Source organism: Neolamprologus brichardi, chromosome 20 (genome assembly GCF_056152115.1).
Source record: "Neolamprologus brichardi isolate AB-2024 chromosome 20, ASM5615211v1, whole genome shotgun sequence".
NCBI lineage: Eukaryota > Metazoa > Chordata > Actinopteri > Cichliformes > Cichlidae > Neolamprologus > Neolamprologus brichardi.
In genome coordinates, this window is record NC_142123.1 from 2,686,253 (window position 1) to 2,795,286 (window position 109,034).

General features: G+C 41.5%; 3 protein-coding genes across 7 annotated transcripts; 1 reads left to right on the forward strand and 2 right to left on the reverse strand.

The window, feature by feature from the left end:
• Nucleotides 1-18,440: 18,440 nt before the first annotated feature.
• znf385a (zinc finger protein 385A) lies at nucleotides 18,441-83,718 on the reverse strand. Of its 5 annotated transcripts, none has more exons than XM_087833990.1 (8): nucleotides 83,572-83,718; nucleotides 47,372-47,523; nucleotides 40,546-40,656; nucleotides 34,249-34,423; nucleotides 26,817-27,176; nucleotides 23,571-23,755; nucleotides 22,181-22,273; nucleotides 18,441-21,881 (listed from the first exon to the last, which is right to left on the reverse strand). In XM_087833990.1, the coding sequence occupies exons 1-8, from the start codon at nucleotides 83,582-83,584 to the stop codon at nucleotides 21,633-21,635; spliced, it is 1,338 nt and encodes a 445-aa protein (XP_087690116.1). In that variant the 5' UTR covers nucleotides 83,585-83,718; the 3' UTR covers nucleotides 18,441-21,632. The 5 variants fall into 5 exon arrangements, with proteins under 5 accessions (XP_087690116.1, XP_087690117.1, XP_087690119.1 ...); XM_087833991.1 differs by lacking the exon at nucleotides 83,572-83,718 and adding an exon at nucleotides 77,022-77,603; XM_087833993.1 differs by lacking the exon at nucleotides 83,572-83,718 and adding an exon at nucleotides 69,438-69,494.
• Nucleotides 83,719-90,975: 7,257 nt separating this feature from the next.
• Nucleotides 90,976-93,203, forward strand: birc5b (baculoviral IAP repeat containing 5b). Its single transcript, XM_087833929.1, has 4 exons — nucleotides 90,976-91,101; nucleotides 91,762-91,871; nucleotides 92,034-92,148; nucleotides 92,240-93,203. Exons 1-4 carry the CDS (start codon nucleotides 90,976-90,978, stop codon nucleotides 92,321-92,323), a joined length of 435 nt encoding a protein of 144 aa, XP_087690055.1. The 3' UTR covers nucleotides 92,324-93,203.
• Nucleotides 93,204-98,384: 5,181 nt separating this feature from the next.
• neurod4 (neuronal differentiation 4) lies at nucleotides 98,385-101,322 on the reverse strand. Its single transcript, XM_006785623.3, has 2 exons — nucleotides 101,052-101,322; nucleotides 98,385-100,155 (listed from the first exon to the last, which is right to left on the reverse strand). Exon 2 carries the CDS (start codon nucleotides 100,147-100,149, stop codon nucleotides 99,091-99,093), a length of 1,059 nt encoding a protein of 352 aa, XP_006785686.1. The 5' UTR covers nucleotides 100,150-100,155; nucleotides 101,052-101,322; the 3' UTR covers nucleotides 98,385-99,090.
• Between the last annotated feature and the right edge of the window lie 7,712 nt (nucleotides 101,323-109,034).

Here is a 109,034-nt window from a genome sequence, read left to right on the forward strand (position 1 = left end):
AACTGTTGAAAAAATCTGTTGCTATACAGATTTGGTTTCACATTTCTAACAATCATCTGTTTAAACAATTTCAGTCCAGTTTCTGCCACTCCACAATAAAACAGCAGCCTTGGTCAAAATCATAGATGGTAGCTGATTCTGGGTTCTTACCTATTCTTATGCTTCTCCATCTGCTTGCTGCCTTTGATGCAGTCTCTACGGAAGAGGATTAGGGCCGATGGGGAAAAAAAGTGGGCATGTCTTTTTTCCCCTTCTTTTCCTAAATTCTGAGGAAAAAAAATCAGAATTCTGAGATTAAAGTCAGAATTCTGACTTTAATCTCAGAATTCTGACTTTAATCTCAGAATTCTGAAAAAAAAAAATAATTTTGATGAAAAAGTCAGAATTCTGAGAAGTTTCTGAGAAGTCAGAATTCTGACTTTAATCTCAGAATTCTGACTTTTTTCTCAGAATTCTGACTTTAATCTCAGAATTCTGACTTTAATCTCAGAATTCTGCCTTTTTTCTCAGAATTCTGACTTTAAACTCAGAATTCTGACTTTAAACTCAGAATTCTGACTTTAAACTCAGAATTCTGACTTTAATCTCAGAATTCTGCCTTTTTTCTCAGAATTCTGACTTTAATCTCAGAATTCTGCCTTTTTTCTCAGAATTCTGACTTTAAACTCAGAATTCTGACTTTAAACTCAGAATTCTGACTTTAATCTCAGAATTCTGCCTTTTTTCTCAGAATTCTGACTTTAAACTCAGAATTCTGACTTTAAACTCAGAATTCTGACTTTAAACTCAGAATTCTGACTTTAAACTCAGAATTCTGACATTTTTCTCAGATTTTTTTCCCAGTGGCCCTAATCCTCTTCCGTAAGTCTCTCATATTCTCTTACATATATATATTTTTAAAGAGATTAGAATATATCAATATTGTTGGCACTTCATGTGCCTGGTTTAAATCATATCTCTCAGATTGTAATCAGTATGTACAATTTTACAATTTCAGATAACAAGTTTGCCTAGTTGTCACTGGTGTTCTCCAGGGCTCTGTCTTAGGCCCTCTTCTATTTATTATTTATCTTTAGCCTTAAGGTCACATTTAAAAAAAAGTGACATCCATTTCCATTCTTACACTGATGACACCCAACTCTTTCTGTCCATTAAGCCTAATTTCACTCTTCTACTTTCTTTTCCCAGTGACTGCTTATGTGAGATTAAATTGTGGTGGTTTGCTAATTTTCTCAAATTAAACAAAACAGAAGTCCTAAATGGAAGTAAAACTGTTTTTGGATCATTGTGATAAATTCTCTCTATGTATTGACAATTCTCTGGTTGCTCCAAGGTTAAGAGTTTAGATGTCGTTTTCAATAGCTCCTCAAATACTGAAAAATGATTTAGCAATAATATCCCTCGGTCTGCATATTTCGACTTACACAATATTAGTCAGTGAAGCCTTTACAGCTAACAGTGCTGCTATGCTTGCACATGCTCTGGTTCCATCTCGTATTGATTATTGTAATACGATCCTCTCTGACTTATCAAACAAAATTTTCCACAGCCTTCAACTGGTTCATAACGGGGCTGTTCTTGTCATTACGAGAACCCCATCTGTAGACGATATACTCCTGTCCTCCAATAGCCTTATTGGCTAACTGTAAAATATCACATTCATTTTAAGTTTCGGCATCTTACTTTCAAGTATCCCTATAAAGCTGCACATTTCTTTGATATTCTGCACATTGCCACTCCTTCCCATACTCTGAGACCATCCTGCGCTGTTACTTTCATTATACCACCTGATCGACTGACCACCATGGATATTAGGGCTTTCATCTAAGGTGTCCTTCTTCTTTCCAACTCTTTCCTGCACCGCACTTGTAATATTGATCCCCTCTCTATTTTAATGCCAGTTTTAAAACACATCTGTTCAAGCTTTTTTGTTCTGTTTGATTCTGTATTGGTTGAACTATTTAATTCTTTGTGTTGAACTATTAAATTCTTTGCATATACATACTGTGATTTTGGTATTTAAAGTGTTCTTGAGTACCTTGAAAGGCTGTATCATCATCATCATCATCATTATTATTATTATTATTATTATTATTATTATTATTACTACTACTACTACTACTACTAATAATAATAATAATAATAATAACAACAATAATAATAATAATAGCACTGTGGGACCAAATTCTGGATATATAAAAAGTTTTACATAAAACTTTTCCTATTTTTCTGTATGCCATATTGCAAATGCTGACCTGACACTCTCAGTGAATCATCTCTTCTTCCTTATATATTTCCTTACATAAGCTCAATAATAAAAATGTGCTCTTATCATCTGATTAGTGAAAACAATATTAATGTCGATTTTACTCCAAATTTACTCTAAATGGACCAATTTCAGGATGCTGGATAGAAACCTGCAGATTTAAACTCAATAAAGTAAGTTTTAAGATTGCTGGGTAGATGCTATTGTGGCTCGACTCACTTGTGAGCTCATCACCCAGTATCAGTAGTATAAATGTAATCCTTTTGGCAACCCCCAAAAAAAGTCTGTGTTTTTGATCGTCAAATCAGCATCTCTACAATCAAATTGCTGCAGTATGAAGTATTAGCTTATGCTGTACTGGTCCTGGAAAATAATTGTAATATAATTAGGTTGGCACTTTGTATAAAGATTAGAACCGAACCTGCCAGTTTAGAGCACACAGCACATTTGACCTCTGTGTACATCGAAAGGGCGCCTTTTGCTTTTAGTCCACTCATTTCTAAATTTTGTTCATACTTTGAATAACTGAATTATTCACAGTATTATGTTGCTTTCCTCCTTCAAATGTGTTCAGTGTCTAAAACATATGTACAATGTGTGTGTTCTAATGTTATTTTTAATATCTTTTTAAAAAAAAAGTGAATACAAGTGAATAGACTTTTAATGTCGTTGCAATGAAGAGAATCAAAACATCTGCTGGGCGAGTGGAGTTCTAAATAAAGTCGTACCACAGTTTACAAAAATGGCTTGGCTGTTACATGGTGACTAATATTTTGGCAGCAGGACTGAGTTATAAATGCCCAGTGTCTGCTCTGAATGTAATGGCTGATTAGCTATGTGAGCTGTAATTGTTGAATGCTCGCAGTCCTGCATTTAAATGTTTCTGTTCAGTGATTGTATTTGAGTAAATCTTGTTTTGTTGCTTTCCACAGACGGACAAAATGTACAAAAAAGCCCAACCAGCCCCACCCTCACAAAACACTATGAAACACTTGTGCAGGAACACACTCACACATAGAGATGACTGATGGCCCAGGGCTCTCCTCTGTAAATGACAAGTGCCATCCATAACGGGTAGGCAGGGGTTGGTAAAGTGATTATGTTCATAACGCACAATGTCCTGGTAAACACAGCTGGCACCACGTCTGTCAGGCTAGACATGAGAGCAAATCGCTCCGTCCATGTAGAATTACTGATTGTGTTTTAGGTTCGTCTTAAGAGACGGTTGTCATTGACATGGCAGATGGACTACACCTTTATTCCACCTCACTTACTGGAGAAGCTGACTGTTTAAACGAGAGGATGTCAGAGACGGCCAAGTATGATAAAACCTGATAATATGCTAGGAGGAGGAGACCTCGTGTCTATCGTGAGCATGGAGTGCACATTAAAAACTCATTAGGCATCACTATCTGATACTCACATGCATTATAATTCAGTAGAAATATGGCAGCACTACATAATGTGATTTTTATCTGTCAGTTTCATCTTCTGATTAGAATGATTGTAGCGTGGTTTGCTTATGATAATACACTGTCCATAAATACACGGTCAAAGGCAAGTAAACAAAGCAATACTTAAAAGCTGGTTAGAAATTTTGCAACATATAAAAAAGGGAAATAAATATTATTGGTGTAATATAACACTTCACAAGTGAAACAGATCCATAAGTGATCTAAAAGAGCCAACATGATAAAGCAAATGACAAAAATGTTTTTCCAAATCTTTATTTCCCGAAATAAAAAGACATTAAAGAATCTGATAGCTGATTGTTTTCATTCAAATACTAAATGCTCAAACCACAAGCACAAAAAACCAAAACAACAGCTGATAAGGTTATATTTTAAATTGCATATTAATATTCATTGGGAAATTAGTCAAAGGAAACATGTAAACATGTATTTTAAATTGTAATTTGTAGATTTATATTTATTTATTGGTTGTTGACGTATAAGAACCCAAATATAAAGTTTCTTTGTTGTTGTCGCGTCAATATTCCATCTTTTTTTGTTCTTAAATCTTTTTTATTTGTTTGTTTGATTTCACTGTTATGCAGCACTAGATAAAAGTTATGAAGTATACAAATAAATCCTAAATCCTGGTACATCCATTGTCAGTATGTGGGACAGTTAATGGAATATATCTATATATCTATATCTCTCTATATATATATCTTAATTGCCCCTTGGGGATAAATAGAATCAGAATCTTTCTGACCACTGTTACCTTCACCTGCTCTTCTCTGAGCCCTTGGTATTGGTCAAGTTTCTAGCAGCTGGGTAGCGTAGTGGAGAGGAGGGTTGCCAGATCAATTCCCACCTGGGGCGTCTGTGTCCAGTCCTGAGGCCTGAGGCCCAGACGCCTTAACGCCCACTCACATCCTGGGCCATCTGACCTCAGGAATTCGCATGATAAGGTGGGGCCAGGTTTCACAACGAGCTCACCCGAAACTCTGGCTGATTGGGACCCACACCCAGTTTCACACCTTGGCTCAGGCGATTAGAGGATCATCAGGGGGTCCTTTTGTGCCTCTGTGGGGGGACACTCCCACTAGGTTTATATCTGGGACTCCCCACCATTTGACCTTAGAAGTGAAGAAGCTTCTCGGATGAGAGGTGCAACGTCTTCAAGCAACTTAAAGAAGTCCAGACGCTTTTCTTTATAAGCTCCTTTGATTTTAATGTGTTAAACATCATTTTCCATCAAATATCAAATTGATGGGAAAAAGTATTTTCAATTAAAACATTGGCCAGTCTGAAAAGTGGCCCAGTCATCCAGAATAACACCTGTGTGGGAGGGATGCTGGAACAAAATGGAAAGAAGGACGACATCTGCCTTTAATGTGGAATTTGTGATTTATTTAACTGACATTTTGATTTAGTGAAGTCAACTTCAATTCTTTGATGTTAGGTTTTGGTTTTAGCTCACAGGCTGTATATGAAAGACTGATGTCATCAATTAGGTTGTGGATCCCCACCAACTTTCTGAAAATGGACAGGATGGGGAAGAGCCAGGTTCTGACTGAGAAACTCTGTGCACTCATGGTGTTGACTTTTGAATCATGAGACAGCCACGATTTATCCTTAATTTTATATAAATATGGATATAATTTAGAAAATCATTATGTTATCTTAAATTAAGATAAGATAACCTTTATTAGTCCCACACGTGGGAAATTTGTTTTGTCACAGCAGGAAGTGGACAGTGCAAAAGTTATGAAGCAAAAATTAGAATACAATAAGAATAAATACAGTACACAACTGTACAGAATAGAATAAAATAAAATACTATATACAGTAGAATAAAATAGAATAAAATATACAATAAGAAAAAAATAGAATACAAATGCTATATACAACTGAGTAAAAATACAACGATGCCAGAAAAGATTATTGCACATTAGTGTTATTGCACGTTTGTGGATGTGTTTGATCAGTTAAAGTCTTTATTGTGGAGTCTGACAGCAGTGGGGAGGAAAGACCTGCGAAATCTCTCCGTCCCACACCGTGGGTGCCGCAGCCACTGAAGGAGCTGCTCAGTGCTGTCAGAGTCTCCTGCACGGGGTGGGAGATGTTGTCCAACAGGGACGACAGCTTAGCCGCCATCCTCCTGTCATTCACCACCTCCACTGGGTCCAGAGGGCATCCTAGAACAAATTCAACTTGAAACTGAGCTTTTATTGATGTTATTAGTCAAGTTACTGGTTCAGAGCAACTTGTTTTCATTCAATTCAGTATTACTAAAATAGTGCCAAATCACAACCACTGTAGTCTCGAGGCTGTTTCAGGTAATAGTGGAAAATTTTCTAGTAATCTGCAATTTAGGAAAAACATTTACAACCTGCAAATGAGAACTCTTAAATATTTTTGATGATTTTTGTGATTCTGGCTTCAAGACTCTGGAGCAGCAACGTTGCGTATGATAAGATGCTGCCAGATAAAAAGATAATATTAGCCACAAATATAACTGATTACTATCTGAGCACATGCATTTGTGTAATTATTGTAAACAGTGCTGATTTCAGTCAGCTGTTTGTTCTCTCCATGTTGTTCAGGCAAAGCTTCCCCAATTTAAAGATTCACAAAGAAATCAAGACTGAGATTAAACTGGGGAAGCTGATTGGGGGTTTTTAGGTCATTTTTAATGTAATGTAATAATAAAGTATTTGTGGGTGCTGTTGGTGATAGTTTTCATTAAAGGCTATAATATACAAAGATTGTTACACGGCTCATTTGCCTTTTGGGAAGCATGGGAACCCTGCTGACACCTCAGAGCTAAGTGTAGCTCATCAGCAGCTGCCTACGCAATCAGGGGTTGCTGCTTGTAGAGGCCACAAGTGCTCACCAGAGGTGCCATTTTAAATAAATGGTTGATGAATAAAAAATAACAAAAGTCGGTTTGCACCATATCTTACATCTGCCTGCAGTCATTGTAGCCTAACTGCTCAATGGTCATTGGTCAGAGGTGGGCATTTCCAGAAACTTCGCTGTAGGAGTTCTCCTTGCTGGCAGTTGTCAGACTGAAAGAATCCACATTTATGCCAGTCTGTAATATACAGTGGATCATACAGGATGTAGCAATTCATGTGAACAATCAGGAAACTAACTTCTAGATGTTTAGGTTGCAGCTGTTGTGGCTTTATATCAAAAAGCTATACATTTGTCCTCTGACAGTTTTTAGCAGGATTTATTAATCATCCGGTTCTTTATTTAGATGCTACACTAGACACCAAGACACATTAATGATATTTGGCTTTAACAGCTAAGAAAAGGAAAACAGATGCATGACAGGACAGAAAGATAATTAGTGAGTGGCTGTCACAACAGGATGCAGCTGAATGACAACATTATTTGTTTCCTCTCGTCAGTAACTCATCTTCTAATTAAAAGTGGCACCCTATCTCTCACATTGCATCCAGTGTCTGACCATCAAGCTTCAGTGTCACCGTTTCTCTCATGCGCTGCTCTCACCACCATAGTTTTCATCACCATCATTTCCTGAAACGCTTCAGGGTGTACGCTCATGCATTATGGAAGCTTTAAATAGAAAATTCTTGGAAAAACATCTGTGTCTCCCTGTGGCTTTTGGCTAATCACAACAGCAAGGAGGTGTACAGTACCGACAGTAGTATATTTGCTGCTAAATACTCCAGGGGCAGTATGTTAAAATGATACTATTACGGTCGTATTGTCTTTTTAACCTTGAAGAAGTAATCACAAATATTTAAAAATGAATACTAGTAAAGTTACTTTTGGAGTTGCAGCTGTTTCTCTGTTATGTTTTCTACACAGTGCTGTAATGGATGCACTTAAGAAAAATAAGGTTCTGTTACAAATTCTGCTTTTTACATTTTTTATTTAAGTGTAGATGTCCATATACTGCTATATGGTGCATGAACTTCTGTCATAAATATCGAGCCACAGATCTGGGAAAAGGTTCAGAAAAACATCTGCAGCATTGAGGGTCCCAACGAGCAGTGTTGGTCAAGTTACTTGAAAAAAGTAATCAGTAACTAATTACTGATTACTTCCCCAAAAAAGTAATCCCGTTACTTTACTGATTACTTATTTTCAAAAGTAATTAATTACTTAGTTACTTAGTTACTTTTTAAAAACATGATTTACAACCTGAATAGGTGATAAAGTGATAGATCTTTCAGCCCAATTCTACTTTTTCTACATAATCCATCATACAAAATGTAATCAAATGGAAAAGTCTCTTTTTAAAACTTGTTTTGTTAGTTTTAATCTTTTAACTTTATGCATCAAGCAAACATTTAATTATATGCAACATTCTCTGACTGGAAGAAATTTGTTTAACATTTAAACTTATTTTCTGCACTTTCCAGCACATAATTTTTTTTGTGTGTGTGTTTACACTCACTCTTTCAAATAGATGCAAGTAAAACACAGCAGAAAATAAATAAAGTCAAAGACTAGCGGTCCTGTTGCTCTATTTTCACCTGTAAAGCAGGAGTGGGGTAGGCGGAGGTTTACCCTGGTGCAGGTGTGCAGCGGTCAGTGGAAGCATACGGTAGTTTCTCTGTGAGTTTCCCATTACGTCGCAGCGCATTACGGCGCTTGTTTGGAAGTTTAGGGGTTTTTTTCGCTGTAAAAAGAAGTTTTCTTCCCACGCACAACGGACACTAATGTTTTTGTCACTTTTTATGGAATCAAACTCAAAGTAAGGTCAGTACTTCCACGCTTTAACCGCTGCACGCTCATACTCTCTCCCCACTTATCCATTGTTGATCTGCACACAGCTGTTGTCACAATAGTCGCACTCGCTTACGGTTTCAGTAACGCAGTAACGCAGCGTTCCTACGGGAAAGTAACGGTAATCTAATTACCGTGTTTGCAATAGTAATCCCTTACTTTACTTGTTACTTGAAAAAAGTAATCGGATTACATCGGATGCCCATCTCTGCCAATGAGCACCTCCATCATCTCTAAATGGATGGTTTGGTACCACCAGGACTCTTTCTGGAGCTCAGCGACTGGGAAATTCTATGTGATTGAGGAAGAAGGGCCTTAGTCAAAGAGGTGACGAAGGACCTGATGGTCACTCTGAGAGCAGAGAACCATCCAGAAGGACCTCTGCAGCAGTCAACCATTCAGGCCTGTGTGTGAGTGGCTAGACAGACGTCACTCCTCAATAAAAGGCACATGACACCCCTGCTGTAGTTTTGCAAAAGATGAAACTGCAGATCATGAGAAACAAAATTCTCTAGTCTGGTGAAACTTGATGGAAGATTGAACTCTTTAGCCTGAATGCCAAGCATCATGTCTGCAAGAAACCAGGGACCACACATCACCTGGCCCATACCATACCTTTGCCAACAGTGAAGCACGGTGGTGGAAACATCATGCTGTGGGGATTTTCTTCGGCAGCAAGAACTGGAAGGCTATCCAGGGTTAAGGAAAACTGCTGAATGCAGCAATGAGATATGCTTGGAGACAAGAGGCAAAGGTTAATCTTTTAACAGCACAATAACCCTAAGCACACAGCCAGGATAAGAAAGGAGTGGCTTTGGGCCCACTCTGTGAATTTACTTGAGTGGGCCAGCCAGAACCCAGACTTGAACCTGATTGAACAATCTTAAAATACCTGTGCATCAATGCTTCCCATCCGACCCGATGGAGCTCGAGAGCTGTTTCTAGGTGTTTCTCGCTTGTAACTTAATACTTAAAAAGACTTGAGGCTGTAATTGCTGCCAAAGATTTTTCAACAAAGTATTGAGCAAAGGCTGTGAACAAACTTTTTCACTTTGTCATTTCGGGGTATTGTGTGTAGAATTTACAGGTGAAAACGTATTTTGCTAACAAGCTGTAACATGACATAATCTGAGTGAAGTGAAGTGCTGTGAATACTTTCCAGATGCACCGTAGAGGGCAAAAAGAGGTGAGTGAAGAAGAAATGCTCAGTGCATTGTTTGAAAATAAATAGGCAAAGGCCTGAAATTCTCAAGCATTTAAAAGATATTTAATATATTTTATTTAAATGCACTGTGCAATTTTTTTTCTATCACATTTGTCACAAGGACAAAAATCAGTGCAGGCAGTGGATTTTATTCATGGGTTTCAAATCACTTCTTCGTAATAGTTAATTCAATTCACTCCTTCCGTGACACATGCTGTGATAGAGCAGAAGGCCAATTTGACTGGCTCGCCTACTCCTGCACGAAGGACTGAAGATCATTCTTTCACATTTGTGTTATGAGATCCCGACACCAACAGCGCAGCCTTGAAACTGCAGAGATGCGACATGAAAGCATATTTGGCAACTGTGTCTCAAGAGTTCATAATGACCAGCGTAGTACACTCAAGGTCTGCTGCAATGCACTTACATTATTCTTATATTACATATATTACATGGGCTCTTTGTATCCACACATTTCCTCTGGGGCCGTTTTCTTGTGAGTGACCCCGAGCTGCAGTTTGGTTATTGTTGAGGATTGACTTAATTTCCCAAAGGAGAACAACATATTAGTCCGAGGATTGATCGCTTAATTTCACGTCTTCCTCGAATGCCTGTTGGGTGTCTAAAGGTTTCTTAATTATTATTAAGATTGTTCTTTGTAGTTAGGAAAAATAGAAAGAACATGAATGAAACAAATGAGAGACATGTTTCAAATGAAGGAAGGAAGTCCAAAATTAAAAGTATTTGAAACGAGGAGCCTATGCTATACTGTAATTCTGGTAAACGAAGTTGCACAAACACTGCACAGAACAGAAAGACATTTAACATTCAACAAAAAAAAGATGACAAGTTGAACTGAAAAAAGAAAGAGCTACATTTGGCGTCAACACAATATTGCAACTAATTAAAGAAATTGCTTCATGGAATCATTTGCTCCATTGCGTCTTCTCTGCAGAGTCTGGTCTAATTATCTGTTCTGATGTACCTGACCCTGCCGTGTCATGTTGGTGGAGGCAGCATGCGGTTAAATTAACCTTAGCCGTAAGAGTGAGAGAGGGATGCCTTTTCATGCTGGTGATCCATTAGCTCTGTATCTGATATGATATTAATTATCCGTGGGGTTTGAATTGTAATTACGATTTGATTTGCGACTCAGCTCGGTCATTCTGTAGTTGAAATGCAACGCAGGCTTTGTAACACACTGAGTCGCTGCACTGGCAACTATTTGCTCAAAAAATATCTCAGATGTTTAAGTTGGAAGAAGATTGCACGGCATGCAATGATTATTTATTTGTCATGCACTAAACTGGCCCAGATGACTGTATAGAGTTTAAACCTGCTGAAGTGCTGAAGCAGACACCTGTATGGCAAATTATGCAGCGAAACCTGCTAAAGAGAAGATGTGTGTTTAGGACCAGTGTTGGTCAAGTTACTTGAAAAAAGTAATCAGTAACTAATTACTGATTACTTCCCCAAAAAAGTAATCCTGTTACTTTACTGATTACTTATTTTCAAAAGTAATTAATTTCTTAGTTACTTAGTTACTTAGTTACTTTTTAAAAACACGATTTACAACCTGAATAGGTGATAAAGTGATAGATCTTTCAGCCCAATTCTACTTTTTATGCATAATCCATCTTACAAAATGTAATCAAATGGAAAAGTCTCTTTTTAAAACTTGTTTTATTAGTTTTAATCTTTTAACTTTATGCATCAAGCAAAAATTTAATTATATGCAACATTCTCTGACTGGAAGAAATTAGTTTAACATTTAAACCTATTTTCTGCACATTCCAGCACATAATAAATATATATATATATATATATATATATATATATATATATTAGGGGTGCAACGATACACAAAATTCACGGTTCGGTTCGGTTCGATACTTTGGTGTCACGGTTCGATATTTTTTCGATACAAAAAAAATGTTCATGCCTTTTTATTAATTTGTCATTTATTAAATTTTCACGGCACATTCTGCACCACATCTCTGTGCGTTCATCATTTGTTTGAAGCCAGCTCACCTCCTGCAACCACTTTTCCGAGAATACGTGCTTCTTTTGTGGTTCGAACTCCTTCTGACATTTCTTTGGAGGTGGAGGAACATCACAGTAATTGCTTAAAGGAGCTTCTTCGACATCTTTAAGAGTTCTAAACAAATGTCTGTCCTCCTCCTGAAAATCTTATGTACGCAAACACGCGTTGCAACTTCTTATCTTGTGCGGGTTTTTATTTTGACAGCGAATGTGCACCTGCGGACCACTTATGTGCAGCCCTGGTTATTTAGCTCGTCATATTGCAGCCACAGAAATTCTTTTGTCCATGAAACCATAAAGCTGCACTTTCTTTTTGCCTTATAGTCTGATTTGTCATAACCTTTCCGTTTTGTCACTTCTTCACCCTGACCTGTCTTATTTGGCTCAGCAGAACTAAAATATACATCCTGCTGCTTTTACACACGCACTAACATAACGCTCAGCGATTCTCTGCGCGATCAACCTCTCACATGTTTAAGCTGCGGGAGATTTCACTTGTCATGTTTGCACAGTAAGCTAACGACTGATAAGACGATGTCAGAGGAATTGGTGCGCAAATTATCATCACTCACCAATCAGTGCTGTCGCTCTCTATACACAGTTCACGCGATTGCAAAGTGAAAGCAAAAAACAAGCGCAAATTCAAACGCGATTTCAGTATGTCACATATTGACAGTGGCCGATGCCAATGACATAATTACCCAGCTACATTTCCAAAAGAATGCAAAAGCATTGACATATAGTTTTCCTTCCTACGATAGGCCGACGGGCAGGGCAGAGATAGATTTTGGTAGCCCGACTGGAAAAAAGCCCCAGGACGTCGGGCTAGCGATTTTGCGAGCCCTGTATCTGATTGAGGAATCACTCATCTTTGGAAAAGAGAGTTTATTATGGAGAAATGTCTCTTTCCAAAATAAAAGCTATACTATACGCTTCTTCTGGGCTATATTCTCAGCAGCATATTAAACATATCAGGTCCCCATAAGGAGAATCATGTGCTAACGGCTGTCTAAATGACTCGGGTAAAGTTTGTAGCATGCCTGCTTGTTTTTGTCTGCTTCCACTTGTCTTTGCACTAGGATGATGTCGGAGTAAATGTGCAGTCATATTCGTTGTGTTCCCACTAGTGCTGTCAGCGTTAATCTGAAATGACATTAACGTCACAACACGGCAAATCTCCGTTAACGAGCTACCGCGGATCACCTCATGAGTGGGGCTGGAAGACGTCAACACATTAACGAGCTAACTGCGCTAACACACTAGTTCCCACCAATTGAGCATTGCTGGCACATCCAACATACTGTTTTACTTTAGTCCATGACGCGCTTACCTTCAGGGTCATCCTTCACATGAAAACCAAAATAGTTCCAAACGCCAGATCTGAATGAGGGTGGGGGAGGTTCTATTTGCCATGTTGCAACTAGCCTAGCTTCTGTCTAGCTAGCTTGCCCTGCGCTCAGTGAATCTGTGTTCGACTACTCCGCCTAGGCTGCACTGTCGAGCGCAGATCCACTGAGCGCTCAACACAGACAGCATCGTCAGAAGGAAAGTTGATAAAATAAATTAAAAACGAGTATCGTTGCACCCCTAGGGGTGCAACGATACTCGTATCGATATCGAACCGTTCGATACAGTGCTTTCGGTTCGGTACGCATATGTATCGAACGATACAACATTTTTAATTTATTTTATCAACTTTCCTTCTGACGATGCTGTCTGTGTTGAGCGCTCAGTGGATCTGCGCTCGACAGTGCAGCCTAGGCGGAGTAGTCGAACACAGATTCACTGAGCGCAGGGCAAGCTAGCTAGACAGAAGCTAGGCTAGTTGCAACATGGCAAATAGAACCTCCCCCACCCTCATTCAGATCTGGCGTTTGGAACTATTTTGGTTTTCATGTGAAGGATGACCCTGAAGGTAAGCGCGTCATGGACTAAAGTAAAACAGTATGTTGGATGTGCCAGCAATGCTCAATTGGTGGGAACTAGTGTGTTAGCGCAGTTAGCTCGTTAATGTGTTGACGTCTTCCAGCCCCACTCATGAGGTGATCCGCGGTAGCTCGTTAACGGAGATTTGCCGTGTTGTGACGTTAATGTCATTTCAGATTAACGCTGACAGCACTAGTGGGAACACAACCAATATGACTGCACATTTACTCCGACATCATCCTAGTGCAAAGACAAGTGGAAGCAGACAAAAACAAGCAGGCATGCTACAAACTTTACCCGAGTCATTTAGACAGCCGTTAGCACATGATTCTCCTTATGGGGACCTGATATGTTTAATATGCTGCTGAGAATATAGCCCAGAAGAAGCGTATAGTATAGCTTTTATTTTGGAAAGAGACATTTCTCCATAATAAACTCTCTTTTCCAAAGATGAGTGATTCCTCAATCAGATACAGGGCTCGCAAAATCGCTAGCCCGACGTCCTGGGGCTTTTTTCCAGTCGGGCTACCAAAATCTATCTCTGCCCTGCCCGTCGGCCTATCGTAGGAAGGAAAACTATATGTCAATGCTTTTGCATTCTTTTGGAAATGTAGCTGGGTAATTATGTCATTGGCATCGGCCACTGTCAATATGTGACATACTGAAATCGCGTTTGAATTTGCGCTTGTTTTTTGCTTTCACTTTGCAATCGCGTGAACTGTGTATAGAGAGCGACAGCACTGATTGGTGAGTGATGATAATTTGCGCACCAATTCCTCTGACATCGTCTTATCAGTCGTTAGCTTACTGTGCAAACATGACAAGTGAAATCTCCCGCAGCTTAAACATGTGAGAGGTTGATCGCGCAGAGAATCGCTGAGCGTTATGTTAGTGCGTGTGTAAAAGCAGCAGGATGTATATTTTAGTTCTGCTGAGCCAAATAAGACAGGTCAGGGTGAAGAAGTGACAAAACGGAAAGGTTATGACAAATCAGACTATAAGGCAAAAAGAAAGTGCAGCTTTATGGTTTCATGGACAAAAGAATTTCTGTGGCTGCAATATGACGAGCTAAATAACCAGGGCTGCACATAAGTGGTCCGCAGGTGCACATTCGCTGTCAAAATAAAAACCCGCACAAGATAAGAAGTTGCAACGCGTGTTTGCGTACATAAGATTTTCAGGAGGAGGACAGACATTTGTTTAGAACTCTTAAAGATGTCGAAGAAGCTCCTTTAAGCAATTACTGTGATGTTCCTCCACCTCCAAAGAAATGTCAGAAGGAGTTCGAACCACAAAAGAAGCACGTATTCTCGGAAAAGTGGTTGCAGGAGGTGAGCTGGCTTCAAACAAATGATGAACGCACAGAGATGTGGTGCAGAATGTGCCGTGAAAATTTAATAAATGACAAATTAATAAAAAGGCATGAACATTTTTTTTGTATCGAAAAAATATCGAACCGTGACACCAAAGTATCGAACCGAACCGAACCGTGAATTTTGTGTATCGTTGCACCCCTAATATATATATATATATAAAATTACCGTTTTTGCAATAGTAATCCCTTACTTTACTCGTTACTTGAAAAAAGTAATCGGATTACAGTAACGCATTTAGGACTAAAAACCGGTGTAGAAATCACCTTTCTCTGATTTCCCCCCGTTAGCACAAATGTAAACCGGCTCCATCTACAATTACATAGAAGGAGCTCTTTATATGCAACATTTTTGTTGAGTGACCTTTGTGAATATTTATTTGAACGCTTTTGTTTTTGATGGTAGATTTTGGTTGTTGTTGCTTGAACAGCTGCACCTATTGCCCAAAGTGCTCCAGGTACTCTGCACTTTATTGCATTGTGTGACTTCATGAACACATAAACTGAAACAGCAAACTCTGTATGTTGTGTGCCTCCGTATTTACACAGACAGGATGTGAGTTATATTAACATATCTTATTTGGGATGGTATGATAAGGTGAAATGTTAGAATCAATCTAAATCAGCTTTATGAGTGATAATACCCCCACTTAGTGAGCCAATATGACTGTAATGCATTTATCACATTGTCACAGTCTGTATTTTTAACTAATAGCATATTGATAACTTGATACTATGAGTTACTGATGGGTATACATCGTCCCATCATCCCATCTCATAGTATATCTTATACGTTTTCCAACTATGCCACCAGGAGGGCTCCCTACATACCTTTCTTTTTCCTGCAACATGTGTGATACAAAACTATTAAAAGAAAAAAACCCTCTTAGAAATAAGAAGAGGGTCGGGAAGAAAGAAAAGTAGACCTGAAACACACCCTCTCCACTCAAAAGCAGACTTCCATTAAGAGAAAAGTGCATCTCTGCCTCTTCAGAATCCATTTGAAAACCTCTTTCTGACCACCTCACTGTTTTATTTCCACGTCTCGATGCATGGACCTCTCGAGAAAGAACTTGTCGTGTCTGCCTCTTATAGGCAAAAAAACCCCCAAAAGAAGTCGTGCCACTAAAATTTTAAACAAATATATTTTCCTTAAAATGCAATAATCAAATAAATATCTTAAAAAGCAATATATTTTATTTTTGTTAGTGTTTTTTATTCCCACACTTGTACTTCTTACGAGGCTTCAGCACATAAAATAACAACCTAGAAGGACCCAAACTTGTAAAATTATCTTTTGAAACTAAAGACAGCAGCATAGGAGCCATCTGTACAATTTCCCTTTAGCCTGTCTCTGCCATATGGCAATGCATTGCATCTGTACGTTGCCGACAGGCAGTCCAACAATAGATATTTATACATGGTGTACATTCAATACTGATTATCAGTCTTCATAATTTTAACTGAAGAACTGCAGTGTTACACAAGTCTGACGTGCTTGCATTGTGAGCTTCTCGGTAATCGCAGCAGGACCATCTAGTGGCCAAACTGTGTATTGATATAAGAATCACACAGCTACTGCCAAGCAGTCGATCTGTTTGGCAATGCTCAAAAGAAGTCTCATGGGAGCAGCTTGAGGGCTGTGTATCACAAGAAATCAGCAATAGTCTCCAGGCGGTACAATGCTGCTTTTCATTTGAAGATGCGATGCAGGACCAGTCAGCTACTTCTTCTCATAGTTGCATCTGCTGTCACAAAAGATATTGTTCTTCTATATGCTTTTGTGGAACACATCTTCAGCAGTTTTCAACTATTAGATTTTTTTTATTAAGGGCCCAAAGCTTTAACAAACACCAGTGTCACCAACTGTCCTCCCACTGTCTAGTTTCCCTATGACTAAAATGTTCATTTCATGACCTCAGCTATCTTTTAATATATATTTGACCACTGAGCTCATAGAGTTGGTGGCCTATTTTTTTTAAAAACTGTTTTATTTGTCTAGCTAAATTACACCTTCATCCAGGGATTTGCAGACATTTTTACTTGTGACCTATTTAAAATAAGTCACTTTATGATTGTAACCCTTTCTGGCAGCTTTGTTTTAATAGATTCATAATATGTTTCATAATAATCACCTTTCCTAACAAACTAGATAGAAAAGAAAGACAAAAAGAATTTGTGTCACAGAGCCATTTATTGTCTTTACTGTTCTCTTTGTGTTCTTGTGACTGTTGGAACAGTTATTTTCTGTTGTCCAGTTTAGGTGAGTGTACAAATTGTAGCCTCAGTTTTCCTCTTAGCTTACTGGAGTGGTGCCTCGTGTGGTCTTCTGCTGTTGTACCTGCAGAAGTACTCTTCTGCATACTTTGGTTGTATCAAGTGGCTGTTCAGTTTACTGATGCTTTCCTTTCAGCCTGAAGCAATTGTGTATTTTCCTTTGACCTCTGAAAACAGCACATTTTCACCCAGAGAACTGCTGCAAACTGGATGTATTCTTTAATTTGGAAAGTTCTATTTCAACCCTAGACGCGGTTGTGTGGAAAAATCCCAGCAGTTCAGCAGCTTCTTACCAACAACCATGCCACGTTTCAAGTCTCTTAAATTGCTTTTCTTCCATATTCTGATGCCTGGTTTAAACTTCAGAAGGTTGGCTTGACCATGTCTACATGCCTAAATACATTAAGTGTGATTGGCTGATTAGAGGACGGGGAACTCCAGGCCTCAAGGGCTGGTGTCCTGCAAGTTTCAGATGTCCTTGACACAACAATGGCTAAATTACCTCCTCGACATGTCTTAAAGTTCTCCAGAGTAAGAGTCCTGGTAATGAGCTAATCATTTGATTCAGGTATCTTGATAGGGTTGGGCAGCACGGTGGTTAGCACTGTTGCCGCACAGCAAGAAGGTCCTGAGTCCAACATCAGGCCGGGGTCTTTCTGTGTGGAGTTTGCGTGTTTGCGTGGGTTCCCTCCGGGTACTCCGGCTTCCTCCCACCGTCCAAAGACATGCAGCTTGTGGGGATAGGTTAATTGGATAATCCAAATTGTCACTAGATGTGAATGTGCGAATGAAAGTGAGTGCGAATGGTTGTCTGTCCCTGTGTGTTAGCGACCTGTCCAGGGTGTATCCCACCTCTCGCCCTATGACAGCTGGGATAGGCTCCAGCGCCCCCCGCGACCCTGAAAAGGATAAGTGGAAGCGAATAGATGGATGTTGATAGGGTGATATCTAAAACCTGCAGGACACTGGCCGTTAAGGCCTGGTGTCCCCACCCATGATTTAAATCATTTTAATTCCAGCTCTGTGACTGGACACTCCCAGCTAGGGTCATGCAGTTGGATGGATCTCGTTAGAAAGCACCACACTGTTTGATTCATAAAAACTCCACACACAGTATCATTTAATGATTTATTGACATTTACTTTTTTCCACCATGGTTTCTCTTGATACCAGTAGTACTTACCATAAAGTTTCTTTTTCATTTAAATTACATTTATAATGTTTTACTCACATACACATTTATTGTTTAATTTTCTTATTGCAATAAACAAGAGTAGCCAGAATGAGTCAGGTATTGCTACAATTCGCCATACAAAGTCTTTGTCCCTCTAATAATGAAATTCAAAAATAAATTTATTGGCAAGACAAAATTACACCATAGCCTCTCCATCTCTCTCTCTCTGCTCCGAGAAAGACCGAGGGCAGAATAAGGCTAAGGCTAGTAGCCTAAACACAGCTAACATGAAATACCTGCCCAGAAAATAGGAATACCGTTTATTTCCCACATGTGAATGATGAAAATGACTCTCTGGTATTTACCACTTTATGAACATATCAAGGACAATATGAACACGTGGTGCTACTTGACTGACCTACCAGGGACATGTTTGCAGTACTTTGATAAGGCTCGGTTATTGGTCAACTCTGTGACTTGAATCCAGAACGACTGATGAATCTCACCGTACCAAACACACGCAGGTTTTTGTCCCCATAGTTGCTTTAGGCCACTTTATAGATCCAGGCTGCCTCTGTCTCTGATTGGTGGGGAGTGGGGAGAGAGCAGGTCCCAACACACACTAGAATACTTATAGTACACACACCAACAGGAAGAAAAGCAAGGATGCTGGAATAGCATTTCACTCACAAAATGAACTTGAAGATTACGTTCAGCAACAAAAAAGAGCACAATGGTGGAAGCTGACACAGAGCCAGCTTCTCTTTTTAAGTAATGGCATTGATAATGTTCCTCTAGATTTTTACTTAGACGTATTTCTCACACACAGAAAACAAAAAACAAAAACAACAACAAAATGCAATTCGTTAAGTCCAAATAAAACAAAAAAACCCGTTGAACAGATCTAGCTTTAATCCCTTGATACCTGGTGTTGTACCCTGTTCCCCGAGCAGAGATTACCATAGTAAAAAGGCCCTTTAATATGAAGGGTCAGTCCCTATCTCTAGCTACACCTCTGTCTCTCCGTCCCCACCTCAATCCCCTCAAGAAGTTGCGCTCCCCATGGAAGAACAGAAAAGTCAGTCAGCTGGCGTGCTCCCACTTTACACATGACTCCAGACAATATGTCACAACATGTCACAATGATAACAAGTCACTCTGATAAAAATTGCTCATTGCATTGCAATATTCAGACAAAGGTAAGACATTAGAGCTCATTGCTTCTCAATGAAAGGGCACAGTGTACATCTCGTTCAGAAAAGGGTGTTAGTTTCAAGCTGTCAGGCAAGATAAGTCTGCTGCTGCTTAGCTAGTGTTTGTGGCTCCCCACTGTCAGTCGATCTGCCTGTTTATATCATTCTGTCCCTTATATAATTCACTCTCTGATCATTTCACCCTTTTCCTTGTTTCCCTTGATGACGTTAATAACATTTCCTACCTACAAAAATATTTTTTTTTATCATGTTTTCTATTTTGCTCTTTTTTTCTTTAAATGTGTGATATAAATGTAAACCAACAGTCCAAACCAAACAAGAAAAACAAAGTGCTCACCAGTCTTTGTAAAAGAAAACAAATCATGGTGTGTTTCATGGCTTTCAGTTGTAAGACAGGAAGTATCAATAGATGCCTTGGGGCTGGACGTCTCGGCTCCTGCTCCGGGCGGCTTCTCTGGGCTTCTGGCTTGGTTGTCGCTTCAGCTCAAGATCATTTGTCAAAGAATGTATTTGGCTTTCAACTTCCTCTATTTAATTTGTTGCCTTTCAGCATCACGGTTGCCAGTGTTGACGTGTCTCCCACAATAGACTCATATGAACCTTTGGATAATAGGAAGCTGAGGAGAAGGATAGTGCAGGAATTGGGAGAGGTCAACCCAGTGATGCAGAACGCTGTGCAGCATCCTGTTGTGAGGTGGCGTGGAGAAGAAATTAGGACAAAGGGTGGCACACAAGTCATACTTGCCCACCTACACAGTCAGCCTGCGAATGAAGACCAGGGAGATGTGAGGATGATGATTGGCTTTGAAATAATCGAAGCTGAAGCATAACACCTATCCTCTCTTTCTCTCTCTCAAGTACTTTATTTCAAACTGCTGTTCGTAAAACTGCAGAATTCTTTCCATAAAATGCGATCAAAGCTAAAGATGGCGATCGAGTATTTAAACCCGGCAGTACAATATGTATTAATGTGTGATTCCTGCTGCTTCTTTCATCTCCTCTCCCCTTTGGTGAGCCTATTCTCTGACTGTTATGGAGGTTGGCAGATTTGCCCTGTAGCAATTTTTGTTGGTACAATCTATTTTAAAACACATATTTGTCCAGGCCTGTGTATGTCTGCAAGTTGCCTGTGGTGAATCCATCCAGTGACCCGTGCCAGCCTTCCTCTCACCTCACCCTCTCAGGAAATGACAGCAAAGAACAACCCCCCACAGTCACTTTTCTGCTCCACTCATCCCCCCAACCATCAGACATGTTCGGATGTGGCTACCACCTGCCTGTCAGCCAAAGTCATGTTGTATCTAGCGGAGACCTAATGTCACAAATTGGAAAGCTGCTGACCTCCGGCACGGAGCAGGACATGTACAGTGCCGTCGAAGCCTGTACAGCTACATGTGGCGCACACAGCAAAGACTGATGGAAGCAGCTACCCTACTGACATAACATTATTGTCTTTGTTTTTGAGGTGCATAGGATGAGAAGAACACATTTAGCCGTGGTGACAGGTGGAAAAAACAACCTGTCCCGGAATAATTATGTAACACTACGTGTGGTCGAACGTTTCTAGAAAGGTCTGCATGTGTTTCTTCTGTAGCTATTGAGGTGGCCACGAGAGGGCCACAGTGCAAGGGAGGGACCGGGAGGTGAGAAATGTACAAGGGAGTTTGATGCATAATGACTCTCTGATAACTCCATCTGCAGATCACTCAAAAAGTCTTTTGAAATGGAGGGAGAGTGAATGGAGAGTTTCAGGTAAAGGGAAAAATAGAGACTCGTACTCCTTTCCACTGTTCCCTCGCTATTCTCTCAGTCAGATATTTATATTATCAGATTTTTTTCCCCCCCCCCCTTATCAATTGCTGTTAGTCGATCATGTTTGTAGCTTCACAGTGTGCTTTTGGAGTGGATGTTCCTGACTGGCTGAAGTCAGATGGTTATGTGTCAGTAAGGAGAGAAGAGGATTGGCCCGTGGGTGGTGCGGATGGGCCCCGGGGCAGGTCTCAGGATTGCGTGGCTGAGAGGCGGGCCTTGCAAAATGTGATGAGGTGGATGGTGTGCGGGAGCGGCCGCGCGGAGAGCCAGTGGGTTTGAGGACGCTGCGGCGGCCATTGCTGCCGCAACCGCCAAAGGGTTGGGCAACAGCCCGGCACCCAAAGCTTTGGTGAGATCCTTGGAGAACGTCAAAGAAGACTAAAAACAGAATCAATAACAGTACAAGACAAGAGAGAAAGGAGGGGGGGGGGGGGGGGGTAGCATTGATTAGTTTCAGAAGGTCAACACATCCAAGTGAAACAACTGTACACCATGCACTTGTGTAATTCAGAAAGTTCAGTTAGGTTGAGGTAGGAGAACACCTGATGGGCTTTTGTGGAGATCAAACCAACTTCAAAGCTTCACAACCTTAATGTCCTTAAGTATCACTGGCTATCTGATCTCTGGAGTTCAGGTTGATTTGTCATAGGAGCTAAAAATCTGCAGTAAAATGTTACCGTTAGATCAGCTCCCCTGTGCTTCTTGTGTCGGCTCAGGAGAGGGTTAGGCTTGCCCGCCATCCCATCCCGGTGCCTTCGACTTGATATGTGCTAAAAATAAAGATCACAGCAAACTGCATTACTTTTCCTATTGCCTTACACCATGGACACTAACTGGAGGAAACATGATGAAAAAATACAGCTATGTAATTAATTGTTTAACTTGAATAAACATGAATAAAACAACATAATTTAAAATTTAGAATATTGACCACTAGGGATGGGTATCGTTTAGGTTTTATCCAATACCGGTGCCAAACTGGTACTTTTGAAACGGTGCCGGTGCTTAAATGGTGCTCAAAGAATGGAGAACACAAAATTGGTCCAAAAACCTCTCATGTTCAGCTGGGGGTTTTTTTGTAAAAAGATAACAATGTTAGCCTTTTCTGCAGCTATAGGGCATATATGGTATCACTCTTGGCTGGAAGCAGTGCTTAAACAATGGAAAAAACACAAACTTTGTCCAAAAACCTCTCATGTTTAACTGTTTTCCACTTTTTCTTTGGTCATTTCAGCCTTTTTGTCCAGGGTGAAGGGAGTATCTGCCATCAAACAAGAAGACAGCCGCATGTAGCTATGATGATGTTTGCTAGTTCACCTTACATGCATTAATGTAATAACGTGGTTAGCCTACTCAACGTAAATTACACACGAACAACATTAAGCTACTCACGCAGAGAAGAACGGCTGCTGCTGCATCATCATCCTCATCATTTCTGCTACACTGGCAGGGCTAGGGGCCAGGACTCTCCTCTTCGGGTTTTTGGGGGATGTTGCTAACTCCGGGTCGATAACAGGCACCACACCCGCAGTAGATGTGCTCGGTGTGAGGTCTCGCAGCAAGTTATCAAATACGGCGCATTTCTCGGCTTTTAAAAAAAACGCTATGCGTCGCCAGGTGTTTCATCAGATTTGAGGTGTTACCTCCTTTGACAGTATCACAGTATCAGCTTAAAGCACTTGTTGCAGCTGCTGAGTTTGCATCTTTTGCTGTGAAGTACAGCCAGACTTTTGACCGCTTTGCCTTGGGCACTTTTAATCTGTAGCTCTGCTCTAAAAGAACGTATGTGCCTGGACCCGCCTACTATCCTCGGAAATGTAAAATGATTGGCTAGAATCTAAAGTGTATCACAGCTCAGGAAAAAAAAGCACCGAAATAAAGCACCGAAATGTGCACTGCTTTTCGGTCTGGTTACTACCGTTTATGTCAGAACCGGTGCTATCATGGCACCGGATACCGGTACCCATCCCTATTGACCACTGAATTGATCTTGTGCTTAACAAGAAAAATCTAATCCAGTCTAATCTTTAGATTTTAGGTACAGAAATATATCCACTGCTACCTTACCTGTTTTAGTTGCAGTTCAGAGTTGACCCGCACATTGCAGATCTCACAGTGGAAGGTTCGTTCCTGAGTGTTGGGGTCCACCGGCCCTCCTCCCTGCTCTCCACTGGGCTTGGGGCCCAGGCGAGGATATGCCTTTATAGGGCCCAGCCCGCTCCGTGCCTCCAGGATAGTTTTGTGTTTCGTACCTGCACAGAAAGAAAGATGAATCTACACATTTCAAAAGCTAATATAATAAAATGAAATAATAAGGTGCCATGAGTCATACTGCTTCCACCTGTCTGTGTAAAATGAGACGGGACAGAATTTCTCTGTAGTTAACGTTGCAGAACAAAGACAGTGAAAAATGTCACATCATGGCAGAAAAAAAAGAAACAACCAAACTACAATCCACTGGCTTGAATAGCACATAGCACAGCACAACAGAAAGAATGAATTCTGCCTGAAGTTGTAGAGCAAAGCTTTCACCACAGGAGGGCAGCAGTCACCCATCTGTGCAGTTAGTGATCTGGAAGGTCAACTCAAAGCCTTTCTAATAATAACCTAATAATAATATAAGTGATTCATGATGTTTGACTCAGTGGAGCACGTAGGATAAGGCCAAATAGTATGTACTGTACAATATTACCATTATCCATAATCCACATCTGGCATTATCAATGAAAACGTGAATCACGGAGCCTTTAATAGAACATTAAAAAATACTGACAATAAATGTCAGTGTTTGGAAATTTAGGAGCACATTTTTATGAGATGCAGGCCTGGTCTGGTCTTTAAATGGCTCTTCAATCAGGCATTTGTTATGCTGTAAGAGCACGGCACCCTGCTTTTTACCGTTGGAAGAGATCAGTATTATTCCAAACATTAACGCTGCTGAGCAAAGAAACAGGGCAGGTTACAGAGCAGATTGTAGCACGAGACATATATTACTGAAGCTCCTGGAGCCGTTTCTCGGAAATGAAGCCATTTGACATAAAAACAGATTAGCCCCTTTAGATGTTTGTTCGACAGAGCCCATTTGGCACGACGTTATCTACTCAGTCATGAGTCAAAAAATGAAAATAAATAAATAAAAAACTAATTTCTCATTAACAATATTTTTTTCATTTGGACAAGTCCTTGACTAGCTGCAGCTGCAAAAATGACATCATAGAGAAATATGTTTTTGCATACTGCATATTATTGTGTGTGCTAAAATAGTCTCTCATTAAATAATCACGCATTTTGTAGTTGGATGAAACCTCCCGCTCCATTTTACTGCAATGCTCCTCTACACTGAAAAACAGCATTCCACTGTCTTTGGCTCTGACTTTGAAATACTAATTTGCCCCACTCCCTAAATTCCCTTTGAACAGTGTTAAGGTTACAGAAGTTGGACAAGTCATCTGGGCGGGGTGGAAGTGGGGTGCATGGAGGCTGTGGGCTTCAGTGGGGAGAAAGGTTTGCTTGTGGCCAAAAATGTGCTCTTGGGTGCCTGTTTTTGGTTTGTTCTATTTTGGTCTGGCAATGGCTGGCCCAGTGGATTTTTTTTGTCTTTGCAAAGTCGACTCAGGGTGTAAACCAAACAAAAGGGGACAACATTGTTGCAGGAATGTTACACGAAGTAACATGACTTACAAATCTTTATTGCTGTTTTCATGGTCTTGGGCAGTTCGTGCCACGCACACTGTTCATGTCTGGGTGTCTGTGTGACATATGCTTCCATTTTTGAACCCTGATAATACACACAGCTCTGATTTTTAGAATGAGTGAACCTGATTGTTTCCAGATGGCTTTCCTCATGCAGTTTTAGCTATTTCAACTTTTAGTCATTCAGTTGTTGAACTCTGGAGCCCTCTGGGTGCCAGCAGGCTTTGACCCAGGATCATGTTTAAGCTGTCTATGATCTTTTTTTAATACTATAAACACAGTAAATGTGCAAATGTTTTCTTGGAGACAGATACAACACAAAAATACTCTTACTGTACTTACAAAAAAATACTGTTTTTGGGAAATTGATAAACTAATGATCAGAGGGTCAAAAAAATAAGGTTTATTTGGGGCGTCTGTCTGTGGTGAAGTTTAAGTGTACTTCATGCATGTGCATGTGCATATACTATACTCCCAAAAGACAGATAGAAAGCCCAGCACATACATATTGTCCTGTGAGACATGCAGCAGCTATCCAAGTATGCAGTGCAGAAAGGATTAGAGGATGCAGCCAGTTCCTCGAGGTATATGTAACCATGAAAGTGTTGTCGTGTGAAAGCCGTCTGACAGAATATTTAAACCCATATTATGGTGAGCTCACCCACACAATAACCAACTTTTCCTTTTATTTTCCCATTCATGCTGTGGTTTTAACACCTTAAACATCACATTTCTTCTGCACGGCTCCCAGGAACATTTGTCATGCTCCCCGCTGCTAAAATCGAATCTTTCAGCGGGGAAGGTATATTTACGCTAACTATATTTACACTGAGTAAAATAAGATCGTAGGCTTGACAATGGCTGGGATTCCAGTATTAAAGACTGGACTGACACAGGTGAGGTACAGGTGACCCTTGAAAACAAGAAATCCTTGGTTACAGCGACCAAGCATGTCAATATTAAAGTGATTCATCTGCTAATTAGTATACTTTACTATACAAAAGCAAAGAAACTTACCAGTGCCGTTTTTTCAGTCACTAAATACACTAAATATGTTAAGGTTTGATAAAGCCGAGTGTAAATTTATAACATAAAGTCACATAACACCTGTTTTAGTACCTATGAGATGCTATAACAACTCAGTAATGTGTTATTAATCATCATTCTCATTATTATTGAATTTGTGTTGGGGTTTAAAAGACAACTCTTACACACTGTAAAATATACAAAACTATAGCTGCCAATTCAAGTGCACAACAGCCTCAGTGAAATTCAAACTGGGGTTTCAATAAACTGAGAAATTCTTTCAGTTGATTATCTGGAAATGCAAAAATAATTTTGTTTAGACTTGATACTTTTTGTGATTTTTAATTTCTTCCTTAGGAATTCAAAACAACATCTCTGCAAGTGTTTGCATGTGTATTTCTTGGCTAAAGTCCAGGCAGGATGTGATACATTTTGTTTCCATCAAAAACACTGTGGCTTGTGCAAACAGAGAGGAATCCAAGCCACTTCATCAGAACAAGAAAGGCGCCACAGTTAATTCCAGATGACTGTATTTCCAGCTAAATTCAGGAAAGCTCAACTATTTCAGCATATCATTGCTCAGAGATTACTGACCTTTGTTGTGCGCCTCCAATTGTGACAAGGAATTCACAGCCACCTTGCACAGTGCGCAGTACAACAGCTTCTTGGCCTTGTCCTCCTCAGTCTCTGGGTTGGATGGGCTGTTTGAAGCCGAAATGCCAACGGCTCCTGAAACCGGGGTTCCTGATCCAACCTGCTCTGAGTTGGTGAGGCTGCTCCCGCAGCCTGGGGAAGAAGAGGTCGGGGGGACCAGTGGAGGAGTAGGGGTGGGAATGAGAGGGCACACTGATGGCACAGGGGAGTCCATGGGTGGGGTAGGTGGGGTTTGAAGAGGTGGAAGGGGCCCCGGTGCCAGTAAGGGTCCATTTATCCGTGACATAGGCCGTGTTTCATCTAAAAAAAAACAAAAAAAACAAAAACAAAACAGACAAACAAAGGAAATTATAATGAAAGTCACATCCATCCATTGTCTTCTGCTAATCCTTACCATAGCCGGAGCCTACCCCAGCTTGAAAGTAACATATTAAATGTAAAACTAAATAACTAAATAAAGATGATTACGAAGAACAAAAAGTTCACAAGTCAAACAGCAATAAAAAACATGTGTAACCACATCCCCACCCCTCCCAATTGTATATGGAAGCCAAAGTCTGCTCCATAGATCAGAACAACCAACACAAAGCACATTTAGAAGTGCTTTTTATTTCCTATACTGCAACCCATAATTGGTCAAAAGAGTTCCTTTTAATTTGAGTTACACATAAAGTAGATCAGAGGAGGAAACCATATGACCCAAATATAAGAACGGATGGGCAAGCGTTTAATGTTTCCAAGCTTTTTGAAGTTTTCAAGTCAATTTGTCAGTGCTGTGGGCTCATCTTATTGAAATGTTTCCAAGGAAGCAGATAATTGAACCTGAGCATGTTTTGACTTTTCCCCTCTGTCCCACCCCCGTTATTTTTGGCTGGGATAGAAGTAATAATGGCATTTGCTTTGTCAACGAGCAATACATGCAATCCAAAGCAATCCTTACCCCCTGACCTCAGAAATATTAGTTCATTCCCTCTTTTTAAATCCACCCTCAAAACTCATTTGTTTAAAATTGCTTATGTTTAAACCTCTGTATGCTCTTAACTTTTATCTGTTATTCTTATTATTGTGTATATTTCCAGTTTTTGTGTTTTTATCTGTTGTACAGTGTCCTTGGGTGCTTTGAAAGGCGCTATTTTTAAATAAAATGTATTATTATTATTATTCAAATATCTTTAAGTGAGCGCTCCTCTCACCTTTTCTTTTCCATGCCCTCTGATTTTCTTTCTAAAGCTTCCTCACTGCATATGTTCATGCTTACATTTTCTGTATTTATCGCACAACATGTTTATATACAGTGTGCGTTTCGGACTAGCCACCCACATACCTTTGAGCTTTCAGCATTCACTAAGCACTCAGTGTTAGCTGAAGAAAGATATCTTAAATTTGGATGGAGTATTCAGAGCTACCCTCATTAGCAGGGTCTATAAGGTCTTTCTCCAAACTCCACAGGATACAGCATCAAAACCAGGTCTCTATGGATTAGGGTACTAAAGGGATGATATATGATATTTTCTGGGAAGAAAACAAAAATTCACTCTAATTGCTTAACTTCCTTTTATAGATTCTATCATGCGTTCACAGAGCATGGGATTTTTTCACATGACAGAGACCATGATATGTTTATCTATTGTTCCACTTTTAGTCTTATGACTTTATATCGTTTGGTATATTCTGGCCTGGCTACCACATTGCATCATCTCTCATGAAGATGCCATTGTAAGTGCTTTCCATTCCACTACTTTCCAAGATTAGAATTCCCTCTCTTTCCAGATTGGAAGTTTCCAGCTGCAGAGCTGCTGGCTGCACAGAGCATTTCACAAACAGATGTTCCGTTAAAAAGAAGAAAAAAAGGACCATCTCTAGCTCTATGTGGCATTGACGATCCCATAAAGCAGTCCTGGATCAAAGTGCTGTTTGAGGTTTATGACTCATAATATGCCCACTTTTTCACAGCGCTGACTGAACATGTTAAGCCGAGTAAAGGGCTTGTACCTGTAAGTGCAAAAAGGCATCATAACAGAAAAAGTAGTTATCTGCACTGGTATGAGCCTTATGCACACTTAGGCACGTGTCTGTGCCTTTTTCACGGTGCAAAGAAATGTTAAGAAACAAACCCCAAATCCACATTTATAACATTTGGTTTTGGTTACAATCAAGTGGGAATGGTGTTGGCTGGCCAAATAGTAATGAGGGACTTCATGATCCATGATGGCCTGGAGTTCTGCCACACCAAACCAACATCCAGTCACTATTGCACCTTATACAGCACTACAGTAAATGTGTCATGCGCTTTTCCCCTTTAGAACAAGTTCAGCTCAAGGCTAACCCTTTTTCACAATCCACCGAAAATCATATTTCATTATATTAAATATTTTTAGGTCATTTTTACTGACTAAAATTTAAATCATGAAACATCCTCTCAGGGTAGCAATACAAAGCGCTATTTTTTCTTACCCCAAGATTCCCACTGTCAGTTTTTGTTTAAGAGTACAGGATACTCTCTAATGAGACTTGGCTCTCTATTGGCTAACTGACCATTCTCTCTGCTAGCTGACCTCAAATTACAACAGAAGACAGTATTATTCATGGGGAGAGGTCAACAGGAGGATAACTCAACCCAGATGCTTCACACTATGGCCTGCTATGCCTGTATTGCCTTGATCCACTTCAGGAAATTAAAGCTAGTTTGGTATGCTGTCCATGTGGAAAGGTTTTGTTGTTTAAGCTGCAGGATTTAATACAGTGTTTTCTTCAATCCATATCCTTAATCCCTATTCCTGAAGTGTGAACATTTATTTTGTCTGATATAATATTATTTGATACAGCATGATGTTTACACATGATATATAAAGCACACAAACTGCATGCATGTGGCTGCAGCTTGGGAGGTAGTGCAGGTCACCTACTAATCAGAGGGTTGGTGGTCTGTGGTTCGAGCCCTGGCGCTGTCTCCAGACTGTATCTTTGGGCAAGAAACTAACCCATATGAATATGTGTTAATGATAGATAGCACTTGCATAGGAAAAGCAGAGGGGAAAGTGCTTGTTTAAATGGGTGTGAATGGCTGTAAAAAAGTGTTTGACTTCTTGCTTAGAGTGGAAAAGCGCTATATAAAAACCAGTCTATTTACTGAAACAAGAGAGTTATTGTTGGTATGACTCTGTTGTGTGTAGGTGGAAAATTACACAGGGATACTTTTGCTTTGTTTACTTTAAATGCCAAAAGAAACTAATGTAATACAATCCCCACCCTCCACCCTCATGGATCCAATGTTCCCCCACCCCCATAAAAAGATGCTTGCAGAGTTATAAGTCATCATCTTACTTGTCAGGCAAAACTGCCAGGAGGTTTACTGCAGGACTAGTGTACTGACTTTAAGTGTGAGCGGTTTGTCTCTTTGTGTGTGTTATATGTGTGCCATGATTAGGCGGGATGACTCTGAGTGTCACCACTGCCCCCATCATGCCCATTCTCAATGATTAACGAGCTACGAAACTCAACGCTGGCCTTACAAGAGTTGAGCCACATTCATAATGCATTTGGGTGCCTTTTCCCTGTCTGGCCTGCATCCGAACCCTGAGTCATACACACACAGACACACACACACACATAAACACACCCACACAGTCACCCCATATCAGGTACTGTTATTTCAGGCAGTTTCATCAAATAATTCACAAAGGAGGTAAAAAGCTTGTGAATTCCCAGATTTCCTCAATTAGACTCAAATGCTAACAATAAACAGACAGATGGAGCAAACATTAGCTCAGTGTAACTCAATACTACAGTCACCTCATAGCCATGCAATTTGAACCCTCACATGAAAGTCATCTGTTTAATTGACCTTGGGTGTGTGCGTCTGTGAGTGTTTGTGTGGACCAAAGAGTGCTATAATATCAGGGTGGTTTTAACAGAGCCCCTCATTAGGATGGGAGTGTCAGACGGCAGAGGGAGAAAGAGGAAAGGAAGGAAGGAGGGAGGGAAGACCAGAGTTTCTCTCCAGTACAACAGCTGGCTCGCCATCACTCGCAGGCTCAGCCAAACCTCAGCTCACCAGTCCAAATTTCTCAGAGCCAAGTGCCTCCTTTTTTGGGGACAATGCTAACCACAAATCCTTTGACTGGTGTAAAACTCATGACCTGCTCTGAAAATCTGTAAATATTGGATAACCTATCACTGTTTCGGCCCTCAGCAAGTTTGCATATGTACTCTGTTTTTGATATGTTAATCCCAAATTATGGTGAATTCTTTTTCACAAACGATATATCTGATAGTAGCCCAGACTATCTGAATGTCTAAAGTGATATTGATATTGCATGAAATCTGAGAGCAACAAAGAGTCTGTTGATAAGAAATGTTGCTCAGCATCAAAGACAAATACTGCTCTATTCCACCAAAACTCCACAGCCCAAAAAAATGTCTGTTCCCCAGACAGTAGTTTCCCAGTTTTTGAAATGGACATCTGGCTCTCCTCCATAGCCCCCCCAACCACTGAGATCACACTCAGGGCATGCATACACGCACATATATACACACAAACAAGCATGCAACAAAATCAGGAAGAGGCAAGGTTCCAAGGTCACAAGAAAGGTCCTTGGTTGGAAAAAGGCATTTTTCACATGTTGCTACTTTCAGAGCTCGATCATTGCAGGCTTGTTTGGTTTCTCATGATCTAGGAGTTCACTGCAGGAAGTGTCACTAATGAGGACTTATCTTAGCTGACCTTAGATCCCCCATGAGGAAAGACAGCACAAAGGACTGGCCTTCATACTTGCCTGAGACTAACTATAAGAAAACCTTAAGTGTTACGTTCATGGACAGAAAGAGACACTGAAATGTGAAAACCTTTGCTTCTTCGCGCTGGCATGCTGCATTGAGGCTTTTTCTGGACCTGAGTTTCATCTTTTAATTTATCGTGTTTGCTCTGTGCCCTCCCATCAATAAGGGGGAAATGTCTGGTAAACAGTAGGCTACAGAAACCTTTGTAAATGTCACCAAAACACGACTGGTCTGTTCATTGGCTGGCGTTTGATCCGAGACCAGAGTGGTGGCACTGAGGGAATGGAAATGTTTGGTGCACAGAGAAGAATGGCAGACGCGCACAGAACCCAGCCTCTAAATTATACTGTGAAATGCAAAGATGAACCAGAGGGATAAAGGAAAGACTAAGACAACGGGAACAAAGTTAAAGATCCTTTGCTAAAGGAAGATCTTGCACTGCTTTGATCATGCCTTGCATCATATTAACTAATAAATTAATCTGCTTACAGTTAATTACTTTTCATTAAAGTCAGATCAGCTGCTGTTTCTGTCCTTTTAAAGGTTGGATGAGATTTCCGTTTATTCATTTGTCTTAATCAGTCTTACTGACAAGTGGATGGTCAGGCAACGTAGTCTATGTTGAATGTGGTATACATGGTGTGGTACCTCCCAGTAGCTTACTACTGTACAAACTGCCATGTTGCCATACCATGTTCTCCTGCTCATAGACTAAATGGATTGACACAAACCAGATTTAGATTGAACAACTAAATAAAGTCTTGCTGTTTATCTTGACTAATACAGAAGATTAACTCTGGCACGGTAATGATGATTCGATCAGCCTTTCATGTCATGTTTGATTTCAGTGTAAGAGGTCTACTTCTGCTACACCCTACTGTGACTGAAAATGATTTTTTTAAATGACCAAAAGTTTTGAAGCATAGTTGGGAAAAGCCAAAATAGTCTGGATGTCAGTGGAAAAAAGAAAATTCATACAAACTTTGTGGCATATTGTAATTGTTTTGAATGGGAAATAGACTCCTGAATATCCTCTTGTCTGAAAAAACTAATCCATTATGAAAGAGTCTGGCCAATCAAATTCAGACCTGATCAGGTGATGAAAAGCAGAGCTTGAATCCCACATGAAGCCAAAAGTCTGTTTTTTATCAGACTGGACATACTTTTATTAGGCGGGGTATTGGGAAAGAGAGTGGAGTCTATTTTCAGATTTTGTTGGGGTTGTTTTCCTTTTGTATAATTCTGCCTACTTGAGCTTGAAGGCTCAATTAGGTTTAATAATATATGTTTTTGTGACTAGGCAGTAAAGGCAATCTGAACTTATCCGGTTGTTCAGTCTGAAGTCACTAGCCGTGTCTGGGCCTAAACTCCGCTGCAGGTCCATATATCAAACGATCACTATGGCATTACTGAGAGTTGAAAAACTGTCTAAAATCTTTAATCTTTAATAAAATGATCAGCGTTCTGCTCTACCAGGTGTAACAATTGAGTTTAACATCCAGGCATCCATGAAAACGGAATTTATGACATTTAACGGAGTTAGAAGTTAGCAGGAAGTTAGCTCGCTAGCTTCTATCTAAATACAATATAGCATGTCCTGACTGCGGGGTTTTGGAAACAAATTAAAACGTACAGCTCTGTTATCACTTCCAGCATAAATGAAGACAGAAAACTAAACAGCAGTGACGTTTGTAGGGTTACTGAAGTTTGGCTAGCTGGTATATAATGATGTGCTACCTGACCGCTAGCAACACAGCTAAGTTAGCATAATATAAACAAGCTAACTTTTTTTCCACTCGATAAAAGTTAACCTGAGTGTTCTCGGTGGTCAGGAACAAATGTAATCGCATGGCAGGATGCTGTAAAAGGACCAAACTTCAGCCAGGAGAACAACTGAGATAATCCATCCACAATACGAGGTTAGTCATTCATATACTGCTGCATGGGCTGGGCTGTAGCTACATCCTAAGGGTTTAAAAACTGAGCTTAAATAAATGATTAGCGGTAATAAAAGCCAAGGGAGGTCAACAGTGATCACTGACTGTCATGTTAACAACACAAAAGCCATATTAAACGCAGACTACTTTAGGCCCGGAAGTAGGATTCGTCACGTCATCACTTAACGACTGGATTGCTTCAGCTATTTCCAACTCCTATAGGTCAAAGCAACTTTCCCGATATTCTGAATTTCAACATTTTCATTTGAACTCTCATTACAATTATACTTAAAAGACTCCCACGGCACTGGCAACTAAAAAATGTGTTCAGCTATTAATCTTCCAAATTAAATGTTTATTTTTTAGATTTTAGGTGGGACAGTCATTATCAGTCTCAGCAGTCTGTGGAACCGCACTGTCTACTATAAGATGTGCTGCGGCTAAATCCGACGACAAATAGAGACGAGATGCTCATAAAAACTGCAGAGCCACTGTGATTAGACGCCTTTGTTATTCTTGCATATTTTCCCATTCATTTTCTGACAAAGACCATAAGCTGCCGAACATCCTGCGTGGACTGAAATGATTATTTCAACAAGGTTCTCCCGAGCCTTTTCCCAGTTTTTGCTTGTGGCAGTAGTTTTCTGTTCTCTCACCTGCTTTGCTGGGCTCACTGTCTGGGGCTGTGCCAGGAGCTCCAGGCGGAGATGGGGAGGAGGTGGGGGGCAGGGTGTGAGGTTTGTCTCCTTCTTGAGGACGACTCTTAGAGGTCTCGATGCCTTTGACTCTCCTGGCATGGCGGTTCCCTTTGTAGTGGGCTTCTGCCTGGCTCTAAAGAAGAGCATGGAAAAGAAAACAAGTTATTTCATTAGTGAACACCGATGCCAAGATGCCCAGGTATATAACAGGGTGGAATTAGACTCGGTGTGGCACCTGGCATGCATGCATGCCATTATGACAGCACGATATTTAATATACTCTGGGGACTAAAGTCACGATGAGCAGCAGGCAGTGAGCAGAGAGATAGATTACATGAGAGATATTAAGAGAGATGCAATGATGAAGTGACTGCCTGCCCTCCTTGTCCCCTTATTTGAATTAAGAACAAATTATGAAGGTGTGTGTTGAAACATTAACAGTCTACTACATGGCATCAATGTTGTTGTCTTTAATATCTGGCAGGAAATATAAAATAAGGATCTGCATGCTCAGCCGGCATTCCAGCAAAGACAAAAAATGCTGCAGAGATTTATTATGGAAGTCACTGTGTCCAATCTCCCGATGACATGCTCTCTACTGCCTAATGTGTTTGCTCACTGAGTAAACAAGCGAGTTATTTGTGAAGAGAATATGGGACGTTATGGGAGTCGGTTTCTAGCCTCTGTGTTGCTGCACAGATGTTTGGAAGTCGGGTAAAATGCGGCGTATGTGATGCGGGGTTGCTATACATAGCTGTCTGGCTTCGCAGTATGGTGACTATAAAACAGAAACACATGTCATTTCACTGGCTCACTGACTCCCTCTCACACACGCGCACTCACACAAATATAGGATTATGGCCCTTTTTCATCACCCCTCTCTCACATTATGTGTCCAACTATGAAAAAATAAGTAGCTACTTGCTGATATAGACATATTCAGTCAGGACTGCACTTGTAAGTCAAGTGAACTGATGTGCCATGGCACGTGATTGCATCAAGGGACCAATGGTGAAGATATTTATTAAGTAGCAGGATTACAGTTGGTTTCCAGGGATGAGTCGTTGACAGCTGCCTCAGGAATTTGACTGACACTTAGGACATCGTGCTGACCAGAGGCTCAAGTGTGGCGATAGACTGGCTCGGCAAAACAGGCAGGGGGCGATGAGTAATGTTACCGAACCCTGTTGTCTATATTTGCTTTGTGTGTGTCTGTGTGAGTGTGTGAGTGTATCAAACGAGCTGGCATGGCAAACACTGAGCACTGGCTGAAGCAAGTAAGAAGATCACATGTTTCTTTTAAACCAGGATGACACATCAGGCTGTAACTGTACCCTGTCAAAGGGGTCTTAAGGACCTGCACTCGCAAAGCCTACAGATCAAGGTGGAGAGAGCTGCATGCAGGCAGAAAGGGGTGGAGGTGTAGAGTGCTGAAAGAGAAGTAATCTCTCGTGATGAAGAGGGGAATGTGGGAAGATTAAAAGGTATATGGCAGTGCGTGGCAAAGCGGGCACAGAGGTTTTCTTGACTTCTCCCAGCAAGTCAAAGGGATCAACTACCAAGCAGCTGAGTGTCACTGTGGGGTCCTGGGCGGAGAGGAGGGAGGGAGAATGAAGCACAGGGAACTGAAAGTCAGAGAAGGTAAACGCAAAAAATGGAAAGGATATAAAGAGACACAAATCTCAGAGAGAATAAAAACTGCACCACGCCAGTTTGTGATGCATGTGTTTCATTATGCAGAGAGTTTGAAGTGAACAACTGCTTTCCTACATGATCATCACTCCGAGGGGGGAGTTGTGTTATTAAAGCAGAGCTGCTGCAGAGCTGCATTTCTAAAGGAAGAAATAGGAAGAGAGGGAGAAAAAGAGAAGAGAGACAAAAAAGCAAGCAAGAAGCGAAGTGAACGTGGTTGGAGGAGAAAAGATAAACGTGACGTGAGCAGGGAGGAAGCGGGTGAAAATAAGAGATGCATATCAGCATACTGCAGCAGTTGTGACGCTGGTCAATGCAGCTCCACAGAGCCTGTGATGTCACTAATGCAGCGTGGCATCAAGGTTATTCTGCATTAACCACCATTAAGTTCTTTACACGGACACACACAATGCAGAGACAATGGGGCACAAACTGTCTCCCCCCTTATCCTTTCCCCCTGCCCCTCCCCTTCAAATCTCCTCTCTACCACTTTCCCAAGATGCACTGGGGCTGTCAGAGCCAGACACTAATCCATGCCCTTGACGAATGCATCTTATAATAAGTAGTGGCAGGCAATTTTGGGCATTTCCACACAGTAAATAATGCAGCATGAGAGAGGGAGACAGCCAGCAAGAGGGGGAAAAGGTTCCTTAGAGAGAGAGACAGTAGAGAATGATCATATGGGATGAAAGAAATGATGGCAAAATGATGTGGGAAATGAAGTGAACGTGGGTGGGAGACAGGAGGTAAAGCAAGACAAATACAGTAGCCATGACGTTCCATAAAAAGCCCACTCGCTTTCTTCTTTGACCCAAAAATGTTTTCAGCTCACATATGGCAGATAAAGGAAAAGAATGTCTACATCAAGGACAGTGCCCGAGCTTGAAAATGAAGCTGAGAATGCAACATCAGATTCTCCTGAAGTATTTCTCACTGTATTATCTTCATCCATCATAAATTCATTTGAATTTGATTTCACTAGCTGGGCCCACGTCCTTTTAGGTTTGACAGCGTTTTAGTAGGTAAAAGTGAACGCTTTGACATGAATCGAGCTGCGGTTTGGGGAAGGCCTCGAAGGGGACTGGCAATGGCTCCCGGGCCCGGCAGATCCCCATGTACTAAATAGAAATGAAGAAGTTAAAGAATTGAGAACAAGGAGGGAGGAAGGGTGGGGCAGAATTGGAGGAACCTATATAGATGACAACTGGAAGGAGCGTGTTTGGAGGCGTGGTCCTGCTCATGAAATTCCGATGCATAGGCCCTTTCTCAATTCTCAAGAACGCGAGCACGGACTCGCGATTTGCACAATTGGAACACCAGCGTACTTGATGATGTCACAGGTCCGGAGTTTTTACTGCCGTCCCCTCTTAATTTAACTGTGAGTAATATGTTATGAAGCTTAACTTTAATCACAGCCAAACCGGTTTACTCAGGAACAAATAAAAAGCCGAAATAAGCCAAACATTAACATTTAGAAGTGATCTAAGTGACTTTTATATCATGTTTAACCTCAGTAGTGAAATCTCTATTAATAAAAATAGTGTACATGTACATACCTTAATAAAACAAGCAGGTGAGATGTTAGAACGCTTTTATTTTTATTTTAGTGGACACTCAATACAATAGACAGCTACTGGGGTTTGGGGTTTGTTTAACCTGAGTAGCGAAAAGACCGCGGGGGGGTTGAAAACGATCTGCCGGGAGTCTGCTGTTCTCGCCGGCTGTAATAATCCTCGACCTCGCTGTCTGCTATGGAGCTGGCGGGTCACAGACGTCTCCGAAAACGTCGGAGCTCGTTTGGAAATATATGATATCTTGATAAACTGAGCAGATATTTGAAGTTTACACAGCTACATTCTCGCTTGAAAAGAACTTAAAAGTTTATTTTGTGACCCAGAAAGAGTAATATTTAAAAGTTTCTAGCCCCGCTCGTCCGCCATTGCCGCGTTTGAGTTTTGGACGAAATGCATTCTGGGATATTTAGCTGTACCAAGTCCACACAAGTCACCACCGATGCATGCTCGATAAAACGGGCGGAGCGAGAACACATCCGGGACTTTTTCGCGTTCTCGGCTTGATGCGTACTTCGAATTGGAACAGTACTTGGTCTCCGACTGATGACGTATCACGAGTACACGAGAACGCAAGTACGCACAAGTACGCATATTGAGAAATGCCCCACAATCTCCAAATAAAAACAAAAATACTGGCATCTGCCTGTATTCCTCTCATTCTCCCAGCAGATACATTAATGGTATCAATTTAAAAGTTCTAAATAGCCACATTCTGGACTTATCCCATTCACAAAAACTTTGACCTTGGGGACGAGATCGCTGTGATTCAAACTCGTCTGAGATTTTAGTAGATACACCTATGCTTTCAATTTAAAGCTCCTACATTGCCTCATTCTCAAGTGATCGCATTCACAAACTTGTCCACTCGCCCACTTGCCCACCCGCCCCATCGGCCTTGTACGCCTGAGACGCAAAGTGTGGATGGGGAGTCACAACTAGGGCAAGACTGCAAGTCTGACATTGATGATGTACTGCAGTATGTTTTTACCTGTCCAGGTAATGGGAGTTAAAGCTGATCTGGAAAAACACTAACTTATTAACAAGACTTTTACTCGATTAAAGGGACAGTATATAGCCGAATTAAATTTACATGATATATCCCTCTGCTATCTACTCTCCTTGCAGTAATACTGCAAGAGGGCTTAATTGCTTATTGCTTATTGTATATTTGATGAGGTGTGGACATGGGCATCCCCAAGGTCCACTTGGACTAGACTTTTTGCCAGATCTCATTGTGGGCTGTAAGCTTTAGCTGAGATTTTTATGTCATCTTTAAAAAGGCAACGTTTCTACAAACTCCGTAGACTCCGTTTTTACTTTATGTTGTGGCTTTTGAATCAAACATATTTTACTTGGCTTGTAGTGTTGTTTATCCATTTATGTTATTTTGGGGTGAGCGGCTGAGGTTTGGCAATGTTAGTTAAAAAATATATATTTGACATTTTCTTTGCATATTTTTGACAGTAACAACATCTTTTTCTAGTAGCCGTCAAAAAAACTTTGTTGTGTTTTTCCAAACTACAGCCACCACACAGGCCCTGCATCCACCTACCCAGAATGAGAAACACATTAATGCTGGAATTGAACAGAAAAGTATTTCTTTGATTCTCTGATCACCAAATGCTCATCTGTTTTATTAAATTCAAGAGAAAGCAGACATCTCTACAGCCTGATATCTCCCAAACTTTGCAAGCACACCACTGCACTAAACACTGATATAGTACTAAGGGGAAAAGAGTCACCTTTCCCTGAGCAGAGAAGATCATGGCCAGATACCACTCTCAACCTGACGTCAGTGAATGACAAAGAGAAGAAATGAATCTCTGCAGGGTGCTGGTGTAAAGATCATTCACACATGAACATGGCTTCCAAGCAGAAATGCTCCCTCCACTTCTAAATAATTGCGCTTGCTTTGGTTACATTTTAACCTTCATATGATTTCAGGGGACAGCAGGGTCTTCACAGCAAGTATCTTCTTGTTCTTTAGGCAATATTTTAACCATAAAATCTAATATTCAAAGTCTTCAGATTCTTTACTGATTGTAACTTCATACAAAAGAACACGTCTTAACTAAAAGCCAGTATTGGCTCTCAATCCTTGGGTCTTAAAGTATTCCATTATATAAACATCTCGAGTTAACTGTTTCCTGTTGCTTGTGAAGATATACAGGACAGATCCCGGCTAAGAGAAGCTTCGTGATTACAGCCTTGCAGCTCCCTGACCACACGGAAACCATGATTGTAGATCTGATGTGTATATATAGCCCTGACCCACTCCTTAATGTTGTGTATTGTGGATGGTTGAACGCCCTGGCCCTGAAGTCTGCAACACTGAATAGGGAGTATTGCAGCCAAATTATACACCACACATATGACATTTGGTACTGGTTTTGTCATGGGTCTATCCTATTTGTTGACACAAAAAAGGGAAAAACAGAAAAAATATTTGGCATCACAACTCATAAAATACTTCCATGTGATTTTTTGCTTTCATTAATTTGTCATCAGTCGTGTCTGCGAATTGCCCGAGGGTATAACGTGCAAATAAATTCCAATTAGGAGCTCCCAATTAATTAAGCTTTTTAAAGTTGAATATTTTCTATAGAGAGAAATGGAAATCTACAACTTTAAGATCAAACTTATCAGTACTGATGAACAACAGAAAATCCAGATTTTTATTCCTCGTTCACACATTCATCAGGACCGCCTAAGCCTCGGTGCTGCAGTGCACTACTTTAGTCTACGCTGCCTTAAAACAAATTAAATTCCAGTCAGGTCGCAACGGCCAACACATAACCCAAACAAATGCACCACATCCACTTTGTTAGTTCCAGCTTCCAGGGAGAGCAAACCAGGACAAACAGTCCTCCAAAACAAAAGGTTGATTCTTACTTGGAGAAAAATAAAATATTTTCAGTGCCATAAAGAAAATGAAAACAAGATGAGAGGCAGTGATGTTGTGTGTGTGTGTCGTCATTTATTTATTTACCTCTGAGTTGAAGCGGATCTGGCAGACGTTACAGGAGATGACTGGTCGCTTGGTCTTGATCAGAGGAACTCCAAATGTGTGGTTGATCACAGCCTTTTGCACCGGGTCCATCTGCCAGAGTGAAAGACAGAGAGCAGCTATAATTCACACTGGTGCCACAGCTCAATGGGCCAAGCTGTCATAACGTGCAATAGACTGAACCAAAATGACCACATGCAGAATGCATAAGGTTCACAGTTAAAGAGCGGTTACAGAGTCTGTTCGATGGTATCTGTAATTCCCTTCAGCAAACAGTGTTGACAGTTTGTTGCTACAACCGAGACACCTGTTGCATCCCCACGATTAGGACTCTGATGGTTCTGGATCCTCACTACTTTGTAGCATAATACTGTCCCTGTGCTAATTGCTTCAGCTGGGACATCCATCATCTCTGTGGTGTTAAGCACCTTGTATAAATTTAACTAACTTGATTAGCAGCCCTCAGCAGTTAAGCTGCCCGTATAAATTCTGTCCCAGACATAAAAGACCCGGCCCGTACTGGACTGTTTGTGTTTGAAGCCGAATTTATCAAGCAATCACTGTTGGTTGACCTTAGCATTACTCTGGATTCAGTTGCTGGCTTATATTTCGACCTCAACTGTCTACAGCTAAAGTAAGCAACGATCATAAACAAAGACTGATGTAGCAGTGCGCGGGTATGCAAGAAGAATGAAGCAAAACAATCCGTGGCCTGAAGAACAAAAGGATGCAACAGTTTGTATTTTGAATTCAAAAGACAGCGAGGAAACGTTCAAGTGTGTCCACCAAGAGTAATGAAAGCATAATGCAGTGCCAGGCAGATGCAAAATAACTCACTTTTGATTCATTACTGTATTTTGGACTATTTACTAAGCTTTTCTTTAAGCCTTGTTACACTGAGAGGCCCAGTCTCATCCAATATAGAAGCAGCTCAACATCCCGAGGAGTGAAGGACAGGATAGAAGGGGCTTAAACAAATATTGTTGTTACTTAGACTCAAATAACTTTTTTTTTTTTGCACAGTGCTCGTTGCTTGGCAACTCCCAACAAAAAGAAGCAAAAATAAAGAAAAATAAAAGATTAAGGGGAGGAGCCTCAAGACATTTCAGCCACCCAGCTGTGGCCGGAAGGCACAGAAACAAACCATCTGGAGGAGAGAGGGAGTGAGCGAATGAGGGAAAGAGAAAGAGGCCCAAGCTGGACATCCTCACATCAAGCATGCTTATCTCTTCTCCACGTTCCAAGACCGTCTCTGTTTCTCTCCCAAGAAACTGTATAAAGAAAGCTCTGCTGCTCTGGCTGTGAGGACAGATTAATGGGGAGGGCTGGGGTGGGGGTGGAAGATATATTGAACAATTACAAATGTTTACTGCGTGAACATCTAAACAACAAGAACTAAGCTTTAGCCAGCACAAACTTCCACACCAGGACTGCATTAAGCTTCCTATTAATTTTTAAAAAGTGACACTGTGTTTTATCAAATCTTTCCAAAGTGTAGAAAGATTTCTTCCTCTCAGTGTCCATAATGTGACCCAGACCAGATAGAGTTTGCAAGAATTTGAACCAGCCTGGTGGCGTAACCGCATGAATCATGAGCTTCTCCGCAGTCATTCCACCAGTCTGGGTGTGGGTCAGTTATGACCCATCCAGTTAATCCAGCTGTTGAAAACACAGTCCAGCTGCCAGCAAATGTCTTAGGAATGTTGCTCGCATGGCCTCTTCTCCAAACGCTCTCCAAATCATGTTCTCATGAAATAGGAGGAGAGCACTATGATGTAACTGCAGAGGGATTTTCCAAAACTCGCTCATGTAATTTTGTGAACATCCATAACTGTAACTGTACATTCTCATAAAAAAAATAGAACTCAAACATATTACAAAGTTTACATTTATCTGGGAAAATAATGGAAACTTCATGTTATTGTGGAGCTGTGTGAATGTGGTGAAGTAAGCAAAGCACGCAGACCGCAGACCGCTGACTTTAGCATCACTCGGCAGTCATGTCAACAACTCCATGCAGCCTTAAAACTCCAAACACTCAAATATCACCCGAGCATCATCCAACACTGCACAATGACACACGTCCTAACTCACCAACATCTTTCATTTTCTACCGTTCTGATTTTCTTCCCATTCTTTACTGTCTTAGTTAGTCTTTCTTTACTTCGTTTGATCAGCTAAAACCCACCAGGGGAGAGTGCACTACAGCATGACCCTCAGTAGAGCCATTGTGACAGTCACAGTAAGGTCCACACTGTGCCAGACTCAAACAGCCTTTGAAGCACAAATTCAGCATTACGTTTAAGCTGGCCCAGTTTGAGACACAGTTGGACCGACAAAAATGTGACAAGCTCTTTGAATTTTAGCTACTTACCTTCATCTCCTCTTTGTCTGTAGAAGCTTGGAGCTGCATTGGTCCTCCTGTGTGTGTACTGCTGGCCGAGGTATGTGTTTGGGTCTCAGCATGTGCAAGGCTCAGAGCTTGTGCTGCACTATCCTTACTCATTCAGCCTGTTTGGTAGGTGGTCAATGCTGAATACAGACTAGCTCACAAAAACTGAGCTTATGCCCAGTGAAGCATTGGTAGCTGCGATATCTTTTTCCTTTCAGCACACCGTCTGCTTCTCTTTAGATGCTTTAAGAGAAATCTCTCCCTAACTTCTTTTTTCAACACATGACCTAACAAGTGCGTGTCCCTTTTTTCAGTCTCCTCCTTCTCCTCTATTCTCAACTACATTCCCTCTCTGCCTCACACTCCACTATAATGCACTTCCTTCTCTGCTTTCCAGTTTTCTCCTCCCTCTCCCTCTCTCACTCTTCCCCATGGTCTGTCAGTCTGCCCATGTGCACCCAGGATTATGTATCCTACTCTCCTCCTGCCAAACCCTCACTCTTCTAGGAGTGCTGAATAGCCTTGGTATGGCTATTGATAAGAATTTACTGATAACAGTGTTTTTATCGATTATGCTCATAGGTCAGGTTCTTAGCTAATCAACTTCTTGATTCCTGACTTTGCTGTTTAGGCTTTCTTTAGGTTTTCAGCGCAAGTTCAGCTTTGTTTTTACTACCTATGAGCCAGAGCTGAGGTTCACATGTGACTCAGGTGTACAAGAGCGCCACAGCCGTGTCCTTTCAAGCTGCTAGAAAAACATGCGAGCACTGATAAAAGGAAATGATAAAGTGGAAGGCCTACAGTCCTGATGAACTGGAGGAGGCAGAGCAATTCCAATCTTTAACCTCCTAGGACCTGCTGTCACATTTTGGGTTATTTAGACCAAAATACTCAATTTTGCTCTACATGGGCCCAGTGTTGGTCAAGTTACTTGAAAAAAGTAATCAGTAACTAATTACTAATTACTTCCCCCAAAAAGTAATCCCGTTACTTTACTGATTACTTATTTTCAAAAGTAATTAATTACTTAGTTACTTAGTTACTTTTTAAAAACACGATTTACAACCTGAATAGGTGATAAAGCGATAGATCTTTCAGCCCATTTCTACTTTTTCTGCATAATCATCATACAAAATGTAATCAAATGGAAAAGTCTCTTTTTAAAACTTGTTTTATTAGTTTTAATCTTTTAACTTTATGCATCAAGCAAAAATGTAATTATCTGCAACATTCTCTGACTGGAAGAAATTTGTTTAATATTTAAACCTATTTTCTGCACATTCCAGCACATAAAATAAAATATTTTTTTGTGTGTTTACACTCAGTCTTTCAAATAGATGCAAGTAAAACACAGCAGAAAATAAATAAAGTCAAAGACTAGCGGTCCTGTTGCTCTATTTTCACCTGTAAAGCAGGAGTGGGGTAGGCGGAGGTTTACCCTGGTGCAGGTGTGCAGCGGTCAGTGGAAGAATCCGCGAGTTTCTCTGTGAGTTTCCCATTACGTCGCAGCTACTCGGTGCTTGCTCGGAAGTTTAGGGTTTTTTTCGCTGTAAAAAGAAGTTTTCTTCCCACGCACAACGGACACTAATGTTTTTGTCACTTTTTATGGAATCAAACTCAAAGTAAGGTCAGTACTTCCACGCTTTAAACGCTGCACGCTCATACTCTCTCCCGCACTCGATATATGATCCATTGTTGATCTGCGCACAGCTGTTGTCACGAACGTCGCACTCGCTTACGTCACTGTCATGAGACATTCTCGCAAAAAATCACGGTTTTAGTAACGCAGCGTTCCTACGGGAAAGTAACGGTAATCTAATTACCGTTTTTGCAATAGTAATCCCTTACTTTACTCGTTACTTGAAAAAAGTAATCGGATTACTGCCCATCTCTGCATGGGCCTGATATCCACTTATGAGGACATTATCCTGCTACTGTTCTATCAAAATTTTAAACGAATATCCTCATATGTGGCTCTCATTTTTCTTAAAAACAAAAATAAGGTAAAAAAATAATCTGGTAATAATTTCTTTTTACATTCATCGGGCCCCAATCAGCCCAAATATCAAAGAGAAATTAAAAATGCATGTCGTGGAAGAGTTCGGGTCTTAGGAGGTTAACTCACACCATCCATCGAATGTCGTCCTCCACCACTGTATCCTGCATCTCCCCCACGAACCCAGAACTCACACTTGCATGAAACTCTAGCTAGACAAATATTTATTGGATGTGACATATTCACACCAAAGTGATGACAGGGCCACATGTGGTGCTGGACAAAACATAAATGTGTACTGTTTAGATAATGAGCTATTAGTCATGTCTTGCTGTACTACAATTATTTTTGTTAGGGGGGGAGGGGAGTGAGAAAAGATATATACAGTAGTTAAGATTCAACAACTGCACGTGATTATACTGGACCAAGACGTCATGTGATTGTGTAGCTTCAGCAAGCAGTGCAGGCAACACAACTCTGAGTCTTACTCAGAGTTTTATGAGCAGTTTTATGTCTGTATCAGCACCAGCTGATGCAGATAAATAATTCAGCCTCATCATTGTCTACAGGCACATTGCACGAGACAGGCAGGTGGAGGACAAATCACATTAAAGGACTATTAAAAGCTGTATATGGCTTTAGGAGAGGCCATTCCTCCGCTATGGGGCTAATAACCCTCAATGTGAAGTAGAGCCTCATTAAGGCTGCACAAACTCAGCACAGATCACTTATTAAGGCAGAATGATGGAACAGCTAGCTGTCAGCTCACTGCAGTGCTGTACCTTCATTGAGATATTTTGTGGATCATAATGTGTTACTGTGCAATGGTGCAGAAAAGCGGCAGGAAACATCTAAAGCACTTCAAATGTTATGTGAAATAGCCCCAGTTCACCCTAACAATCCATATAAAAACCTCCAAAACAAAACAGTATAAGACGTAAATGGAGCTGTGGACACTTACTCTCTTATTCTAGATCTTCCTGTATAAATTTACTCATCTTCACAGCACTACATTGAACATAATAAACTCTGGGAAGGCTGAAAGCTAGGAGATCCCAGCAAAACGTCAAAACAGAGCCTCGTTTAGGGGCAAACAAAGCGGTTTCCATATCTGCAGCATATTTACACCACATACATGCCACATATCTAATAAAATGTGAGATTATGTCACACACTTCAGGGAACAGAAGCTCTCCTTGCAAACACCAACAGTGATATACTAGTGAGTCATTTCTTCATGCTTTTGAATGTGCTGCGTATACTGTGAGTACGCTGTAAGGTCAGAATGCCCTTACAGCTTCTCTTATGGCCCCATCTCCTGGCCACAGAGCTGTAAAACAGCACTAACGGTTACCTCGCAGTCATCAGCAGCAACACCTATTAACATTCACAGCGTCCCTGTGGGCCTTCCTACCTAGTCGACTCGTTGAAAAGGAGGATGGTGAGCGGATGGACGTTACAGAATAGGCGAGAGGAAGTCCAGAGGGAGTGTTGCAGAGGCAGCAAGACAGGAAATAAAATCAAGCAAGATTTTCGGGCTACGCTAACAGAGGCCGGAATGGAAACCGAGTGCCTTCATAATCTCAGTATCTCTATTAATGCATGTCTGCTGGGTGTAGTGCAGTTTGGTAGTGAAAATGCTTCCACTTATGTCATGGTCCATTGAGGCCTATTAAAATGACTGTATTGTTAAAATGTGTTTAAGAGTGTCTGGACTCCTGTTACAAGCCCTGCAGGGCCATGCACAGTCAAAGCTCATGCCAGATATTTCCAATTAGTGAAAGGTTATTATGTTGTCTTGTTGCAGACTGCAGCTAAATATACCAGGGTGACACATAACCCTGTTGAAGCCATGGTCCGCAAATAGCATTGCCCCAGTGGAGCACATATACAGTTCAGTGAATTTACATATTGCTGATGAGAAATGTGTTGACATTGTTCAGCGGAGTCTGGAGGAGCAGGTGCCACATTGTGCTGAGTTGGTGAAACGGTAAATGTCTCTATGGTCTAATCTAAATGCCTGAGGTAGAAGGAACAGGAAGCCTCCTCTCCTTTAAAAGAAAAAACATATTACATCAAACAAACTGCGGCGTTTGATGTTGTTAGTTATAGGGATGGCCTTAAAACTGTTCTTTAATTATATGGCTACGATTTTACGGCTTTGAAAATAGTCCTGGTTCCTTAATATGCAGTCCAGTGTGTCTCAACATATTGTTAATCTAGACGTGGCAGCACAACCTAAAAATCTTAAAGCTGACTATTGCATTCAAAACTGTACACAGAGAAGAGTGCAAGTTAAAGCATAACGGCGGTAACCTCCAGCCTCCAGTGCAACATTTACAATTTTGCGTCGCGCGTTTTTCTCGCTGCAGTCGATGACTTAAAAGGCTGCAGTGTTTGTTGTCTGCATCAACTCTCACCGTATTGAAGTTGTGGAAGAGGCTCATGCTGTGTGGAGGAGGGGGGGTCTCCACTGGGAACTGCAGGAAGGGCTTCATGTCCAAGTGGGGTTGGATCACTGTGGGGGTCCGTAAGAATGTCGGCACTGCTGCCCCAGCTCGATTGATGCCTCCTAAACACAGAAAGAGGCAGAGACACATAAGTATGCACGGTACATTCATGAGCCCAGGCTCGGGGCTGTGTTTACTCAAATGTGTGACGGAGAATTTAAACAGTGTCTTTAGGTGATATAAAGAATACAAATTAAAGCAAGAGACAGAGAGAGGAAGGGAAAAAACAACAAAAACATGTGCTTTTTATAACAGGCTGTGTACAGTTGTTTCCTGGAAGGTGCTGCTGAATTCCAAAATGCACAATAATGTATAATTTCACTGCAAAAGCAATTATCTCTCTGTGGACAGAACAAAGCTATGTGACGCCCCATAGAAGCGTACAGTTTCTACACAGTGAGGAAAAAAAGATGCATTTGGTCAGTTAAGGGCTTTTCATTGATTGCTGCACAGATCTTCTGGTTTTCCAAACGTGTTGGCAAGACTGAATCTACAAAGTGTGACATTGCTTTAATAAATATGGAATGATGTTGAGGGTTTTGTGGACTGAATGATTCACAGGAAACAGGAATGCCATAAGGAAGAAAAGGATGCCACAGAGGCAGAGGGGATTCCTCTTATCCACCTGTCTGCCAGTGTGCTCTCTTCTTCTCTCCTCTCCTGGGAGACATCTGCAGCTTGATGATAATGAGTTCCATCTCAGGCAGCGCTGCTTTATGTCGTCCTGTGTTGTGCACTACAGCTGGATCGCTTAGTTGAGTCTAATTATAGTATGAATGAAAGAAGAAGTACCACATACTTCATTTGGCTGGATTTCTAAAGAAATTGAAAAACGCAGTCACTTAAGAAAACTACTGCAAGAGTACCCGTGCACACAGAGAGATACGCACACACGCAATATTTAATTCGCCTATAAGAAACATGTGAGGCTGCCTTAATGATACGCAGTTTCCTATTCTCCCCGTTGCTCCCATCTGGCTTCTCTTCCTTTTCCTCCTTATTCCCTCTCGTCTCCTCTCTAACCTCTGTCAAGGATGATAGTGATGGGGCCCAAACAGCAAAACTCAGCCTCAGCAAGCTCTTAGATTAAGCCTCTTAATATCCGCAACTGGATTTCTATGGCTTTCAAATTCCTCCGAGACTTAAAGCTCTGCCGCTCTCCTTTTCGGGATTGCTCTAAGCTACTTTTTTTGCTCTGTTACTTGCCATCCCTCACCGTGGTTTTCCACAGCAGTGCTTTTCTACCTTCCTCCGCACTTTCACATGCTAATTTGGGCATTATTTGACACCTCTGCGATTTCATCAAGCTTTATGTCAACTGAATGTAAACAGAGGAAATATTATGACTGCTGCTTTGAAGACTATGTTAGCAGATGGAGTCGCCGAAGTTTAGGATTAGAGTGAGTGGGAGAGAAAGGGATAAGAAAGAGAGAGCGGGGGGGAGGGGGATTGACTTTGTCGGGCTGGAGTGAAAGTGCTGTCTCAGCTGCCTCCTGCTACGCATCTGTAGGCCTTGAGGTGCAGAGCAGAGGACTGCATCATTACCTCTAGTTAAGCATTTAAATTTTCTAGTCTAAACAAACCAAATATACATATACACAAACACGTGTATGAAAGCACAAAACCACACAATTATTCTTACAACATGTGAAACAAGTTTGAGGCTTCTTGCTTGCTGGTTTTCCAGCTGGTGCAGTCTGACTCAGCAATCTTAAACTCTTTCATTTTACATTAGGTTTAAAAAAAAGGTTTTTAGTTTTCCTAATTAAATATGCACACTTGCAAACATGCAGAGTTCACCCTTTAATCTAAACTCCTCGTAAATGTAGCTTCTTCTGATGAAAGAGGATTAGAAGTAAGTGATGAAGCCAGTTTGTCCTCTATCAGGGCTGCATCACTAATACAATGATTCTTCACTGCATTTATCATGGCGTCGTGCACATACATCGCCTCCTTTAGCATCTTTGTACAAGTTCATGCGTGAATGTGTGTTTTGCTTGTATGGAGCGAGACTCTGTTGGCTGAAATTGCACAGCAGTAATGTTTGCAGCTCCCCAGCGAGTCTGTCCTTGAACACTGAGACCGTTACTGGCAGCGGGTCAGGCAGTGTCTGGCAGGCTTACAGAGAGATTGGCTGAGTGGAGGGCAAAACGCGTCTCTGCAGCAGCACAAGGAGCTGAAATCCGAGGAAGTGAATGGAGCCGTGGACCAGACATGAGCAAGAAGAGCAGTTGGCCCTTGAGCCCAAGACATATGTGTGTTTGTCAGCGTGCATAAATCAGAGTGTGGCTGCACCATAAATTTATCCCATTAATTTAATCTCTCTCTGGGGATCTCCTTACAATGTTAACTGAACAAATTGCTATATGGTGCAGGAGTATGACAAGTGCACAAATGCATTTTCGCAAACATATGGGCATTTTATGTGCAGCGTGTAAACAAGTGCATGTGTTTAAGTGCTCCCACTTGGCTTTTAAGGACCAGACTTCAATAAAGTCAGAGCTGATAAAACAATAAATTGTAAATGAGTAATAACAAGAAGTCTCCTCTAATGGCTTCTGTGCAAATACTACACATATATAATTTTTTTTGTTGTAGACAGGAGGACAAACAGAGTGAGCAACTTGGCTGTCTGTAACTGCCATTTTACGGCGTTTTCTACCCTTTAAATGACTAAAAAAACAAATCAATTTACTTTAAATCGCAAAACGCCTTCACAGTTCATCAAAGAACTGTTAGGTGTACTGTTATTAGTAAAACTAATTACAGCATGCAAAAGCAAGTGATGACAAAACAGGATCTTTGCTCACTGTAGTCTGATATTCCCTTCCTCAGTGCTCCCTCGTGGCTGTTGGAGCCGGTTCTGTGTGAGTGTATGTGCGGTAGAAATTGACAGACAGGGCAGCCTGGAAGAGCTGAGAGAACTCAGACAGTGATTTGGATGTTGTTAAACCCTCTGACATGCCAGGAATCCTACCAGGCTAACAGGGGCCATAATCAGAGCTCGTAAACAGCTCGTGGGACGCTGCCAGAAGGCTTTGATTTGCAGGCTTTTTTGAAGAGTTTGTCTTCATATGAGAGTTTTGTACCTTAATTAGAATATCGAGTTAGGTTTAGGTTATGAACAGTACCGAGGGCAAGAGACAGCATGAAAATAAGCATCACTCCAAGTAGTTATATGTGCCAATACTTGGAAAATGGCCACACAGCCATGCTTACACTGTATAAATACAACAGCAGGTAGCGCCGACTCCTCCTGTAGCTGAATGTCAGTGTTCTTGGGCAAGATATTGAACTGCCTCCCATTCATACATCAGATGTGAGTTTATGCATGCTAGTTAGAGAAATGCATAGAAAAAAAGCATTATATGAATGTTTGTATGAATGGGTCAATGTGGCTTGTAGCAAAAAAAATGCTTTGTGCTCAGTTAGAGCAGAAAGGTGCTCTGTAAATACCAGTGTATTTATGCATACGCACTAATAAATGACCCTCAGTCCTGCTTCACCATGTGACACGTTTAATCCCTAAAGCTGTTTCTGTTTGGGGTTGAACAAGTGGAGGCAAAACTGAAAATACAAGTACACATAACTGATGGTTGATCAGAGCAAATTAATGTGGTTACTGCCTTTCTTTTGTATTTCCCGATCCTGCCTCCCCCACCCAAAGTGATGATACTAATGTGAAGATAGTGAAAAGAACAGAAGCTATTTCAAAATCAGTTCGAGCTATCGGTGAATCAAAAAGGAAAACATGCTTAAGGGTGATGATTTTCATACGATAACCAGTGTTTTACATATAATAAAAGTCAAATGCGAACGTAGAATGTGATACTAAGCTCATACAAGGCTTTGTTTACTCCAACGCATGTGAAAAAAGAGAAAAGAACTAGAGCTGATTTGGTAAGAACCTTTGGAGAAAACACCATCGTGTGTTTTCCTTCCCCCGTCCTGCTAGACAAAGAGCTGTTTCTAGAATCTAGGCTAAGAGAATCTTTTCATGTCTTGAGATTATCTAACAGGCCGTGTAGATTGCGCCACGCTGTGTTCGGCCTTCTTTCCCATGGGCGTTGGATGCATTCAGGGGAGAACAATGGGCGCAGGGTAGTTGGCACCAGCCATGCTGGACGGCCACAGATGTGCCAGGGTTGTTGGCAGTGGGGGCAGGGAGAAGGAGGTGGAAACAGTGAGGATGCCAACTTGCCCTTCTGCTGGGATCTGAAGCTGGCACCTGTCCTCCTCGTTGCCCAGAGGGAACAGAGACATAAGAACTTATAATCAGTGATGCAGACATGTTTGATGCAGGAATATAACCAACAGATGTGTTGGTAAGTCTGGAGGCATAGCACCTGCCTGAAATCAATGACAGGCCATGACAACTACGAAAAAGAATTTGGGATTTCAACGTTTTATGTGAAGAAGTAAATTCAGTAATGAATGATTTTATTTACCTATTGTATGCATGTAGTGCACTGAGCTCTCAGATTAAAGAACTCTGATTCAGCGACATGAATACAAGAGACCAGAGCTCCAAAAGTTTGATAAGAGGGGCAATTTTAATTTAATTTAATTTATTTAATTTGTGCTACATACTGGGATATTTATAATTGAGCTATTTTATTATATTTTGCAACCTTGTAATATACTGTATTATTTGATTAAGTTTGGTCAGTAACTCTTCTTATTGTCTTGGAGCAACTGTGGCCACAAAATTTCATCAGGGATTAATAAAATATTCTGATTCTGAGTTTACCACAGACCATAAATGCTCAGAAGATGATTTCTGCCTGAAAATGGACAAATTCACAGCAGATTTATTCACTGCAGATGGACAACTGTCTTCACAACCAGTAAAGAGGAGAGAGTAGTGACCTTAATAACAATCGTATTATTATTTAACGAGTTGTGAAGCTAATGTGGGATCAAGGCTAGTTTACAATTCCATATTCCATGTGGGCTAAAGCGTGCAACCAGCAGCTGGTCATCTGTCTCCATTTGTTTTCTAAATTTCTTCCTCTTACTCCTTCCTTGTTTGCCTTATGATCAGCTCAGTGTGAATTTTGTGCTGTACACAGCTGAGCCCAGGTCTGGAAGAATAGCCAATTCATTACAGGCCATGGAGGCAGCATGATAGAGAGTGGGCACGGGGTAAAAGAAGGGGAGAAAGAATGAAATTTTGACCCGTATCCATTCCTGTTCCAGTCTCGGCCCCAACAGGACACTGTGGCTGGCTTTCACTTGACCATAAGCGCAATCAACAGGATCACAGGCTTGGCCAAAAGCCCCGAACAAATGCATAAAGAAAAAAAAGTCACTCACACTCTACAGATGGCTGATTCACACACACACAGGGGATAAACCAATGCACATCAAAGAAACAAGTACATGCGCACATAGTTTTCTAAAAGACTGAATGCAGTTTTTGTCTAACACCCACTTTTACACAAGAAGACTGTCCTGTTTGGTTCATGAAGGGCATAATTCCCCTTGAGTCACCTGTGTCCATGAGTTTAAAGCTGTGTCCTTCATAGAGAAGGGAACCTTTATGTCCACATACACACACAAACTGGCAATGTTTCTGCAACCTGTATCACAGGTTCGTCCTGATATGTCAACTGTCACCTCAAAATCTTTGCAGCACTGTACAGGTCATTAGCCCCAAGAGACTCGCTACAGACTGTATCCTGTTCTGTCTACCTGTCGATGCTCTCTCCACAGACAGCTGTGCCAGCAGAATCCGTCCTTCAGCTGCCACAGCTGGCGCTAGGAATGAATTATAGATTCGCACAGTGTGAATGACAGGCAGCGATGTGGTTCATCGGACACTGCACCGAATGCAGCAAGGCTCATATAGGGGTCCGCATGTCACAATGCAAAATCTTGGAAAACACAAGCAGTTTTGATAGCAAGCGACCACCAGAGTGTGCTGCTGAGTGCGTCGGAATATTTCAAAGCATCAAGCATCTGCTAATTTCGAGCTTCCTGTGAAGGTTAATACATTCACACGAGATAGGTGGACGGAGATTAAGATCTGTTTGATTTGCTGCCTGGAACTGCTGGTGTTATGCTACGCTTTAATAGGAGGATTATGCAGGGGGAAAGCGGAGGAAGCTGAAACTTGTTTCACTGCCACGAATGAGAGTAGGCTTCTCTGTTTGTGTTCGCGTTGCATGTAAGGTATGTTTGTGTGTGTTTGTCTTTGACAAGAAAGATGTGTGCTTCCCTGTTAGGTCGTAAAAAAACAATTTGAGTCATTAGTTTCTGCAAAAGGGATACAGTGGTTGCTCTCCAAGTCTTTAATGTTAGGTATCAGTTAGGACATGCCTCAGTCTTGAATACAAAATACACTGGAAAGAGAGTTATGAGCACGCACGCACACACACAGTCACTCAAGCATATTTGTGTACATTTTTCTACATTGGTTGCAGAAGCTTAAATTTTCTCTACTAATTGTAGGTCTGTTCGATTTTTTTTAACCAAACCTACCAATTTGGAGAAGAGCTGTTTCACATTTTACTGTAATTGCACTGCAAAGTACAAGAAAAGTACATGCTGCAGCATGCATGGTTTTATTTTGAGTGGCTCAAATAAAAAAAATGCCAGCAACTTGAAGGTCAAACAAAGTTAACCTCTTAAGCCCCAACGTTCCCTGATACGGGGCAAAAAGCAGGAGATTAGGTAGGCTTGGGGCTTAAGAGGTTAAACTAGCTTCCACTGAATGATCCATGCTTTACATGCAGTTTTAGGTCACTGTGCAAACAAACATTAATTCATCATCCACATCCTGAGCACACCAGAAAGCCTTGTCTTTTCCAATCTGATCAGGCAACTCAAGATCTATTGAAAGCCAAGCTTTCCTTTAAAATATTACAAATAAAATCGGGCACATATTTTCTCCTCAGAAAAAAAAATCCCACATGCACTATAATGTCTATAGACATACTTGATATACAGCTAGGTAAACCTTCCGTCTCTCCCAGAGGGGAATATTGTGCTTAATGATAGCCTGGATGGGATGGTAATGACACCCTATTGAGATAATATGACAGTGGCAGGCCTTAAAAAGCCCCCCAAAAGATCCCACGTTGATCTCTTCTAAGTAGCTGAATCAAGGCTGGGAGGATTTAATTGCCAGTCTGTCTCTTCGTTAGACGCAGAGGAGCTGACTGGGGATTCCAAGAGTCGTGGAGAGAAGAAAGATGGGCACTTGGGGAGGAGGTATAATGCAAAAATAATGGCATGGAATGAGGTGAAGACAGCCTGCATCTGAGATCCCTGCCTACCTACCTGCAGCTACCAATCTACAACTCAGTGTTACCCAGTGTCCAGAATACATACGAGGGCCAGTGCACGTGCTTGATCCACAGAAGCAGATGCACACCCCTTTAATCCTTCAGATAAATCTCCTGCTGGAAACTGAACTTTTGGAGGCTACTGGGTTTTGTTTATTTGCAGGGTATGTGTAGATAGAGGCACACTGATATAGACATGCATGAACAAAGATCAAGTGGGATGGTCTATCTATCTACACGGACTTTAAGTGTATATATTTTAGGTCTTTCATCAGCTTTAGAAAGTCAAATCTCCCAGTAAAGGTGGTCCAATAAAATGATGTTTCTCTGTTACTTGACATGATTAATATACAGTTTTTGTGTGGTTCCACCTTAAATCAATGATGGCACCTAAAATGAAACACTTTGGTGAGGTAGCCGGTTGCTGGTTCTCATGTTACAACCTGCACCAAACCATTCAGGGCAGGAGGAGGAACTGACTTAATGAAAATAAGTCTGAATTGGCCTGAGACTCGTTGCATTCCAGTGTGATATTTATCTCGACAGTCATAAAACGTGCTGTGTAATTTAACTTGAACTATAGCACAAGCGTAAAATGATTTTTCAGGGCAAGGCAAGTGTGTAGTCTGTGCATGTCTGTCTATGTGTGTGTGTGTGTGCGAGTGTCTGCGATGACAGTGAGGGTTTGTGCTGTTTTGAGGTCAATAATGACAGACGAATAGCTGTCAGGGTTAATGGGAGGGGACAGCCAGGGATGATGAGAACACAGAGCGAACACTGCTGTGCAATTCAACACAGGCAGAAGCTAGAGACAAGGCACACAGGGTCAAAATGGGAGCATAAAGCAAACACACAAACACTCTGTGTGCAAACACACACTCTCTGTGTGGCTGCCCTCGTCAGGGAATCAGTTTGAATTTATTTTCTAACTTTAAGCCATAGGCCCAGTTCAACACGGGCACAAAAACATGCAACGCATGCTCGGTGCAATATTTTGCAGCCTTGCTTAAAATGAAAGTATCATCACTTAATTGTGAGTAATGATTGGGAAGTTTGCTTAGTGTCAAATATATAAACACAAAAACAAGGAAAAGTATAAAATCACCTGTGTTGATGCAAATGAGGGCAGTTAGACTAAACTCTAAACGCTTAAGCACCTTTAATGGCAAATGCAAAGCACAGCAATTTGCTTCCACTAATTTCAGTCTTTTTTGTAGAACTTCTACAAATAAGCCAAAAATATTTTATGTTTCTGGATCTCTCATAAAAAGCCACCAAATGTCGGTCTTAAATCATTTCTGCCTGCATACATGAACATTAGCTTTACAAAGATGCTGTTTTATATGCACTATAGGAAGCTCCTGAGGGGTTTTCACTATTTGAGATGTAACCCTCCATTATAATACACTGCAGCTGATGTGAATTTATACTGATGTTATAAGCTGCCATCGTTTGAAGCTGGTGACAATCTTTTCAGAGTCGCGTTTGATCATCAAAAGATATTTGTTGTGGAGCTAAAAGAGACAAAGAAAAATACTGCACAGTTGCATTTTGTATTTGGTCAGTTGTAACTGTGACATGAATGTGAGCAATTAGATCAAAGCTTAACAGTTTTAACGCTTTTATAAAAGCGAAGAGAACATTCTGAGATTCTATATTCCTCCACGCTTCCCTTCAAGTTGTCTGCTGTCTGTTCTCATTCGTTCTCAGGTTTCTATCTTTTTCATATAGTTTGCTTTTGTAATGCATGCTCCCCCCCCCCTTGCCAAAAGTCAGGCTAGTAAGATGATCACAGTTGCTGTCCAGAGGAGATGCATCTGAGTATCACTAGCTGCAGGCAAAGTCTGAGTCAGTGATGGATGGACTGTTGGAATGCTGGATGATGAGGGGGAGAGGGGGGGGCATCGCTTTGTTGTGTCTCTTGAAAAAGACTGATTTACTGTTTTAACAGCCACTTACACCTATGAGGAAAGGGGAGAGGAGGGACAGAAGGCAGGATGATAAGATGGCGTTCTTCTGGGAAGGAAGCACACTGGAGCATGAACCTCCTCTATCTCCCTTCTCTCCACCTGTCTTTGGCTGTTTGTTGTTTTCCTCCTTGCTCCCATTTTCCCATTTATTCCATGCCACGCAGCCCCCACCCAACCCCCACCCCATCTCCTCCCTTTCTTCCCTTGTTCAGGGCTCAAGTCACACACCCAGGTGGAACAATAGCCTGTGACTTCATTCCCATGCACCGCTCAGAGACTAGTGCCCTCAGGTATGGAATTCTATCACTCAACAATAAACAGGTGGATCAACCCAAATACACTTCGGAGGAGATCGACAAAGGCATGAGATTCTCTCTGAGATTAGACCCCCACCCCAAAGGAAGAGAAAGGCATGATGGCTTGGAGGAAGGAGGAGTTAAACACTGTATAGCCGCAGTGTTTGAGGAGCAGCAACCATAATGTGCCCCTGCTTGTGTTTGCCACTCTATTTCACCGACTTCCATTCCCCAAGGAGGACGGAGGGCAATATGCTATCAGCCTAATAGAGTGGGGGGAGGATACTTTATGAGGTTGACAAGCGCTGCTTTCGTTTCAGGCCTGCAGTGCCATTTCTATGAATATGATAACTAACGAGCATGTCCTCTAACACGCGCCTCTCTGTCCAGTTCTGAGCAATCCTACCGCGGCTCAATCTCTTTAAATGCTCTGGGGTCTCTGCTGTAACGTCATTTGTCATTGAGGTCGAGAAATGACGATTTTGTTTAAATCAGAACTCATCACCCCCACTTTTTTTAAGAACTACAGTCAGATGTGGAAGGCAAGCCACGAAGCAATTTTAGGCTAAAATTGAAATTCTGAAATTTAAAAAGCTGAGCTGAAAAAGTTCTTGAAGAGATTTTTAATATAAATTTCGCCACACAAAAACACCCCGCATGGATGCTAATTCCCATGGCAGCGCTCACTTTATGAAAAAGGGAAACCTCTGTGAACCAGAGCCCAGCTCGTTTGTCAAAGCTGAGAGGAATGCTTTGCTTTGGTTGTCTCGTACTTACAAGTCGAGAGCGAGCTTTACACTTTTCATACCCACTTCCACACCTTTAAGCTCAGCTGAGACATATTCAGCATATTTTTCCATGATAGCAGGTGATGCATTATTCAGTGAGCTCAGGTTGATCTTAGCTATAATAAATCTTTGGTCTATAGAAATGTGAAGCACAAAAGGCACACACACAAACTTGCCTCTCTTTTTTTAGCGTTGATGCATGATGAATAAAGAGGAACTGAGCATCCATGAATCACACCTCCATGGAGAGATCTTAAACAAAGCGCATTATGGATAAAAGGAGCGCTTGGCTTTTGAGAAGCAATCCAAAGCAGTATGGTAATGAGAGTAATGAGGATATCAGACACTGAATGTGGCGCAATATGCTTGTTAAATGTGACAGCTGAATTACATCAGAGCTTCGTCTCTGTGAAGCAAACATTCACGCTGACATGTGACGACACCTTACTGTAGCTGTGTTCAATCATAATCTGCAACAGGGTAGCAGGGACACCTGCAGATGAGCAACACTGGCTTCCAATTGGAGAGCCATAAGATGCTAAAGGGTAACCTGGCAACGCTTATGTATCTGAATCAATTTGCTCATCAGTTGTACAATATATGAACACTGCTGAATTTCCTTCTTCACTGGTATTAGTTTAAGTCTGTTGAGCATTTGACGAGGAGTTAAGTGCTAATGGAAAAGGCAGCACGGTGGTTAGCACTGTTGCCGCACAGAGTTCAATTCCACCATCAGGCCGGGGTCTTTCTGTGTGGAGTTTGCATGTTCTCCCCGTGTTTGCGTGGGTTCCCTCCGGGTACTCCGGCTTCCTCCCACCGTCCAAAGACATGCAGCTTGTGGAGATAGGTTAAATGGAAAATCCAAATTGCCATTAGGTGTGAATGTGAGCGCAAATGGTTGTCTGTCTCTGTGTGTTGGCCCTGCGACAGCCTCTCGCCCTATGACAGCTGGGATAGGCTCCAGCGCCCCCCGCGACCCTGAAAAGGAGAAGCGGAAGCGAATGGATGGAGTTGTACAATATCCTCTTTGACTTTGTAAGGCGTTTAAGAGGTTTTACCTTCTGTTTGGTAGAATTAAATTTTTGTCGACATACACATCAATTTATCAAGCAGAAAAGTTCACCTTTCTGCTTTTTAGGAGAGATCTATCCAAAAAGGTCAATAAATAAATCGATAAAGGTCTTTATCGATATGCAAAAGAAATAAAAAGCATTTATCATGCTGTCTAAAGGTAAATGCTTATGTTTCATGTGAGGCTTCATGTCCACTATGACTTATACATGTGGTCCCTCTTTCTTTTTTCAAGTTATTTATTTTAAGCTCATGCTCATTCACTAACCACATCATTAGGTACACCTGTTCAACTGCTCATTGATGCGTATATTTACTAGAGGTGGGAATCACCATACAACCCACGATACGATATTATCACAATACTTAACGCACAATACGATATTATTGCAATTTTTTAAAAATATTTTGCGATATTCAGATTCTGTACATAAAGGTAAACTTTATCAATATTCATTTTATCTAATATCAAAGTCTCACACTCAGTCTTTCTCTCATTTCAGTTTTATTGTTGACAAACTGAACGGTTTGTATTACAGTCTAGTCCAACTTAACTGAACGCAACCATCTGGTACAATTATAGCTATTCTGAACTATGCAGTTTATGAAAACTATGCAGCCCCTTCAGCAACTGAAGAATTTGAAAGTAAATTAAAACAAAATATAATTTTACATTAAATAAAAAAGTTTTAAACTTAATTAAAATAAAACATGTCTTAAATTAAAATAAGTAAACTGTCATGTTTATTGCTGAAGTCAGAGCATGTTCCAGTCCACGAAAAAATTGTTTGTAACAATATATTGATTTCTGCTGTCCCTGTATCGATACGTTATTAGCAAACAAAATATCACGATACTACACAGTATCGTTTTTTCCCCCACCCCTAATATTTACTCTAATCAGGAAATCACATGACACTAACTCTGTCCATTTAGGCACAGTCTGCACAGGCTCACTAAAATTGAAACAGAACATTAGATGAAATGTTCACTTGTCTACTGTGATAACAAATGTTGGTATAAACAACATAAACCGTGGATTCATCAGCCTCGTATCAGTGGTTCGGGCTGCTAGTAGTGGTGTAATGATGTTGGCGATATTTTCTTGGCACATTTTGAGCCCGTCAGCCAACTGAGCATCATTTAAATGCCACAGCTTACCTAAGTATTGCTGCTGACCATGTCTGTTCCTTTATGATCACAGTGTACGCGTCTTCTGACAGCTGCTTCCAGCAGGATAACACATCATGTCACAAAGCTTAAATCATCTCGAACTGATTTTGCGGACATGACAATGAGTTGGCTGCACACAAATGGCCTCCACGGTCATTGGATTTCGAGTGCCTTTAAAATGTGTGTGGAGGATTTAAATCATGGATGTGCAGTCTACAACTCTGCAGTAACTGTGTGATGCTTTCATGTCGTTATGGACCAAAATCTCTGGGAAACGTTTCCAGCACTTTGTTGAATCTAAGCCACAAAGAATTTAGGCAGTTCTGAAGGTAAATGGGAGTCCAACTCATCCAAAAGGTTTAACTAAGTTAATGTTGTATGTGCAAAATGACAAAAGGTTCCTGAGCTAACTGTGGTATATAGCCAAAGAGATATTAGAGATAAAATACATATAAATAATAAACTACTTTCTTCTTCTTTCAGTTTCTTTTCCATATGGAGAAGCTCCAGTTTTGCTCATCTTATCACAAAGACTGGAAATGGGAGGAAGAGATGTCAGCTTCTCTCTGTAAAATTTTCCAAAATTCACGTATCCGACAGTGACAAGAGCGGGAGAAAGATTCACAAAGCCTGATAGGACAAAGTGCTGATTCGACATAATCTCATAAAGAGAGGGACAGTAGTCAAGGAGAGGAAGGAGAGGAAAACCAAGTCCGATGCTGCAGTGTAGGTGCTGCTCGCCTGTGCTGCCCGGGCCTCTTTGTTATTATGATTTATTTTTTAATGAGCGGCACTGCCCTCCCCTCTGCCACACAAAGCCCTGATTGAATCTGGCGTTCCATTAGCATGTTAAAGAGGCCCAGCTTCATCTGTGAGCCGCTGACTGACAGTGGATATCATCTCTGTAATTGCTCCATATACTGGACCCAGAGAAAGCCAGAGACACAGAGAGAAAGAGAGACAGAGAGGGAGAAAATAGTTGTGGGGGGGTTGAAGAAAGATAAGGAGGGAGGGATTAGGATTTAAAAGTGGGGATGCTGGAAAGAAGGGGGAGATGAGAGGTGGATCGAGAATATCTCAATTTGGTACAGTTGGTACCCCATGCAGAGCAGTGGGAATCGTCTGTTTGAATAAGTCATGTTTTTTTGAGCTACGCTCGCAGCTTTTGACACTTATCAAAGCAAAAACAGTGGCAGCGTTTCGTAACAGAAGCCCTGCTTTTACGAAGCTGTTACACAATCAAACCAGAAATGTTATGTTTGTCGCTGGTAGAGTCGTGTCAGGTGAGGACGTGACACTCTGACGCGTTTGTGCACCACACGTCCCTCTCCGTGTCCTACGCTCTCTCCTCACCCCTTTACAGAATGGTTTTATTGTCTTCCTCTATTTTCGCACTCGCTCCCTTCTCTCCAACTCTTTCACGTCTACTTCCTCATCCCCTGCATCGCCGAGCGCCTCCCCTCCACCTCCTCCACGGCTCCCGCTATTCCCTTTCACTGTTCCCCTCTCTCCCTCTCTTTCTATCTGCCCTTCTCTGTCTCTGCAGTAAATGGTAATTGAACAAACCATGTGGTGGAGAAGAGCCGCAGAAAAAGATCTTATCTTAACTCCACATGCCATGCATCCAAAATTAATCCTCCTCCTTCCATTTCTCCCTCGCTCTCTATGCCTTTGCTATGCTGTGACAGTGTGCACGCGGTCCCACAGCATCGTCAGCCCCGTGTATTAACGTTGGAAGACAGCCCGATGGTACCATGGTGAGCGAGTGTGCATGTGTGTGTATGTGTGAGATTACCATGTGCAGTGGCAGCACATTTCCAATCCTAAGGAAGCGAGGTGACAATGAAAGATGTCTCACAAGCAAAGGAGGATGCACAACACAAAAGTGCACAACACTGCAACATTGCTTTCCTCATCACATCCCGTTGCGATTCTAGTATATTTACTATAGATAATATCAGTATCTATTTCACCAATCCTTTTGGATCCTCATAAATACTTCAAGTTTTATTTTCACGCACTCTTCGGTTAGACTTAGACACGGAAACTAGTTGGGTTGCTTAGTAAAAGATAATAAAATGGAGCTATTTATAAAGCTAGTCACATTTGAAGCTTTTCCTCCATTTTCTGAGTTATGTGAGACAAGTATGCAGCTCCATTTGACGTATGTTTAGTCGTATAAAAAAGGAGCAGCAGCAGCTGCAGGAAAACAAGACCATAAATGGAAAAGATGTGTTGATTACAAATGTAGGTCTAGATAAAAATAGTGTTTCTTCCAAGTTAATTGAGAACTTTAGTTTCTTTAGTTACATGAAAACTTATTAGGAGACAGACAGGGTCTGCACTCCTCCAATAAAAACACATTGCTCTTTCAGGTAGGAAAGCTAAGTTGCAGCATTATTTCACAGGAACACTGTGGTTTGATATTACGTGCCTCCCTTTTTCTTGTTATACATGAAACCAACATTTCGGCTATTTATTATCTTAAAACTTCACATTTTCTAAATGATCTTAACTCGAGCCTAAAACACAGAGCACCTAAAGACTGAGCACTCTACAGAGACACATTCGCACACCCTCATCCTGCTGCACCCTCCAGGCGTACTCTGCTCCACTAACGCAACACGAAATCTCTGACACTCACAACACATTTACATGACATTACTGCTGAAGTGCTATAAAATCTGTGCCTGAATATCAACTGTTGAGATGCATCATTTGTTTCTGTGTGTGGAGGAATCTGTGCAATAGCAACGCACAACAGGAGCACTCGTGAACACCACTTTACCTATGACCTGTAAACTTCGAATATTAGAGGATGTGCGTGTGTGTGTGTGTGTGTGCGTGCGTGTGTGTGTGTGTGTGTGTGTGTGTAAAAAATGCATTTTGAGTTGACGCTATATTCAAGTGTGCATGTTAGATTTTAATGATCTCCTTTGGGCTCCTGTGGGTTGCTCTGGGATTAGCATGGTAATCAAGGAGCATGTTGACACACACTGTTAGTCAGATTGATGTGTTTGTTTGGGTGGTGCAGGGCTACGCGGCTTTACACAGTGATGGACTACATTAGCCACTTGCTACTAATCCGAGAATTAATGGCTTTCCCCAGTGATGTGGTTCCCGTGCACGATGTTTTATTCAGATGCTCACTGGGTCCGTTCGTAAAGTATTTAGATCTATCACTGTTAGGTTCCCTCGGACAAATACTCTATCCAAGTCAATGTAGCCATGTCTGAAGACGTAGTTTGTCACCAGCAATTATCCTCCAAGTTATACCCTTTCTCAACTATCTCAAACATAGCAAACAGGACACGTGAGACTTTCAGATCGCCCTAAGGTCAATGCTGACATATGTATGCAGGTGCATTTATCTAAAGAAGACCAAGAGAACCAGATGACACAATGGTTTACAAGACAACAACCAAATAACACAACTCTCTTCAGTTCTATTTGATTCCCCATTTTATGCAAACATGCTCTGACTAGGGGTGGGTTTTTATAATCGATTTATCGATTAAAATCGATTCTGGCTTGGATAACGTAAAATCGTTTCATTAAAATCCTGAATCGATTTTTTAATATAAATTTATTTTGCCCGAAATGCCAGAATCTCTGGTGAAATCTCACAAAATTTCAACAACCACCAAACAGCTAAGACAGTAAATGAGAGCAGGTACACGGATTCTGCACAAAGACGTAAACACACAGCGCAACCCGCGGATCAGAATCAGTTAGATGTCGCCTTTCTCACAGTCGGGGCTGAAAGCCGACAGCTCGCTGATTCTGATCTGTCGGCGGTCCGCGCTTAGTGTTCACGCCCTTTATGCGCCGATTCTAAAGCTGTTAGTTTGATGTCTCTCCAAACAATATTGACCGAACCAGCAGCAAAAGAAGATCCAAACTAGCTTCACATAAACATCGTCATGGATTCACTCTGACTTTTACTGTTTTGCTTCGACCACGATGCACAGCTCTCTCTCTCTCTCTCTGTACTGTTTTCTTCATTATTCTCTTGCTTGTTACACACAAGTCTACCGTTGTTTACAGCGCTGTCGGCCGACGTTTTTTTTTTTTTCGTTTTATATACTTCCGAAAGGAAAACCTAATTTCTGCCGTTCACTACTGAACAAATTTAAACTTTTTAAAATTATGCAAAATGCAAAACACTTAGCCGTGTCTCTAATAAAACCGCTGTAACTTCAGAGGTAATGTTCATGTGTTGATTAATGGTTTTCTTTCGTTTTTGATGTACTGCAGAATATTTTTATAAAATCCCAGGCCAGGAAAATCACCTTCATGTTTTTCTGTGTTTTATCCTCAGCTACTTTGACACAAAGGCCTCTGCTGTAAATGTACTGATCTGAATTATAATAAATTATAATATTATAAAAATATTATAAAATATATTATAAAATTTCCCAGATTCAAATCGAATTGAATTGAATTAAATCGAATCGTGGATCGAATCGATTCTGGACCTTGTGAATCGGAATTGAATCGATTCTAGAAATCAGTGCCAATACCCAGCCCTAGCTCTGACCAAAAGTCATGTGTCTATCGAAGGCTGCTATTGTAGTTTCTAAAGGTTTGACCACAGTTCTTAAATCACAGGTGTAATTTTCTCATGTCTGGTTCTGTTCTTACACTGAGCTTCCACGGCACGCCGATGATGCAGACTGCGCGTTTGTGTTCTAGCTGCTGCTAAAAGGATAGACAGCTGTGACGCTACAGTGATGACGACAACAAACCATTATGTCGACTTTCCCGTTTGTGCCCTGCATGCTGCATACCTCCCACACCCACCCCCTTTACTCTCATCTCTCTCCATCCTGCTATTGGAGGCTCAGACTGCGGCAGAGCAGGGCAGCGAGATGAAAAACACAATGATTGTTTCTGATGAACAAGAGGGGCTCCGTGAGAGGGAGAGAAAAGAGAGCGGGTCTCTAAGAGTGACAGAGCAAAGGGTAGGAGAACGCAGGAAATCAGAGCGTTGTAAAGGTCAGTGTTTGGTTATACGGGAACACCGAAGACTGTGGAGAGTAACAGCTCCGCCTCCCAATTTTGTGTATATTTGTGTGTAGTTGGATTAAGAGAAACTAAAGGAAGGAAAGAGGGAACAGACAGGAAGGGAGGGCGCTGGGCTGTACAGTAAAGAGTCTCACCTTGTTCTGCACCATGCACACACAGCACCCCAGCTGTCATCCAGCTTCACTCTCTTTCTCCGTCAGGGCCAGTGAGGACATGCATCATTCATGAGCAGAGACTTATTTGGCTGCGTCATCTCCTCCCATAACTGTCAATAACTTTTTCCCGGCTGTGGCTTCACCTTTACTTCAGGAGTGTGCACTGGACGCAGACAGCAAACTTTACATCATAAATAGCATTTTGTCCTAGAGACAGCAAACTGCAGAAAGTTGTTTTAAGACAGACGAGGTGGTGATGAATCCATTTCCTCATAATGTTCAAGATTGGGCATTCCACTATTTAAAGCCATGGGACCTAATATCTGTGGCACAAAGTGAATGATACAAAAGTCTTTTTAAAGGTGGCACTCTCTGTAATTTAGAGCAATTAAAGGGAATGTATTTAAAGGAAACACCAAAAGATGTCCCCCAGAAATGTAATGTTCTAAAATATATATCTGCTCCTTTAGTAAAAGAAGAACCAACATGTAGAAAAATCTAACAAGAAAGGCTAATTATCTAAGAACTGCTGTGTCCTGCCCTCAGCACCCTTTTTGTCCAGCCTGTCCTCTTTCCTGAGCCCATGCGACGCAACCTGCTGCGAGGCTGCCTGCTGTGAAGGTCACTCTCCCTGCAGCTATGGATTACACAGGCACGCACAGTCAGGCAGAATACGATACCGCCCTTGAGGGGAGGTCTGAGGCTTTGGTTGGCAGAGACAAGCCCTCTGGAACTTATGGACCCACCAGGACCAGCCAGTGTGATAACCAAGCAACCTCATGTCAAGAGTTGGTAGGTGGATGGAAAGGAGCAAAATAAATAGAATAAAACCACAAGAAATCCATCACTTCATACATTCATCCATCAGTCCATTCAGCGGTGGGAAAGAATTAAATAAATATACAACTATATATACAAATACTGTAGGAATAATTCACCATTACATAAAATAATAGAAGCGACTTAAAATATTAATAAGAAAAGAAGCAAACAGGTATGGATAGAAATAAAAACCCAAGCTGAGGAGTTTAGGATTCACAGATGGTTGTAAAGCTGCAGCCAAGTGCTTTAAAATGATCAACAAAATCAAAATCTTACAATCCAATATAATGAGTTGCAATAATCTAGATGTGACAATTTAAAGAAGCAACTAAGACCTTTTGAAGATCAGCAGAACAATGGAGCAATAAAGCTGAATAGTCCAGCGAGTGTGCAGAGCGGCAGTAATCAGAGAGACAAGATGACAGATTTGGTGTTTTTGGTTGCTTTGTATAGTTGTTTTAAATGGAAGCTACAGTAGAAGATGCAGCAAATACAAATAGAAAAGAAAAATCAATACTGTGCTTTCTAATAATATGCTCCAGTGAAAGCTTATAGACAGAGGGGGGAAATGGCTATGGATAGAGGCTTTTTGGGCGGCATAGGTGAAGAAAAAAACATTTATCATTAACAAATGATAAATGATAAATAAAAAAAAAGACTCTCCAATAAATCTGCATGATTCAGACTGACTGAAGACTGGGAGAAAACTGAGGAAAATTAGCAGCGAACAGTTGTTGTTAAGGTCATTAGTTACTTTGACCAGCCCTGTTTCAGCGCTCTGAAGAATACAAGGCTGGTCTAAAATGATTAGAATCAATAGTCATCTTTGGTTTCTAGTGAAATGGGTCAAGTATTTCATGCTTAGGGCCGGGTGAAAAACTGCCAGTGGATAAAGGATAAACCAGTGGAATCAAAAGGGTTTTTAAAAATATTTTTAGAGAAGAACTTAGTTGTTAAAGTGTCATAATTTTAGCGTTCAGCTGTGTGATGTGAAAACACTTAAACTAACCAGTTAGCAGCTACGGGTCGAGGTGTGGTAGTTAGCACCCACACATATATGGACAATATGACTCATTTTTTTAGTGAAGGAGAATAAAACTGATTGCCAGTGTTGGGGAGTAATGGAGTACATGTACCGCCGTTACGTCTTTAAAATACAAAATATGAGTAACTGTATTCCGTTACAGTTACTGTTTAAAAAGGTGGTATTTAGAATACAGTTACTTTGCTGAAATAAAGGGATTACACGGCGGTATTTTCCTGTTTCATATGTTCGGCTATGCCCTCTCTATTTTTGGTTTCCACGCCCTAAACAAAACACGCATTAAGAGGCTCTAATGCCCGTGTCTCAATTTCGCCGCCCATGTCACCCCTACTTGCGGCCCGATAATGACGTGAAGAAATATTTTAAAAAAATATTCACAAAAATGATTTAATATTAAGGCCTTAGGCAGAGCGTTACAGGCATAGGCCTAAAGAATACAGCCTCATGGGCAGTGTAGTCCGTGCTGCAGGGAGAGTGGACTGCCACTCTGTGAGCGAGGGAGGGGGGAAAGGAGAGTGGAAAAGTACGAGCTGTCACCGAGCAGAAACGGGAGCTGGAAGCATGTAAATATAATAATAACTACTGCAGCCAAAAAGAGAGCCTGACGAGCGTATGGCGAGTAACCTTCAGTAAAAGTAATAATTCACACAGCAATAGTACGTTCATGCAGTTGTAAAAAGCATGATAATATAATCCAAAGTATTCAGAATATGTTACACTCATTGAGTAACGTAACGGAATATGTTACAAAATACATTTTGGGGCATGTAATCTGTAATCTGTAGTGGAATACATTTTAAAAGTAACCTTCCCAACACTGGTGATTGCAGATAATAAAAGATGCTTCAGTTTCCAGCTTGTCCTTCTGTTACTTTTTATTGATCTAGTATGGTGTGTGAATTACGGAAAAAAAAAAGGCAATTTCAAGAAAAGATTTTATTTTTCTGTTTTTATCAGGTGCTGTTGAAACTGGCACCGCTTTGAAAGTGTTATTAAATTTAAACATTAAACACAATAGGTTTTCTTAGTAGAGGTACAATAGCTGAGGATGAGAAACAACAATCGCAGGCACGAAAGGGAAATTTAATAGCACGGTCTTCAGTCGTCACGCTGTTTCCTAGTTTAAAGTCAAACGTGGGGGATGGCACCTTTTATCCTGCAAAATGGTGCAGTGAGGGTCAGTGTCCTCTGAGTGGGACAGGAGCCATTTGACAACACCACTCTCTGGAGTCATGCCACTGTTTGGAGGTCAGAAAAGGAAAATATATATATATATATATATAGATAGATAGATAGATAGATAGATAGATAGATAAAAAAATATATATACATATATAGCCACACACAGACACACATGGCATTGTCCTCTCCCTGCTGTGACCTTAATTTGTTCTGTCTTGAGTATGAGTACCTACTGGGCAGCTGATGCACCTTAAGAGAGCAAGCTGACAGCATTATATATATATATTGTTTTGAGCATATGCATGGGAAAGATGCAGGCAGACAGAGGAGGGTAAGGATTTGAAAAATAAAACACCACAAGGACAGACTGTTGGTGTGCATGTGTTTTGAAAACTGCGAGTCTCAGGTGAACTTTGCTCATATTCACAAATTTTAACTGGCAGCAGTCTGAAACCAAGGCTGACGTTGGTGTATGCAGCACCACTAACAACAGCAAAACCCCCCAAAATAAATAAACAACACACACAAGCTGTCTCTCTGCAGGCTAATCTTCTAATGAAGATTTGTGGCCGTGGCTGCTTGGTGATTATTGGCCTAGAACGAACACAAAAGCCATCTTTTCGCTACTGTAAATAAAACCTCGCGTTTACACAAACCGTTCCAGGTGAAAATGAGAAAATTTAGGCTGGAGGCAGAAATGTTACTTTTATAGCGTCTGGGCTGGCAAACGTTTTGCTTTGCTGTACTGTCAAACGTCTCATGCTGCAGTTAATAAGCAAAACCACTACAAGCCCGAACATTAACCGCCATTATTCAGATTTGAAAAATGCAATGTGAAGTCGCTCATGTTCGTGCGGTAATTCCTGTCTCGCTGGGACAAGTGCACCAATCCTGACTATGCTAATTTTATGGAAATGTTTGTTTCCATCCTTCCTCTTCGGTTCCATTTGTTACATTTTATCAGTTCTCTTTTGAACTACATTTACTGCCGCTGCATGTTAGCTGAAAATTATGTTAAATATATAAGCAACCATTCCACCATCTGTGCACCCCACAACAGTGTCTGCTGCTGCTGCATTAGGCAAAGCTGCCCAGTGGAAAATCTTTACATGCATAAATGCAAAAAGGTGTTTATTTCTATGAGATACACGACTCACATGAATGACCTCAGGTACCTCTTCACCCCTGCGTCCCTTACAGCCTTCTAATCCACACCTCTCTTTACCTTCCCTGTGCACCCCCAAGGCAGGGGCAGGGAGCTGTGGTGCAGGTCCCGGCAGACTCCCTTATCACCCCTCCCGCTTTCCTACTTAGGGGTAGGGCCGCATGTTCAGGGGAGAACTTGTTCAAAGACAGGTGTGCATACCAGACGCCTGTGTTAAGACCTACGCCATGCGGTTTCCATAACTACCTGCTAGTGAGGCTTCCCCGGCACTCATCCAAGACTGCGCTAAACCCTTCTGATAGCTCTAGCTACACTAGCTGTCAATGGGCAAGACTCCACAGAGGGCAGGTCGGAGCTCAACCTACTGACGCCGTTTTGTCACCCAGCCTTGCTGCTACTCATCATCAAGCATCATACATACATTTAAACATGCTGGAAGAGATTTAGTTGGCGGAGGGAAGGCGTTAGGGGTGGAGATTTAAGCTATTTTGAGCTGTTCATGTAACATTAAGGATTAAAAGCTAGCTTAAGGCTTCTTGGAACCAAACGCTGGTAGCATTCATTCAGTCTGTGTGCCCAGCAGTATGTAGTCGGGCAAAGTGAGATTGGTTTAGATGACTGAGGCACCATAGTGAGGACATGTCCTTGTGGTTATAACTGAAGTTCAGGCAGAGCTTTAGGACAGCAGTATGTTAGATACTCTGCTCATATTTCCTCTTGGTATGAGTCAGATGATACAGAGACAGAAGTGCTCCATGTTTGCTGTCACAAGAAAGCATGGATTTCACCCTTTAGCCTAGCTGTAACCAAAGAACTGTCACTCCGCCCCACATCCAGCCTTCCTCATCTCACTGTTTGCTCATTTCCTTCTTTATCGCTTAGGTCCCAGTCCTCCTACACTACTCACTCATTCTGTGTTTGCTTCATGGAGATCCTCTTTCTACCCTTTAGCTTCCTCCTTGCTAGCCATGCTCCTATGAAATGACCTTGCTGCAACTCAATTGATTTCTCTTCTGTCTTTGTGTGAAACCCTATCTCAACAGCACTCAGAGGAATTTCCTCTTCCCCCCCAGAGCTGGAAAGAGCTAATTCTCTTTCATGAGGACACTTTTCACTCCATTTTATCTATCTGCTTTCCTCGTTCGCTTCCCCCTCCACTTCTACCCTCTTCTCGTTTGAGCACGCAGAAATAGAACAGGCATGATTAATGCAACATCTTTCGCAGCCAAACGTTAGCTTTGCTCAACCTTTTTACACTTGGCTGCCGTTTGAACCTTACAAAACTGCAAGTGAATTATCAGATCATTACATCATCATAAATGCTTGAGTCTTTCTATACACGAGCGTGATCAGTAAAGAGAAAAAAAAAGGAATAAGAGATCAAATAAACATTTGAGTATAGGAATTATTTCACAATTTCATATATGACATACAAAACTGCTGAATCAGATAATAACAGTACACACTGAATGTCCATGCTCAAATCGCTTCGGTTTAATTTGCAAAATTCGTGTGCAATTAAATCACAAATTCAACTAGCAGTGAATATAAAAATGGTCTTATTATAGATTTATGTCACTGCACTGTCCTAATAGTCCAAGTATTTCAAATTATGCTAGAGATGAATAAAATAAACCATTGCATAACAGAGTGCCGTGTAAGAGCTCAGCATTTTCACAGGAGTTGTTCTGAACTTATAACTCAGTTAAGATTCACTAACCCTTATATATAAATATATATATCTATATATCCTAAAAGAGAGAGCTGAAAATGTGAATTTTTATATTTTCATGTAATGTAAAAACACTGATTACTTAAATATTTAACCAGTGGCAGTGCAGTGTTAAACAGGAAGCAAAGCTTTTGATCTCCAGTCTTTCATCAAAGCAGCTGATGACACAAGGTGATTCAATACCAGCATGGGCAAAAGAGAACACCTGTGCAATGTTAAGCCACCATGCATGGGGAATGTAAATAAACATATTAACAATTTTTTGTTGCACACAGGAAATCCTAAAGAAAAGAAAGTCACAGTTCACGAACATAAATAAAATAAAAGACAATCAAGTTATTAGTAAGCTTTGTCATGACAAAAAGAGCACAATTAAGCAAAGACATCAGGAAAATAGATGACAAAAATATTACACCTCTACATGATAAAGGCAACACTGTCTCTTTGGAAACACTAGAGCGCTGCAGTGTGAAGAATCATCTGTGCCTCTTTCCACTTTGTGATCAGACAGACTGTTGAAGCATACAGAACATTTTCCAGGCTTCAACTCCCAGGTGTCTTGTAGCCCCAGGATTCCCAGTAAGTAGTCAGCCAGCTTGCCTTGGTGAATGCACTAATGTGACACCATAATCACGCACAGGTGCATTTCTGTGCTTCACAGCGCAGCAGCAAAGCGCCAGGTTTTTTTTTTGGTGGCAGGTGCCGTGGGCCCTAGTGGGTGCTTCATAAACGGCACAAATCGGTTTTATTTTCACTGTTTGCTTTTTTTACTTTACGACTATAACTCACAAAAAATACTATTTTTACTCCAGGATCATTCTAATTTTTACTAAAAAAACCTTTAATACAGGGCACTGCGGGGAGACCAGTGGAAACATGGCACGATCTGATATCCTCATGTTGGTGTTGTTCCCAGATCATCATACTAAAGGTTGTTCCAGGATCAACATTGCAAGTGACCAATCAGAATGTTATGATGTCATACTTTTGCGACTTCGGGAAAAACCGGCGTAAAACAAAAAACTGTACTTAAGCTGCGAGAAACCGCCTTTGTCCGCCGATCAACGGACCCTAACCCTGACCCTTTAACCCTTTAAGACCTACCATAGAACCAAGTCCGCCAGAGCTTATATTATATGTTTACATGCTGTGGAGCCATTTTTGGGAGCATTTCAAGTTGCTATACATCAATACAACCATTACAGCCTAGATTTTAATAATATGTATGAATTAAGTGCATAGTGATTACATAAATTGCAAAAAAGTGCAATAAACTACAAAAAAATTGAAAATTGTTTTTGTTTTTTTAACATATATTTCTAGTTAGAGAAATTTAAGAGGCTTATCCCTCAAAACTGTAAATACAAAAAAGTTGCACAAAATAGTTTCCCACCACAGGAAATTTATTTTAAGTGCCTTCATAGTTTTATTTTTGAAATACACCAATTTTTATATACTGCAGGAAAAACGAAAATAAATATTATAATGCAAATTTGCAAAAAAGCAGCATATGCATCAAAATAAACTATTTCCAGCAGTGCAATATGAGTCCTAAGCATCCCAGAAACGACACAGAAAGTCATAAAGTCAAACATAACTTTTAAAAACACCAGTATAGGCTCATTGAGGCCCGGACGGTAAAAAACTACATTTCCGCGAAAATGACGTCACTTCCGGTTTTGGGCAGGTCATGGAGGACATGCGATAGTTCGCGCTGACGTCTAATCCAATGTAGGAAGTGTTACAAACAGCTGATCGGATCGGCAAAGCGTGTTTCTGGAATATTATGTTTGTTTGTTGCTGCAAGTGCTTTTTATGCAGTTTTTGCAAAGCTATATGTGGAAGGAAACTGTGACCGAGGACAAGCTGATGGCTTAAGATGTAAGTACAACTCCTCCGGTTTCATATGCAAAAAAAATTATTGTGCTAGCTCACGTGGTTGCAGAGCTACCGGGATTTAAAAATAGTTATGCAAAACAGAGCGTGCCCGCTCCGACCGGTTTTAAAGGGTTAATAAACGCTAAGCAGAATTGATATTGTCCTTGCAACATTGGAATTTCATAAATGCACGAATGGGTTGGTGCGCAAAAGAATAACGTCACAATAATGTGATTGGTCACTTGCAATGTTGAACCTGGAACAACATTTTCATGATGATCTGGGAACAACACCAACACGACGATATCAGATCATCCGGAAACGTGGGAGTCAGGAAATCACACACCTTTACCTTTTGCTGCTCCGCGGTGTGCCACACACACACGCACACACAAACAAACACAATGGGTTTCCATCCCACCAGTCCAATAACAGGCCTATTCATTAGAGTCTCTTACAGACAGTATTGACAACCTGCTGACACACAGTCACTCCAGCATAAACAAATGGAGCAACAGAGAAAAGCCAGGCAGGGAGGGGAAGAGACCTAGCAGCTTTTTGATGGAAGAGGGATCTCCACAAACCAGGGATGAGCTAGACTTAAAGAAAGAAGCGGCAAGCCTGCCACTCGCTCCTGCTCACACATATATCCACCTAATATCCCTTGCACACACATTATACAGTCCCCCTACAAATGAGTGCCACATTTATCTTACATGCCAGGTCAGCCCTGACCTTTGTGGCATATTGTAATTACTGTCACGGGAATAAGTCTTTTTTATTCTGTGCCTTGGTATGCAGAGCAGCTATAAAGGTGAAGTGGGTCAAGCACACTGAGCTACTCATCACACAGATCACACAGCACGATGCCACAGTCTTACCTCTTCCTGCTGAAAGGCATCATGATATTCTACAAAACAAACTGGTGAAACCAGAGGTCCGCTTTGCAGAAAGGTAGAAAATGGGGTTGCAGAATTCCTGCAGTTCCAAAGTATTCCCCTTATATCTTGGATATGCAAAGAAGCATAGAGGAAAAATACTGGGGCATGAATACCAAATATCTGGCTCATTAATGAGTTATAATTATTATGTCACTTTGACATAAACAAAGAGAGCAGCACAGTCATGGAGTAAATGGGGATGGGGGGGCATTGCTGATCTGCTCAAACACATTTTTTATGATGTCTTTGACTTGACCTCTGGAACCAGGTGAGTGTGTGCAGTCAATTAAAAGAAGGGGGTTGCAGAGCTCGTGAATGGAATAAGCAATAGCTATGCAGACAGGAAGAGAAAGATAAACTTTACGGAGACAGATGAGGTAGGAGTGGACGCTCAAACACAAAAACAAAGAGACAGATCGGCTGCGTGGCCCTGAGCTCGGGAGGTCAGATCTGACTCAAACAGACAAGACAGATGAGACGTGAAGCAACGTTTAAACATGGACTGCTCATGACGTGACAGGTCCTCCCCCAAAAACTTTGCGATGATGCTAACAAAGTAGATTTTACCAGGAACGCTTGTCAGACAGTCACCATGCAATATCTGGTGACAGTAAGAGCGCAACACAGACAGTTCCTGTCTAAATGTGGACTCCACACCAGGAACTCACTCCAGGCGTAGATGGTTTGCGCTCGACATCATGGCGGCTGATCACCGTGACTCCACAGTCGACTGAGAAGCTCTACACTAACAGGAGCCCAGTGATCATGTTCGTTATCAGGTCGCCATTGTTCTCTCTCTTTTTTATGCACAAACACACACATGCACACATGCACAGACATGCACGCACGCAAACATGCGAGCACATGCATGTACTGACCAGCAGCAGTCTCATACCTTGGTGCAGAGCCCATGCCAGACAGACAGACAGCAGACAGACAGCTACGCTGGCTGCCTGCAGCTTTGTATATAAGCACACTGCCATCGCAATGATCAACTTCAGATTTGTCATTACTATTACAGCAGCCAAAAGCCTCTGTCAGGCCTCCAGAATGCCGACAAAGCTAATTACAATAGAATTGTGTACAGCATCGGGGACAGAGCCGCACTGGTAAAGGTTGTTTGCTCAAGGTCACAGAAAACAGTGGAAAGAGAAAAACACCAGTAGCCATGCAGACACAATTGCTGGAGCATGCGGTTCTCGCAGGCATACTCAAAAACACATTTCTTTCTTTAACTGCATTTTTATAACGACACTCATTTCTAAATGAGATATGTCATCACGACGTTGCAGATTTATATCAGGGAGCTTAATCAGGAAAATTTGCTGATTGGAGGTCGAAATCCACCAGTGCCAGAATCGTAAAGGTCATTACAATGACATTAGCCTTTTCAGAAGAAGAAAGCTAGAAATGTCAAATCACTCAGTAGCCACATCATCATGCAAATGGAGCAGAATGTTAGGCACGAGAAAATCTCAGTGTTCAGGCAGAAATAATGAAAGATGCCTATCTGAGTGACAACTTAATAAGCAGAAGCCTTGGGTCAGCGTTTTCAGCAGGTGTGAAGTGGAACGGTTTGACAAATCATTAGATGCAATGAGAAACACACGGATTTTGAACGTTAGAGCTACAGTTCATTATCAGCGTGATCTGTGGTGTAACCAGTTAACACTGACATCAGGCCAAATTTATGTTACTGCACAACAGAAGTTACGTTCCGCGTGATTTCGCTTTCATCAAAATTCAAATACACACACTCCAATAACTACGCTAAAGTTTAGAGTTGTAGTTGAGGGGGGGATGCTGGTGTTAAGATACGCAAATATCATTTACGGGAGCTGCTACCACCTGCAACCTGATCAAGACAGTACTTGTCTGTTACACGAGGCTCGAGTCGAGGAATTGTTCGTTTTTAACCAGCTTCAGAAGCGCAAAATATAACCCTTAAAATAGAGATAAATTTGAATGTTATTTAACAAAAATTAAAAACCTTCACAAAGTGTAAAAGTTATCTCTTTGATGGCTGTTCTAAAAAACTTTGAAAACCTTTAGCTCACAGGTACACACACACTTTGAGCTCCCACACCTCAGACTGCATGACTCCCCATAATCATTAAAGTTGTCTGCTTGAAAAACATGCCTGCCGGGAGAGCAGAGAAGCAGAACTGCGCCTGAATCAGCCCAGGCATGCGTTAAAACAAAGTGGCCTCTCCGGGAGAGCGCGCAGCAACGCGCGCACACATTTTGAAGTAATACAAGGGCAATAAGCACACACTGCTTCACAGTCGTGGCCATATACAAATAAGAAGACTCTAGAACATTTTCACCAGCTGAATTTCCTTTTAAAACCTCTGTAGGAATCTACAAGCCGAATGCAAAGCGCACACAGACCACACAGAATCCCCTCCTAGACATGGCCACTATGAGACCAGCATACTAAAGAAGAAAGTGCTGGCTGACTCACAACACAACAAATGTCCAGTAACTGGAATCTATACTCTCCTGCATGCTCAGGAATGAATCTTCTTTTTAAAATGTGTTTGATGACTTGGACGCTTATTTTAATCAGGATGGCAGCGATGCAAGGTTGAGGAGAAATTGACAAACGAATCATCAGAAGAAAGTCACGAATTCTGCACTGACATCAGTTATCACCAAGTTCAGCTGAAACCATCTTTGTCACTTAGCCCCTTCTGACAGAACATGAGAGTGGTGGAGTCTGGTCATGTGACCAAACAGACCATAATGATACAATTCAGCGCAAATGCTTTGACCTTCTATGTCATCACTCACACCTGCCACATAAATGGCACACTATCAGCGTAATTACAAACACTATCTGTAATTTAAAGGCTGACCCGGGCGCTTGGTATCGACAGATGTCTCTGTGCAATCAAAGCCAAGCAGACTATTAAAAAAATAAATAAAACCGAGCTGCTGGTGGCCAAGTTTAAGTAGGGATTAGTGATACAACAGCCCGACTGATGTCTTCTAAAATCCGATGCACCAAAAAGCAACAACTCACCCAAAATCATTGCTGTGCGTTGCCTTTGGTGTCCCTGGGTTGACAAGTGTTCCCTCACTGCCCCCCGTCTCTCCTGTTTTCTCCAAGTGTACAATGGCTCCAAAATGTCTTTTCAGAGTTGCTCTCCACTCTCCAGAAAGAGGCAACTCAGAGAGGTAGCGCTAGATGTGAGGAGAGACTGCTGCTGCTGCACATGCCGTCCCTTGCGCCTGCCCTATCCAGGTGAAAAACTGAGTGTGAGAGAGAAACAGCACGAGTGTGTGTGTGTGTGTGAGGAGGGGGGTCCTCTGTTTCTGCAGTGGTGGCTCAGGTAAGCCTCAGGACAGTACAGAGGAGACAGAGAGAGAGAGAGAGTGAAGAAGAAAAAGAGAGAGGGGGGAGCCTAAAGTGTGACAGCCAATCACGCTGGCAGGGGGGGAGACTACAGAGCCAAGATCTTCTTCTCCACAGCAGCCAGGAGGAATTGTGGTGTGGTCTCCAACAAACAGCTGACAGCCAGTTTCCTCTCTACTGTATCACTTCAAAAGGAAAGCAGTTCGATCGACTTTAAAGTCAACATCTGCTTTGGTCTCTCTCTATGAAGCACACAACTCCCTTTCCCATTCTGGCTTTCTCTCCCTCTCTCTGCTCCTTGTTTTTTAGGGATTGGATATAACCTAAAGGCACCTTACATGCCTCTGCTCTGATTGGTGGCAGGTTCGACCAATGGGAACAGCAGCAGGCACTTGTCATCATGCAGAGTGGAAGTCATGAAGGGGAGACAGAGCTTGACTGAAAATGCTGTCTCCCAAAACCAATTCCTCACTTTTATTTGCCACACTCTCCTCACCCATCTCCCCCTCACAGTGAGCCTGGTTTTCTGTCTGTTGCATTCGCTGTTTACTACCTCCGCCTCGCTACCCTTTGACTCCACGTGTGTGTGGACTTGTAAGGGGATTAACCTTAACGCTGTGCGCATTTGTGCTTCTCTCCCTTTCCTCCCTCCATCTTTTCAACCTACCCAGACAAAGTTACACATTCTCATCAACATCTGTGGTTTCATCAAAGGGGATAGACTTGAGACTGGGAGCGGGACTCGGGGGGGGGAAGCAAGCAAAAAGGAGAGATGAAATAGAAAGCGACAGAGCGGAGGAAGCAGAAGAAGGAGGGGCAGAGATTAAACTAAATACAAACTGACAGAGGAATGAAGAGACACTGAGTGACAAGAAGAGACAACCAGAAGGATTGAATATTGAGACAAAGACAGAGTCGGACACAGAAAATGGGCTGCGGAAAAATTTAACTATCGACCAATGCAATGCAGTCAGTGAATGAAGAGGAGCTTCACAGCCAGCTTCTTATGGTCCACTTCCTCCACACCGAGGAGCCACTCAAAGAATGCCTGCTGTCATGTTGAGCACTAGTCTTTGCCTCTCTCTTTCTGTCTCTCTCTCCGGCTTCCCTTGTGAAGAGAAATCACAGAGAGACATTCGGAAAACCACACAGCCACGATGTTATTGAGAAGCTCAGCGCTTAAGAGAAGGCTTAACAAAGCTGTCAAAAAATTAATCCCCTTGGGCGGGCATGCTTGCAAACACATACAGATATAAACACGTGAGCCTGGGGCTACAGAAAACGCTGCCTGATGTTCATTGTGCCTCCTCTTGTCCTGCTCTCTCTTTCCCTCTTTCTCTTCTATCTCTAGCCCCACCACTACCCTTCTCACGCTCTCAGGCTGAGGCTGTGAGTCACAGGGTGTTGGAGTGAATACTAAGGAGGCTGGCTGACACCTCCAATACCGCTCTTTACAGCAGCTCCACTGCATACGTTTAGGCTACTGTATGTAAACACTGGCAGTCTTAGGTGCCACAAACACCCACTCAAATTCTTACAGACTCTTAAGTTTGGATAAAATCCAATGACTAAAAACTGCTGGTATTATGGAACATATGGTAGCTCTTAAAGACACAGAAAATTTCACAACTGCAAGCAAGATCTGACACATCCAGCAGAGAAAATAATGGACTTTACTGATGTGGAACAAGCATTTTTTTTAAGTGCAAAGGAAAAGACAGGTTAGAAGAAGAATCTTAGCCTCTGGCTCCTTGGACAAACCACGCACGCATGCGTTACGTCTGCAGGAAATGGACTGAGTACAGAAAATATTAGTTTTTGAAAATGTGACACTAGCAGCTGGAACAATAGTTGTTATTAATATAGTTGTGCTTGCAAGTTCTTCCGTCAACATTTGTGTGTGTGTGTGTGTTTGTGTGTCAGCAAAAGAGCTGAGATAGTGTTTCCTCATTAGTTGTGTTGGTATCAATAATTCAGAGCCGGTCCTTGTTGTTGTTCAATGGGCCGAGAGCTAATGTGCTGTCGGGCCAACAGGGGCCCAGGGCCCAGCACCACTTTAATGGATGTCATGATGAGAGGGTGAAATTGGAGCGTGGAGATCCTGTATCGTCCAAAGACAAGAAGAAGAAGAAGAAGAAGAAGAAGGGAGGGCAAAGCAGACGGCAGGAGAGGGGGACAGGGGTAAGAAGCTCAGGGATAAGGTGAAGGCCACTGGGGAGAGGACAGATGGTATTATTGGACTGGTATGTTTGGAGAAAGGTGATGCAGAGAAACACTGTGTAAAGAGAGCAAGAAGGGAGGAAGCTGCTCTCCTACGATTGGTTCCTCTGCTTGTTCATAGAGCCTTCTAAAGCTAATCGCTGTCACCTCTCGATGAGAGAGACACTTGTGCCACCAGGGAGCTGTTATAATGAGTGATAATGATGAATAATGAACTGACATCATTTCACCTCCCATCCACTTGTGTTTCTAGAGGTGTTTCACTCACTAATGTTGCTTCATAATCAGTGGAGGAAATAACAAGTGTGGTCATATTTAATTTGCATGTCTATAGTTACGAAAATAATGTTTCCACGAACGATGTGATCCGATTACAGAAACGAATCGTACAGGAGGGGAATTTCCTAAAAATGAGCTCCGTGTATATAAACAGACACAATGTTGCCTTCTGCTGAAACATCTGTTCGCTACACAAGCAATTAATCATAATGATTTAATTGGCAGGGTATTAACTGCTTTGTTTTTCAACTTTAAAGGGCCTAGTCATTTTAGCAAGCATTTAAAGGGATTTGTTTGCATTCAAATGTGTCCCTGAGACTGTCAGATTTCCCAAGTTTGAAAGTTGTGCTTTACTGCGACAAACCTTTAGGTCACACTACATAGAGTATTGCAAGAAAGTGTCAAATGTAAGTGTAAAAACTGCATCTGTACCTTCGATGATTAAAAAAATAATTATTATTATTTCTGATTTTATTTCAAAAGTTATAAAATCAAAATGACTTTCACGCATAGGTCAAAGGGAACTAAAAGGTCGTACACCCGCCTTTTGTACTAACTAATCATTTATAATAAGGTAATGCAAAAATAATAATAACACATATGTTATGTGTCGTATGTTGAATTTTGTATAATTTACCCCATAGGTCAGTGCAATAGCTGAGATAAGGCAGGATTAAAGAAGAGTACAATAATTTGAGTAGTCTCGAAGACGGTTAATATAATATAGAAATTCTTCTTAAGATTATTTTTATTACTCTTGAGATTTGTTATGATTTACCGAACATTTACTTTGATTTACCATGTTTTAAAGGATGATGTCAACAATCCTGCAACTTGTTTACAAAATATTTAACATACTTTGCTTTTACTCTGTTTCTTGATCCGTTTCTATCAGCTAACTTTCACTTACCTCTGAGGACGCTGTGTTGAATCTAAAGTAGGCTAACTTTGACTTTTATATATAAAACTCTATTTTTTTAAGTGGTGAGTCTTTTTTAGAATAGACTAATACTGAACTTTATCATCACTTTTAAGTGAGTCTGAAGCTGCAGTCCCAAAGTGTGCAGAAGTAATTCTGGGTTCTAGCTAATGTTTAATCTATGCTACCCTCTATTGGTGTAAGCCTGTTAATGCAGGGTGCCTTGCTTCTGTTTGAGCATAAACAGAATATCTGCTCTGGTACTAGACAAGCATTTGGAAAACTTCCAAAATGTAAAATGATCTCATGTAAACTGAAAGGCTAATATGTTCTCAGAGCCACACATAGAAGTAAATAAGGGAACCAAAGAGAAAGCCGACACAACTGGTTATGGCCTTAAAGCCTGTCAAACTGAGACAGATACACCTTACTCAAGTGGAAAAATATCTACAACAGATTTGTTGAACAGACAAAGCTGTTGAGGCCAGTGTCAGATACAAAAGGAATGACTGCTGAGTATGAAAGGCTTATAAATACTCATCCAATGATGTTCAGCAACAGCCTGTGAGAAATACTGTATATCAAACCCGAGGAAGAGAGTCCACATCTAACTCAACCCTTCAAATAATGCCAAGATAAGTCTTCCTCTTGCTATCCTACTGGGGGAACACACAATAAATCTACGCTCACTGAAATTTGCAGTGGTGACTGTAACTCACTTCTCTTCAAGAGCTCGAGCGCAGTCAAAATGCAGCTTCTTTTGATCATAAATTCAAGTCATAGTTCATCTCCGAGTCCTGCAGGCACTACGGTATGTGACTCCTCTCCAGACATGTTAGTTTTCTCTTTTCTTCTTCTAAAGTCAGTTTTTTTGCATGGTGATGCTGATGTACAGGCCCAACCTCGCTCATATATTGGGCTTTGTGTGCCTCTCGTCACTGCGGTGGTGAATTTAGAGACTGCCTATGAAGGTCAAAAGTGAGCCAGTCAGGCAGGTGCCATCAGCGTACTTTGGCTTTGCCTTAGAATGTGACAAATAAGTCGCCATGTCAAAGGAAAACAGCAATCTTTCTCTTTTTAACCAAATAATGAGTTTGTCATGGGACCCGATCTGTCTGGTGAGTAAGTGGAGCTGAGCAGGAGCACAAGGACCTCTGCATTCCCCTTGAATCGGCCTGAGCCTGCAAGTCTGACCGGCGTATCACTTTCCAAATGTGAGGGATAATCATCCCACTAAATTTAGACTATTGATCAGGTGTGGATGTGTGCAGGAAATGTGGCCAGCCATATAACATGTTGCTTGGATTCTTTGTCCCCCTTCAGAAAACACAGATCAGACGAACAGAAAAATGTTTTCCTGTCATTCCAGATACAGTACGACAAAAATAACTTACCAGCATCACTTGTATTTTTATTTTTATTTTTATTCCTATTTATTCTATTTATCCCCTTTGTATATTTTATCTATATATGTCTTTGTATTTATATATGTGTATATATATATATATATATATATATATATATATATATATATATATATATATATATATATATATATAATATTCTTAACTCTGTAACTTCTGTCGGTGCTGTGCTTTTTGGAAAACAAAATTTCCCAGAGGAACCCACCCGAGGGATTAATAAAGTTTTATCTAATCTAATCTAATCTAAATCCTCCAACAGTTGATGAGACACACTATTAGAGAAGTGCTCAATGTGCCCTTGTGTACAGATTTTCTCCCTTAATTTTGAATTAAACTATGAAGTGTTTTAGAGTATTTGTCTAAATATAAAAATGTTTTAAGCTTGTTTTAATTTTAATAATTCACCGTGTAGCCATGTTTTTAAAAGCTTTATTTCTTTACCTTTCAGCAACATGTTTTGATCAAACTATCAAGATGATTGTTAGGATTTCTTTTCAGAAAGAAAGTTAATAAAGTTTCAATGACTGTCTCCTACAGAAAGACAAAGAGAGACTGTGAGAACACTGTATGTGGATGTGTGTACACAAGGTGGGTGTGCCTGTCCTGTGGATCCACACTTGCCTGCGGAGGTGGAGAATGTCGCTGTTGACTGTCACACTCTCACACTTTCCTGACACTTTTACACCAGCACCACAGGAGCACAGGGCGCCTCTCTTTCCAGCCATATTCAGATCACACACTTGCATCACAACTCCTTTTTTACTGAAATTTTACTATGATGATTCGCATTATTCTGCTCTAAGCCAACACATTATAAGCAGTGTATTTTTATTTAGACTAATCATCATCTCTCCAGCCAGTCCTCTATTATTAAAGCTCAACATGGGTCAACCAGATAACATCTAAAATCTAGCCCCCTTCATGCATACATCATCAGTCATCATCATCATCAAGAAAGTGTGCAAATTATTCTTTATTTAGCTTTTTTCTAACAGTTAAACACAAGCGGTGCACTCGTTAACGGGGAAAAGTTTCACTCAAATATGTATTCCTTGAATAATGTTTGTGTGAAATTTGAGCAAACTCGTGTGGCGCTCAGTGTGGATGTGAGAGCAGCAGGAAACAGGTGGAGCTGTCAGGACAGCGCTCGTCTCCACAGATGTATACTTGAGAAAAGAAAAGACCTTCAAGCACACCTGTTCACATATTTGTCAAATATAATCTAATTATAGGTAACCTAGGCATATTTATAAACCCAAAGACTGCACCAAAAAGTTGCAATATTGAATTAAAATAGAAGAAAAATAGAAGTCGAGCATACTCTATCAAGACACATTGCAGAAGACGATGATATGATATTAGGTTCAGTTCTTACCTGTGCTCCACATTGACTTCAGCTACTCCTGCTCTTAATGACTGGGTCCAGTCTCTAACACTAGCTAGGTAAAATGAGAAACAACTATTTCCTTTGTTGAATCCTTGTACAATTAAACTGATCTGGGTTTTTGCAAGTAGAAGAAAAACTTATTTTGAAAAGATTCCCACGATCAGTGAAAGGAAACAGCATATACTTGAGTAATACGAAGGACATGAGGACATAGAGACCGCATACATACACGTTGCCTCTGTCACCTCCCCTCCACCTCTCTACATCATGCCTCCTCCCTCCCTCTTACTGTCCGCCCCGTGTGAAAACAAAGCGAGAGCAGGAGAGTACAGCAGCTAATCTCGACAGACCTGGTGAGAGCAGTCGTGTCAGGGGAAGGAGCGAGCCGTTTGCCGAATGCTGTAGCGGGGACTCGTCAGCAGCAAAGAGGGCAGAAAGGTGAGCCAAATGTCAGTGAAGGCGTGAGGAAGTCAGATCCAATACCAACAGATGAGAATTACCCACCCGTGAAAGGATTTTTGGTACAGCGTGTGGATTGAATTCTCCCAACATTTGCAAAACACTCTTAAGCACACAAGCCTTTCTACATCTGCAAATTCTTCAACCTCTAAATAAACCCTGTGGTCCCACTGGATCACAGCACAGCTGCTGTACCTCAAACCGACAGCGGTGTTTAATAAAATCTAAAGAAGCTGATGAAAAAAAGCAAAAATTCAGATATAAATAAAAGCAGAGTGACAACGTAACACATGAAGAAATTTAAAGGTAAATTCTATTCTGCAGTAAGCAGTCATCCACTGCATAGGCCAACTGGAGCTAGCTTTAATGTGACATCAGCTGTACAGTGAATGTCCAACTCATTCAAAGCCTACTGTTTGATATGTCCTTACACAGCATCACTTCCTAGAGTGCCTCCAGTGATTAGTGTGCGAGTGTGTGTGTGTACGCAGCGTCACACACTCACAGCCTAATAAGCAGGCACTGCATCCCCCACCTCCCCATGCATTCTGCAGAAAGATAAGGTTAGAAGGGGAAAAGGACAGCAGTTTATAGATGTAAGCATTTTGTAGCACCCAGGGGCCTCGGGGGTAGCGTTACAGAGTAACAGAGACTCACTGCGGACAAAAAACTGCCCCCGTCTCTCTCAGCAATAAACATGCCATTAAAAGTAGCACCGAAAACCATTAATGGCTATAGTGTCTCTATTTACTGTTAGGTTTCTGACACATGCACATGTGGGGGGGAAAAACTCAAGCGTATTAATAATTTCTCAGTAAGAATGCTTGATCGTATTTGTGGTTAATACTGCAAGCTGGTCCAAAGCCAGAGGGAAGGAGAGAAGGAGAGAAGGCAAGGCGGGTTAGGTTGCCAATTTTATTTCAACAATAAAGACAAACAGTTAGATATCTGTGTGGAAAACCTCACTTCAGAAGTTCAATTTTTGCTTTGTTTTGTTTATTTGTTTGTTTTCTTTACCTAAATGATTTTTAATTGAACTTTTGACTCATTCCCATTCACTTCCCCTCAATGGTATATCTGCAGTGGTTCTTCTTCTTCTTTACTAGCAGGGCCTAATTTTGCCCACAGTTGTAAGTTAGTAAAGTTTTACTTGTATAACAACTTTCAATCTTACGCTACGTCCACACGTACACGGGTATTTTTGAAAACGGAGATTTTCCGTTTTCAAAAATAATCCCGTCCACATGTAAAGGCAGAAATGAAGGAAAACGCTGCTAGGAACATGCCAAAGCAACAGGTGGCGCTATATTCCTATCCGTGCAGAAATGTTGGCCAATCAGAAGTCTAGAAGCCTCGGTGGGAAATAGTAAACAAAGATGGGACATAGAAGCAGAAGCTAGTCGTATGTGTGGAGGGACAGTAACTGTGTGTGTATATGTAAGCATTTAAACACTGCAGAGAGAACAATTAACAGTAACTGTGGTATCGCGCAAGAAATTAGTGGTTATATAAATATATGAGTGTGTTGTTTAAAATGGTAATGCCATGAGAGGCAGTAGTGGTTCTATGTTACATTTATGTTGTAAGGAAGAGGAAGAAGTGTGTGTCCTGTAGGAGGCAGTAGGAAAAATGGATGCTCGTGTTCTGTACATGCCCCGAAAGAAAGGTTCAGTAAACCAGTTGTAACGATACTTCATTGTAAGTCTCAGTTATTGTATTTTTATTTTTTGAAGATGCAACATCTTTTTGGCGACGAGGACGTTTAGGGGGAAGGAGTTTGGGCGATCGGACTGAAAGAAAAGAAAAAAAATAAAAAAGTGATCGAGTCGGCTACAGGTTTGGCTAGCTTTTCAAAGAATGCAAAAGTTTTCGGCTGGAAATAGAAGGCAGTAACCTCGAAGCGGAAATGGCTACAATTGGCACGTTAGTAGCGTTCGATCCAAAGAATCAGACTTGGGATGAGTATACGGAAATACTCGAGCAGTTTTTCGCAGCTAACGGGATCGACGATGCAGAGAAACAAAGAGCGATCTTAATAAGTGTCGTCGGAGCAGCGACGTACAGCTTGATGCGAAACCTTCTCAGCCCGGCCAAGCCCAAAGACAAAACCTTCCAAGAGCTGGTGCTTCTGATGAAAAATCACTTCGATCCGAAGCCCAGTGAAATTGTGCAAAGGTATAAGTTTGACTCTCGCTCCCGCAAGCCGAATGAAACCGTCATGGAATATGTAGCGGAGCTGCGCCGCCTGGCTCAGGATTGTAACTATGGCAACACGTTACAACAGATGTTGAGAGATAGGATCGTCTGCGGAATTAAGGATGACCGAATTCAGAGACGTCTCTTGTCAGAAATAGATCTCACTTTTGACAAGGCTTTGTCAATTGCAGTAGCCATGGAGACTGCAAATAAAAATGCACAGGATCTGCAGACCTCAGGTGCGTCAGCAAAATGTTTCAGTTTCACTAAAGGACAACAGGAGAGTCGTACCTTTAAAGGAGAAAGTAAAGAGTGTTATCGTTGCAAAGGAACCAAGCACACAGCAGCAGACTGTAAGTACAAACAAGAAAAATGTCATGCTTGTGGTAAAATGGGACACATAGCTAGAGCTTGTAGAAGCAAGACTAAACTGAACCAGAAAACGTATGGATCGACATATGTAAAGAAAGAAAAAAAGCAGAGTTCACACTACAGTACTCACAATGTGGGCGAGAAAGCAGAGAACAACAAAACTGATAGCTCTGAAGATGACTCTTTCATGTTGAACTGTGTCAAGTGCAGTCAAGGGCACAAAAGAAAACTGTTCAAGTTAGGGCGTGGCAGTGTGGTACACTTGAGAAGAGTAGACCCCTACACTGTGGATATGCAAATTGATGGGAAAAAGGTGAACTTTGAAATTGACACTGGATGTTGCCTAACAGTCATGAACGAAGCAACATTCAGAGAAACAGGGAAAGATAGCAAGCCCCCCAGCCTGCAGCCCATCAAAATCAAGCTCGAAACTTATACAGGGGATCCTGTTAAGGTGATTGGTGCAACACGAGTCAGCGTCAAATACAAGCAGCAGAAAAAACATCTGCCCCTGGTGGTGGTCGAAGGCAACGGCCCCAGCTTGCTAGGGCGAGCTTGGCTCGAGGAAATTAAATTGGACTGGGGGGAAGTGAAAAACAGTTGTAACAACAGAAAGCTGCACCAAGTCAAAACAACAGAAAAAACACTTCAGCAAGTGTTAAGTAAACATGAGAATGTATTCAAAGAGGAATTGGGCACCCTGAAAGGAATGAAAGCTGCTATTCATGTGAAAAGTGATGCCACCCCACGCTTCTTCCGTCCACGTTCTGTCCCCTTTGCTATGCGAGCAAAAGTCGACGAGGAAATAGACCGACTGTTGAAAGAAGGCATCATCTCGCCAGTGAAATATGCTGAATGGGCGGCACCAGTAGTGCCACTCCTGAAGCCCACAGGGACAATAAGACTGTGTGGGGATTACAAGCTTACTGTAAACACCGTGGCTTCACTGGAGCAGTACCCAATACCCAGAATGGAGGACTTGTTTGCCACACTGTCCGGGGGTAAGCAGTTCTCAAAATTAGACATGAGCCACGCTTACCAGCAAATACTCTTGGATGACAAATCGAAAAAGTACGTGACAGTAAACACGTCTCGGGGGCTGTTCACGTATAACAGATTGCCTTTTGGAGTGGCCTCTGCTCCAGCAATATTCCAGAGGACCATGGAAAGTCTTTTGAAGGGGATACCTCACGTAGCGGTGTATTTAGATGACATCTTAGTGACTGGAGTGGATGAGGTAAGCCATCTACAGAACCTGGATGAGGTGTTGACCCGGTTGGAGGAAGCTGGGTTGAGGTTAAAGAGGTGCAAGTGTGCCTTCATGCAAGAGAAAGTGGAGTACTTGGGGCACATAGTGGACGCCCATGGGCTCCACCCAGTGGAAAAGAAAGTTAAAGCAATCATGGACGCACCTACCCCCACAAATGTCACTGAACTGAAAGCATACTTAGGTTTGCTAAATTACTACAACAAATTCCTTCCAAACCTGGCAACCCTGTTGGCACCCTTACATGAACTTTTGAGACACGAGGTACGGTGGACATGGCAAAAGAGACAAGAGGAAGCATTCCAGAAATCCAAGAACCTGTTGAACTCAGCAGAGGTGTTAGTTCATTATTCTGCTGACCATGAATTGGTTCTCTCATGTGATGCATCCCCATACGGCGTAGGCGCCGTATTGTCACACAAGATGGAGGATGGAAGCGAGAGACCTTTGGGGTTCATGTCACGCACACTTTCTCCTGCTGAGAAAAAGTATTCTCAGCTTGACAAAGAAGGTTTAGCTGTGATATTTGGCATCAAGAAATTTCACAAATACTTGTATGGCCGAGTTTTCACGATTTACACAGATCATAAACCCCTAATCTCACTGTTCAATGAAAAGAAGCCTATACCTCAGATGGGCTCACCAAGAGTACAAAGATGGGCCGTGACATTGAGTGCTTACGAGTACAACATCAGGTACAAGCCAGGAAAACACCATGAAAACGCAGATGCGCTCAGCCGGTTGCCGGTACCAGACTCAGCACCTGAGCAAGAGATGGCTGAGCAGGTTTTGATGATGGATGTACTGGATGACACATTAGTGGACACTGCACAGATCAAACGATGGACAGCTAAGGATGTCTTGTTGTCGCAAGTCCACGAGTACACCTTAAAAGGCTGGCCAACTGAGACCGATGCCTGTTTAAAGCCGTATCGACAGAGAAAGCTGGAACTGAGTGTGAGGGATGGTTGCGTGCTCTGGGGAGCCCGAGTAATTATTCCCACCAAAGGCCGAGACAAAATATTGAAACTCCTGCACCAGACTCATACAGGCATGTCGAAGATGAAAGGCTTGGCAAGGTCGTATGTATGGTGGCCAGGGATGGATGAGAACATTGAAAGAGAAGTGCAGGCATGTGAGGAGTGTCAGAAACACTACAAGTCACCACCTACTGCACCATTACACCCTTGGGAGTGGCCGGACTCACCATGGTCCAGAATCCATGTGGACTATGCAGGGCCTTTCCTCGGGGAGATGTTTCTAATCATTGTGGATGCTCATTCCAAGTGGATGGACATTTACCCTGTGAAATCCTCTACATCACAGGTAACTATAGAGAAACTGCGCCAGAGTTTCAGTGTGTTTGGACTACCTAAAATGCTAGTTTCAGACAACGGAACATGTTTCACAAGTGCTGAATTTGAGTCATTCATGAAGCAGAATGGAATTGACCATGTGAGATCAGCACCTTTCCACCCTTCTTCAAATGGGCTGGCTGAGAGGGCGGTCCAGACCTTTAAGGAGGGGATGAAGAAAGTCAAAGGTGATACCTTGCAAACCAGACTGTCCCGATTTCTGTTCAGTTATCGCATCACACCGCATGCCACTACTGGTTTATCACCTGCAGAGTTGATGATGTCACGGAGACTCAGATCAGTTTTGGACTTGCTCATGCCTGATGTGAAAACAAAAGTGCAGCACAAACAATTGAAACAGAAAGAAAATCACGACACCAAGAAAAGACTGAGAAGTTTCACACCAGGAGACAAGGTCTTCATCCGAAACTACTCCTATGGCCCGAAGTGGATTCCCGCAGTCATTGTGAGAGCATCGGGGCCCGTGTCTTACATTGTTACCATTGGATCAGGTCAAACTGTGAAGCGGCACGTGGATCAGGTGAGAGCAAGAGTGGTTGACACTGTTCCCAGTACACCAGACAGGGAGGTGGAGCCATTGCATGACAAAGAAGCAGTGCCTGAGTGCTTCTTGCCATCAGAGTTGGACACATCGCCACAACCTCCGGCAACGGAGTTGCCTTATGCTCCGGAGACTCCGGCTCCCGGAGACTCCTCAGTGACACCCGTGTTGCGACGTTCCCAGAGAGAGAGACGTCCACCAGAGACTTTAAAGGACTTTGTTAGATAGAGTGAGATCTTCCAGGAATAGAGCAACAATGCGCTCTGATCTCACAGGAAGGACGTACCTTCCTAGTTAATAAAAAAAAAAAAAGAAAAAAAAAAAAGAAAAAACATTGAAACCTATGTACAGTTGTATGGTTGTATGGTTACCTTTAATTACATGTTGATTGCTTGTTAAGCATTCTTTAGATAAACAGTTATTTTGTAAGTCAAGGGAGTTGTTGACTTAAGGGGGGAGGAGATGTGGTATCGCGCAAGAAATTAGTGGTTATATAAATATATGAGTGTGTTGTTTAAAATGGTAATGCCATGAGAGGCAGTAGTGGTTCTATGTTACATTTATGTTGTAAGGAAGAGGAAGAAGTGTGTGTCCTGTAGGAGGCAGTAGGAAAAATGGATGCTCGTGTTCTGTACATGCCCCGAAAGAAAGGTTCAGTAAACCAGTTGTAACGATACTTCATTGTAAGTCTCAGTTATTGTATTTTTATTTTTTGAAGATGCAACAGTAACAGTATTGTGGAAATTCATTTCACCGAAACAATAACGTGGCGCACAGTGTGACGTCAAAAAAGGCGGACATCTTTGACGCTGCGTTTTCTCCGTTTTTCTTGTCCGTAAATGCAAAAACGGAGTTTTAGAAAATATCCACCCTGGCCGGCGTTTTTAGAAATCTCCGTTTTCAGTGACCGAAAACGCCGTTTACGTGTGGACGAAAGGTGCAAACGCACAGAAAAATCTGCGTTTTCAAAAATACCCGGGTACGTGTGGACGTAGCCTTAATATAATAAAGATATTCACAACAAAGAAACTGTAGAACATAATAACAAAAGCAAGTCTGAACAGATCCTCGCGGCCTTGAACCTGCAGAGAATTTAATCAGTGAAAAGTGAAAACAGCTGCAGAAGTGTGCATGGCAGTGATTTAAGCACATGTCAGGCTGAGTCCATTCTTGGTAACATTATGGCGAGCGTTGATGTGCTGGCAAAAAGGTTTTACTCATTTGGCAAAATGTACAGTCATGATTTACGTGAGCGAAGTTTTGTAGACTGGCCATTTAGAGAGGAATGCAACTGCACGCCTGAAAAGGTATGACACCCACTGCAAGTAACTGAAATCTTGATGCTTTGGAACATGATTAGCTTGTTTCCATCATAGTTGTTGTATCTACAATATGTTATGGATTTACACAGCGGTTACCTTTGGTCAAATCTATTTTCTAACAGGTTGGTTTAACTGCAACTTCATGGGAAAATAATATTTTTATTTAAATAGTTGAACTGCTTTCTAAATATGACTTAACATTTTGTATTGACACAAAGTATTTAAAGGTAATATGTAATTAAGTCTAAGTGTAGGTGGTTCAAACTGTACACAGGAGTATTTACACTCATCTCCATGAATCATAATTGTAACTGATGATGATCATTGGTATTCCACTACGTACTTTTATGAAAGCCTGGCAGCGTGCAATTTATGGTTAGGGAGGTGCCAGATTCAGTTTCATCAAGTGTCCAGTGCACGGGCTTGACCCGGTTCCTTTTAGTCATGTCATGATAAACGGGCTGCTGACATCTTGCTTTATGAGCAGCACCATGTGCCATGTTACCCTCTTAAGTCAAAAGGAGACCATCGTCAGGTTTCATTTTCAATGAAACTTATTCCTTTGCAAAAACTTCTTAATTCTTGGTCTGCCTGGCAACAAAAGGTTTCAGACAATATGGTCTCTCTTGCTTTTTACATTTGCAGATGGCCAAAGCTGGGTTTGTCCACTGCCCCAGTGAGAATGAGCCAGATGTTGCCTGCTGCTTCTTCTGTCTGCTCGAGCTTGAGGGCTGGGAACCAGATGATGATCCCTGGTAAGAAAAAATATACTACCTGGGGTGCAGTAGTTAAACATTTAATTTGTATCTACATGCTGCTACATGAAGTTGATAAGTCATGGCTCCCGATTATTGCCTAATCAGCATTATGTTTTTGTTTTTAATTGTGTTTTTTGCTTATTATGTACATCTGACAAGGTCAGAACATGAGAGACGCTCTAAATGTGGCTTCTTAACCATGAAGAAAGACTTCACCAAGCTAACAATGGCTGAATTCTGTCACCTGGAAAAAAAGAGGCTAAAGATTTACTACGTAAGTGCCCATCAGTAGGCTGTGTGCAAAGACACTAACTCTTCCTCAATTCTTACTATTTTCTCCCCCTTTTCCAACATTCTCCCTTTAGAAAAAGGTCTGTCACAAGAAGATGGCTTTTTTGAGGGATGCCATAGACCATACACTTGAGGTGCTTAAATCTCAGCTGGACTGATTCTATGCATTTATTTATTGCATCTTATTTTATTTCAATACCAGTCTGAAGTGTTAAACAAAAACCTGCAGCCTGACTCGCTGGTCGGATTGGATAGCATTTCATAAAACTCAGCCTTAGGCGAATGCGACACTTTGTTTACAGTACCGTCTTTGACCACAAGATGGTGCTTTTGCATTAAAGCTGCAGTTTTGCTATGACGCTGATACACTTTCTGAAATTCCCAATCTCTCATCAAAACCTTAACAAATGCACCTCGCGCTGAAATGAAAGCGCACATTGAGCTGGATTACAATGCGGGCTATATTCTCTCTTTTCAAACACTTACTTATCATTTCCCTGAACGTGCCACCATCCCTACCACCCCTTTTCAAACCTTGACCCTGGACAGATGGCCTGAAGCCCCTCCTTTTCAATACCAACTGTTGCCCCAGTAACATCTGTTACATATAGGGGGACAGTGCACTGAGGGCTTGCCAGGATACTTCTCTAACTCTGAGGGGGACTGAAATTCAAGAGATGCTGCAGCTGACAGTAGAAGGTGTGGGAACGATGGTTGCATGATAAGCACTTGACTGGGTTTGTTTTGCACTTAAAGAACAACGGTTTAACTCTTAAAATCATTTTACTTTTTCTCCTGTCTTTATGCAAGAGAAACATGATGCAGGCCTCTGTTGGTTTCTCGCTGTGTTTTATGGAAGGCTTGGTTGGATGACGTGAAGGATTAAGAGATGCTATCCCTTCCCCAACCTTCCACTGTTCTGGATTAATGTCTAATGTAACACTCTGGCCACTGAGCCCAGATCAGCTGCTTAATTCTCTCTTATCCGCTCACTGCAGAGCAAATTGAAGAGAATATTTTTAGACAAAACTAAAGTAAAATGCCCATAGGTGATGTAACAATTTTAATAAACTGTTCTGCTTTTGTCATTTCCTCTGGTCTCTTTCGTGCAGTGCTGTTGTAAAATATTTCCTCAAACTATATTTTGTTCTTGAAGCTAAATGCATTCATTAAAAAAAAGGTTAAAGCATATGAAGGTGTATGTTGAGTTGGTATGGTATTTTACTGATGAGGTGTTTGGGTAAGTGGTGTGGCTTTGCGTGACTACATGGATCATAAGGGGGATGTGTGCAGTAATTGCTAATGTAACTCTAATCAGGGCTTATACCCACATCCTGTGTCAATCCACTTATTTATGTGTGCTCCAGAAAATGAACAAAGCGAATAGCTCGGTATGACTTCTGTCCTCAAGTGGCACAGATGTAACAGATGAGCTTATCTGTGGGGATGGAGTAAAATATTTTAAATTACTGCATCATAACTAAGCTGGGAAGATGCCCTTTCACGTTTTCCCATCCTGTTATTTAAGACCTGAATAAACCTAACAAATCACACTTTAAAATACCAGGAGTTCACAGAGCACTATGACACATGCAGATCTAATTCAGTTAAGTTCATTTTTATTTTAAACATTTCAAACATGTGCCTTCACAATCATTACAAAATATCGTTCCATTATTTGTTTGAAAAGGAGTAGGCAGAAGTATTTACTTATTTGTCCCTACCCCCTCAAGTTTTACCTCTCATTCATTTAATTTTTTTTTTAGTCTTAAATTAAACAAACGACATATGAAACAAAAGTAAAGCAAAACAAAAATCAAAAACAAGAAATTAGCAAGCCCCACCACAGTATAGTTTCTTTCATATGAAAAATACAGAATGTGTATATTTGCAGATACACAAGTTATGGAAGAACAAACAAACCAAAACAAAAAAATCAAAAAAGAACCACAACACCATTACCAGCAACATTACCGTCCTGGGTTAACCCCGTTTTCTTCATTCTTATACTTGTTTAAAATTAGGTTCTAATTTAGTTTAGGTAATTCTAAACTTATTAATGACTGTGAGAATGGATTTGTCATGAAATAGGTTTCTCTTTAATAAACTGTAAGCGGCAAGTGTAGCAGATGGACAAATTGACAGATGTTACTAACAGAAACTTTACAACCTGGGCTTTCCAGTCCGGCCCCATCTGTTGCTCCTGCAACCAGTGCCTCCCTCTACCCTCCTCCAACGCTTCTCATCAGCATCTATCACTGAATCTTCTCCTCTCATTCTCCATAGTGCCCAAAATGAATGACATCAGCATTTACCCCCTCATATGACCCGGTTTAACCCCTCATAAACACAGGGCAAATTAAAAGATGTCATGAGCGCAATGGATACACTGAGAAAGGCAGGATGATGTTAATGTAACTTTTAAAGTCTCATGCTCTTGTCTCCGTCTGAAAAGTTCTGATGGGAATATTATGAAAAGGATAAATGACTGGCATGTAAAGAAGCCAGCTGACACAGAAGCTTAGACTCCATTGTGATTGTGGACCACAGTCTGTGAGTGTGTTTAAATGATGAATTTGTTGATAGACGGCCAGATTAAGGACAATGAGCTGCACTGTTCATTGTATTATAAAGGGGAGGGGGGAATAAACATTCACTTCATTTTCATTTTTCATCAAATATTCTCTCATTTCTGGCTGCTTCTCCTCTAAGACACCGCAGCCCGTCTACCTTGGCTGTGTTTTGTGCCCTGCTCCAAAGGGACCTCCATCTGTCCCTACACTCAGCCCATTGTGGTGTCCCTAAGCCCAGAAACTTCCACAATGTAGTGGGCGTGTGCAGGGGGGCCAGGGTAAACACGACAGCATCCAGATCCCATTAGAAGCTCTTTAACTCTAACACCCTAATGCTCAGAGAGAAGTCTGGGAGGGGAAGGTCCACCCCTCATCCACTTGCACACAATGTCACCTTTACACCCACTTCCATAGGTAATGAACCTGGGAGCTACCCTCTTTCTTCTCCTCCTCCCCCTCCATTTCTGAGTTCACGTTTCATATTTTAAAAGGAGCCCTTAAATTCTATTTTATTATTTTTTCCTGACATTAATATAAATATTTAAACTTTCAGTTGATGTTTTAGTGTTTTATCAGAGGGAAAAAACATCATTGACTATTTATGACTGAAAGCTGCCATTTTAACAACACCTTACTTAGAATTTAGTTAATAAATGAAGTTAAACCTCTGGCTCAGTACATTTTTAAAATTATTTTACTCAATCAGACCGTGCTCCATTTCCTCTTTCTGTCTTTGCTCACACCTTTTTTTCCAGCCATCATCTTGGTCCTCCTACCAGCTGCTCCTGAGTGTATGTTTCTGTTTTGGGGGTGCTCCACATCTCAACCAAGCCACCCATTGCCTTATGCACCCCACAGAAGCAAGCATGTGTGTTTATGCATGTGCGCTGAGGCCCAAGAGGAGGGAGAATCACTGTGTTCACCCTCAGCTTAAAGGCAGAGGGATTATCAGCACACAGACACTGATTAAAGCCTTCCAGCGTCCTATGGCCCCATTAATACAGTCTTAATCACAATGCTTTATCCCTCCATCTACCTCCTATGGATCAGAACCTTTTCATTTTACTGTGAGCAACTCTTGTTTAGCTAGCGGATTATGCTGTACACGAAAACAAAAAAATATAAGCAGAGAAGTGAATTAGAGGAAAAATTGTGCTTTATACAGACATAAAGCTATACATAGGCTCATGTTGTCAGCAACTACTGGGCTATATTCATATATCAATAAAAAGTACTAAAGTTGAGAAATCATTAGCTGGAGCATGGGACCCCCGTGTGCTGATATCTGACATGACCTCAGTCTCCCAGGGGATCGAGCTACAGGTTGTGTTCCCTTGCCTGTCGCCTCAGCCAAGATGGCATCACAGAGCATGTGTTCCCTTCCCATTACTAGACCCTCATCATCATGCCCTTATTATAGACAAGAGCCACTTGATGTGTGCGTGACGCCTGTGATATATTCTGTAAAGTTATGAACCTTTCTACTATTTTTTAAGTATTTTATTACAATAATTATTGTTTTTGTTTTTTCTTTTCATTTTAAAATAATTGAGGTTTTTTGCGCAAATGAGCAAGAAAAAATTACATTTTAAAAGCTTATGGCATGTAAATATTTCTAAATCTTCTGAAATTGCTGCTCCTCGCGCAAGACTGTCCTGTGTTTTCTAATCTTGTATCCAAAGTCAATTTATAGGGATTATTTCCATATCCACCCACTCATGTATTATTTGGACTATGGAGGATAAGTCGTAACAACCCACCACCAAAAAAAGAACCACTATATTCTCTCTCTCTCTCACACGCACACACAGTTTTTGCTGTAGCCGAATAGCAAGCACACAAAGAGCATGCATCAGCTACGAGTACTTTCTCACACTGTCTGCCTGTGTGTAGAGCTATGTGTCATTCCTTCACCACGGCCGACACACAGCAGCAGAGGGGACAAACTTGCAATTGAGGATCAAGGACCTCGGTCACCTCTGCTGCCCTCTCCTCCTCTCTCCACTTCTCCACTCTTCCACAACACACTTACTTCCCTTTGCCTCTCCCATTTCTCTCTTTTATGCTCTCACTCTCTGCTCTTTCTCTCTTTCTCCCCAAATTGGCCCAGCTGTCCATCAGCCCCCCACCGTTCCCCCAGCTGTCTGACCTCCCCAAACGAGGAGCCCAACAACAATACAGGTCACAGGTCAAGAGAAAGAACAGGCTGCGTTCACAATAGACCAGTGGCGCCCACTAAAACAATCATTCCCTTTTCTTTTCCAGACCTTCTCCACTGTTGCCAGGACTGGAAATGACAAATCTTTGGAGGGGTAGCTGAAGGAAACGAAGGGGGAGTCCTCTTAGGGAACAGCATCCAAAAGCACCTTCCCCCTTTTTTTCCCCTTTTTCCCCTTTTACAATTGGCCAAAGGACCACAAGGATAAATACACTCATGCACTTCATCTTTGCACTCTGCCGCCCTGTTCTTTGTTTATTTCAAGAGTCATCATGTCCCTCAGCACAGTCATGAAAGTCAAAACTGATACTCCGGTCATTAGTTGAGTGATAGAAATGTTTTAGGTTCAGCTTTACATTATCTCTGGATTGATGCATCCTTAGTTCTGCTTTGCTGAACTTTTACCCATTTATGGCATCAGTATGTAGAGACTGCATTATTTTAATATTCCTAAAAGCTAATCTTCTTAGCTACTATAGCATCCTTCATACACATGTGCTGTGTCTCAAAGAAAACCCAGGCTATACCATTCAGTAACTGGATGAATTATTGGGAAATGAGTTCTTGCCCTTCAGTGTTTTGGCATGAGCTACATGGGAAAATGGGACACATGGGAGAGAAAGGCAACGATAGAGGCTCAGAGCTGTGACAGGTTCACCTGTTCCCCGGAGCAGTTTTCCCATGGCCCACAACAGCCTCCCGCCTGACCTGATGGAAACCCCGGAGCAAGCCTTTGAATGACATCATGCACAGACTCTTTCTCTCTCACACACACATGCACACGCTCATATCATGCAACAGATCTCTATTTCCCAGCCACAAAGTACTCCTTCATCCAGTCTTGCTGATTTCCCTTTTTTGTTTTTTAGTTGGCACACTCTTCTATTGTAAAATGATTTAGAGCCGCAAAAATCTAAATATACTAATTAGCTATTCGTGTTGTTTGTGTAATACTTATTTTGCATGTAAAAATGCATTTATGAGTACAGAAAAATGCCCAATACTGCACCTGCTGGTAATCGTGACCAGATTACAGGGATATTCTGAAAATGCTGCATCTAAAACGATGCACAAAGCTAGTGAGAGTGATGTAACAGCTGTCGCTGACTCACATTTATTTATTTTTTTAAAACCAGAACTTGTAATTTAACTGAAATTGTAATCGAGTTGATGAAAATAATTTGTCCTCTGATGTGAGGGCTTAGCAAAAAGAGTCATCTCTGTGTTATCTACTGTGCTTTATAATATAAGTGTAATACTAAAACGCAAAAAGAAATCTAAATGAATGAAAACATCACTGTACCAAGCTTGTGTTTACAGCCAGTTAGTGCATGCGTTTGTCTTTCTGTTAAACTAAAATGTAAGAAATGGGTGACAGCGTAACATCACAAAAAGACATGGCACACGTGTTACTATGGAAATAGCATATAATATAAGAATATTTATTTAATTAAGTGCGAAATAGCAAAATATTAACAGTACAGTATGACAAAAATCGTGACACCAAATGAACAAGTACCTGAAAGACTTAAAATAAATAAATTAAATACAGTACAGCTACCAGTGGCTGGCATCGACCCAAGACAGTGAAACAGAAACTGTGCTGAGAGAAATATAAAACAGACATTATCAAAATAAATATTAAATACAGGTATAAATAAATGCATTGCTTTTCTTAAATTCAGAAGGAAACTGGCTGTAGGCCTCAGTGCACAATGGGTGACTTTTTGATCGATTTCTTTTTATACGTAGACGTGTAAATAATAAAGTATTTGTTCAAACACAAGCATCTGAATAACGCTTCAGCGAGGACGTCTGATTTGGTAAACTAAATTTTACTTCAACTCTTTAAAAACCGACGGAGCAATGTGTTCAAAAGAAGATTAACATATAAACAAAAGTGAAATAAATACAGTAATAAATGTTATGGGTGCATGTTTCAGGTAGATTGAGTTGAGGTGATGAGTCTTCTCTCTGAGCGTTCAGTGCTCTCCCAGAGTACTAGTCAACATAAAAGCAAACATTTTTCTCTATACACTCAGTACCACAGTCGTCCTTTTTTACAGCAGTTTATACAGGAGCAGTGCTTCTACTCTATTCATAACAGTCACTCGTTCACTGGTACTATCACATTTCAGATGGTACCCATGTGAGAGGTGATGAGGTGAGGGGGAGCAAAGGAGTCAAAGGCCACATCCAGGGGCAACTCGTAGCGAGAAGCCTGTAAAAGTGGGTGGGCCTGAGGCCCCCCTGGTAGGCTGCCTGTCGTGGACGTGGGGTAATGGTGGGATGAGAGGTAGTGAGCATGGTGGGGTGTGTAGTTCCTCTCTGACTCATGCGGAGATGGCTCCTGCTTCAGGGCAAAGTTGCCACTGATGCTGAGAGGGGGAGTAAGGGGCCCATCGTATGGAGGAGTGCTGCTGCTGCACTCGTTAGGGGAGGGGTTGTCATATACAGGCCCCTTGAATCCTTTCATTTGGAGGAGGTGCGATGCCTCGAGGGAGCCGTAGGGTGGGCTGGGAAGGCCTGGGGATGGGTAGCTGAGGGGATGGCCAGCCACCATACTACCCATTCCTGGACCGCCACACTTGTCTTCCAGCTTATTAAGAATCATCGGACTGGGTCCCAGCTGCAGGCAGCCAGCCACAAGGTTGCTGGTAGGCTGGGACAAACCTTTACACAGCATCTCCACAAATCCATGACTCTCTGGGGACTGGCCACTTTCTAGCACCTCCGATAGAGCCCAGATGTAATTGCGGGCCAGCCGCAGAGTCTCAATCTTCGACAGCTTCTGTGTCTTAGAGTAGCAAGGCATCACTCTGCGCAGATTATCCAGAGCATCATTTAGCCCATGCATACGAGAACGTTCTCTGGCATTGGCCTTTATTCGCCGTGCACGAAACCTCTCCTGTCTAGCTTTGGTCATCTTCTTCCTTTTAGGGCCTCTCCTTTTGGGAGCATTTTCTCCATTTGGTCCATCCTCTTCGTCCTCTTCCTCCTCCTCCTCTTCCTCCATATCCTCACTACCCAGTTCTGTGCAGGAGTGGAGGCGACCCCCTACAGTCAGGCCATGGCGCCCCGTCAATTCTGGGCTTTCATCTCCATCCTGTGAGCTGCCGTCATCATCGAGCCAGCTGAGAGAGCTCACCAGCTCACTCACATCCCCACTTTTCCCAAATGACTTGGTCATCATTTTGATCTAAAGAAAAAGAGCCCACACAACAAATTCAATACTTTGAGTGTCTGTGAATGTAAATCCTCGAGGCTATTCCCCCACAACGTGATAAAATTGTATTATTATTTATAACTGATGGGTACCAGAAGAAGCACACACTGACTGAGAGTGCTCTCATTTCAGCAGGGCAGTGTGGACAGATCACTTATGTGAAGTGCAAGCACCTCTGTCGCATAACAGTTCTGAAATAAATCCAGTAATTATTTAAAATCAATCTCACTGTGAAATTTGGATATTAATGAATAAATGGCTGTTTTCAGAATGAGATGGATGAGTGGTTCCCTGCTGTTATTCTCCAGTCTTTCAGAGACGCTGTCAATCTGGGACACCACGGGATTTACTCAGTATATAAAGCTCAAAGATTAAACAGGCAACATACAAATCAACAAACATGCAACCCCCCAACACACACACACACACTTCTCTGTTAGAATACCTTCATTATTATTATTATTATTATTATTATTATTATTATTATTATACTTTTTGCAGAGCAATCTATATCGCCCCAAAATCTTATTTTAAATGTTATTTTGTACTTTAATGTTAAGTGAAACGAAGAATATTTGTTATTGTTGTGCAAAAAAGTTCTACTTTGTGAGACAATTTAAAGTAACTTGTAGAGCGAACTTTGGGCTCGTAATTCTGTCTTTACTGTACATCCCACTGAACATGAAAAAGATAGAACTGTAAATAATAGGATGATGCTTTGGGTGATTTGAAAGGTTTTCACAGCTGTAAATAAGCTTAAGAGTTTTTTTCTGCAAAAATTGCATGTGTTAAATTTATTAGCTCTAATGTGAGCCGTATGGGTTTTTTCTATTTCTTTCGCAAGACTTGGACATAAAATGTCAACTCACCTGTTTGGGATCCGTTTTCGCTTCGTTCACAACAGATTTTTAAATGTTAAACAGACTAATAAAAGAGTGATAAGTCCACAACTGCTGTGTTTCTTTCTTCGCGCACCGGCCAGTGTCCCTTAATCTTCTGCTCCCTCAGATGGCCATGAGTACGCTTGGAACTTTCATCTCCAAATGACACGATCGGGCTGATATTCTTTTTGCCTTTAACCGGGCAAGTCCCTCCCTCTGCCGCCCCACCCACCGTCAACTTATCCAAACGCGCGTGGCGTGCTCGTGACCAGAAGTTTTGGCAAATGTGCAGCGAGCGAGAGAGTGCGACAGGGTACATGCGTAACAATTTTTTTTAAATCATAAAGTCCGTGAACTACGAAAGGATGGGTGTATAGGACGTCAGAAACGCACAGCGGCCAACAAAGAGGAACTTGAAAACACTTGGTAGCAGTTTAAGGAGCACATGAAATGTTATTTAGCATCTTATAGCCTACACACACCCTTCCAGCGGTCAGATTTTATAAGACTCTTTCCCCCAAATGTGACTTTGCTTATATCTAAAAATATATTTATGTCTAAAACAAAACTAATCATTTTTCCAATCTTCTGCTAATCCCGCCTTATCCTACTTTTTTTCTAATTTTAAGTTGTGTTGCAAAATGAATGCCCCTATAGGCCTACAAGTACCACGATTGCGCGCAAATTGAAATATATGTTAAAGCTATTTTTTAATAAAAGAAGAAAAAATAACTCAAACTCAATAATAAACTCAATAATTTCCCATCACAGATTTCAGTATTACGCAGGAGTTTACTGTTAGATTTCCAATCACATCTGACGTGAATGAAGATCTCTTGTTGTTGCCCTCAAATCTGAAAACACAGAAATCGTAAAATCCACTGGACTGTTTGCTACTGCGTGAGTGTGTTAACCATCGTAATCGATTGTCTATCTCTTCATTAGTCGGTTGGATTATACATTTTCCACTTCATTAAACGCAGTGTGGGCTTGATCTTCAATGAGTTAAGAGACGCTCTTCCTTGTGTGCGTATTTAAGTGATTTTGACAGCGTGGTGTGCGGAGAGCAGGTGTGTGCGCTGTTCAACCACTCATTCAATTGTTTCCTTCAATTTTTAGCGTCATATTTGGCCCCAAGGAGTCGGCAATCTGATTACTGAGTCGATTGGTCCTGCGATCGAGACACATTTAGATCTGCTATGAGAATCCATTTGGAAATGTAATCAGCTACACCGTCTAGTTACTAGATTATCAATGATACATTTGGCTTGTGACTAATTGCTTTTATGCTTTGCTTTCAATGTCGTTTTTTGTTTGTTTGTTTGTCTTTTGTTTAAACTTTAAACACGTACACGTAACTTTTCAGTAGACCCTTTGAATCAAACGCGTAGTCCACGTGACGTGAGTTTACGTCTTTTATTAGGTTTCACAAATCTTATGTAAATATTGGTCATTTTGCACACTTTTAACTACAAATGCCAAAGCACGAGAAACGCCCGCCAGTCGTCGTGCGTGGCGAGCCGCAGCTCAGTGGGGGTCTATTGTTACGACCGGCCACTGACAGACGGGGTCTCGCGAGTCGCACGTGCCCCCGCATTGATCCCAATTGTGCGCGCGATTGCGCACAGCTGTGCTCGTGACTGAACCTTTTCGACTATCCGGTGAAGTTTCCTTGTTTTTAAGAGCAGTATTTCCGGGGGGAAAGATATAATCACGCGATTAATCGACAAGAAGCGCTTGAAAACAGGCACTTATCAAACGATTTATTAGACATAAGCTAACAGATGGCTGAATATGGGAGCAACTGGGGGGTGGGGGCATCTGTTGCTTGGATGCTCAGGCGTCACTCGCGAGTACATGTCTTGTGCTTGAAACAGTATTTATCTACCTCTCTAATCACTCCTGGTCAGTGCACTGGCCATAAAGGTATGTGGACAGGAAGATAAGCCTTGTCCTTTGTGTATGTGGCTAATACGACGTGCCCAAAGCTCCCCTGGTGGATGCACTTCTACACCCCCAAATATATACACTCTCCTTCTGTCCCAGGAGTGTGAGTATGGCCACGCCACACCTGCAGCCTGCATGGGGAATTGGAGCCTAGCAGTCTCCGACAATCCCCATCGGTTTCCCAAATGACTGACTGACTAACGGAAAGGGAATTGCCCTGCTCCCATTTAAGCAATAACATAGAAAGCCAACCTTCCGGAAGAGGTCATGGTGAACACAGATGATCTGAACCAACTTTTGATGAGTTTGCATGATTTGAACTTGGGATAGTTCCACATATTTATCTTTGCAACAAGTAAAGTTACAAGTAAAGTTAAAGTAGACAAGTAAAGTTACACAGTCTGAACTGACGTACTGTGTTTCAAAGAGATGCATTTTAATAATGAAGATTTTGTGAACATAAATCAGATTTTAATGTATGCTTTGATTTGATTGATTGGCCAAAACAGAAATGCATTGTCAGCTTTGGCATGAGCTGTCCAAAACAAGTTTATGTTCACGACTAAAAGAGTACCAGCCCCACTTTAGCTTTTTAAGTGCTGTTGTTGGTATTAATGGGGGCAACCCCATTCCTTACAAAAAACCACTGCCACAAGTGAGTTGTCTCGCGCTCTTGTCCCCTGGGACTCCGAGTGGAATGGGAGGGATTGGTGCACTGTGCTGACAGATGGGTCCTTGTTCCGTCTTTTTCTTCATCTCTATCTCCCGCTCCCTCTTTTGCTAAAACACAGACACACTCACACACACCAAGACTGCACGAATACAATAGGAATTAAAGCTCCACACACATGCTCCCTGGCTCGCTCCTGAAAGCTGAGCCCCCTCGTACGCATAAAAGATGCAGCGAGCTTGGATTTGTGAGAGGAGCTGGCATGCTAGTTGGGGTGATGTGGCACAGGGTGGTTAGGCTAGAGAGAGATGCAACTTCACTGTTCAGAGTTTAGTGTCCTGAGCCCATTTGTACTATGTATGATGCAGTTTTCTCTCTACGATTGTCAGCATCCGATTTCAAGTTATTTTATGTTGCGTGTTAAGACGTCAGTCTTCCTCCCATTTGCGGTTCATCGTGGCTGAATACAATTACAAAGCAGACGTCTCAGAATTTTTTATTGTAGACTTTTAAGCTCAGTTGTTTTTGGTGAAACTGGAAAGATCTTTAAATGAAGCGTTTCTCCCAAATTAAATTGTGCAAACTAAATGTAAAGAGCTCAGAGCTCAGTTGTAAGTTTTCACACTTTTGCAACTGCGGCTCATTTACATGAACGTCCTACTGCTGACATTCAGCATGGCCGACTGAATAAAGGTGTGTGTGCAGTCGAGCTCCACAGAAAAGTGTGGTTTATTTATCCTGTTGTGTCTGAACATAATTCCATGTTCAACTTGATACCTTTTCTTTTCTGGAAAATCTCTTGTCATATCCATATGGTGCCAATAAATTAGAGTCTCCTGGATCACAAAGGGCATTTAGATAAGATCAGGCAGCATTTCATCTCCAAAATATGAGTAGATTGTTTGCAGCTTATTCCTCTTCCTTTGGGCTAATGGATTTGGAAAACATTCCAATCGAGCAGAAATGTGCCTACAGAATGGGAATCGGGCCTGAGGGCAATTCTCACTAAGTGGGGAGAGAGCCATTAAACAAAGGTGCCTGTGGTTTCATATTCAGGATACTTTACAACCTCCGTCCCAGGACATCAACAGTGTTTTTCGTTGTGCTGTTAGAGTGGGCCGAAGGGAGGGGGGGGGGAGGGGGGGGGGGGGGTCCATCTGCCATGCTGCCGGTCCTCTGGGAGATGGGCATATCCCAGGGGTGTTTTGGAGAGAGAGGGTCTGAAAGGATTACACCCAACCACTAATCAACGGCAGTAATCTGTGGGCCCCCAATACAAAATCCCCTTTCGATCCAAACAACAATTTAGGATAGACGATAAAATCTGAGTATACAGACGTTCAACTGACATTGAACAACCTGATAAACGTGATGACAAATTCAGGTGATTTTTTAATTGGGAGAATCAACTGCGAAGGTGTGATTGGCAAAGAGCCATAGTGTCTCTGTGATCAGGTGCAAGTGTCCCACAAGTGGCCTAGTCTGAAATCCCAGTGTGACCATTATGCAAATACAGCAACTAGACAAGCCTACAACATAAATTTGTCTAACGGATAAAAGCACTTTTCTAATCAGATCTGGATGCAAAAGGTTTTTCTTTTTCTTATAATACATTTGGTTAAAAAGGAGAAAAATCAGTTAATAAATCAAAATAATATATATGCATTAGCCATGATATTATGTAATTATTTATACTTCTTCTTCTTTTTTAGATGAAAAAGGCTTGTATGTCCATTAGGGTGAACTTCTAACAGCCTATTTTATGATGTTATAAGGTGAGCCCTGCAGATCGCTTCTCCTTGAACCTTATCCAAATACTCCGTCACAGCAGGAACCTACAAGGTGCAGCTGCTGAGCTGCTGTCCTGGCAGGTCTCTCCTTCCAGTGAAGAAATAGCAGGGAATCAAGTTGCCACTAGTTTCATTGTTCCCTGTCAGTATGGTTTTGATGTCTTGGGCCTGGGTGGGGTCTGGATTTGGTAGTGGTGGGTTTAAATCTCCACAGGACTATAGAAGATGCTGCCTAATGATGGTGCCAGTCCTCCGGGGCATAGGGAACTGGAGCATCCTGGCCTGCATCTCCACTACCTCCTGCAGAATACCCACTGGCTAGGCAGCCTCTAAGCTCCCTCTATCCCCATAGCTTCATTGTTCAGTGGGCCCGGCACTGTCAATATTAAGCCTGGCTAATGTGATCTAGAGGCAGCTGGAGCAGCCCCGATTATTACCATGACACAGGCGACCGAGGGGTGTAATATCATTAAAAATAAATCAGGTGGTGTGGAGATTTGCTGTAGCAGGCGGAGGACTTTGAATGACATTAGGTAGAAGTGCCATAATTTCATTAGTCAATTGGGGCAGCTCAGAGGATCTGTTGAAACATTTCCTTTAAGTTGAAGTAATTGAATCTGCTTTCACAACAATCAACACAAAGTGGAAAATAAAGGAACCGATGATGGTGGTGTTGTTTTTTTTTTATTTAGAAAATTAATTTCATAAGTATACACAGACACCTGCAAAACACAAAAGGACAATATTTCAATTTGCTAATTACAGCATATATGGTTGATAATCTATTTCAAAGCAGACGTATGGGGTATTCTCAGAGTTATTAGCCTCTTGCGGTGGATTATTGTTGGAAATGATGAGGAAAACGTGAAGCCCTGGTAATCTTCTTAAACTATTTGACACTGAGCTGTCTGCTCGGCAGACTCATCAGCAATCAGCTGGCAAGTGAATGGTCTGCATCCTGAAAGCATTAATAGGATTAACGCTGAAAAATAAACTAAAGGATATTTTTTTAAAAATGTGAATTTAAAAAAATCTCAATATTTCTCTTATTTATATATTTTCTCTTGTTTCGTTTTATTTTGATAATGGGCTGATAATTTTGATCCTTCGTACCCTAGTTTTGCATGTTCGATCGGCTATTATAAAGCACCAGAAGTGCCGTTGGGCGCACAGCAAGGGTCTTATGTCGCTATTGTTTAGACGCACTGGACACATAAATGATGATTTCAAGGCCCATTGAGCGTGCGATGGATTGTCCCCAAATGTGACTGACTAGCGGAGAGCAAAAACTGTTGGATGAGCGCAAAGAGCGAAACCAGAAGTTGTAAAAAATTTCGACACTGACAACTGAAAGTTCGATAATTTGTTATAAAAACTTCACTCATAAAGGTCCATTAAAACGCGTGAGCGGATGTATTGTATTCATTCATCATCATTTAAGGGCAAATGTTTAATGGGGTCGAGTACGTATGGTGCTGTGGTGCAATTGTGACATCTAGTGATATATTTTGAGAGTGCCTCACGGCTCAGTGATTCCCAAAGTATGGATTGCGCTCTACTGGTGGGCCCTGAAGGTACTGCAGGGCGGCCGCAGGAGGACGTTTACATCGGGTTTACTTATTTGTTTCTCAACTGAAATTCTTAATTCTCTCAAGATTGAAATTTAAATTTGAATAGATAGTGTATTACGATAAAAGGCCACATCTTTTACATGTTTATGCAACTTTATTCTGTGGGAAAAACTTATAGAATAATGTGCACTTAAATGTGGTGAATCAAATAATAATCATTTGGTTTAATTGTATAAGTAAAATCTTGGGGGATTGGTTCCAAAAATCAAATCCTAAAATATTTTTCAAATCAGCTTTCGTCATTTTTTTAAATGACAATGAAATAGTTTCATTTTAAGATGAAACTGAACTAATGAAACCACAGATACTGCTTTTTTTCCACCCGATCTCTTTTTGATCCTAAACACACTCATATCTTGTTATTTAGGGGGGAAACTGAAAACAAAGCTGTTGACTGAAAATAAGCCTCAACCAGTAAATCATCAGCAGATGATTAATTGATGAAAACACAGAAAACACAAAGGAAATAAATGAAAACATTTCTGCTTGTGTGATGATCAGAGCTGTGATTAAAGGGTTGTTTTGACTACTGAACATTGTCACATTTCAAACTGGACCATGGTGGTCTGAGGTTTGATGATGGCTTGCTATTACACTTTACTATAGAGGCTTACACATACAGTAGTGCATATAATATTATAGGAGTTACAACCACAACATCAGAATGTAAAAATAAAGCTAATCCTAGTTGATTCTTTGTCACAAGGGGAAGCAAGTTGTATGTTGCATGTTTGATTTAGGAGTGCTTTTAGATATTCTTTAATGTTGTTTTACAGGCAGAGTCTGCACTAGAAAATCTACAACTGTTTTTGGACACGAGACGAGGTATTTACACTTAAAAATAGATACAACTAAGTGAATATTATTGTGAATGAACCCCAAATGTATATTAAAATAAAAAGATAGAATAAATTTAGCAACCTCGAGTGATCCGTAACATAAAATTAGAATGAATGTTACAATCTCGGGCAGCACAGTGTTACAGTGATACAGCCAGAAGGTGACTTGCCAGCTGGGCCTTTCTTTGTAAAGTTTACATCTTCTCGCTGTACCTGCGTGAGTTTCCTGCAGGAACTCCAGAATCCAAAGACAACGCTGTGGCTGTGAATGTGTGTGTCTTCCTGTGCTGGACCCGTGATAGACTGGTGATATGTCTGGCGTACAGCCTGTCTGGTAGATACTTCAGTGCCCCTACAGCCCAATCAATGACTATTCACCTTATGCACTTGTCAGAATTCCCTGAACTATGCATATTCTAGACTCTTGGTTCAGGAAATGTGAGCTTTTTAATGCTTTGTATCTGTTTCTAGGCATTTATAGCACAAACTAGCACCCAGTCCTCTCTCTCTTCTCTCCCTCTCTCTCTCACACACACACACACACACACACACACACACACACACACACACACACACACACACACTCACACACACACACACACACTCTTCTGACCCAAATAAATGAAGTCAGAGGAGGATGGTGATTTCTATATTTGGCCCTTCTTTATTTTACACCCTCACTTTCATCTCCACTCCTCCTACGCTTTGCTTCACCAATTCACCTCTGCCTCATCCACCTGCCAGTCCCCGAGCATCATCAGCATCCTAAATCTGATCTCCTCCCCCCTCTCCTCAACAGGATACACCCAACTTACTTCATAGCTTGAAATCTTTTCTCTCAGTGCCATACTGGCTGCTAGTGCAGAGATCTGACACTGAGTGTAACTCTACCAGGACATCAGGAATGTCTCCAAAAAGAGAACCCTCCATTAAGAAGTCTCCCTCATCAGTGACCCCACCCAGACTCGGTCCTCCGTATCCCTGCATGCCTTCAGCTCCTGCAACTCCAAAACCGGAGCAAAAGCCTAGGATGCTCCGTCCCTCTGATTCACCGTTTGATCCCAGTACTTTGGAGGTGAGTGGATCGTCTGCAG

Coding starts and splice junctions, on each gene's coding strand:
- znf385a (XM_087833988.1), bottom strand. CDS start 41,999: ATGCAGTCCTGGTGTGGAAGTTTGTGCTGGCTAAAGCTTAGTTCTTGT. Junction 27,177..34,248: donor CAGTGAGCCCAGCAAAGCAG/GTGAGAGAACAG, acceptor GTTTTTTTTTAG/ATGAAACACGGCCTATGTCA. Junction 22,274..23,570: donor CTGAACTGCAACTAAAACAG/GTAAGGTAGCAG, acceptor CTTTATTTTTAG/CACATATCAAGTCGAAGGCA.
- birc5b (XM_087833929.1), top strand. CDS start 90,976: ATGGCGAGCGTTGATGTGCTGGCAAAAAGGTTTTACTCATTTGGCAAA. Junction 91,102..91,761: donor GCAACTGCACGCCTGAAAAG/GTATGACACCCA, acceptor TTACATTTGCAG/ATGGCCAAAGCTGGGTTTGT. Junction 91,872..92,033: donor GAACCAGATGATGATCCCTG/GTAAGAAAAAAT, acceptor ACATCTGACAAG/GTCAGAACATGAGAGACGCT.
- neurod4 (XM_006785623.3), bottom strand. CDS start 100,149: ATGATGACCAAGTCATTTGGGAAAAGTGGGGATGTGAGTGAGCTGGTG.